The following is a 144,179-nucleotide window of genomic DNA, read 5'->3' on the forward strand; positions in this document are numbered from 1 at the left end:
GCAAAATTGATACTCTGTTTTTAGCATAGAGTACAAACTCAATCAGTTTGTTTTGTTAGGCTCTGTATTTCAATAATAAAGGTAAAAAACCCATGCTTTGGTCTTCCTATATATCAAGGAAGAGTGCTTTTTCTTTTTGTTGTGTATTTTGGTTCTTTAAAATGTATCACTAAAATATGTATTTTGATATTTTATAACAAATAACGAATGGCAGATATTGCTAAATGTGCATTGAGTTGCTCTTGGTTGCTGACTTGGGAAATATTTTATTTAATAGTGTATGTAATATTTTTATGGTAAAAGCAGACTTAGTTCTGGGTTCATGTTCTGGGTAACGCCAAAAGAGAAACCTTCACTTCTAGGCTGCCTTCACACCTGACAAGATTCCTGTTACAGCTGCTTCTGAAAGTAAATACAATTTCTGCCTCTTTCCTCTGGTCCCTGCTGCTACTGGCTGGGCAGGGGAAAGGACATCCCCAGAAGCAATTCCAGCCCTTATTCCGGTCCCGTTCAGCATTCATAGTCATCACTAAGTGTTGTGAGAAAAGTATTTGCTTTTGGTAGTTTCATGAGATTCCTACTGACTTTGCACGTTGAAATGGCTTGGTGAAAGATGCTGTCAATGGTGGGAATCGATGTGAAGGGAAGATCGAAAATATACCTGGCCAGGAGCGAATGGGTGCTGAGGCTGGGCTGGAGGGGCCAGCAATCAGACAGGCTTGGGCTGCTGTGGAACTGCAGCCTCAGTGACTGCTGCAGGTATTCACCTCTCTGAAATTTGTTTTCCAAAATAAAACACCACCTTTGCTTCTTGTTCCTTAAATTCAGAGACCTCTACATGTTTTGGCCCAGGAGGCTCAATTAAAGTTGTACTGGAAAGCTGTAGAAGAATTGTAAGCATAAGTCTGTCTGTAAGCTGCAAGAGGTCTGCTGTGGCTTTCTTCCTGCTTTGCTCCCATTTACAAATTTCCAGAGGACTAGAAACAATTAGAAACAATCTGTCCCAGTTTTATTTTGTTTCTAGATGAGATTTTTTTTTTTGTCTTCAGCTAGCAAAGAAATATTCTACAAGTTTTTTAATGAATATGCTAGCAACTAAGCATCTTGTGTAAAAATGCTTTTTGACAAAGTGAATGCTGCAAGGTTTGCCAAAAAGTTTGGTATTCCTTAAAATTTGTCAGTTCAGTATGTGTCTGATAACCAACCATATTTAGGGGTCTTCCCTCAGCGTTATTTTTTGGCCATCATATGTCATGACTTGTGATAAAACAGTAATGGAATTTAACAATGAATCTCAAATTCCCAACTTGCCTAAACGTTCAGTACTGTTCCTGTTACATGTTCATCTAGATGTAGCTATAGGGGCGGTAAGACTGCAGTATAGAAATGCAGATAATGAATGTTGGTATTTCCAATTCTTTCCTAATGTTCCATTCATCTTTTAATCCTCAACAATTTTCTCTAGCTACTCTCAGTTATGCCTGTGTAATTCACCGGTATGTGTAATAATCCTAACAGATTATTGATTTCTTCTTACAGCTCCCTTTCTCACTTGTTAACTGTCACTGCAGTGATATTTTACTTGGAAACATATGAAAGTAAAACACCTGACTTTGCTGCTACTGATACCTGACTTTTGGGTGCCTAGTAGAACTGGCTGCAGTATTAATAGTTTTTCCTTCACATCAGCCTGATGAATGAGACATTATTACTTAGCATACTAAAAGAAGAAACTAAGAATTTTCGATTGATTTAAATTCATACAACTGTTTGCAAACAAAAAAAATTGTCTGGCTGCCATTTTGCATGAAACCAAAATAAAATATTGCATTGTTTTGCAGTGATGTGTTTTTGCATCCTGTGTTGGAAAGCCTATTTGTCATCTGACGTGCGTTTCTACCCGCCTTTTCCATCTGAGCAGGTGGGGTTGGGGAGTAATGGATCCAGTCATCTGTGGGTGGAAATGTATCCCTGTCATAAAGAACAGAAGTAGAAGACCTTTGCTCATAGTCTTAGGGGAGAGGCCAAGGAGTAATTCTGCATAGGCTAGGATACCCTTTCAAACTTTCAGATCAGCAGGAGGGGCAGCATGTGTAAGGGAAACTTGTCCTTAGAATGCCTGTGCCATGTCTATCATTTAGATCAGGGGTCCTCAAACTACGGCCTGCGGGCCGGATATGGCCCCCCAGCATCCTCAATCCGGCCCCCGGTATTTACAGACCCCCCCGCCGGGGGTTGGGGGGGGAAATCAAGCAGCCGCAGATGGCTGCCTGCCACTGCATCCGCGCGCTGGCCCCCTGGTTAAAAAGTTTGAGGACCCCTGATGTAGATAAACAGGCTGCTTTATTCACAGTAGCCATCATTTTGCTGTTTCCCATGCATCTTAAAATTCACCTTGAAATATAACCTTGATTTATAATATAATTCGTATCAGCTCTGGAAAAGCCCATAGGTGCAAAAGAAAGAAAAGAGCAAGAACAACTTATACATTATGCTTTTATTAAAGGATGTCATAGAATGACTTCTGATAATTTTAGGTATTGCATTTAATGAGAATTTCTAGTTAATGCGAAGTAAACTGACAAATTTATCCTTATGATAATTTTTGGTGCTCATTGCTCCACAAAGGCATTCCACAAGGTCATCTAAAAGGATTTTGTACAGAGCTGATAAGAACCTAGTCTGTAAACAGTCTCTTACTGAAAACATTATACTTAGCTTTTATTCATTATGAATTTCCCATAAACAACAGTATCTGTGGTTTTAATATTAAGCTCTGTGAAAAGAGCCGTAAAACTGATTGCACAATGATGGTGTGGGGACAGTTTAACCCCTTTTTCTTCCAGGGCTTTTAGAACCAGCAAAATTGGAAGATACTGCCAATTATTATAAATGATGTTTGCGATTTCAAGGAGTTGTGTTTTGGCAAGTTGTGTGAGTATGTACTGAAAACATAATGTGCTGGCTCAACCAAGCACTGCTCACTATATAATTTTAGCCTGGTGGATCATTGTGTTATGCTGAAAGCTTGCTACAATCTTATTGCTGTAAAGCATTAACACAATGTCTGTAGGCGTCCATCTCCATTAAGTCAAATTCCATTATAAACGCATCTCTAATGACATGTGTTCTGCTGTGGGCTAGTAAATGTTTTTTCCCCACCAAGCATTTCACTTCTACATGCAGGGCACTCTGTGGTAAATAAGGTTATGTGAATTAGTGAGATGTGCGCGATACTTAAAAATCTATAACTGGATCTTCCCTCTTACTCCCGACACCGATGCTTTGATTGGAACCCTTACAGATTAATTCATTGAGTTTGGGAGCATATGGCAGTGACAAAGCCTAGCACATACCCTGCAAGTTGCACACGCAGCAGTAATTGGAAATGAGAGATAACGTGGAAGTCATAAATCTCGAAAACATAAACATGTGCTAAACCTCTACATAAAATGACTGTGTCCATATTCCAGGGTTCTGTTGTTTTCTCTCATATCATTTGTTCTTTTGAAAAGAAAATAAAAATGGAAAGGTGTAAAATATGTGTTAAAGCTAATACTGTTTGTTCAAGTAAATATGGAAAAGCTGCATGAAAACAGAAGCTCACAGACACTTTCTACAGAGTGATCTATTTAAAAATAGCTGCTGCAGAATAAAACAAGTACAGTAATACACAAGTGCTCGATACTGCATGTGATAAAAGATGCAGGTGAGAGAACTGCCAGTAGTATGTGCAGTTGTTATAATTTTTAGTGTCACAGTATATTAGAAAACTGTTTCAAACACCCACAGGAGGCAGCACATCAGTAGTAGTGAGCTGCCAAAAGTTGCACAAGGCTGCTCATAACAGGTACTCTCTGGTAGATCAAGCAGTAGCCTTATTCTTGGCATACTTGTTCTTCTCAGAGCTTCACTGAATCATTGCACAAGTTTTTCTGGGGAAAAAACCCCACCAGCCAAGGGATGCCACCCATTCGTTACCATTTCAGGAAGATGCGAGAGACAGCGATAGCTAAATTACCGGTACCACCTAGGGGTCCTGCATAGGAAATGAGGGAATGCCTCATATCCAGATTCACACTGTAAAGAGATTTGAAGTAGCGAAGGTGCAACTAGTTCCTTAAGAAGCTGAAGCAAACAACATTAATTAGCAGCCAGGAGCAAAAGCTCTGCTTCTCCAATTGCCCAGACCTTTAAAGACGTTAGACAGGAAGCCATCAAGGATCACTGAAATACTGGCCAGCAATTGCTTTGTTGAGGCGACAAGGTCATGGCTGTAGGCAATGAATTACTGTAATAATTACAAAGGGATTTGATTGGTATGGCTTTGAAATGCTGCACAGCATGAGGCAGTCCTTAGGAAACACACCTGCCGGGAAACAGCTTACATGCAATCTATTTGGCATCTTCTGATATTTCTGTACTCGGAAGTTATTGGGAATTTGCAAAGACCCTAAATTTTTCTGCAAGCCCAGAATAAGCCAAAAAACTAGAATAAGCCAAAAAACTAGAATAAGCCAAAAAACTAGAATAAGCCAAAAAACTAGTTCGCTTTTGGTTTAAAATCCTTAGATCGTTGTTTTTGCTCAGGGTCAGGAGTAAAATTTAAGGCATACAAAAGACAAATATGTTAACCATAGTTGCTGCTTGACTGTCTTCTCTCTGAAATATTTATGTTTCAGAAGAAAACAAACCTAAATCCACATCAAGACCTTCATGTTACAGCAAGTTTCATTAGGAATTGAACCTCATTACTCTTTTCCTAATAATCTCAGTTAAAGCTGTGGTTTAGATACTATTATCCTATAAAAACTTGAAAATTAATTATTTCCTGCATCAAATAATAGAATAATAGGAAGGCTTCGTTCTCCTCAAGGGATTACCTAGTTCAGCACCCTATAGTGAGAGAGGATCAGATTTGTCTGAAGATTTCCCGGTGGATATTTTTTTCTGAACTATTTGCAAATATCAGGAAAGCACTGTACTAAGAAATATGTTAAATATTTTCATGTAACTAGGGGGTGTTTTCTGTAAGGAGCCTCTTCCCATTCCTCCATCCTCTTTCCCTTTTCATGGCCAGTGGAGGGTTCATTTCTGTATTCTGCAAAGCTTGCGCTTTTTTGTCAAACCATGACTCCATCAATACCCGCCCTGTTCAAGTGATTTGGTAAGAACAGATCAACACTTTCACAATATAGAACATCAGTGCTTCTTGCTGCAAACAGAGATCTTTTCTTTGTGGTCTGCTTTTTCCTCCCCTTCCTAAGCCCCAAGGTACATGCGGCCCTGGAGAACAATTAATGCTGTTCACTTTATGGCAGGTTTTTACTTATCGAAAAATAAAGTTTGGTACTCTTTAAATAAAACGATCCAGTTGTATTTCTCAGACTGTATTTTCATTTCTGCTTCTCTCTATATCCTTTCCACTGTGAAGAATTCCAGTTTAAGCTCAGTATCCTATTTGAACGGATTGACGAGAAAGGCGTGATTACCTCTCCTATCTTGCGGATAGCATATAATATTCCTGTCATTACCTACCAGGGTGGTTTTTATTTTTTCTGCAGTGTTACATAATTGACTCAACTATGATTCATATCAGCACTCTGGTAGTTTTCAGCATTGCTGCAGTGTAGGCTGACAAGTTCTCCCCCTTCACATTTTCAAAAGTTTTATTCTGTTCTTTAATCCACTGGATTTACTTTGTGCTTTCTGCATCCCAAGTTATCCTTTGGAAAACTCAGGCATTAAAGGTGTGTCTAGTTGTACATGCTAGTCTTTCAAGAGAAACAATTTGTAAGTACTAATGCTGAAGTGGTTAGTTTTAAGCTGTGTTGTAAAAGGAACGCAACCCCTTTTGTTGCTCCTCAGGTCAATGGTATATGTGAATATGAGGTCAGCTGAGTTGTTCCAAAGAGCCAGTTGTGGCTGAGCAGTGAGTGACTTTTTTCGCATGCAAAGCACTTGCTTGTAAGCCAAGTATAGAAGTGACTCTTACTGCCATTAAATATGTTAATGGTTGCATCAACTCATTTGAAAGGTTAGGAGTTCCATAGATGAACAAAACTGTTGTCTTTATCATAAGATTAGGCAGAGGAGGCAAAGATTTTGTTGACATTGAAATGGGGTTCTGTTACTGTTTACAAAGATGATCCATTTAAGCTCATTCGTATTTATGTAACAAAGTACCTCATGTATCTCAGCTGCTGCCCAAGTATGTCTGGTCTTCTGCTTTCTTTAGGGAATTGTCTTGTTAGTAGCAAAATTACTAAGCAGGTGTCCTTTTTCTTTCTGCTTTCATTTCCTATTTTTGAATGTACGGAGCTTCTGCTTCATTGGAATTGCAGAAAAAAAGGCCTATTAAGTTTTACAATTTTTTGCTTTGAGGTTTATAAGCTATTGCTAACGTGAGTATATTCCATTAGCAACCACTTGACTAATTTTGCTGCTGAAATTGCTATGAAAATTGGTCCTAATACGCTTCATCTTGTTGCTTGCTTTCTCTTGAAATACCCAGTAGCCCAAATGTTATATGGCGTAGTGTATCAGCAAGTGACTTTGTGTTACACTGTTTGTTTGAGAAATGTCCTCTTAAGCGTCCGTCTGCATTAGTAAAACATAATTTATCTTGATTAGAGTACTAGTATTTCCTGCCCAAGGGATAAAATCACTTGGATCTTTGTACACCAGAGAAATTCCTATCCTTTCATGATTTCAGCTATGTAAATATATCTCCTCGGAGCTTCCAATATCTAAATATTTGTAAAGAAGTTCTGTGATTGCAATAAACAAAGAAAAGAAATATGTAAATTGTGCTGCCTTAAAGACAACTAGGGGCACTCTAGGACCAGACAGAGACCTCCAAAGAATTGTTCTAGTCTGATGGACTGTTTCTATCTTAGCTATTTATTTCAAATGCTTTTTTGGCTCACATACAGATAATGTAGCTGCACTGGCTCTTGTGGTTTTGTTCTCTCTATAGTTGATGCATACTGAAGAAATAAAATAAAGATCTTAAGGTGCCAAATCATCCCCAAGACAAAAGTCAGCATCCAAGATCAGGGAAAACCTGGTTTAGGAAAACAGTCTGCTTATGTTGCTGTCCTAGTTCAGGAACATTAACACACACATAAACACTAAACCGTTATAATGTGTACTAGGCAAAGAGAAACCAATGCTTACTTAATTTCAGTAGTCATGTCACCTGGTTACAATCCAGTGCGAAACCATAATTGTTTGAACTAGTCACTTGCTTAAAAAGGTGGAATCCCAACCTCTTTTTTAAAAAGCATCAGACCAGGCATGTAGAGGTGTTTTGCCCAAACGTTTTCTCACTGAGAAATCCAGATTTGGATGAAACAAAATATTTCAGAAACTTACTTTCTTTTTTTTTTTTTTTCTGTGTTATTCACTTGAATGATATGACTTTATTTCCTTTAACAATGAATGAATACATAAATGAGCTATTTTTACAGTTATTTTGAGCTGATAGAAAAGTTAAGGCATGTTGCATGTGGTCATTGAAAAGCAGAGAGAGATGTCAAAAGGGGGAGTTTTGTGTTTCTCAAAGGGATTTTTCCTATTTTTTTTCTGTTTAGAAAGTTTTTTTCTTGTCCTTTTTATGTAATCATTCGACAGTGTCTGTAACAAAACACTGCAAAAGAAAATATGCTGAGTAAGAACGCCTTTGCACTTCTGAGTTAGCTCTTGCATTCCTCTTAGTCTCTCAACAATCCTTTGGATGTTTGCGGCTCCACGGTGTAGCTTGGGTGTTTTGCTATAAAGAAGTCTCGCACAGTTCTTCGGTTTCTTTAATCTGGGAGTAACTTGTCAGTTTTGATATTTATTTTTTTTTTTGCCACAGGGAGCAGTTATTTCTAGCTTAAAAAAAATGCCAAAACCATTTGATTGAAACATTTGGCAAAAGAAGAAGCTTAAACTAGTGCCTTCAGGAGCTTATATAATGGGCTGATGTTTTGTTCCTTCCCTTGATTCTTGCTCCATTAAAAGCAATGTGGAAAATACAAAACATGACATAAAGTCTCAGAACGGAAGAGGAGAGCATAACAGCTGCTCAAAACCTATGGGGAAATTCAGAGATATACTACTGATTTTTCTCCCAAGACCCAACGTGGTCTTTTTAATTCCAACCCAGCAAGAAGAAAAGTAGCTTTGAAGAAAATGGCTAACATAGGAGGATTTTAAGAGAGAATCCTAGGATTTATTGGGTCATGCAAGTTCAGCATGATTTCAGTGTCTCTGGTTCTGCAAAATCTGTAAAGAGGGATGAAATTGATGCAGGACAGCATCAGTTAGAAACATGGTGTTTGGAAGATGTTTTTGTTGGGTGCTACTAGTGTAACAGAAACAGGCTTGAGATTTTCTATGTTGGATCTCAAAGTTGCAATCCGAAGTTTGATGCTGAGTAACAAACTTCATAGATGCAAAGAGGAGCTACACTAGTGCCTCTACCATAGCAGGGTGTAGGAAAGACTTCTGGTGAAGCACTTGGATACTAAAATGATGGCCACCAAGGGAGAGATCTGTGGAAAGATTCCTGTCTTAAAGCGTTTTTTGGTTAGTATGTAATTTTTCATTATGTCTTATGTCAACAAACTGAACAGAAAGATAAAACAAAATTGTTATTTGATGTCTGATTCACTGACCGCTGCCAGTTGTGTACACCTAGCAAGCAGAGTACCAATATGTCACTTGAAAACTGGATCATAACACTCCAGTGGGTGAAGTCAAGATTATACACACCTTTTTAATCACGACCTTCCCTAACTTTGCAATTCTTTATTTGTATGTGCAATGATTGCTACAACCATTTTGCAGCCTTAATAAGTCTCCTTATCACACTCTCTTGATTATGATTTTACATTCCATCTCTTCTTCACGTGTAACATAGGAAGATACATGTTCCAGTTTTGCTCAGTAGCAATTTGTTCTGGATTTCCCAGTCTAATTAAATGAGAAAGAATAAGTGATCTAGGAACTATGACCCACAGTACACAAAAATTATTGTAGAAGGCTCCAGGTATGTGTATGTATTTTATGTTTCTGTGGTTCAGGTATGTATGCATGCATAAGTGATCAAGAAAGTACCTCTTTAATATGTATTATTTTTGCCTTGTAATTAGTCATCTGTATTCTCCTTTCTCTCTTCTCCCCCTTCCCCCAACAATTTTTTGATCACTATGGAATGAAAAATATCACTGAACCATATGTAAACTCTTGAAGCTATCAATGCAAATGCCTCACATTTTTCAGGGGAGGAGAGTTTTTTGATGCACCATCAGTTTATGCAGTATTTTTATATTCCATAATGCTGCAGTTTGTTTAATGGTTTGTGTTGTTTGGCATCGCCCACCACAAAAAAAGAAATGCACGATAACAGTCCTTACTGACGCAGTGTTACTCTTCCAGCAATTTAACACAGAGACTTTTAACATTAAGCCAATCACTGTACAAAATCTGCTGCAGTAACAGCTCGTCTGAACAGCTTGAAGGCTGGGATGCTGTAGCTGTCATGCTAAAGCATCGTAAATTTAATGTAAGATTGCAAGCTTAGCCTTACTGTTTCCTTCAGTTTCTGGTATCTGGATTGGAGCTTCTTTATTGACAGCTAACAGGAAATTATTTCACATGCAGTTAGGCGTATGTAGGTAGGGACTCAGTCGCCTGTGTGATGTTGTGAAAAAGCCATTTCTTTGGGGGACAAGTAATAATTGATTCTTTCTTTGGAGATGCAATGTGCTGCAATGAAATTCTATTTCTGATTTTCTTGCCTTTGTGTTCCATGAGGTACCAGGAAAATGTGTGAGAGGATGTAAGTATAGGAGAGGCTGGAGGCTTTCTTCACTGGCTACTGCTGTTTGTCTGTTGAGGACCACCACTGGAAAGGAGCTTCTTTGAAAAAAAGAGAGGAAAATAGTAGAGTATTATGCCCCTTAAAAATCCAGAGTTATGCAAGGGATGAGAGAAGCGTTCTAGTTCTTACTGCATAGTGTTGCAGTCAGAGCATTTTACAGATCAGAGGACTTATTAAGATCTGTGAATATATTCAAAGGTGTAGTTGCCACTGACGTAGCAGTAGCACGAAATATTTGATATATGGGCAGATATTTATGCAAGGAAATTGAGAAATATGTACATCAGCCCTGATCAGTACGTGTACAGACTGGCATCACAAGTGGTTGCTGCTGCCTGATTAGACTGGATCTGTACCCACTCCTTCCCTTCCTCACTCGCTGAGCAGCTACCCTATTTTCTCAGCAAGAGTTCTCTTAGAGCCACAAATGTTCCTGAATGATGTGGCAAAGTCTGAGCTTGAAATAGTAACTCAGCAGCAAGGTTGAGCTGGTTTTTAGTGTGAACTCAGAATGGCCCTGGCATGTGGCGTTCCTGCATTAGGTAGCAGGATCATTTCAGCATCAGCTTCAACATTTAATGCAGTACTGCGATGCGAAATCACTGAACTTTTATTTTGGATCAGACATTTCTTTTGTAGGAGCTGTTATTTAGAGTGGATCAGAATTTTAATTTCATAATTTAGAATCCACTCTGGTTGGTTCCCACCCTTTCTTGAGGCACTCTATCCATTAACTGCTCATTTTTCAGAGAATGGTATAATGCCTTTCCAGATTAAGATTACAAAGTCAGTCTTTTCCTCAGGTTTAACTACTGCTTGCACATAAGCCATCATCCAGCCTTTTTTCTACTAAACAAACAGTATTGTCATTAAATGAGTAGCAAGCCTGAAGTCAGTCATCTCAAAGTTAATGTCTTTGCCGACAATGCAGCTGAGGTGTTGTTATCCTGCTGAGGTGAAACACGAAGAGGAAAGCCACAGATCAATGCTGCTTTCTGGTCTTACTAAAGAAAATAAGTTTAGCCTGGGAAATAAAGTTAAATTCCTTTGATTGGTGCCATATGCTTGAGTTTATAATAGGCTTTTGTGTTCATTCTTAGCTGGATCAGATTGAAAGTGGGATAATTATCAGTCGGGGTTAGAAATAAAATAACCAGTTTGCTATGTCAAAAGGTCTTCATTTTTATGTCAGTCGTACTGTCTTTCTGGTAAAGTGAAAACCGACTCTGGGCTTAACAGCAACAACACAATAATCAAACTTCAATTCAACCCTTTCCTTGCAGTTGGTTGTGGAAGTCACCTGCCTGGTTTGCCATATGGACTGGGGAATAGGGCATACGTTTCTGTCTGTGGCTGGTATGCTGGTATTAAGGCTGAAAGGTTTGTACTGATAAAAATTATAAGCACACCTTCACCCTCAAATCAGAGAACAATCAGGGTGCAAATGTTCCTTTCTTCTATCTATTTCTTTCTAAATACATTTCAAATATACTTCACAGTTTGATCAGAACTGTTATTTCAATGTCAACTTTGAATGCTTAGAAGGAATAGGTTTAATTGACTTGAACAGTTGCATTTTTTGGAGAGAAATCAGTGAGTCTGCTTGGTATAGGACTAAAGATAGGTTTATTGACATTATACTGATGTAACAACATTTATATAAAGATATGTAAAAAGTACAAGCAAATAGTGCTACTGCACATCCTACTATGAGCCTATGCTTCACACCCACTGTGAAATTAAAAAAATAAACAAACCACCACAGTAATTTTACTGGTTTTGCAACAGCAAAAAATTTGCATTAGAATATTAGCAAAAGAGGTAAGAGCAAACGTTTGGTCTTGTAGCTCTGGTCATCTACGCCTTGTGACTTCATTAAGAGTCTGTCCAGTTGAGTTTGTCTCTGGAAATGTGTGCAAACATTGCGTGCGTCTGTGTCTAATTAAAGAGCTTCTAATTGCTTAAGAAATGTTACGACCTAAAGGCTCTTGTAAAACCAAGAATATTTAAGATACATAAAGGAGGCACTAAAGTCTGTATTGAGATTGGGGGGTTTGTACTATATTTTATTATATAATTTTAAGCAAACCTCCAGCAGTCATGGGTGTTAGGAAAAGATAAGAGATGGTTTCTATAGATGACTTTTATTGCCATGGAAATATTGTTCTTCAGAAGTAATAAGCTTCCTTCCTTTTGTGCATTGTGGACTGCTAATAAAGCATATTAAAAAAAAAAAAAAGAAAAAGGAAAAAAGTAAATGAACTTACTGGAGAAATAGGTAATAAATGGTTTTCAGAATAATGAAACAAGATATTGGAATTGGATAGCAAAATTGCATATTTTTTTTATCATGGGCAGTAACACAATTATCAGATGATTAGTCTTTGAACATTTTCCAAAATCCAGTTGGTACAGAAGGGTAGAATTTGGTTTTGGTTTTCATAGAATTATAGAATCGTTTAGGTTGGAAAAGACCTTTGAGATCATCAAGTTCAACCGTTAACCCAGTGCTGCCAAGTCCCCACTAAACCATTGGCACATTGTGATTCATTTCATACAATCAGTGTGTGAGAAATCTGTTCTCATTACTGTCTGGCAGGGCTTCCCCCTGCTGGCCCAGATATTGATTGTGCAGATATTATCCCATTGGATAATATAATAACTGTTAGTAACTAAAGAATCTGTCATGGTTTGTATGGAAACAGGCTATTTGTTCTTCACTCTGGTTTTAGTTCACATAAGAGTAGATAACTGTTCTTCAGCAAAGGGATAGTAGAATCAATACAAGTGTGAAAGTGTTTGGGAAATGTTCATTAGTGGAAGTGTTCCTTATTTTTCATTCTTGGAGATTTCATTTATTAATATTGGAGAATAAATTCCCTTCCCTGATTTTCTATCACACTACTCGGAAAACCTAAAAGGTATTTCTAGACAGTTCTTAAGAGTTTTATTTATTTATGGTTTGCTATGTTCCTTTTTTTTCATCTTAAAACACTGAAAGAAGAATGAGAGATGTGCTTTATCTTATTCTTTAGTCTGCTGGAGCCATTAAGACACTGTTGGTTGACTCTAGTTCATTTTGGACTTCCTCAAATGGGGAAAGAGATTTCAGTCTTCCCATTTTCTATGCTCTACAGTATGGGAATAAAAGGATATGAAAGAAAATATACATAAACCGTTGAGAGCAGAGAAATGTTACTATAGCTAACTGGTTGAAAGCGCTGTCATAAGAAATTACCTAAGGCAAGTAATACTTGTTTGAACAAAGATTAATTAGGGAGAGAATTCTGTTGCCTCAACATGGATAACAAGAGAAAGGCAAGACAGTTCTTGCTAATAGAGTGTAGTCTCTTTGTGGAAATCAGTCTGGTTTTGACAACTCTTTTTTAAAGAATTGTTGTTGAATCAGAGTATTTCTTCGTTACCATTGCACGTCTACTGATTGTGTCATGATCCCAACAGTCATGTAAAATTCTCAATGGCACAGAAATAATTTCAGCTTTTTTAGGAATGAGACAATCTCTTGCTTCATTGTGATTGGGATAAATGCTACAGACTTGATCCTGACTGGGGTTAAAGGACTCCTTCAGATATCAATTCCCTCCCTCTGCAGATACACAGTATTTTAGGTATGTTAATTTTCCCCAATATTTCTTTGTTTTCTTGTACAACTGAGGAAAGTTATCAGCTACTGGCATGCGGGTAAGATGTGCAGAAAGAAGCAGGATCCTAAACTTAAAGACTGACAAAACCAGACAAACCTAATGCATTAATGCATTTCCACAAATCCTCATATAAAATCTTTTATAAAAGACAAAGTGGGTTTTTTCTTCTGGTATTTTTTCCAACTCTTTTAGGAGTGCCCTGTAACTGTAAGAAAACAAGCTAGGGCCTGTTTTGCAGTCTTTGCCCTTTATTAGAATTCTGGACCTCTAAATGTATGAAGTGTAGATTAAATCCACATGCTTTTCTTAAAGCAGGCAGAAAAAATTGTGCTGTGTAAGTTTTGTTTTTCACCCAGTTTTTCTAAAAGAGTTTTAAAAATGCTGAATGCACTGTAAAAAAGAAACAAGTCAGACGTGCTGCAAACATTTTATCTACTGTGAGGCGCTGTCTTCCTCTGAAATACTTTGATACCCTGGTTGCCATGGCAAGAGAGAAAAAGAATAAAAAATTCCTGCAGCGAATACCTTTTTAACTCCAAAATCATCACTCAGCAGGGCTGTGTGCTTAATAACTTATAAAAAATACTGTGGATTTTTCAGAAGGCTGGGAGGGAATTTCTCCACTGATTTGTCTTGTTCTGTTCAGATGATTGCACATGCTGCTAAAGTGCAGAGGTGACCAGGAGGGGTAGCTACATGATGGTGTGATTTTTAGCTTTGACGTAGGCGTGAGCATGTTCAAACCTTCAGGCGAAGAGAGCCTGGTTCCCTGGCACAGCACGGAGGAGGGTGGGATGGAGTGATGGAGCGGTGCTGCTCCATGAAGTGTGAGTGGCGTGGGAGGACAGGGAGGCTGCTAGCATCACTGGTGCTGCCGCCTCTGTGAGGAGGAGGAGGAGAGGAGACTGGGCAGCATGTTTTTCAGCCTGAGGATGATTTTGTTAGCTGACACGGTTGAAAGCTTATGCTTGTGCAGCCTCATGTTCAGTGAAGGGTCCCTGAACCCATGTGCCTTGTGGCTCCAAAGAAGACTGATGATGCCGCTTACATCTGTCAGTCGCCACCTTCTGCAGCCATGAGCTGTCCCCTCTGTGCCAGGCCCTGGCTCACTCCCCTTCTGGCATGCTAACAAGCTTGACTATCTCTGTGTTATGCCATGTACAAATACCCAATACTTCCAAAAGCTCTGGGCTTTGTGCTGGAAGTGGGGGAACATTTTTGTTCAGTGAATACAGGGTACAGATCTCCAGTGTCCTGGTTTTAAAAACATCCCAAGTCCTCCTAAGCCATAGGAATGTATTTTCTGAAGCTTTTCCAAAGCAGCCTGACCCTAGAGGCACTTGGTACCCAATAAATCATGTTATTACTTGGAGCATTTTGCAGAGTTTGGGTTGAGACCTGCAGTGGGGTGATGGCATTTTGAGACTTTCAGTGATAGATGAGAGTGCCCACAGTCATAACAACTTGATGCAGCATCCTACTGCTAGCACCATCTGCTGCAATTTTTAAATATAGAAAGGGATTTTTCTTAGTCAGCATGTTTCTGTCAGAACTAGCTCTTCATAGACCTAATCTGAATGCCTCCACAGAGCTTCAAACTTCATCAGCTTTCTAATGGAATAACACAAAACAGTTGAATCTTTTAAAAGTGTCTTTTCTTAGAAAATGGAATCAATTACTACTCTTCAGTGATTTCTGTGGCTGTGTCTGCACTTATGTCTAAAATGTTTCCTGTCTTTGTATTATCATTTGTATTTCTGTCAAGAATGATTTTGGGGTTTGAGAAGCCATCAACTGCTGAAATATTTGGAAAGTTGCCTTTTTGCTTGAATATTGCTACCTTAAAGTGAAATCTGTGATAACATCATCAAACAGCTACCTACCCTGCTTAGCTTCGGGTCAGTCCCAATTTTTATTCAAGGGATGCTTCAAAAATGCGTGCTAAAGCAATGCTAAATAGCCATGGCAACTGTATGCAGAATGCCAGATAACTTTTCTAAGACTGTTTAAGCATCTGTCAGCTAAGAATCGTGATGGTTAAGTATCTTTGTGAAGCGTTCTGAAAGCCACAGGTGAAAATACCTGTTTTTATGATATTGTTTGTTGGTAGTTAAGATAGTGCTGTGTGGGTACTGATCCCAGTGTTGCAGGTAGCTCACTATTTGCTTATTGTGCCAGCAAACCTTCTTGACAGGTACACTTTGTATTGCCGTCCAATACCTCTGTACTGTTCATCTGTATGGAGAATGTCCTCTTTCTGAACACAAGGACAAGGACGCTTACGGTCAATAGCAGTACCTACTGCAGTAAAATCTTTTTCCTGAGCTGACGGAGGGCTTAAACCAATATAAGCCATCAACCAAACTAGTTCTATCCACTGGCAGTATTTCCACCTCCCTTCCCAGGAGACAAAACTGTTCTGTTCCCCACTGAAATGTTTTACATGCTGCTGTAGGCTCAGGCGATGGCCAGAGTGGGGTGCCATGCTTGTTGCTCATTCACCAATGTCGGTAAGACACAAGTGATCATTCAAAGAGTGTACAATGTTTCCTTACTTGCAGAGGCCTTTTTTTTTTTTTTTTTTTTTTTTTTTGCTTCCCCGCCCCCCTCCCCCCCCCCATGGCCTTTGGACCCCAAGGAAGGTGTGACACAATAGAGATGTCCCACAGGGTTGACACTCACAAGCCACTTCTTCCTCTGATTGTTCCCCCACAGCTGTTCCGCAAACATTTCCTTCCCTTGTTGCCCCTGAATAGCAGCTCGAGAAACTAAACATACAAGGGATTGCTGGCTGTGTAAATAAAATAGAATTTTATATATGCATGTTGTGCTTGCACATTTTAGGACTTCAGCCTGGTCTATTTAAAAAAAAAATTACATTTAGCATGTGTTATGATCTTGCTAAGCAGCTGGTTATTCTGCTGAGATGGGTGCCTGTCTAGCTTCTCAAAATATTCTTTGACATGGTTATAATGTATTGACCTGAAACCCATCAATTATATGAATAGGTATACAAGTGACTTAGAAATGCATATTTATTTATGTAGCAGTCCATAATGCCCCCTTCTGACCTGTTAACTCATCCTGCAAATATATACTTCCTTTAGTTGCTGAACTGAGAATATGTGTATTCGTTAAAGATCCTCTTGAAAAATAGCTACAGTTATCAGTCTTCGTAGCTACATGCCATGTCTGACATATAAAATGGAAGAACAAAGTCACGACCTGATGCCTTGGACAGCAGATTAAATGTATGACTAATAAAACCTGAAAACCGAGACTGGTAACTGACATTATGATCATCCTGGCCAGTGTGAGTTTAAGAAGCCTGAGATTATTTTGCTTGAAAAGTCTTAATGAGAAAGAGAGCAAGAATCACTTGCTAGCAGAGCAACATGTGGCAGGTGCTCTTCGAAGCGGGGCTGTCAGCTCTTGAGGAGATTGTCACGTGAGTGTCGCTTCCTCTCTGAATAGCACAGTTGCAAAGTAGAAATAAGAGTTCCTGGTTTCCTGCATCTGCTGTTCATCAGATCCCCCTGTATATACTTTTTGTCATCTTTTTGCACTTGTGAAGTAGCACAGCAAGCTTCAGCCTTGACCGGCCTAAGTTAGTGCTGCAGTAGGATGCAAATAAAACACTCCAAAAGAGGGGATAATACATGAAGGGTATCAGCAGCAAGCCTGAATGTCAGGGCTAATTCCTGAGATTTTTTTCTTATTTTGAAATTTGAATTCAGTATTGGTCTAATACAGTGTATGGCCAAGGAGAAGTAAGGCTCAGTACCATTTTATTTTCAGAAAAAGAAAGTCTGCTGTTAGGTTTCCCATAATGGCATTATACTTATGCACAGGATGAGTACAAAAGGCCAGAGGGCAGAAGACTAGGAATGATGGGTTCCTGGGGTTGTAGGATACTCATGATAAAAGAGGCCTCAGGAAGTCATGTAGTCCAGCCTCCTGCTCACTTGTTTTATTTCTTTGCCTTGCCAGAATTCTTGCCTGATTTTGTGTAGATGTGCTTTCTGTGGTCTTTTATATTTCAACAGAGGAATAATATAAGAGTATCAAATGCATAATCTGAATGGTAGACAACTTCATGAAGTCTTGTGACAGCTAAAATAAGCAATGCTTCTTTAAATCTGCATACTGTTGCTGATATATCTAAATCATATATGACACCAATTAGTTAAGTACTCAGAAACCATTTCTGTAAACCTACATGGTGATACCTACAGTTACTGACAAAAGCAGAGTATCTGACTCAAGTGGTCCACCTCACTTAAGATGATGATTCCAGTTTAAGAATTGTAGTAGTTAAGTGCTTAGATGACTTCATAAATACAAGGTACATTTCAACTGTCTCTGAAACAGATTGCATTTCTGGTCTAACCTTCCTACTCACATTGTTAAATTTGGTAAGATACATTTACCTGATTTGAGAAATGTTGAGATCTGTTAAGGCTGCAACCAATGTTGAATTTGCAGGGAACCCACAGGTGATCTGAGAGCAGCCATGGGTTTTGTTGACTTCTGTATTAGCTCTCTGAATTCCAGAGCAGTTATTATGTAGCCTGTAATGATGTCTTCTGGGGTCTCCTTCAGTCTCGGACTACCTCAGGCAGCTGCAGCCCGGACAGGAGCTGCATTGCAGGAGTGAGTACTGGAGTCAAAGCTGACGCTGGCTGCTATGGATGATCAAGTGCAGGTGATAGACAGAACAAAATTTACAGTTCTGACTGCTGTGAAATGTTTTGGGGAAGCTGAAGTTCTCTAAACAACCTCAGGAAGGAAATATTTCTAAAGCTACAGAACTGATGGAGACATGATAAGATATTGGTTCCATAGAGCTCATATGAATAAATTATAGCTACATGCAAGTTGCTAGGAAGATAATGCTGGACACTGAAGTTTTCCTATTTTCGGAAGCTATTTTCACAAAACTGACAGCTAATGTGCCATCTGTCTTGATTGATTGATTCTCTTTTACTAGGTGGTACAAAGATAGATCCAAGGGGGAAAAAAACCTCTTATGCTTATGTATTGTTAGGCATCAGCAAATGGTCTTTGAATAGTGTGTGTTCTTAACTTCTGGAGAATTATAGAATCTATAATGCATCGCTCATGATTTCAGTTACTTCTGCATTCCTTTTTTTTTAGTTTTATATGTGTATGTTTTATTTTCCACCTACTGTCCATAATACACACATAAATGAGTTCAGTGATCTAGTTTCAGACACTGAATATATATCGTCTTCCTGTGTAGTGTTTTTAGATTCAAATCAAGGCTGCTAGAGTTGTTATAAATCACATGTAAAGTAAAAGGGGAAAGCTGATCCCTAAAAACTCTTACCTCCTTAGCACGTTTTAAACTCTGAAATCCCAGTGATTTATATCAATTTACTAAGAAGGCAAGTGATGATGAAAATTTTCAGGTGTTCAAATTTGATAATAACTGTGTACATTTATTTGGGGAAAGGCTCCAAAATGCAGATACTTCCCTAAAGTTTACACAAAATTTTCACCTACGCTTTTGACTAGAAGCCCTTTTGTTCCTGCCTTGATCAGAGAGCTTCTGGTTTTACTATTTGAGAGCAGACCAAAATCACTCTTCTTTCTTTCCCCAAGTTTGGCTTGTGCTCTGGGGTGGAAGCTTAAAGGAGTTCACAGTAGCGCATATTTGTTCTTTCTTAGCTGACGTGCCCATTTATTGTTAGGGTAATGGCTATTAGCAGAAGTAATTCTTATGCTGTAGATCTCTATACATTGGGAATTTTTTATAATAAAAACTTGTGGGACATTAAAAGTGTTGTCTTGGTTTTCCCCTGTGAACTCCAATAGAGTTGGATTAAGAGTACTTACTTTTTTTAGTCGGTTATTTGAAAGATATCAAGTCCATTCAGCAGACTTGTCTCCCAAAGCCACCAGGGTGATTGACAGATCATGCTCCCTTGGAACTCATCTGCACTTTACAGATCTGTTCATGAATGTTTATCTGTCCCCAACAGATATAATGTTTCTTCCCCCTGCTATTCAGGATCCTATTATTCATACTCACTTTCTTATGACCAGCAACATTAAAAGCAACATTTTCAGTGTACAATTTCTATACCCAGATAATCACAATATAATGAGGAAGCATCAAGCCTATAAATAGTGGATGATGGAAAATTTGTATTTTTCCCTTTTAAATGGCTGTTGAAAATGGACATAGAATAGAATCATAATTGGGTTCATGAAAATTTTCTTAATATAATTCAACTTATGATGACATCAAACCCTCAAAACTTGGCAAGGAGAGTTCTTAAAATTGGTTCTCTGCACACTTACTAAGGGGCAGTTTCTCAGCTTGTGATAGTTCTTATGGATACTGTTCATATGCGAGATGGTTAACCACACTGAATTACTAAAATTTATAGACACTTGCTATTACAAGTAGGGGTTTTATTTGTGGGTTGGGTTTTTTTGGCAGATTCCTTTGTTAATATTTTTGTAGGTTGTTTTGTTTTAATTTCAACTATTTCTGATAATAGATTCAGAAACAGAAATACAGGATTTTTCTTCTGCTAATATGTTCAAGTGGCCAGTTAGAATAATATTGGTGTACTTCATAGCAGGCCTTTATAATGCTGTAAGACCATTGTTGTTATATTTTTTTGTGGATTTGGCAGTCGGAAGTATTTGTGTCTGGGCTTCATAGCCTGTGCTCAGTGAGCTCATTAAACCCAGGGAGCACTGAGCTTACTAGGCAGGTACTGCACAGGTAGCCTGAGTGACGGTGATCTTTGTGTGCCACAGTGGCTTTTTGGGAGCACAGTGCCACGTCCAGGTGGCTGCAGCTGGTCTGTGGGATGCACACAATCTTCAAAATCCTCCACTACTGCCTGGGCAAAATATTCAAATGGAGAAAATGTGTGTTGGGCATGTGCTAGTCCAAGTGATCCCTATACAATTCCACCCTATTTGGGGTCACATATGAACCCAGCTAAGTATATTTTTATTCCCTAGAAAGGATGACAGCAGCTATAGCTGCCTTTGTCAGACAAAATGTGGTTTTTCATTAAAATCAAAAAGGTTTATTCACAGTTGGGTGTTTGGTTTGCTTTCTTTGATATAAATTGCAGTCTAAAAATGAACTTTAGAGAAAGAATTTTCATCTTACTGAAAGGCCTCCTGCAGATTTTCTTTCTTTCTTTCCTGCCCCATGCTCCCCCCTCATTATTGAATTAGAGGTTGTTGGAACTGATTTGTTTCTATGGAGTTTTACAATGTAAGTTATCAAAATTTTCAGCAAACCAGTTTGCTGCTGCTGACTCACACTGATTTCGCTATAGTATAAGATGCTAAAACTTCTGGGCTTTTTTCCATTTGTTCTTATGTACGAAAGGTGTATTTTACATATTATAAGACTTGCATTGTGAAATGTTAATAAGTTGAGATCTTCCATTTTGATGTTACCTTTATAGCTTAACAGCTTTTACAACTTCTGCTTCTTTTACATGTATATTATGTTTCACTCTTTAATTACTGTAGTGTGGTTTTTTCATGAGTTCTTTGATTCGTTTAACTATAACATAGCTCTCCTTTGAGAGCATGACTTTTGTGAAACTTCTGCATTATGTTATACAAATTTGGAGCGTTACCGTTTTGGACATGGAAATGCATGAAGAAATGCAGCCTTTTAAGCTGTTGAATGCTGTCTTGGAAAAACAGCCTTTCTTGCAGTCTTTATCACATAGATACTACCATAATATACGTATACAAAAGGACCAGATGAATGTTCTGTAGGATTTGTTTTTTTGTTATTTGTTATGTATTATGTTCCACCTTCTGTTTGACTTGGCAACTTTAGTAAAGTTTTTGTAATGTGCTTTTCCCTGTTGTTCCATATAATGTATGACTGCCCTTATAAAAATATGTATTTCCTTCTCTCTTTTTTTTTTTGGTTTTTTTTTTTTGTTCCCACTCAAATATTGTTTACTATTTGCCTCAGTTACATTGAGGAAATTCCTTCATTTTGCAATAAATTTGGAGGATGAGAGCACGTGCTCTGGCAACATTCTTTTATTAACCTGAGTAGCTTATGTAACACTATCTCTCTCTGGTTTTTTTGTTGGTTTTTTTTTTTTTGTGTGTTGGTTATTGCTTGCAAAATTTTCGGGAATGTTGATTTCTTCTGTGTGCTTTGTTCAAGCAGCTATGCAAATAATTCCCCTGAAAGTAAATGAAAATGGGAGGTTTTGTTGTGAGTGGGGGTTAGTTTATTTATTTATTTTTTTAAAAAAATGCATCTGTCTCAAAAGGCTTGATGTAAAATCTGCTGGAGCCTACATAGAGTGGAAGTAAATTCCTACAGGTCACTCAGGTCTTTGGGATGGTGCTGGTCTATGACAGACACGGTAGAGTCCTGTCCGCTACAAAATGTTCCAAACCCAACAATTCATTCTACAAAAGTCCAAGATTTTTAGTCTGGTTATGGTCTTAGAGCTTAGGGAGATTAATTCAGCTATGTTGAGATATATATGGATTCTTTCAGAATTACAATTTAAATTAACTTTTACACTAGAATTAGTCATTATGAATACGTAGGTGTGGTCTGACATACAAATGCCCCAAATAACAATGCTGAATGTTTCATATATATATCTCTGCCAGTAAACAAGTCCCCACCTCTCTTCTGCTATAGTGTTTCTTAGTAGCTGCTGCATTTCTCTTAGAGCTAGTGTTTCCTTGACAATGCTCACAGCACATTGTACATGTATATGAAGGCATTTCATTCAGAGGGCTTTACAGTCCAAGAATGTGTTTGTAAAGTGTCCTTGAAATGCAGCTGTGTTTGGCAAAAAAGTAAGCAGGCACAGCGCTCTCACATGATTTGGTAGAAGGAATGGAAGAATAAGATACAGGAGTTTGGGTTAATCGTGACAGGGATCCCTTTAGATGTAACAGAGAAAGTTGATGGCTAAATCTCACATTTTCTGCCTTCAAGTTAGCAAGGTGTCACTTAGACTGGTGAAGGAAAGCAGATGAATAGCCTACCTTGTCAAGGCATCATTTGAGCAGAACAGTGAAGTTCAGCTACCTGCTTTGTTCCTGGAGAATGTTACAAACCGCTAGTCCTGTGATCTAAATCACTTCACATACTGTGTTGAAATTATTAACCCCCTTCCCTACACCCTGTCTTCACCCCATGTGTCCAAGACTCCAGGTTTCTGCTCTGTTAAATAGCTGGACCTCTCTGTGGCAAGCTGTCTAACTAGCTGTCTAACTGCATATCTCTCATTGGCCTTGTCAGCTCCTGCATCATGAGTAAGCAGCTGCTATATTCTGGCTGCCTGTGATTTGGTTTTAAAACACAGACAAGGTGCTAGCTTTCCTGAGATCAAAATATATCAGTACGAATCTTGTATTTAGGGGATCTCACCAGGCAAGGTCTTTAAATCTCTGTATTTCTGTATTCTAATATTAAGAAGTTGATATTCTTGCTGTTACCTGAGGATCTGGTTAAAGATTTGAAACCATTTCCCAATTCAGGCAAGGCAGAATTTTTATTTAGGGTAACTACCAGGTCCAGACAGAGAAATGTTATTTTTTTTCAGCTCCCCAGTTATGATTCTTCATTAATATATTCTATCTAGTTTCCCAGACAGTCTGTTCTCAGGAGGCAGTAAAAGACATGAACTCTCAGATGCTTTAATTGTATATTTCTTTCCATTTTTCACATTTGTAGCTTTTGTTGCTCTCCATTTCCATTGTCTCATTTAATTTTGTGAGCAGAAGGAATCTGGAAGCTTAAGGCTCTTGGTCTGGAACTGCTCATCAGCTAAACAAATTTGTCATGGATTGTGATTTAACATTTTGCTTCATATATTTTCTTCAGAGGATGATTGCTCTTTAATGTTATTTTGCATTCCAAGTAGTTGTAGATTCCCTGTCTGTTATCAGATCATAAGACTTCTATCTGAGCTCTCAAAAAGTCGTTCAGTAGCTCTCAAAACTCCTGTCATTTGGAATGCTAAAAAGCAGGTTGAAATTTCAATGGTAATTTGTTACAGAGAAATCCATGAAATTTGAATAAATCAGCAAATTCCTCTTTCCATCACCAGCCCATTTTAATAACATGAGTATTGTTTAAAGTTTAGTTTATGAATCTATTATTACTGATTGCAAGTCAGTTTGGCACACTACCCTAGAAATACTGACTTGAAATCAGTTCAAGAGCTGGAGAGAGGTGTGCAATGGAGATTTTAATGGAAAATTAAGTGACTGCAATTAGCTGTTACCTGATAAAGCTACATGAAATGGATTATCAGTTTGGGGCTGCATGCCATATATCTGCATTATTGAAATGTCTTTCCACCTTTGGGAAAACAAAACAATCAACAACCAAACCTAAGCCTAGCTGACATGCTGTAGAGTATCAGCTGAGAAGACAAAGCAAGGAAAGCAATTGCTTGGGGAATCACTGCTGGCTCAGAGGCATTGGCAGGGTGGGGAGAAAAGAACTACCACAGCTGCTTCTGTAGTCTGCTCTCTGCTGACTTTTGTGCTGAACTGTTTCCACCCTGTGATTAATGGTGAAGTTTATCTTACAGAGCTGTCATTTTGGCATCTTTAGCACAGCAATCACTTGAAGGGGGGGAGGGAAAAACATATCTTAAATTGGCCTCTTTATTTTTGTAATCAAGAACAGGATGCACCAGCTTCTAGCTGAAACCAGCCCATTATGTACACTTGAGAAATGAGTCACACTCAGAACCTTTTAGAATAGGTTCTTGTTGGTGGGAAGACAGACAGACTCAAATTCCCAGATATGAACATGCTTCAATGTTTTTATATGGTGGTGAGATCCAAAGCAGCAAGGGAAGTACTTTGAAGTTCTTGGTTTAAAGTTCATAGATACGCTAAAGTGATGACAACTTTACTTGAGACATGTTTGTGGTGACATGGTGACACCGTTAGATGTGTCAATTAATGTCACATGTTGGGTGCTTAGCTACTGAGTAAAAGTAAAGATGTTGATTTTCAAGTCTCTAGTGCACTCCACCTACATTTTCAGCCTGTTCTTTTCAGAGCTTGATATTTTCACTCCACTCTTTTCCTCAGAAACAGTTATCTTTGTTTCATAAAGATATTATTGAATAACAGTGGTTCTGGTTTTGGAGCATGTTGAGTTTAATCAACTTACATTTTCTCTGTGTGTTAAGTCATAGACCAAAGCTCATGCCAAGGTTTCTGTCTCTGTATTTTCTTTCTGATTTCTCACTAATTCTGCATGCACACTGTATTTGAAATGTGCTACCTTCTGGAATGAGCACCTAAGTGTGGGCAGCCACAGGTTGGATAATGCAGGTCTTCCTGGTCCTGTTTATGACTGAGACTGCTGTTTTGTTTTGTGCTGTCCCCTGCCACTCAGCATGCTATTTCCATGGCTGAATACCTGCCTTCCTATCTAAAATTTCCACTTCTAAATAGAGGTTGCACCCTCCACTGAACAAAAACTGAATGTTTAGTTCAGTCAAACCACTGTCAATAGTGAGGTATAGGCTTTATTTGCCCACGTTGAATGGTTCTGACTGTGTAAAATTGAAAAGATGTGAAATTCAGTTCCCTAATTAAAATTTGCCTTCTCCATTTGCCCTTCTAGAATCAATTTTGATTCTGTTATTGAATCCCAGAAATATCTACCGAAAGAAGCTACTTATAGGAGCGAGTGTTCTGTCAGAGTTCTGCTCTCGTTGCTTTTGGTTTTCCAAAAGCAAAATGCTTCTTGGGTACAAATTTGACAGATGAATTATAAAGAACTTATTTCTGCTTTAGAGCAATCTGTTCTATTAGCTATGCAAAATACAGGGATTTCTGCCTCCTCCTGTTGTATACCAGAGTGACACTATCTTTTGCCACGTCACAATCATCTACAACCTGGGTAGGAAAAGAAGTGCGCTCCAAAGTATAACACCCCCCTTCCCCGACATGCTGTTACCGTTTTGGCTTCTTTTTGCCTTAAGCCTTGTATTTTAGTCAACTGAGTCAGTGGGATGATAAAGATTGTCATGTTTGTAGCATTTATTTTGAACTCGCAAGCAGATTCCAATTAGTTTCTAGCTAAGTTCTTATCCAAAAACATGGTCTTTTGGAAAGGATGGTCTCTGGGACAAAATATTTGCTAGAAGCTTTTTATAACTCAACTTTCTTATAGCTTATGATATCTGTCAAACTGGTGTTTCTGTGTGGCAGTGATTGGATGTGAAAGACACATACTTTTACATTTGTGCCTTGCTCCCCATCCTCAGTACCTTCAGAAACTTCAGAACCAGTCAGGATTTGATAATTTCATTTAAGTTGTGTTGTTTACTGCCGATAGTTTTTAATTAAGTGATAGCAAAATCAGGAGACATTTGATTCAATGAAGGACCAGATTTTGCTTCTGTTGTGGCATTTATTTGGGCATAATTCACTAAATCCTATATAACCCTTGAAGTGACCTGAAGCTTTCCTTCAGGGGCTCTTATACTGGTACCAGGTCTGGTCTGACTCATGCTTTTTTGGTTTTGCTCATATAATTTTTTTTTTTTTCTGTCCTGGGTTTTAGAGTTTCAGGTTTTTAATTGTTTGAAAACAGGCAAAATAGGCTTTCTAATCTTGGATACTGAAGGCTTGCATGAATGTGACTTGTTTGGCAGGATACTCAAACACAGAAGTACTTTTCAAAATTATCTTTTATTGCTGCCCTATGTTATGGATTCACCTGTAAAGAAATTTAGCAGAGCTAAATGTGCCTTCTGGCAATTTTTACTTGTGTATGTACTTTCCAACCTATTTACATAGTTTGGGGTTTTTTGGGTTGGGTTGTTATTTTTTTGTTGTTTTGTTTTTAATGTACATCTATTTTTTAAAGTGCTCTGAAACTTACAGATCAAAACACAGTGTGCATAAAAGTGTTACTGTTATGAAGTCATTGGAACTAATTACTAAAGACATTCTGTCCAAGATGAAAAATTTATTCAAAGAAAACCATAACAGAAATTGTTTGCTCTTTTTGGTCAATATGAATGATGCTAGAGATTCTGGGACAGGAAAAGGCATTACAATGTCAATAGGTGATGAAGAAGAATGAACCAAAGGATTTTTTTGTCACTATACATGCGTTTGACAACTTGACTCTCTATCAAGAATAGCATTAGCAAAGATACTATCTTGCCTATTGTCAGTGTTAACTGGAGTAGAATAAGTCTGAAAGTAGATTTTATACAAGAGAGGGACATGCAGTTAGAAGACTGGAAGCAGACTGACAAGAAGCTAGCCTATAATCTTAAATGTATGTAAAAGGAAACAAAACTGATTTTATGGAAGTTGACTGAAGGCTTAACATTTCATCAGCTGGTTTCACCAACAGATGTAGAAAAGAAACTCTAAATAAAAGAAGGAAAACTGTAATTAAATTCACCGTCCAGATGAGAATCAAGGGTGTGCTAATATCTAGAAAAGAGATAATGCTGAAGCACTCTTGAAGAGCTAAACAGTAAACTGAATATTAGGAAGCAATCTCTCTTGGTAAAAGGCATGCTGAATTTAGAGGACATCTTAAATGGCAGCAGTGAGTACAAGATTCAGAAGAAGGAACCATAAAGCAAAACAAAAAGCACAGCAAAAAGCCACTTTTTTATACTCAAAGTATAAAAATATAAAGATACTCAAAGTGGTACCTTTAATGAACCCAAAGTATGATCTGACTGTTCTATTAGGAAGCACAGTTGGAATAAAACCACCTGGATAAACTGCAGCAGCCCAGTAGGGTTTACAAAAATAATGACGCTTGAGCCCTAATTCTGATTCCAACATTTATAGCTAAATATATTAGAGTACTGTTCTGTATGTTTTAGTGTTTTCTTTTGCATTGGTTATTATTTAGGGAACATTTTGACTGCTAGAGACATAGCAGATAAAAATCTTACTGACATGTAGATAAGGCTCTTCTTCCGCTCCCATTATCATGTAACCGTATCTTCAGTGCGATTGAAGAGCAGACAGGGAAATACGCCTGTATTTGCTAGATTGCTTGCAGTAAATAACGCTGCTACCTCTGCTAACTCTGCAAATCTGCCAAAATATTTCAGAATTCTACTGTGTTACCTTACATTAAAATTAATGCAGAACAGTGTGCATTGTTTCCTTGTGCTCCCTTTGTGAACAAATAAACCTTTTGATGAATGTTAAATCCAAGTATGTCTTTTCCTGCAGTAGGAAATTTTCAAAGCCTCACCTTGAGTTGAGTTGATTTGTTAAAGAATGTTATAACCCTGTATAAAATAACAAACCTTTTGGAAAAAAAATGTAGGTTACTATAATAATGAACCTTTGGGATTACATGTTTTAAGGACAAAAGCTGATTGAAATAATAGCATAAAACTTGCTTTTAAATCTGACTTGAAGATTTTAGTCTTGGTCTAGAGGGTTAAAAGTTAATATGTAAAAGAGGTGTAGGTCTGAAGAGTTAAAACGCTTGTGAATCCTTGGTTCAGGTTTGCCCTTGTGAAAGCTCAGCTCAGACTCATCGTAGTCTTTGACTGAGGCTGAACCACCCAGTGCCTTTTTCTTTCTACTAACCCTGATCAGGTCCTTCATGTAATCGATGGCTGTACTGGGGCAGATAGCATGCTGTAACAGCATGTTAGATATAGCAATAAATAAATAATCCCTAGTGTTAGAAATACAAGTCAAGATGTCTTGAAATGTCAAGAAATAACTTCTGAGTTAGTTGACTCCAGATTATGTAAAGAACTAACTACAATAGTATTGCTGAAATGTTAGTGACCATTTTTGTGATGGAGGGTGGGTGGTATCCCAACCAACCAGAGTGTAAATGCAGTACTTGGGACATTTGAACAGGAGGAAATTATATAAATAAATCGGAAGTCTATTAGTCTGTTTTATGAGCTATAACTGTGGTGCTTGGGGGGGAAAAAACCCCAAACCAAATATGAGAGTAAATGTTCCAGCAATCAGTTGGTAACGTCAGGCCCCTGGGGGTGCTCACAGGCCTCACTGGCCATGACCCCTCTCCCACGGGGTCTTGTGGCCCAGGACCCTGTGTCAGCCCAGCCCAGGGTCACTGGCTCCCCAAAGTGCTGCCCAGCCATGGGCCCCTCTGGGCTGGCCCATGGCTGCCCTGTTCCCTGGCTGGGGTGCCATGTTGGGGCCTGGCCCCAGACTCTGCCCTGCGTGGCCCTGGGGAGCCCCCCAGCCATCACCCTGCGAGCCAACAAGGAAGTGGCAGAAGGTTAATCCAGCAGTAAAACATAGATGATCTGGATTCATCAAGAACAAGTAAAACCAGGATTGTTTAATTTGCCTTCTTTAAGAGGACCCCTGGCCTGGTGAGGGAAAGGGAAGTGGCTGGGATTCTGCCACATTCCTGCCCATTCCACACAACGCTGAGGAAATGGCCTCCGACCAGCAGGTCTTGGCCTCATCTCAGCTCCTCTAAAAGCAAGAATTATTTTATGAGCTCCACCTCATATACTTACTCAAAATAGATAACAGGGATTACTTGTGACCAGGCAGAAAGTGGTTTATGATACTATTCAGGATAGCGACCTGTAGTTTGAAGAACAGTGGTATCAGCAAACTTGCTGTGAAGCGAGCTAACAAACGGCTGCAAAGCACTTCAAAATAGTTATCAAATAAAATTCATCACAGGGGAGATCATTTTATCTGATTTTCCAGAAGGGATTAATACGTTTCTGGATGTATTTGTACTTCTCGGCAGTTTAGGTAACGTAACTGGGATGAGGCAAATGCTGCCGGTGATGCCGGGCTGAGGGAGGGGAGCTGGGGAGCGGGGCTTGGTAAGTGGCGAGGCAGCTTCAGGCCAACAGGGCAATGGCAAAGTACCACGCCGAGATGCTAAGCCACAAAAGGGAACAACTGGCTAGCAGGAAAGAGTACGGAAGTTTATAGTGGACAACAAACTAAATGTGAGCCAGAGATGTGATGGTATTGAAAAACAGTAGAGCCTGTTCTGGGTAGAATTAGCCATGGCAGTGTGTGTAAACCATGGTAGGCAATGGTCCCCCTCTGGTCCCCTGCCAGGGTGTGCAGGTGGTGAGGCTGGTGCCACTATGGGCGCTGCGCATAAGGGAAATGTAGAGCAATAGGAAAGAGTCCAAGGAACTGCAAAAAATTGACAGCTTTGGAGAATGTGATTTGTGAGGAAGGTTTTGAGGAACCGTTTGGCTGAATTTAGAGAGAAGAGCTCTGTTTTCAAAATCTGAAAAATATTGTCATAAGGAGAAGAATATTCTCACCAAGGGCAAGACAAATGCTCTGTTGCTTAATTACAGCAAGGGAGATTTAGGTAACAAATTAAGAATGCAAGTTTTGTAGATTTAAGAAATAAACGATAGACCTGTCTCCTTAGGAGACTGCAAAAATAGCTTTTCTTGGTTGTGTTTAAAAATGGATTAGATGGATATCTGCAAGGATGTTAATTCAAAGTAGCAGTTAGCTTAGATCATCTCTTCACCTTTCCCTTCCAGCATGTTCATTGCTACATTTCTGTGATCTTTAGAAGAAATTCACTACATTATTTATTCTGACAGGAATGGCTCTCTTCTGTAAGTCCAAACAAAGCTACCTGAAATTGCAGTTTGGATTGCTAGTCTACCTGAAACAAAGCTTTTGATTTTATTGTTTGACAGCTAAAGTATAGCAGAAAATCCATGGGAAATCAATCTTGTAAATGACTAAGTTACTTGCCAGTATTTTGTGACAGCGAATACTGGAGAAACTCAAAGTATTAGTCAAGATTAATTACTCCTCGCTTTTTTTACTGAACAAGTATTTACATCAGGAATAGCTTCTGTAAAAACATGTAATGCCCAATAACAAAAGTAAAGGATACTGTTTTGGGTTTGCGAATGGCCAGTATTTGCCATAAAATGGTTGTATGTGAAGTTCTGATTTCTACATTTAAAATGTAGAAAAAGGATACAAGTAAATTATTTTAAGAATTGCTAACCATACTATCATCTTCTCAAATGCTTAGACTGAACAAAACCAGGATTTCTTTAGTTGTGGCAGTTAAAGAAAGTGAGAATTCACGCTATACGTAATCACAGAATTGTAGAATGGTTTGGGTTGGAAGAGACCTTAAAGGTCATTTAGTTCCAACTCCCCAGCCGTGGGCAGGGACATCTTCCACTAGACTGGGTTGCCCAAAGCCCCATCTAACCTGGCCTTGAACATTTCCAGGGATCAGAAAAATGTTTTTATGTTTTTTTTCTAAATTTAGAATTTGGTGCACAGGATTGGATTTGCTTAAGTTTTAAACCTGTGCAGCATGGTCATATTGCACAGCAAGAGAAGGGGGGGCTTTTAGTTAAGTAGAAAAATTAAGCTTGTTCTTGAAGGGAAAAAACCAGTAACTCTCATCATGTGAAAGGATGCATCAGGGCCCTTGTATCTATTATCAAATGTCAGGAAAAGCCTCCATTGTTAGCAGAAAATCCTATCAGTGCCTGTTAATTTGGAATTTCGTAGAAATGTCCTGCTAGTTAGCTCCTGTTGATGGCCAAAGGTAATGCAACACTGATGCTGATTTAACAAAATCTGGATGCGTGACAGTCAAATGTTAAAGAAGGTGCATTGGTGGTGCCTCTAGAACTAAAATCAGCAGGGATCTATGGAAAAATGATTATAGGTGTCTGTCGTTCACTGATGGTTGTAAAGGATTGTTTTAAGACCTCAAATACAGCAATATTTTCTAGAGTGGCAATGGAAGTTAATCCCCATGAATATTTTCTTTCAAAGTTACTAATAATGCATAAACTAAACTAGGATCTTAGTCCTATAAGTTTTTGCTGTGTTGCTGTTCTTGGGAAAGCTTTTAGTAGTTTGCCCTGCTGCACAGTGATGCGGGAAAACATCAAATGTAATAGATTAAAAATAGCTTTGCTATTATTTCCTTGTGCTACTACCTACTTTCTATCAAATTGGTTGTTTAGCATAATTAAGTAAATCTAAAAGTTTGATTGCAGCTGGTACTTAAAGTTGCTGCTTCAGTTTCAAACTGAGGGAGAACCTGTGGAGACAAAGCTTGTTTGTTTTTCCCGCCAATATCGGCTTGTCTAATTTGAAAAAAAAAAATTACACAAATTATATGGTGGCAAAAAATAGATATTAATTGAGACAACCTTACGCCAACAAAGATTTTTCTTTATTACACCTACCTGAATTCTTTCAGGCATAATGATAAGAAGGACTTCTAATACAGCAGCAGACTGTTTACTTTAATCTGACTGAGATGAAGGAAATGCCCATTACAGACAGGTTTTTCAAATGCGTAATCATTTCCCTTTGTGGGTAACCACACTGAGATCCCTGATTCTCAGGAGTCAGAGGATTTGGCGTGGTATCATAGGGAGGCCTCTCCCTCTGAGCTGACATCTCAGGCTAGACTTGGGAAAAGAAGATTTTGCATTTGCTGTAATCTTTTTCCATACTCTGTGCTTCCATAAGTATGTGTCTACATTTTTTCAGAAAATTGATAATCACAGTACCCCATGAGGAATGCAAGGCTCACTCAGTTTACAATATAGTAAGTATTATGGTAGTGCCCTAGAGATCCCCAGCTTTAGGTCATTAAATGAAGATTGTTGAAAACAAATGTACAGTCAGAAATAAGTAGGAGTTAGTCAAGTATTAGTTTTGTCAGTTTTCCCACACATATTTAATGACATAATTGTGAAACTGCTATTATCCTCATTAGGTTCCTATAATAATGAATATCGCTTTTATTTTTGGTCTTAAACACAGCTCTGCCATTCATGGATTAAAAAGACAAGCAAAAAACTTCCAAACAAACAAACAAAAAACCCCCAAACCCCTTAAAATACTAGGCATCTGACCTATGAGGTGCTACATTGTTGAGATGCCACTTGACTTGCAATAAAGTAGAAGGGGAACTTGTATAAATGCAAACGGCAGCCCTGCAAAATTACTTCAGTGACACTGGTAAAATTAGAAATATGTTTTTCCCTCATAGTATTATGGTAATTCAAGCAAAAAACCACAGCTTATTTCACCGATTGGCGTATGATGGTGTAATACCGTTTTGTTAAGCAAAACAGGGTTAGTGTCAGGGCTTTGAAGTAGGTGGATGAGAAATTGTGGAAGTGGGAAAAAGGTAAGATTTTTTGAAACGTTACATAACAGTTGGCCAAAGGATTTGAAATTACTGTATGAGTTGAGAACGTCAGTCTGGAGTGCCTGGTAGCCATTAATGTAAGACACTTTTGAGCGTGCTTAGGACTCTTGGACCTCTCCGAGGGCAGTGGGCTGCAGTGGCATTTTCACTCATTTTTCTTTTGTGGGTTAGAGGTGTAGTTGCAAACAGGTTTTTTTCTGAAGAACAAGAAGAAATTGTGAAGCATCTGTGCAAAATAACCATTTGTCTCACTGCACCTGCCCAATGCACAGAGACTTTGATTCTACAATTGTTATGAATTTTCTTTATTTGTGCACACTGGTCATTTGAAGTGCTTGTCTAAATTATTTTTTTATTTCTAATCTGGTACTAATTATTTAGCCTTTTTTTTTTTTGGTCATTTCTACAAACTGTCACTGATAGATGACATTTTTCCCAGAAGCATTTTGCAGAGAATTTATCAAATACTTTCACCAGCTCATTAACAAGCAATTGTGAATATTACTTGTAGGAAAACTGGCTGAATGTTCTGTCCTAGCTTGCATGGTCCTAGATCCTACACTGATTAGCAGGTGTTTTGTTAACTTACATATTGTTTTATTCCTTTGCATTATTTCTGTTGTTTCACTGGAGAAGCTCCTTGCTGAATTGGGTTTGGTGTGAATGCTCACAAGAAGTGAATTCTGTTTACATGAATTGTGCTGCCAGTAACTTCATTCATTTAGAAATGCTGCCAGTAAATAGACTATTCAGAGAAAATAAACACAGATGCTCAGACATACAATGGTAGATTAATTTAAAATTTCAGCTAGTATTCATAGAATTTTTTTTTCCAGTATTTTTGCAGACCTATTTGCAGTAGTAAAGTAAAAAAAAATATTCTCCTTGTTCATGATACTACGACTGAGTACAATGTATGTTGTGTGCATGCTCTTTATCACTGTTAAAAGAGTGACTAAGAAACGTCAGGGATTTATTTTCAGTATAACTTCCTAGGTTTTTGAGGAAAAGCTGAAATGCCAACTATTTTAGAAGATAGTTTTAAAATGGCACAAAAATCTTCAAACAGTTTGAGGCCCAAAAAGCACTGAAAAGAGGCATTTTAAAAATTCATTTAAAATGTGTCTGTGGCTGGGCATTTAGCTCTATCAGATATTTTCTTTGAGTTTTCAAAAAAAAATAAGTTTCCTCTTCATGGGCATTTGGTGAAGCAATGATTATAAAATGGCTGCTATTATCTGATATGAGCTTTATGCTGTAACTAAGCAGGCGTAGGAAATATGGTAGAAAAGAAATGAGGTGAAAATCATTCCAACATTGCTCTTTGTCTTTTGTACCCTGCTACATAAATTTTTTCCATATAAAAAGTAACCTTAGTCATCTACATTTAAGACAAAGGAATAGTGCCTAAAACTGCAGATCACTTGAGACTTCTTTGGTGCTAATTAACTTACTTAACTCAGTTGGTTGGCAGATTTTAATCACTATAAAAGCTCCTGTGGATATTTTAATTTGTTTTCATTTTAAAAGCAGAAACATATGGTTCTTTACAAGACATGTGGCTTTTTCTGTACTCATTTGAGAAATCATAATTAATGTTTTCATACGCAGACATACATTTAGTTTCATAATGACTCGTTTTCAGACTTAACTTGTTGGAAACACTGAGTTGTGCTGAGAACAGTCAGCCTATGGCTTGGTCTCCCGAAGACCACCTTGCCTTTTCAATCTTAATCAGAAAAAAAAAAAAGGTGTTTTTCAGGTATTTCTACAAAGATGACCAAGGTATTAGCACAATCTCTTAAGCTTTCAAAATGTGTTGATAATTTTTTTGAAGTATAGGGCTTATCTCAATTAGACTTTCAATGTTTGTCTTTAATAATTAGAATAACAAAAGCTAGAGGCTAGTTGGTCTGCCTTCAGACATGCTGCTCCAGGTCTTGGCCTCTCTGTGTTATTCTTCAAATTTTACCCCATCTCATCTACATTAGAAATTGCATCTACATTAGAAATTGCCACCAAATCCAACTCTAAATGACTCCTTGTGTTCTCTAAAATTATTATAATTTTTTAGTTTAAATAGTTGATGTAGACCAACCCCAGTCTTATGAGACTGCAAGTCCAGGTATCATATATTCTCTTGTGAGCAGGTAAAAAAAGGCCACTGTGAGGCAAGCAAGTGAAATCCTACCAGGAAAGATTTGGCTGTCCATTAGCCAAGCTATTAATGAACCGTTAATGAGTAATATAAAAAGCAATCTTAATATGCATGCTTTCTTAAAACAGGCATATGTAAAAGTGTTTATATTGCATATTCTGCATGCGGATCAGAGACTTAACAAATCGGAATGCTTATTTCCTAGTTATTCCATTGTTCCTCTGATTTCATTTCTAGCTTTGTCCTACAAGGTAAGACTGGGAGTCTGGAAGTTATGGTATTTTTCCCTATGAATTCTATGCAGTCAGGTTAATGGTAAATCATCAATCATCACGGATGATTCCAGAGTCACATCTTCGAGTTTACTAGCGCTAACATTCAAAATACTGCGTCCACATCTCATTTACCAAGCAGTATTAATTTATCAAGTGATAGTTCCAAGCTCAAAAGCTAGATTTAACAATGTTTTAATGCACTTGAGCTAGATTTTGAAATTTTATGATAAGAGCAAGTAAGGTGGGGTTTTAACACTGTGAGTGTAGTGTTTTGATTCACTTGACTCTCACTATTACTGTTCACTGTCACTGTTACCATTCAGTCTAGCTTTAACTTGGTGTAAATTGTTGAATGCAACAAGTCAAGGCTCATAGAAAATTTGTGAGTGCATTTAATGCACAAAATAAAATGTGGAGTGCATTTAATCCCATTCAATGTGTTGCTTGAAAATGAGTGTTTGGCAAAATACTTCATATTAATTAAAAGACATCTCCTCCTGCCCTTCCCAAGCCGCAAAACACTGCTGTAAGATAACCTGCAATCTTCTGCTCCAAATTAATTCCTTCACACAGTAGAAACAGTAGGAAGGGAACCTGCTCAGAACCCCTGCAATAGCACTGGGGTATACCCAGAAAATCTCTCTTGAAATTTGGCTGCAGCTGGGCTGAGGCTTTTTACTGCAGTGACTTTACAGTATCAGGTTGTGGTATATTTTCCACTTCTGCTAGAGGGATTGAGTTTTCCACGTGCTCTGCCAATATAACTTGGCTTGCTGATATGCTAGTCATTGTCATTTGGAGGAAGGAACATGTAGGGAGGAAATGGTACCTTGGTTGTGGTTGCTCTCTCTGGAGCAACCACATCTGTGCCTAGATACTGGGGAGAAAGGGAAGCAAGGATTTCCACCCATTGTGTCTAGGAAATGTCTTCACTGATTATGAAGGCTCTTAAGTAGAAGTCCTTTCCTGCACTTTTGGTTAAAATCTAGTTTTATTGCATTTCCTTTGGGGGATCATCTCAGTTAAGTCAGTATCAGCTCAGTATACATTCCTGTTACACTGAAATGAGCAGAAATCTGCTCTCCATCAGAAAATACAGTTATAGCTATGACCAAATGAGAATGTTGTGCCCCTTTCCATGACAAAATCAGTTTGGGTGTGACTGAAGAGAGTGAGTATATGTGAATGCACTGTTCATTCATTTGCATTTTACAAAATTGTCTTTGTTTGTGTTAGTTCCGTGCATAATACTGTCAACATATTAGCTGCATTTGCACTGGATTTCCTTTTGTAGCAGTCATCAAAACTGTTTCTGAGTTTAATCAGTATTACACACCTGGGAATAACTACTAATACAGTAGGATTCAAAATGACCTTTCTGGCTGATATTTAAAATATAAGAACTTCACACATCAGTAAAAAACATGTTGCCTGGAAAGGTATAGACTAAATATAACTAAAAGAAAAAAATGGCAAATGCAGCATACAGAGTATGTTTGTGCAGTATTGCCATATGAGGATGGCAGAGGACAAAGAAAGGTTGTCGTGCAGAGAAAAGCTGCATTGAGGCAGCCTTCTGCAGAGCCTAATTAGCCTTTAATTTTATCTTGGAGTGCCTGAACTAGTGAGATGTTGTTGCTTTAGAAAACCCAGGTCGAATACCTCTGGGAACAGGCTACGGTGAGTGCCAAGTGGACATCTCCATTTTTGCCTGTCCACCTCCCCTCTTCTGGGCTGTACTACAGGCTGCAGCGGCCTCTGTTGGAAAATTGCCATCTCCTCTGCCTGCCTTCAGCCAGCACTGTCCACATTCTCATGGCACCTCCCTACTGCGTCTCCCTCCCCTCTTCTTGAGGCTTGCAAGGGGAGATTGTCCTTGTTCTTCAAGCACTTCCAGGCTGGAGCAATTCCCCTGGCTGGCTGGGCGCTTTCACCACTTCACACATTAACTGTGCAGTGCTTCTTCAGGAGTAAGGAAGCCTTTCCCTGGTTTTGATGCTGCACTAGTGCTGACAACAGTAATGCCATGCGGAAGACCAAGTATTAAAGGCAGCGCATTTTGGCTTTTTTGGATGTAAATTGATCCTCTCTGCAAAATGTTTCAAATGTATGGTGCAGCTGGGGAAGCTCGGTATTCAGCGTTATCTCTCAGAAGCAGTAAAAGTAAGGGCAGATTTTGGACTCGATTCAGGTCAAGATATCTTGGCTTGCCCTGTTTTTTGTGACATTCAAGTGATGTAACTGATACAGCGGCAACAGTATACAGAATGAATGCTCTATTAATAACTTCCTTTTAACAGCCACTTAACCCAGAACCTTAGCTTGGTTCTGAAACCTTCACTGACAGTGCTTTGCAGCAGTTGTACTGACGTGTCTTGAAAGTTAATGCCATGCCTAAGAACAAATGTTTGGCAAGACTGACGACTTCTAGAGGTTTATTTCAGGTACAGTTTGTCTTGGTGTAAGAGACTTGAAAAATCTGTCCCCAGTGTATTCTGGTTCTTTTTCATGCTTTCTCTGAGTTCTGTTCATGGAGTGATTTCTATACCAAATTTACAAAAGCGTTATTTGTTCCTTATTCTCTGTCTTCTGTAATAACTCTCTTCAGTTGTAACACTAGTAGAAAGCCAGTTAATTTTATATGCCTGTGTTATATATATATATGGATACAATATATTTACATTATTTACATTTATATTAGCTATGGGGGGGGGGGGGGGGGAGAAGCATATTGTCCTCGGTAACTTCTATTTCCCAATCTATAATTTCCTTTGTTTCTCTGTATTGAACAACAATGTGTAAATTAGTAGTGCTACAGTTGCAGTCTGTACCAAGGTTTTCTAAAAAATGATAATATGGACATAAAAATGTTATAAACCAACAATAAATACGTTTTAACAATCCCAAAATAAAATGGGGGCAAAAATTATGGTTTTGACCTTTGGGAATTTTAGTAATTTGCATCTTGTCTTCGTTACTTATTTTTCTTTATTGGTTGGTCAAGCCTTAATTAGACTTGGACATATGTTTTCCTGTATTTACACAACAGAGGAATGAGTGAAGAATGCATGAGACCAAATATTTAATTATCAAAAAGCATTCTGAGGTTATACATAGAGCATCCTGAACAATGAAAAGCTGTGGTAGGCTTTAAATGAATTTACTGGGATTAATACTAGCTAAACCAGGAAGATATCAAAGAATTTTAAAACTTGCTACAATAACTGTAATCATTTTTTATCTGGTCAAAAGACCTAATCATAGGGTTTTCTATAATATTTTCGAGCTACATTTTTTCTACTTTATAACGCTGTATGCAGTTTTTGCAACACGCATACATGTATATCTGGTTTTACCAGTTATATTGATCTGTGACATAGCTGACAGCCTTTTCTGTCATTTCATTCACAGGGCTCTGTAGTCTAAGAAGTCTTAGCATAAAGAAAGTTGCTCTCATATAGAGCCCTGTTTCAGTCAAAGAAACTTGATGAGATTGAGGCTGGAATGAATCTTGTTACATTTTGAGCAACAGACCTGTAGCTTTCTCATAGATCTTATAATTTTTGAGATATTTTCTGAGATAAGTTATGTACAATATTTAAAAACCACCTACCATGTGAAGGAAATTTTGTGTATTCAGTTTTCATTTTGTTTATAGATATGACACATTACAGACATATTTATAGAAGTCTTTTATTTCATATATTGGGTCAGAGTGGTCACAAGGGTAATCCAACTGATCCTTTATGTTTGAAGCTTATCTAACTATTGAAAAGCAGGAAGAGATACAGCTAAGATCTGCAGAAAAATAATCAATATCCTGAAGAAATCTTATATAAGCAAGGGGCTCAAAAGATGGAGCTGAAAATGTGATGAATAACACTTTAACTGTGTGTGATGGGATGTATACCAATCTAAAATGAATGTACTTAATATACGTGAGGTAAAGGCAAATGCCCATTTATGTCTAGTTTGGAAGGAATTGTAATGTAGGGGGATTCAGGATTTTCTTACCATTCAGGACATCTCTGTCACACTACTTGTATTGTGGTATGACATTGGAATGGTTGCACAGTTGCTATGTTTTCCTTCCTCTGGAATGGGAAAAAGATGTGACCTTTCCTGTGAATGCTTCCAGATCCTTTTATGGTTTACCGTATGATTGTAGAATGACATGACTGAACGATGTATTTTTGACAAAATCTTTCCCTTTCCCTTTTATTAACAATTGCATTATTTTTTAATAGAATGTTACAGTAAGAGGGATTGAATCAGTTATTTGTACGTGGTTAGTATTTGCATGTGTCTTGTTCTAGCTCTGTATTCCTCAGGAGGAGAGAGAAATGAAAAATGCTGAAAGTCACTGATTTTTAGCAGCTAAAATAACAGATCAGTTGAGACCTGTACTATGTGCTGTATACTGGTGCACACAGTACTTCTGTGTTGTAATAGAAATCGGGAAAATAGTGCCACTACAATGATTTAATTTCAAAGTGTTTTGCCACAGTAGGCTTTGAACCCTTTATCTGGGCTTTTTCATACTGCATGCAAAATCACAGGTTTTGATTTTTCTTTGTAAGGGTATGGGTTGCCTTTGGTGCAAAAAAAGGTTGATACAAGCTTTCCTTGGTGCAGTGGATGAAAACTGAAGAGTTAAATGCAGATCTTCAGACGAAATGTCTAGTAACTCTTGAAACAGTGCAGACATCTGATGGTCTGGCTCTGACACTTCCAGTTCTGTGAGTATTTATGTGTGTCTAAACCACTTTAAATTCAGTGCAACTTAAGCATATACTTAATGTTAATTACATGCTTAAGTCCTTTGCACAACTGATGCTTTAAGTAATTCAGTATATCATATATATTGGAAGCAGCTCTTGCTTATCCTGCAGATGCTGTACTACGGTTTTATAGTCCTCAGGTTTTTGCAGTGCTATTGTGGAATTGAATTATAACCTAGTCACAGCCTGCAGTTTTATTCTTATCTTGGGATTTTTCCACCTTTTGTTTGCATTTGCTGTTACATAACCAGCATTTTAGTTCTTAAGTTTCCTAGGCTTTTTTCTCACCCCTTTACAGTTACACTCAGAAATAAAGTAGATGCCTGTGGGGAAAGGAAAAAGGAAGGGGGAGTGCGACAAGTAAAATGAATCATGCCTGTGCACGAACAGGGCTATGGTAGCTATTTATACCGTAGTATAAATACCAGATTATAGGATTTGAAGTGTTATTTCTCTGTAGGTCTTAAAAGGCATTATAAACTCTTAGGTTAGTTCTGCTTCACTACTTTCAAGGTAGACTTATTTAAGAAGAGAGATATTTGCTTTCATTTTAAAGAATATTCATAGCATATAGTGGTTTTCCTGGACTCTCAAAGCATTTCTCCACCCGCTGCTTGCTGTTTGAAAGAGGGGTTCTTTTAGGCTGGCCAAGGAGAGCTGCCCACTGATAACCTCACTCCTAATCTCAGCAGCTCTCAAATGATTCACTGCAGATTGGTAGACTCAACTCTTATAAATCCCTCACACATTTGGCAACCTGTCTGTGCTAGGCAGTCAGTACTGGGTATGGACTTGCCATTCTTTGAAGAGGAGGGTACTCCGCTTGTCCTGTTACCCTCAAACCACTTAGATTATTTGGGAAAAAAAAAGTTTGTTATTTCTTGCTAAGTAAAAGAATAACTTTTTTTCTTGCAAATTTGGCACAAATTCCTGGAAGAACAGAAATAAAAGGTGTTGTTGAGATGTATTGAAATGTCTCTCTATAGTTCTGTGTAAAGGTCTTTCCTGTCAAAGCAAACAACACAATCCCAAAATGCACTATGCTGTTCTGAAAGTTGTTTCTTGTATGTAATCCCTTTCCCTTGGTCAATGTTACCAAGTGGCACACCTCATTTTTCAGGTAACTACTAAGTGCAAAATTAATTTATGAAGCAGCCTCTGGTGCAGAGCTGTCTTTTCTGATTATTTCTTGTAGACTTCTGGCTCTGCGTGGCAGTAAAAAATGCAAACGAGGCTTTTCTGGGTTTGTTTAAGACACGGCCAGTTCTGGTATATTGAGGGCACTATGCTATATATAAATTTATTTGCATATTATATCCTGGCCTAGGAAGCTTATAGTTCAATATATATTAGGTTTTTCTTGCAGATGTCTTAGAAAGAAAAAAATGTCTCTGTCTCTCCCAAAATTTTGGCATAAGATTCATCCTTCACTTGACATACTTTATCTGTTCTACATCAGACATTTTTTTGCCTTGATTTTCTTGCCTGTGAGGTGAGAGCTAAATGTCAGTCAGTGTGCATGACAAATTGCTTTCCTCTTGTGTAGACTACCCTGAAAACTAGAAAGGTGCAGTTGGCAGTAGAGTAGACTTACAACAGGGTTGAGGAGGGGATTCTTGTTTCAGAGGGTGAGAACTGACAGCAAGCTTTCTCCCGAGGGGAGGCTCACAAACCAGCCTAGACTATTCATGATGCATGCTGAGAGATGTTATAATTGTGGGAGGAAATGTTTCTTAGGGAAAATTAGTTGGAAAATGAGTAGGAAAGTAGTAAGTATTCTTTATAACTCACATAATATGTGCAACACTTATTATTGCCTTCTTATTTCAGCCAATTATTAAGGTCTGGAACCAGAAGCTGCTGCCTGTGTTGGAAGCTGGCTAGACTGAAGGCTGGTGGGCTTGAGGCAGCAATGTCCTCAGATTCATCTGAGGACAAATGTGGGGTTGATGTCATAGAATCATTTAGGTTGGAGAAGACCTTTAAGATTATCAAGTCTAACCACTAACCTGGCACTGCCAAGCCTACCACTAAACCCTGTCCCTAAGTGCCATATCTACATGGCTTTTAAATACCTCCAGGGATGGTGACTCAACCGCTTCCTTGGGCAGCCTGTTCCAGTACTTGACAGCCCTTTTGGTAAAGAAGATTTTCGTAATACCCAATCTAAACCTCTCCTGGCACAATTTAAGGCTGTTTCCTCTTGTCCTGTTGCTTGTTATCTGGGGGAAGACACCGACCCCCCCAGCCCACAGCCTCCTTCAGGTAGTTGTGCAGAGCAATAAAGTCCCCCCTGAACCTTCTCCTCTCCAGGCTGAACACCCCAGTTCCCTCAGCTGCCCCTCATAAGGCTTGTGCTTCAGCCCCTTCCCCAGACCTTCTCTTGACACACTCCAGCCATTGTTAAACCATCCCCTTGAAATAGATTGGGAGCTGGTGGTAATGCCAAGTGTTTTAATATCCTGATGAAAAGTTTATGAAATAGAGGAATCGGCAAGTAATGCTGTTAGGAAACCTATTGTCCCTGGGATAAAGGATGTTTTTCCATGTAGTTGCTGTAGTTGTCAGGTAAAGACATTAAATATATGTTGGAGCTGATCTTCTGATATGACAAGTCACTGGAATAGAGTAGTAAGGCTGGGGGCAACTGACTCTTTTGTTGGGCTAATTAGTGGTGAAACAAAACAATTATGTAGGGATTAGCTTTCTTGTAGAACTCATGTGCATCTAATAGGTGTTAAGTGCTTTGCTGCACAATGTTTTAAAGAATTCGTGCAAGTGTTTTTGTCTATGGGAACTTTGCACATTATCTTTTCTAGTCGTGGTATGATTCTAGCCACCTGTGAAAATCTGCAATTTATTTTGCTATAGTGCCATGGTTACTCTTAAAAGAAAAACAAAAAACAAGAATCACCACAGATATACTGGGATCCACACGTATTTAAAATATAGAAGGCTTAAAGATTGCCATTATAAAAAAAAATAGCAATAGTTTTGTTGGGTTTTTTTTTTTGAGTGGATGAGAGTATAATATGGACGAATGGTCTGATCTTTGTAGAGTTTAGTTTTGATTGGAGGTATCTGCAGAAATCTGCTAGTCTAGGGTTTGAAAGATAGGAATGTAATTCCTGACAGACTGTGAGCTCCTTGTGCTGTTTGCGGATGATTTAGAATGGGACTAATAATTCTGTAGCTCTCAGGGAATGAATATATGAAAATGGGGTGCTGATACCCCACTGAATGGAGTCACACACAGACAAAATGAATGTGAGTGAAGATCAATGAAGAGAATTACATATAGAAATTTATTCCTTTATTCTGCTTCCTCTTGCTCAGCAGTCAAAAAAGTGCTCTCCTTGACACACTGTGCGTGGAGAGGTAAGTATGAAATTCCTTTCCCTTTTTCAGCTAAACGTTAAGAACAGTAGATGAATGTTTTCAAATCAAAGTTGCTGCTCTACAGGGTTATTTTACTATGTGAGGTTCATGTTCAAGTGTGCATCATAATTTCACAGATTAAACCCACAGGCTCTCACTTTCCTGTGCCTAAAACACGACCTAAAAAGAGCTGAGTTTGCTTGGCCTGTTTAAAGATGCAAATCCATTTTCACCTTCCTTACTGGAGTGTGTATTTGAGATCTATATCATCAAAATTCATCTTCAGACTCAGTGTATTTGTAGGAGAAAAGGTGAAGAAATGGAAATCAATCAAACTGCATTCAGTCCAACTGGAAATTAAGCCAGTTTCAGTGATCTTCTCATTAATATCTCAATCATAAAAAATATTGCCGGTTTCTAGAAGTATTGCCATAATCAAGTGAGAGATGTATTTTTTTGCAGGCCTTTTAAATTCACCAGCTGTAAATTATTATGTAATAAAAGAATTATATCAAATTAAGGAAAAAACAATGTCTCTGGAGACCAGGAATGGGACACCAGGGCTTTAATCTTTAAATCTCTGGTTCAACTCCAGCATGGGGCCATGCTGTCCCTTTCCTGGAAGGCTCTAACAAAGTCATGTGTTTCTGCCTGGATGGATGGCTATCACTGGAAAAGGCTGCCTGCTGGGGCTCTGGACTCTCATCCCTGGAGGTGTTCAAGCCTCAGCTACACAGATTCGTGGCTGACTTGATCTGATGTTGTTGACAGCCCTGCATTGAATGGGAGGTTAGATTTGATGACCACCAGTGGTCTTTTCCAAACATTTCTGTGGTTCTGTGATAAACCTTATTATTCAAAAGTGTTGCATTTACATGGTGGACAACTTGGAATAACTTTACTAATCTGCAGGGCTTGTGCTGTTACAGAGGAGCCAAGAATTTTGCCGTGCCCCGATCCTCCCCCCAGCTTTAATGACACTGATGGAAAACAGGTATCCTGCTATCAGTGCCATTTTCTGCCCTGCCTGGCTCTGGCAGGAGCCACATTTTCAGCCTCCTGCTGTTGTGGTATCCTTTCTAATTGCATGCTGGAATTCAGTTCTGAGCTGTCATCACTTAAGAAATTGACAGACAATGTTGTTTCATGGCAGAGAATTCCCTTTGGTAAAAATGTGAGATGTTCGTGTGTGCGCACATGTAGTATCCATGTGACTTAGTGGTCAGAATAGGGGTCTTGGCATAGGGTTCCAAGTTCACCAGCACTCATTTTCACTATAGTTATTCCTTCCTAGAGCAGACAAGTTGAAAGAAAATGCTGGTTACCTGAGAGAAATAAACCAAATGGTATCTGACTTGCTGGGGTCGCTACGCCCCCTCCCTAACTGTGTTCAACAGGTGGTCACTTTGCTGACTTGAGCTGTCTGATCCATGTTGTCTGTTAAGGAGCTACTTCTAAAACCGTAGAGCAACTTGTGAGGAACTCACTCACACGTGTGTGCTGCTGCCTGCCGGTACGGGTGTACTCGTCACCTGCCCCAGGGCCACCTGGCAGCAAGGTTAGCTCAGGGCATGCAAATCCTAGGAATCATTTGGAGCAGGCAGTTTACGAGACTTGCAAATGCTTCTTTTGCATGTTTGTGTTTTCTTTACCCACTCCTAATTCACATGCACAATGATATTTTTTTGTTGCCTGGCAACCAGCGGGGGGCATATGGGACTGAAAGTGGGACTTAAGTGTGTGGATTTGGTTTTCTTTTCAGGCAGTGTCAGAGCAGGTGGTACTATGTTCAGATTGATTAACATTCAGTTTACATCACTATTTTTATTATTGATAAGGAATGATATTAACCACCTTAGCTGCTTGAGCAGGAAAGCAGCACACTTGCTAGAGTCCCTGGTAGGCAGTCTCTGTGAAAGCCGCCCCCCAAGGAGCTCTGCCACTGCAGCTTTGTCCTATCCCAAGCACTCCTGTCCTACCCCTGGGCACACACTAGCAGTAACCTGAAGCTGAGCGGTCTCTGCTTTGGGAATAAAAACAGCACACCTATTGAAAATGAACAGACAAAAAAAAGAAAATATCCTAAATGCTATGTTTCTCTTAGGATGGGGTTTTGGTTTCTTTCCTGCCTGTGAAAATGAAATAGCACTAGCTTTCTAACCAAGGGCTAGTCAGAACCAATATTTTGACAGTATAGGTTTCAGTTTTTTCAGTGTCAAATTCTTTCATTCAAATACCAAATAAAACACTTGAATCATGAAAATATAATCTGTATATAGCCATTGCCATTAATTTTTGTTGAAAATGAAAGAAAGATGAAATATTTCCAGTGTAATACCATTGGTAACTGATGTCTTTTCTGACACATCATATGGCGCTCTGCTACTGTGCAATGTAATTAAAGTGTCAATAATGTTTGAAACTCTTTTTTTTCTTAATCAAAGCAGAGAGGTAATTGATTTTGACTGTATGGTAAGGGAAGGTGTCTGAGAAACCTGATGCACTCTCACGTGACCTAAAAAGTAGTTCTGAATTGTCAGAATTTCCATGAAAAAAAAAATCAGTTTTAATATTGCCTCCAAATCTTAATTGTTTTAATTTTTGTCAAACACCTTGAGCAATTGATGTGATACCAACTGCCAGCAAGGTCAGTGAGGTTGCTTATGGTGTTTGCTTATTGCCCAGGGGTAGATAGGCTGCTAACCTTGCAGTTGTGCACTGACTGTGATTCTGTTTTCTGGAGTAAAGGCCAACTGTCAAAATGAATGTTTTTGTTACGTGCACAAATGGGTATCTGAATAAGATGATTAAGGGGTTTTGCTGTCAAACTTTTTTTTTTTTTCTTCTGGAGAAATAAGCCAGTATTAGATGCAGACAAAGGCATTTTTTTTTGCCATTTTCCTTCTCTTAAAATGTTCTTGTGCACTTCCAATTTGTGAAAATGCTTTTGGAGTCTAAGAAGTATAAAAATATGTCCACATAAATATGAGAAATAGGATGATAGTCAGTAAAAGACCCAGGGATTCGAAGCAGTAATTAGGATAGCATGTCAAGATGTGTCACTACTTCCTGAAGTCAATGTGATAATTACAGAGGTGGATCTTCAAGGATCCTTGGGGCTAGTACTGAAAGAGATATGAAGATCGGATTGCTATCTGTGAGATAGAATATAAAGTCTAGGCCTTTATACTGCTGATCTTTAATCCAGCGGATGGTGACCTACCAGATTTGCTGTCAGTCAACACTGCAGTGTAGGTGGGACAGCGTATATGCTGCCTGACTAACAGCCAGCGCTTTGCAGCAGGGTCAGCTGCGTTTGTGGGTCAGCGCCAGTTGCACGTTGATACCTCGACTCTTTGATATACAGAGGTTCTACCGAGAGTTTGGCTGCCAAACACGTTGATGCCAATGTCAAGCTCAGTGGGGTCATCAAATAAAACCCTAGCCCTGGCAGGCTTTTTGCTTCACACGTATTCCACAGCGCTGGTAGGGCAAGGGAATACATGAGTGGGGATTGCAGTGTGCAAGCCAGTTTTACGTAGACTCCTTTGTAAGCAGTACTTGCCTACCTGCACTGTGACAGTCATTCTCCAACTTTTTTTTTTTTTTCTAACTAGCTTTAGGGGTTTATAGCAATGCTGAAAGTGACTTCTACAACAGTGAGTTAACATGTGTTTAAGCTGCATCCTACATTTATAACTCTCCCCCCTCCTTGTGTTTTTATTTGTGGCACGTATTTTGTTCTTGCATGTCCATGTTTTATTAATAAGAGAAAACTTTAATTTAGAAACACAAGTGGATAATTTTTAATTGATTTCTGTTCTGGTTGCTATTGGTTATTTCCATGCTGGTAAATAGGAATTATGTAGACTGCTAAATATCTTACAATGTAATGTTATGCCATATGCTCTGTGCTTGCAGATAAAGTTGCTGTAATCAGTGATAGCAAGTGTATTACTTTCTGTAACATCAATGTGAGTTATAATTGATGTTTGGCAGTTTGGAAACAGCTCTTATCAAGAACATACAAAGATTATAGCACAGTCATTGGTGGTTTAAATAGTGCTCACAGAGATTGTCTGATACCTATTGGGTATCTTTCTTTGACAGCTTGTAATATATGTAGGTTGACACTTTTGCTACAAAGCAAACTTTGGTTAGTTACTCTTTTAAAATGTGTTCAGAACCAATAAGTGTTTGCCTTCAGAACAATCAGGACCATGTCATTCATTCAGGGGCTTGTTAAAGGAATGGGAGCATTGAAAACAAATAATTCATTCCTAAGACTGCTGCAGTTGCATGCTTGGTAGAAAAGGAATTGAATATTATTATTCTGTGTGAATGTTCCTGTTACCATATCTTCCATTTTTGCTGCCAGTGGCTCCTCATATCTGTATTTATTTAGTGTGTTATCATAATGATGTAGTGCATAAGCTCTTTGGTGTTTGTCTCTACTTCTGCCTGTTTTCTTTGTGTCTGAAATGTCGGGGCTGAACCTCATACTAACTCCTGAGAAATTTTTGGAACTAAAATGGCTAATTGTTAACTGGATGTAACATGATTTCTTTTTTTCTTGCTTAATAAGAAGTGCTTTTAGAACATGTATTTCTGTTGCTTACATTATGAAGGACATAAAACTGTTAACATACTTTTTCCAGTAGAGTATGGCTATTCAGCAATATGTTAAGGCCAAATGCTTGTTCTGTTTTTATTCAGACTTTAGTGAGGCAGAATTGTCATTACGTCAGTCTAAGATTTTTAATTTTTTTTCTGATAAGCAATTTAGCTGATGACTTGGTCTAAATTACAGGTATTTGCCACTGCTTACCATGTTTGGGCTCTGTCCTCTCACTAGAGAACCTATCCTTTCAGAAAACCAAGCATTATCACTGCTGACTCTTCAAAGACAATTCAGCATCGTACAGTGCTGCTTCTCTACTAAAAGAAATGTAGTTTGACTGACACACACCTCTGCCATTCAAAATGGCACAATCAGCTGAGCAGCTGATGTGCTGCAGTCCTACATTTGTACTTATAATTTTTTTAATTTAGAGACTCTAGGCTGTGAAAAAATGACTTGGTTCCCTCTAAAACCTACTGGCTAATTAATCATGGTTGCAGAGTGCTGTTGCAGGCAGCTTCTTATAACATTTGATTAATAATAAGTGCTGGTATGGGAAATGCATTACACTGAGCAGGATCACATCTGGCAGGTCATCATGGCTACTCGCTGCTCTGCACAGTAAGCGGTTTTCCCCAAAAAATGTGTTGACCTGATTCTGTGCTGTTAAATTCTCAAGATACAGTTACTATCTTGTAGTGTACATCATATGTCCAATTCCCAGTTTGAGACTACGGGAAGCAGACGTAAGCTGACATTGCTGTGCAGGCATTTAGATCTCTCAGATCACTGACTTTTTTTTTGGTTTTTAAGCAACATTTTTTAAGTATCAGATGGGCAAATTTGTCAGTGACTGCAAATTTTGACCACATCTAATAAGCAATGTGATTTATTTTTAAACAAACACTTCTAAATTTAAAAGAAGATTCTGGATTCTGAATTTTATGTTATTAAATATTTAAGAAAAAAGTTGAGCTAAAATAGTTCAATGAACTAGAGTGCCAGAACACTGCTCTCAGGGAAAATGCAGTCCCATTTTTTTTCTCAGCTGGGAGAGGCTTTCACAAGCAAGCAATCCTTCTGTGAATTCATCTTCTTTTTATTTTACTAGACTTTCAGTCAAGCTCTCCTCTTTTGGTTCTCCCACACTTTTAATGTGTGAACCACTTCTTTCTATACATCACATAGCAAAACAAATTCTGGCAGAACATATACGTTCCTTAAAAAAACCCACCACAAACAAGCAAAAAAACCTCTACAAAACCACACCAAAATAACAAGGAAATCCACCTTTTTTTTTTTTTTTTTTTTTTTTTTTTTCCCCTAGTCCTTTCTACATCTACACTAAGGCAAAAATAGTAATGGCAAGTGACATGTGTTAAAGAAAAATATTTTAATTAATACCTGAAAGGTAGTTGAGTAACACTTGATTTTGTATTATAATTTTCTGTGACATATCTAAGAATCTCATGAACCCCCTAAGCAAGGTCTAAATATATCATAATTCCAAGCATAAACGCTGTGAGATTATCTTTCAGGTGTTTAAAGATAGAAACTAGACCATAGATCTTCTAGACTGCTTGGTGGATGTACCCTTGAAATATTAGAGGTTTTAATTCTTACTATAGATTGAAATGCTTGCAAAGTACGATCAAGTATGTCACAGATTTTTAAGGAGGGTGGGTTTGTTGTTTTGAGAGAGAAGATTGTACTTGATACCTCTGTCTGCCACAGTGTGTTAGTTCATTTTCAGTAGCTAAGTTTTAGCCTAATAAAAACTGGAGGGGAGGGGTCTTGGGTACCACAACAGCAGAATATCTGTTTGCATAATGTGCTGCGATAAGCTTTGAAATCTGTCACTATTTATGTATGTGCATATTAATTGTTAACTATACCAACATTCATGATGATAAACTTGTTATGCATTTTACCATCTGTGCTTCTTATTGTTTTCTTCTTCTATTCCACTCCCCCCCCCCTCCCAACATCATGACAATAAGGAAAACTTGACTTGGAGTTAACAGAAAAGAATTCGTACCACCTTTCTCTCTAAGCCATGGGGGGAAGGATTGGCATGATGTCAATATGAGTACTAGTAATCAATTGTGACTCTTTTCATGATATGTAATGAGAGTTTTCTTTGTCCTCAATTCAGAGCTATTTTCAATACTGACTCAGAATGGGCTAACGCCGAGATTTATAATCAGCTTTCATCCTTTCCTGTTGCTTCCATTGGGGTATATTCTCTTAACCATAAAAGCAGTAAAATAGTCATTAGTAAAAGCAAAGCTATCCTGGTAATCACGCGAATTGTTCTCATAACCCATGTCAATGGAAGGAAAACACGTGACTGAATAGTACTGCAGCATTGTAAAAATTTGGTCTCCAGCAAGATTAATAGGATGCTGATAGCAAAGTGGTGCCTTCCAGATGGGCCAGACCAAACAGCATTAAGATGTTTTATACTTGTTCTGTCTTGACAACACAATCCTGATAGCACTGAGGTTTAAAAATTTAATGAACACGAATGTTATTATCTATTGAAATATATAGTCTAAAATAGCTAAGGCTTTCTTAGCACCCCATGCTCCATGAACTGACACTTTCATGACTCAGATAAGTCTGTTTATATGGCATAACAGGACTCAGACCATATTTTGCTATGATAAAGAATAACTCTTAGGTAGAGACAACGTAAAGTCAAATATGCAAGTTGGGGTAGTATAGATATAGGTTTATATATATGTACTTCCTACACCTATAGGAAGAAGGGGTAAATAGTTCTTTATTTCAATAGAAAATTGTTTGAAAAGATACTGTAGCCTTTTTGGAGTGTCCTGTCTGTTCTTGAAACATAGCCCACCAAAGGTAGCTTTTAATTTCCTGAATTAGCCTAATAAGAACAGAGCAACAATGCAAAAGAAGCAAATTATATTAGCAGAACTCATGAAATCAGTACAATAAGTTTGTGTGGAAGCTATATGCATCTCTGCTACCTTATTCAGTATCTACTCATATCTGCAAATATTTCAAAGCTAAGATGCTCACAGAGAGAAACTGCTGGTCCTTAAAGGTGCAAGATGTAAAATCCCTGTTAGGGTTGAAAAGCATCCCTGGGATCAGGAACTGTAATCCGATCATGTAATAGGCTTGATATATATATAATCCTATTACTGAGCCGTGTGCTTGCATGTCAGAATGAGCAGTGAATAAAGGCTAGATGATGTTTAGGTCATGTTGCTCTTTCAAAACAGAAAATCAACGTGTACCATTCTAATATACAGTGATTTAAAAGGCAGATTTTGGTGTAGGCAACAAATTCATGCCATAAATTAATTTTTCTAAAGGTTTTGAGCTGTCAGTTGTTGGGATTTTTTCCCCTCTCTTTTCTCCACCAGCAATATCAAAAAGGAAGGCTGAAATGGTTTGTTTTTTAATAAACCTCGTTGCCCATGATAGATGCAAAACACCAAATGATACCCTATGAATTAAACCCCCATATAGTGTCAGTACGGAGAAATCAGCTGTCTGTGAAGAATATACCATTGTATGCAGCTGATAAGAATAAAACTAAATGGCTCATGTCATGTAATTAGCACAGTTATAGTATATTAATCCCTTAACAACATAAAAGCCAGCAAGCATTTGTTGAAAGCCAAGTATATATGGTGATTGACCTGGATTGCTGAGTCTCTTGAATTGCAGTCATAAGCGGTTAGCAAATTAAGTGCCTTTGCCCTTTCATCACACATTAATCTTGCAAAGAAGACGCTGCAAATGTTTTATGCAAGTATCGCACCAAAGAAGTGCTGGCAGTAGCTTTTTTTGGCCCACTTGTCATCATTCTTGAGGTAGGAGACACCCAAAAAGGAACTGCACTCCACACTTTTTCTAGTGTTGAAGCCTGAACCAAGCTAAAAGTATTACAGTAGGCCAATAAATTTCCTTTGGAAGTTTCATTTCTCAAAACACAGCAGGTATCAAATTCCTTCATGTACCTAATTTTGTTTCAGTAGTGCTAAATGTGTGTTTTTGAATAGAGTGTGATGTAGGAAGTTTTGTTCTGTCTGTCTATTTGGTATAACTATGGACTACGTGAACCGGATTTTGAATCATAGAACGGTTTGGGTTGGAAGGGACCTTAAAGACCATCCAGCTCCAAGCCTTCCACTAGCCCAGGTTGCTCCCAGCCCCATCCAGCCTGGCCTTGAGCACTGCCAGGGATGGGGCACCCCCAGCTGCTCTGGGCAGCCTGGGCCAGCGCCTCATTGCCCTCACTGGGAAGAATTTCCTCCTGTCCTTTCTCTTTCCTGCTTGCTGCAGCCTCCCCACTTATCCAGCAGACCCAGGGCACAAGGAAAGCAGAGCTTGCCCTTCAGGGCCTCCTCTGTGAGCACAGGGGGGATGGCTGAGCTCTGCCCAGGGCTGGGCAGTTTTGGTGAACAAACCCATAAACTATGCCATCATAAGTAAGCATGCACGCAAATATATTTATATGTCTAAATGCTGTTTCAATTATAAATATGCAGGAAGTGAGACTGAATTATCTGCTCAGCCCTTGACATGGTGTTTCCATTTCAGGGTCTGCCAAGCCTTGTGGGGAATCCTTGTGCTACTGCCACACACCAGATATCTCATTGCTTTCTTCAGGTGGCAATTTGTATTCTGAGTGGGGAAAAATTACCATCTCAGCAGCATATCGGTATCTGGTAAAGCAGCAGCCAAAAGAACTGTGAATAAATAAATCAATGTGAATGCTACTTGAACATCTAGAAGTGTATCAGTCTGTACTCTGTTGAGTTGAAAAGTTTTTTCCAGCGTTGGTCTAAGTGGGGAGATACTCTACAAGTACCTGAAAACTGGTAATGTTGAGGATGTGCATTAGTTATGTTGCTATCTAGCGTTATCTTGATTTCAGTATTTATATTCTTTACTTGGGAGATTTACTACAGTAGAAAGACAATCCTTTGTTAAGAAAGTTCAATAGTCCAAGCAGACAAAGGGTTTATATTCTTTCTAAAAGTACTATTAGGAAAAGAGGCAGAGAAAACCTTGGAATTTGGTCCATGTCTTTTGAATCCCAAACAAATGCTTATGTTCTCAAGACTCTGAAGTCCCTAGAATATTTAACTTAGTACAGTCACATTTTATACTTTCATCCTGAAGCAGCCTGTTTTGCATCGTTACGAGCTGGACATAGAGAAATTAATTTTGTGGGTGGGCTATTGGAATAAATGGTTTTCTGGTATCAGCGTGATTTATGTTAAAAGCTAATATTAGGTGAATGTGCAGTATTTCACAAATCTCACACCTTTTCTAAACCCAGTTGAAGAACTTGTGGTTTTTCCTCATCATTCTTGAATTATCCTCCGATATAAAAATATGATTTATCAGTGGTGACAGATGCTGCCTTGGCTTTGCAGTTCCTATTATGTTAATGGACTATAGTTTGCTGGAAAATGTCTTTTCTCAAATGGCCTGTCCTTGTTCAACAGCACTGAATTATTGTTTCACCAGCTTTAGTTTCTTCTTATAATTAACTTTCAAATGTGCTGTAGGAACATAAGGAGCAAACAAACTCATTTTACAGTAACCTGTAAATAAAACCATTTCCAAAACAAAACTGACAGTTAATACCAAGCAGTAATGCAGTTTGCTGCCACTAGAGAGAGTCACAAAATGAGTTACATATGGACATGAAATACTGATGAATAACTCAGACTGCTTTGCTTCATCTTTTTCATATATACTGTGCACAAAGGTGTCTAGAGCAAGGGCAGGAGAAGGGAACAGAACAGCTTTCAGAGTTTACTGACATTTACTTTCTTCTCTCCTTTAACTATTTTCTTGTGTTTTCTAATTAGTCACATAGGTTACTTACCAGCTCCTGATTACTGCTATCCTGTAGTTTACCAGTTTTGGGTGTGATCTACAATATGATCTGTTCTAATTCTTCTTCCAAAAATGACAGTGTTCAACATCTTCACACTTCTCATCCAAATCTTTGTAGACATTGCTAGTGGATGTCTGCATTATATGGTGCATCACAAAGCAGCTATCAAAAGGTTCATTTTTAAAGTAGCAGTGAGTGGTACTGGAAGAAAAAATGTTCCTATTAAGTTCCTTTTATAATCAAACAGTATGGATAACTATGATGTTGTACTGAACTCTATGCTTTCATTATATTCACTTGTGTTGCAAAATGTTCAGCCTTTAAGGCTTTAAGAAAATGTGTTTATGCAAGTCAGAGCTACAAAAACCTAACTGGTTTACTTCAGGTTTCTTTTGAGCATCTGTCTGTGTAAATGTGGCTAGATAATAGTTTTTTCCTACCAAGCAAAAATTGTTACTTTAATGGCTATTTTTTAAAAAATAGATCTTCAGGGTAAAGCTATTTCATAACCGTAATCTTTTTAGTCAAATGCTGATAGTGTATTTAAAATCAAAACCATGTATTTTGCAACATACAGGAAGCTATCATAATTTTGGTAGGTAAAATAGTATTTATCTTATGCATACAGCTCTTGAAATCCATGCATTTATACATTTTCCTTTCTATTAAAACTGAGATGTCTGCGGCACACAGAAGGATGGCTTGTTCCAGGTGGCCCATAAATACAGTGCCACAACTGAGAGACTCAGTGTGTTAGTGCATCTGTGATTTGAGTAGCAGAAATTTATCAGAAAAGGAAATCTGAAAAAATATAATTTTTTTATAAAGCTTATTGCTTCATTTTCCAGAACAATGAGCTTTATGATGCTCCCATGAAAGTCAAGGCACAGGGACAACTAGGGAAACCTTGATATCAGAGAGGATGGATGACAGGGCTTCTCACAGTAAAGAGCTGCAAAAATTTGTAGTGTGTTTTTTGAAGAAAAGTAGCAGAAAAACTATATAAGGACAGATCTTGCCTTAAAAGAAAATAACATACCCCACAAAAAAAAAAAACCAACAAAAAACACCCAACCCAAAATATCCCAAAGCAAGCAAAAAAACCTCACAAGGCAGAAGGACCTGGGTTTTGCAAAGAAATCTTGGCCATATCAACAAGACAAGAAAAATGCTCTAAACCTTAGGAAGGACTTCAAAAATAATAAAAATGATCCTACAAGCATGTGGTATTTTTTTCTGATCATACAAACAATTTCTGTGTAATGCTAGTTTTCATTTTTTTGGCAGCTACTGTTCACGAGGTTCAAGCAAGCAAGTACGGGTTTAAGAACAGCAATAAAAGAAGTGAGAAGAATATCAGTTTCCTAGATCAGGAGGAAGCAGATCTCAGTTTGATCAATTACTGTGTTAATTTCCCTGCATCAACAAGACTCAGCTTTTCACCACTGGAGAGGAACATGGTGTGAAACCGATGAAGGCAGGGCTGGATTATGGTTGCCATTACAGAATGGTGACTTTACTTGAGGGTTAGGTTTGAGGTTTTTCTTTTTCTTTGTTTTGGTTTAGTATTTCAAAGCAGGGAATTATTGGATTAGTGTTTCCTATTTTATTGATGTCAAGATGTTCTTTCTGTTCCAACAAGCTTTTATGTTTTAAGAAACCAGCAGGTCTGAAGGCTCTATTCCTTGAAGAAATTATGCTGAGGTTTTCCTCTACTGCCACTGATAGCAGTGGTTTAAAATATAGATAAGCAAAAAGTCCTTTGACCAAATCAATACTTAGATAAGAGATATTTATGCACCTCTTCATTCAATTTACACAGGACCAGATTTATCTTCCCTGAGAAACCAATCCTATGGTTAGAGGAAGAAGGCCTACAAGCATACGGTGTGAAATATGTTAGAGACTCAGGATTTAACTTCATGTGTCAAAAATGTGTCAGTATAACTACAGGTCAGTTCTACAGAAAGTTACATTGAAATTAATTTTTTTTAAAAAGTCAGGCCTACCTCAGTCCAAAGATTGATGATGATCATGATGTTTGAAAGATAAACCAGAAATGCTAAGCGTAATCTGTGCTCTAACTTAAATCCTACCCACTGCAACAGAAGGGAAAAGAGAAGGCTTTGCAGAAAAAGGGAGATGTTGCCTCACTATTTAGAAACAGATGTTTGGGTTGGTTTGTTGTAATTTTGTTAGACTGTCACAGTGTTGATTTTTTACCTATAAAGATCTGGAGGAAAAGTTAAGTCCTGCTAATGGGAACACAAATATAATCTGATAGCTAATGCAGTCACATTACCTGGAAATTGTTTCTCAAGCCATCTAATCAGAAGCTAATTTACACAAAAAAAGCAGTGATATACTGGGTCTGTGAATAGAGAAGAGCAAGGTCCTCCTTATCACTTCCTGCAGACTGTACTGGAGATAGGCTTATCTAAGGGTGTTGCAGGTGGAATCAGATTTGACTGTGGCTTTCACAAAACAGACTTTTTCCTCCGCTTCCACTTATAGAGCCGTTCTTAAAAAAATGAGACTAAAACAAACAGGGGCAGATTACTGACAAAAAATTTGTAAAGGAAAAAAATGTGTTGATTAATCTCAGTGATGTCCTTTTCCTTTTTATCTGCAGTGATGTTAACAATTGCAGTACTATTTTTCTACTGATGTGATGTACAGGGAAAAGCTAGTCTCCATAAAGCTGAGGCTTGACCCTTTGAGTTGCTGAATGTCCAAAACTCCATTGACAGTACTGAGAACGTTTCTGTCTAATCAACTTCAGTCATATGGAGGTCTCAGTAACTGCTGTGAATAACATTTTGTCTAACACTGATTTCAGCCAGGAGATTGCCTAAATTTACTCAACTTTTCCTTTTACTGAGGACTGTGCAGCAACCCCCCAGATCACTTTGTCTTAAAATGCTCTTTGAATGTAGATTATAGACCATGGGATTGTGAAACATAGAGAAAGACATAGGCCAAAGACAAACGGTTTGGGAAAATTATTGGATTTTTTTTTAATTTATATATTTTTTTAAAATATGTATTTATTTAGTATTCCAGTATTCATCTGTACACACTGGAAGTTTAGGATTTGTTTTAGACTTCTTTTAAAATTTCATTTACTTTTACCTTTTTTCTTCTGTCGTTTTACAAAATACTTCCCTCTAGAACAGACTTTCTGCATCAAAGTGCTGAACTAGTTTCTCCACTAAATGCATAGAAACTATTAAATCCAGACTTCCTTACAGTATCTTAAAAATATCATGAAATAGCCATCTTCACAATATCTCCAGCTTTTGTCCAATTTGTTATGATTAAAATAGTGAACTCATCTGCATGAGAATCTTGGTGGATTTTTGCTTGTTATTTCAGCTAAGTTCTACACTCTGTGCTGACATAGGAACAGGTTGTTAGTACTGTAGTTGTAAGTATGCAGTCAAAAAAATAATTCCCCTTTATCTGTTTGATATCCCCACACAGACACTTAAAAGGTTAACACTCAGAGATTAATTGTTTAATACTTTGTGCGTGTCAATTTGACTAGATCATGGCAGGTGGAGTCATTTAGAAAAGTACTTGGTGAAAGCAATTTTTCAAACTTGCCACCGATCTCTGCAGGGTGAGATGTTTTCCAACTTAGATTGTAACATAACTAATTTGGAAACAATATGGGTTTTTTTTTGTTATCACCACAGCTAAAATAATAATAATAAAAAAGATAAACCTGTGCAATTAATTCACAGATAATCTACACAAAAGTAGAAATCACATCAATTGTAGCTGTTTTTTCTTCTCCCTTCCCTCTTCTCTCTCAGCTCCAAATCCCTCTTATCCATTATTCAGCCTAAATATCTACCTACCAAATCTTAGGGTAGTACTCCCAGTTCAGGTGATGGTTCTTTGCAGCTTTCCACTCAGTTTCTCTCTTCGGTTGTTATCTCACAGATTCACAAGCATTTAAAAAATAATAGCTGGTGAAATTCCTCTGAAATTCCCCAAGAATATTTAATAGAAATCATAGATACTTGACAACTAAAAACCCTCAGGCTGTTCCTTGTGCTGCTAGTGAAATCAGTATTTACTAAATACATACAAAATATAAGTAGTATGTTTGCTACATTTTTTTTAACGACAACGGAAGATGCTTTAAATTCCTTGGTTTATTTCACACTCTTTCTGTTGGGTATTTCCAATGGGGATCGCATGCCTGCTTAGAGAATTATGTTGTACATGTAAAAACCAGCCCGATTTATTTCCAGAAAAGGTTCTGGAAAAATCAGATATAACAGGTAACTTTTGTTATAATAAGGAAAAGGTGGTTTCATACAGAAGCCTGGACCTGATAAGAATGTTACGTGCTGGTAGCTGAGCAGTTCTTGGGCATTCATGTATGTGGTGCTGAAGGTGAAACAAATACTTGTGTTGAAGTAAACTTAATTCAATGACATAGTTAGGCATTCTCTGGGTTTTTTTTGAGACAGTAGATGAAGAAAATGTTTTTTAATATGCAAACTAAAAGTATTTTTCCTGTATTTCAGCGATGTTTTTTGTGTACCTGAAGGGTTACAGGTTAAATTAAATACAGATTAAATTAAATAAAAATTACAGAGTTAATCTGTTATCTTTTATTTGGGAAATCTAATTATGATTAATGAAAACTAAATGTCAAGACATACCTCCTGAAGAGGTATGACTGAACCCTCCATCAGCTGGCTACCAGAAGGCATGATGAGGTTTTGACATACCCGAATCATAATTAGTTGTAGTTCATGGAATTAAATCTGGATTTTCTACAGCTTTTGGTGTGCAGAACTCCATTTTAATGAACTGTTGGTAGTCCTTTGGAGTACCTCTGGAAAGTACGTATCACTGTGTTTACCTTCTGTCAAAACAAACTTCTCACTGGCTATATAGGTGTAATGGCACAACAATGCTTTGTGAGACTGTAAAGTGTGTGGTGTATTTGTCTTTGAGCCATTGCAGTTCATGCATATCATTGATAACACCACAGTTCTATGGGAATGTGAAATCACATATTAAGTGATGAAGTATTGGGCAATTCAGTGTACGCTTAAGCAGACTTTAGACTGAGTTTATGTTTAGAATTTACAGCCAGTTACTGAGTAATTAAAAACTTTGCCTTCAAATGAAGCCTGCGTCTGGAAGTAGTTTCTGTTTTTTCTGGTTTCAGTTCAGGCACCTTTAACAAACAGGAAATTTTCTTTCCAGTTGATGTAAATTAGGGCAGAGTAACACCCATCTGTCATCTGTGGTGGTTTAACCAAAGTATGTTTTAGAGAGCAATACAGAGAAACCTTAATCATTGTATTACATGGCATCACAGTGGTGGTGTGTATGGTGACACGTTAACCAAGTTGTATTTGGTTCCACTTTGCTGCAGAGCAGGGATTTCAGGGATCTCTTTCTAGTAAGGAAAAAATAATATATAGTGTGCTGTTACTGTCATTATTTGGGACCCCGCTACAGGCAAAGTGGCCTTTGATTGGAGGATTCAGAAAAACAGGAATGATTTCGGGAAGTTTTCCAGTGATCTAAATGACATGAGTTAAGAAGAGTGGCAGACTGCAGAAGAATGAATCTTTAACTTTAGTTTTTCCATTGAAGCTGTTTTTCTCTATTAAATCTGACTCAAAATATATGAGATTAAACTCAACAGATAAAAGATGCTGTTGGGTTACTTAGTCTTTTGTCTCAAAATGGAAATTATTTTCAGAGCTGTGATGGAATCTTTTGCCAAAATAATTACAAAATTTTGAGAAAATGTCAGTGCCTTGTCTTAACACTTTACCATTTCATTAAGGTTTGTGTTTCATTTATGTCCGTCATCCACTTTGTCAGAATTATAAATATTTACACCACAGCCCCCACCCTGCTTCTGTAATTGCTGATAGGGAAGGAGTGATAATACCTAAACTGAATGTCAGAGATGCAGATTCAGGTCCCCATTTGCCCAATTTGAAGCAACAAGTAAACTTGGGAGGTCTGTCTCTGGTTGAGACAATATATTTAACCTTAATATCATTATATTAATAACTCATCTTCTGGATTTAAATTTTCATGAAACCTTTCCCATTGGTGCCCTGACTTCACTAAAGCTTGTTAAAATTTTTCAACACAACTTTTTCCCTTGCAGAAAACACTGATTTGATTTTCCAATAACAAAACCAGCCTACAGCAAAATTTCAAATTACCCTTCCCAATATCTTTAACTTGCTGAAACACTTTAAACTTTTTTTTCAGTTTAAAACGTTAATTTTTTTTCTGAATAAAATAATATGAAGTGTTTAGCACCTCTCACAGTAAATTCCTTGTGTAGGATTGTCTTGGATAGCTCTTCATAAGCACTGTGATTCTGCACTGCAGTTAATTGGACCTTTATGTAATGTCTGGGTGTTTTTCACTGCATTTTTTTTTACCTCAGTGCAATAATTCTACTGATACTTATTAAAAACAGAGCTTTTATGAGATACATAGGAAAATTAAGATGTTTTGGGACATAGATCAAAGGAATGCCACTAGCTTCTACCCAAGAAGGTTACAGAAGTTTTTACTTTTTCTAGAAAAGTGGTAACCAAATTACTGGATAAGACAACTCAGATGACAAGATGTTGAATAGCCGCTCTCCTGTCATAAAGGCTGCTTGCACTGTGCAGGGATGGCTTTATACTGCTCATCCAACTGTCTTTTGCTCGTCTGGATCTCGCCACAGCCATCATTCCCAAGGCAGTTAAAAACATATTTAGAGGATTGCTAAGGTGCCAAATAAGCCTTACAGTTAGTGCTGCTAAAATTCCCCCACGAATAAAAAAAAAAGTTATTTCCTTTTTTTCATGTTTTGGCTTTGGTTTTCACATTTAAAAAGGCAAACCTGGTTATGAAATGTGAGATATCCTTGTTCATCCAGTCTTGTGAAAAAGCTGCATTTACATTAGCTTTTGAATAAACTCAGTGTCTGCAGGTTCCTGTGAGAACACTCTGTGCTGCACTGCTGTGTAAGGAGATACTCTCAGAGCTCAGAATCTGACGGGAAATATGAAACAGTGGCAATACTAACATTTTCTCACAAGATTTTCTGCCAAGTTCTGCAGACTTGGAAAACTTGGAGAAACAACAGATTATTTTTTAATTTATTTTTTTTAATATTTATTCCAAACATCCCTCAACCCATGATCTGTTTAAGGTACTCCCATCACCAGCCTAAGCTCTTGGTGGTTAGCACATACACAGAGTCATCTAGTTTTCCTAACCAGAAATCCCACCAAGTAAAAAGATGGCAAACTTTGTCAGCCAAGCTGAAAGGTCACCTTTTTTCAATCAATATCAGTCCTGTAGTGTAAACAAAAACACTTAGTGCGTGAAATCTAGAATAGGACTCCTTGATACTGCTCCCAGTCATTGTGTGGGGGCAGACAGGTCAGTGGGGAATGGCTTGCATAGAACAGCCAGCAGGACTGATCTGTGAAGAATAGCTGACTTGGTGTAAATTTAGGTGTATTTGGTTATTTATGCAAGTACTGTTCTTGGACTGTTGCCGTGTGAGAGCGCAGAGACACAGGAAGGGTGGCTGGCGTGGTTGTGTTTTAGCCTGTTACAGAGGGATGTGCTGCAGCGTGCGTGTTGGAGCCCTTGCTATTTGGAAGCATGCTGCGAGGATGATGAAGCTGGTGCCTGGGTGCCTCGTAGCTGTTGCCTGCATGTACTATACAGCTCCTTCAGGTGTTGCCCTGAACTAGGAGGATCTGGGCAATAACTTTCTGGTTATGCAATATTTTTGAGGCATTTCACAGCTGAATATTTGGATCTTTTACATTGTCGTGCTGACTTTCAAGTTATGCTCCCACCCATGTGCTTGGACCCCTGGCAAAAGCATCTTCCTGTAAGATTTTTCTCCCCATCCTGCAGCATTTAATGCACCGAGCAGAACAAAATCTGTCACATGGTGAATAAGCTATTTAAGAATGAAAAGAAAACAAACTCTCCAAGTGCATAACCTTAAAGAAATTTTAATTAATGTCAGCAGGGAAATCTCTGTGGGGAAAAAATGGAACTGTGTTTGCTCTGGTTTCACAAAGCCTTTCTGCCTCTCCCCTCCCCAGCTGGTTTCCTCCACAGATAAAAACCGCAGTCTCCAAATGCAGAGAGATAAATATTGGCAGCTCTCAGGTTTGCTTTTCATCCCATGCCTGATGGGAAAATGCCAGTCAGTTTTTAAGCTTTTCCAAGTGAGCCTTTAGGGGCTTATTCACCAGACTTTGAATTTCTGGTAAACTGTTCCCTGCAGCTTTGGTCGTGAGATACAAAATTCATTTCTATCCCATTTTCAGTTTCTGATTTGCTGCCTAAATTTATTATGAGTCGATTCTTAGAGGGCTGGTTTTTTTGTTTTGGGGGTTGGTTTTGTTTGAGTTTTTTTAACTCTCCTGAGCTTTACTCCCATTATTGTAGGCAGTGTTTTTAAGGCATATCCTCCAACCTGGTTTTAGTTAGTGACAAACCTTATCTTTCTGCTTCCATAAAAATATCCACGAAGGTTTCTAAAATGTTTGCTAATCAGAGGTGATTCTTGCTGTATTTGATGGACCATGCAATTTTATATCAGTGAATCACCATTCCTGCCAGGCCAAAAGGTTCATTACTTATTGCTAGTATGACTACAAAACAGCATAGGTGGAAGGATAGAGTACGAATAAACCCCAGAAAGACTCAGAGGAAATTTCAGCCAATGTTGTGTTTATAGCCAAAAATTTAGGTAATCTAAGTGGAGTGGTGGTTTTCAAGAGAGCTGTATAAGCATATTATTACTAAAGTAGGGCAGTTCCTGAAAGAAGAGCTGTTTTCATGATAGGGGAAGTTAAAATATTTAATAGTAAGAAAAATAAGAAAAAAAGTAAGGAAATTAAGTTCTATCAACTTGATTTCACTGCACTACACATACCACATTTAGATAAGCCTATGGTAGGAACCATGCTGCGTTTTCAACTAATTAACATCCCCCACACCATTTATTTATTTATTTATTCATTTATTCATTCATTTATTTATTCATTCATTCATTCATTCATTTATTTATTTATTTAGGGAAGCCTTTTGCTTCTGTCACCTTTTATCAGTTTTGGGTTTTTCTATCCATGTAATTCAGTGGGATAAAGTGCAGACATGCAAATAAGTGACTGGAGTGAGTTGATACCTGATAGTTGGTTATGTATTTGGAATCTGAGTTAAATTAACTCTGTTTTACTAATGTCTGATCTGGTGTGGTTGGTTCTACTTTAGCTAAGAGGACTCACAGAGATCATTGCTGTTCACAGGTGTACGCTTGGTGACTGGGGGTAACTTGTTCCTGTCAGAGCTCTGAGTTATATGGGCTGCTGCTTTACCAGAGAAAAAAGATAACAGTGATTTTTAAATACTGATGTAATTCCAAGTGCTTTATAGTCTTCCTCAAGACTCTCTGTTGTTTTCTTTAATTGTAAAAACTGTTTTGTAGTCAGACATGACAAGAGTTGGATTTTTTCAACTCTTATAACTTATCTCCTTATTCTTATGTGAAGGGACTTATTCTTTACTAGTCTTGCAGAAACTATTAGGTAAGAAAGACAGATCTGTCTGTTTTGAAGGGGGATTATTTTTTTCATTTAAGATTCTGATTATACATAATATTGTTTACGTAGTACTGTGAAATACTCCTCTAAAGTAACAGAAAAAAAATAATGAAGAATATTTATTCTCATGTTAGAATGAAGAAACCTCCTTAACATAGGCAAATTGTATATCACAGTCCTGTGGACTATTAGAAAGCTGGTGCTTTAAACAGGGCTAATGCTGTGTATTGGATGGGAAACAACTGGATATGAACATACAGCAAGATCAGCACACAGAACTGCAGCCCAGTTTGCTCCTAATTTCTCCCTTTTCACTCTTTCCCTTTTCCCCCTTTTTGTTCTTAATTTTTCCATTTCCCTTTTATTTTAATAGGTGTTTTCAGCAGGTGACAGACTTGCAGCTAACTCCTAAACCTGTGCATGGTGAAAAGCCATTAATCTAATCCCTTTCTTCTTCATAATACCAGATCATAAGTACCCTGCTCCTGTTAGTCAACAAAACCCAAGTGAATGACGGTATCAAGCAGATGCAGGAACAAAACTGCATCTTTACTTACAGGTGACTCTCCTTCAAGGAATGACCTCCTAGCCCGATGGGCTAGGAGGCTCCTCCGCATGCTGCTTAGGTCCAGCTCCCTTATATTAGATTGACCTAAAGCCATTGATCCAGTGCACTAGTGTGTACTATATGGTACTTCTGATTTCATTATCATCACAATTTTATTTAAATTTAATTTAAGTTATTTAAATTTAAATCTTTAAATTCCAGATGTTTAAAATGAGAGGGTTGTAGGGCTGCTGGAGTCCTGATTTTGTCACCTGAAATTGAAGGTATACATTTTATGCCGCAGGGTGCAAGATTATGTAAAGTGTGCAAGGCTTAAAGGATGCACCTGGAGGACTGTACGGGTTAGAAAAAAGGAAAAGCTGGCCTGGTCTAGCCCATGCTTAAGGGAACTGGTACTATTCTTGTGAAGTGGTGGGAATTTTTGTGAGCTTGCAGCTATTAGAGGAAATACATTTCTGAGCTTAGTGACTAAGTTGGAATTTTGCTATTCCTCACGGGGGGTATTTTAGCCATTGTTACAAGGCTGTGTGGCTATTTAAAATGAACTATTCTGCAGGAACCTGAGTATTTTCACTTTTGAAAATCTCAATGTTTTTTTGGCATTAAAAATGATATAAGGATGAGGTGCGTTACAGATAACCTTGCAACACTGTACCAGAAGAAAACAGAGACACTGGCATCATAGCGGTGAATTCTGCACGTCACGGTTTCACAGTTTTGTGGTATTGTTAATGTCAACAGGCATTGATGTGGTGCTACAGAGGTCAGAATATATATCAATAGGTGCTATATAATTTCCTAAGACAGATAACATATTATCACATTTTTTAAAGAAATTATATTTTCCCTTATAACTGTGCTTTTCCGCTTTGATCAGAGGGAGATTCAAATTGCTTGAGAACACTGTAATCTCATTGCTGCACTAGTTTGGCTTGAAAACATGTTTTGTATCTTCTGCACACCTAAAGACATCATCGTAAAATGGCTGGCTATACTTTAGCGGGGCTAAAAGATGAATTTTGTCATTGGATGGTTAACTCCATCTAAGAAGAAAAGATGTGCTCTCTGAAATAATTGCATGTGAACAATCATGGATTAACTGAATTTAATCTGATAAAGACAACTCAATACCTAATTAGTCTCTTGTCTTTGTTGCATGTTTTGAAGCTTGAGGTTCATCATTAATGGAAGTAATTAAGCGAACAAGCATTTTATCACCAACAGCATTCTGAGAGAAGGGGACAAGTTGGCAGTGAAGGGATAGGACAAAGGCATGGGTGGATCAATAACATGCAGGTCTGCCTTTCCTAATGACAACTATTGTGCTTCCAATTCTAATTGCTTTGATAGTGCCCAGGGAATCTCTGTTGAAGTGTGCAGAGATAAATTGAGATGAAGGATTTACACAATAATCTTGTAAAGGTGACCGCTGTACTTTGAATTGCCACTTTTTTGTTGCTTAGAGGACTTGTTATGTAACTTATTAGAGCTTGTGCAAAGGACAGATTGAATAGGGTCTGCTTAGCAACTAATACTACTGTTATGATTTTCTCTTGACAGCCAAGGTTAAGTTGCAAATTTGTACTGCAACTCATTACTATTTGCAAAGGATTAGCCTTTATATTGTCATTCTTGCTTCATTATACTAAAAGGTCATTTGCCAAGTGTCCATGTTACAAAATGAAGAGAATCTACACCTTAAAAAAACCCAAACCAATCAATTCTCAAGAAAATATGCTGATAAAGGCAAAACATTTGCCAAAGGCTCATAGTAAGATACTGTACTTACCTCTGTTGCATTTGCTAGTCAAAACACTTAGTAGATAGGATGAAAATAAGCAAAGGTATTTTGATATATATTACATTTTGAACATGGAACAGCTATAAGAAATTCTAAATTTCAGAGACCTGAAAATAAAGGAGGATTCTCTTGGGCAGATCCGTATGACAAGACTAAAATTCAATATTTAGCGTCCACTGAGCTTGGATCATGCAGAAATACCGGGAAATTGACAGTGTATTAGATGAAGGAATACAAAAACTGTGTTTAGTTATGCAGAAACTTACTACATAGAAACACAAATAACTCCTAAATAGCACCTAGTAACTTATGCCCTAACAAAAGAATTAATTTGCATTGCTGGGATGATGAAAATAAATGGAGCTGCACACTGTTGCCTTACTGTTAATGTATGCAGTGAAAGTGTGTGATAGCTTCTCGTGAAGGTTTGATTATAAACCCCATGTAGGAACTGTGAAGAGAAGGGAACACTTCATAAAAAATCCTGGTCCTCTTTTAGATACCTGTTAGCATCAAAAGGTACTTGTGGAAAGGGGTTGCTTTTAGTCTAACAATTTATATTTGAAGCTGTGACTTCTACCAAATCTGTTTAGAGAGGAGAATAGAAAAGCAAAAAGAATAAAGATTAGTTCCATGGGGCAGGAGCTGTGAAGCTCAACTCAAGAGAGGAAATAATGAGAACAGGGGATACTTTGAGAATCCAGACATAATCGGGATATAATTTGCAATTGGGAGATAAACATTTGAGTCATTCCCAGCAAGCTGGAAACTCCCTGTGGTAGCGTGACTCAGAAATGAAGGCATTTGTATTTCCATGGCAATATGCTCCTCCACAATTTTTATTCATATCCTGCAGCAATTCACAACGTTCCTCAGAAAGGCAGGGGCTGTGGCAAAGAACAGGTAGTTTGTCAGCACCGTTACTAATGTCTGCAAAAACAGAAGCATTTGGTGTCAAAGAGACTTTTTTTCCTTTTTTTGGGTACAGGTGCTTGATCACGTTGTCAGGAAGGCCTTGGCTTGGAAGCAAAGTGACCTTTCATATATTAGCTATAATGGCATTTTTTAAAAAAGCTGATGGAAGAGTTAGGAAGGGCATGTAAATAATTGGCAAGTAGAGAAGAACACATGATTGTCAAGATCATCTGTTAGAGCTGTTTTGGACCATGAATAAGTGGCATATCAGAGGATGGCATAGTATGGAATGAAAAGAAATAAAGCCAGAAAAGGAAAACATTAGCTTACAGCTGACTGAAAAATAAAGATGTTGCAGCCATGTGATTGTTATAGCTCATTGATCCTTAAACTATTTTTGACACTCCAGCGGCATATTGATTCAAAACATTGTTATGTGGGAAAGATGTATAGATTTACAGAATGGTTGGTAAATTGTTAACTAAAATAATTATCATGGGTTCATGGGATTTTGAGGGCTTCTAGCTACGTTGCTATGTTGTAAAATGAGATTATTTTACCAGAAAATTCTTGTTAAAACTTCTAGTTGGTATTGCCAAAATGTCTGGTCTGTCAGAGCAATTAGATGCCTGTGTAACGGTACCAGTAACTGATCATTGAGCTGAACTGTAGTTATCCTACATGTCAAAACACCTGACATGCCTGTGCTCTCTGGGGGAAAAGGGGACTGAAGCAAAGACACGCAAAGAGGTTTTGGACCATTCCAGTAGGTGTACTGTTGTATGTACTGTCTCAGAAACAGATAGTATTCTCTCATCCTTCTTGCACTAATGATGTAGCAGAGAAACCAGATGTGCCTTTCTTTACCTCCCCTTTACCACCCGTTTAGCACACTGCTCATCACTAGGTGAAAAACATGAGTGTGTGTGTTTCTTGTTCTGAAAAGTTTTGGTGTTTCTGATAGCAAAGGATGGTAGCGGGGAGTCTGTAACATCTTGTGAACCATGAAGAATGAAAGTGAGGAGCAGAAATAGTTTTAGCTCATGGATGTCCCCGCAGTGTGGGGTTTGCAAAGGAAGGGAAACAAGGCACCAGCACGGCTCTGCAGAATACTCTGCAGGGAGGAATAAGGGTCCCTAAGCTTCATGTTTCGATTCTGTGAAGTTACTCTGACAAATCTAGCCCAGATTGTCTCAAATGGTCTCTTCGGAAAACATTATACAGTTAACATAAGGGACTTTTTTAAAGGTCCCAGCTGTTCTTTACAGATGGAAGTGTGGCTGGGCTCTGGGTGACACTGTCTGCGCCGGCTGTTGGCTGCCTTCAGAAAGGCTTCTGCAGTTCCTTACTGCGACCTCCCTATAATCTCTTCAATGCTTCAAGTAAAAGATAAATAGGGAATTTATAGTAATTCTAGTGACAAGAAACCCATTCATGCTAACTGTAGTTATGACTACTAACATTTATGGCCCGTGCCTGGTCTGGAGAAAGTTAGCCTGCATTTAGTTAGAGCTGCATGGTTCAGTGGCAGTAAATTGGGTGTTATAAAGGTAAAATACGAAACACATATTTCTTAGTACACCAGTTGCCAAGTGAAGACTAGATACATATAAAATATATATTTACAAAGATTATATACATATAAAATCTATAGATTTTTTAATAACGTTTCATTTATAGTTGTCCATAAACATGGCCTTTTTATGTGGCTGTTAGTAAATTGTATTTTGAACCTGCACGTAGAAAAGGTCTTGTACTTGCTGTGTCTCTAGATTTCAGAAACTAAAAATCAGAACTTTCCATTATAAAGTCTAACACACCCTAAAATAAGGCTGACAGTATCAAGGTTTTTATGTGAAGGCTTTCAGCAGTAACAACTAGAAAGAATCAGGTTCAGCAACAAGCAGAAGGGAATTCAGTCTGACAATTAGGTGTCTGATGGTTTCATCACTAATGCAAGAAAAAGGAGGTGATTCTGTTAATGACATAATAAGAACATGTGACCTTGGTAGTTTAGAATGTTTGTAAATCTGATAATAGCTTGAATGTCCTCATAAAATATTACTAGAGGCAGTCTAGTCTTTTTTCCATGTACTTGTTAAAATTAACTTTGCTAAATAGTTGACAACATTGTAACTTTAACAATATCATAATAAAAGAATGTGAATGCAGACTTAACCATCAGCATAAGATAGTTAAACTGGTATCAGTTAGAAAGGTTGTACGATTTGGATACGTTAGGGAAGATCATGATGAAATGGAAGAGAGAGAGGAGGGAGCAGCTGATTCTCTGGGATGTTTCATGCATGTTAGAAAAGGTTTCTTCATACCCTTTCTGACTCCATTTTTGTAGTCTTGCACATGTTTGAATGTGTGGTTCTTAACCTGTATGCAGTCTGTGGAAAAGTTGAAAATCATACATTTAAATCCAGGAATCTTTGAAAAATAGCTGCAGGTAGCTACCAAGTACACCTTGTTAAAACACTTTAGTATTATGTCGAAGGATGTTATATTTTCTTTAATGTCTGTGAAAGAGGATATAAATTTGACCTTTTGTAAACACTTTCCCACCACTCCAAACTAATGAGTATTTGATATGCAAATTCTTATTACAGAATGAACTGTGGTTGATTTTCTTATAAAACCTTGCAACATGCTGAGAAAATCTTTGCCTTTTTTAGTTCCCAGAATAGGTTATATCAATGCAATACCTTGTTATGTTTTGTCTGCCAGTTGGGCCTCTTAATTTAATTGCAGTACAGCAGAATACTATCAGGGAAAACAATACAAATAAAATGAGCAACAGGTTTCTTCGGTAACAGGAACAAATCCATTCCATTTCTGTTTTAGCATCCAATTAACTTCTGTAATTTTTATAACTAACTAACATCACTCTAAATCCACTACTGGGGCTGAAAGTGTGAAGATGCAGTAATTTAATGGCTTGCAATGCTCCATGTCTATAATTTATTTTGTTTAAAAGTTTATTTGACTTTTATATAAAAGGAGCAAAAAAGTACAGGTGTGCATTTACAATGGCAGCAATATGATGCACTGTATCTCTTAGTTAACCTCACTTTTGCCTCTGTTTGCAGTCTTATAAAATGGTGATAACATTTCTTCTATAAAACCTACTGTGAGAATGCAGATGTTGAGTTCTCAAAAATATACGCCTAAAATTACTGAAGTAGCTTAGAAGTAGCTTAGCACACAAGAAAATATGGATTATTGCAAAAAAATTGTAAATGCAATTGTGATATTTTGTAATATGATAATTTTGTCATATAATAATAGTAAGTACAATATATAAGGCTACAGTTTGATATATTCTCACTACATAAAGATAAAATAATATAAATAAAACAAAAAAAATATATAAGAAATTAGAGGTTTGGTATTTTGTTCTGTCTGCACTGTCACAGAGATTGGATAAAATATAGAACTCGTAAGAAGAACTGAGTCTCAAATTTATAACCTCTTTTTAATGCACATACCTGTGGTAAATTTTATGTGGGTGGATTTTGTAGCATTTCTGCTGAAATAAGTTTCCTGTGATGTTTATTAAACAAAAGATAATAGCAACAGTATTTTAAAACAATTAGTAGAATTATTTTAATGGTTGCCCCAGAAGGGTACCTATGTTTTCAGACTGAAGAATATGTTTGCATTTGATAAAGACTGGTCACTAAAACAGACCGAAACATGTTTACTTGAATGTAATTTTTTGTATCAAAAAGGGCAGGTTAGAAAATCCAGCCCATCTAAAGGATGCTGGAAAGGAAAAAAGGCTCTCTTAAAGCCCTTTGGCTTCAGTAGGCTTTGGATTAAGCCTGTGGGGTAAGCGCAAAGGAAAGGTGCATGCTGAGACAGCTCACAATGAATTAGGTAGCTGAAGACCATCAGACATCTGGATACTGACGTGTTATGGTGCTTAGCAAGAGAAGACACCTCTTTGAAATGAACTTAGGTGACCTGAGAAATTTATTTATGAGAAGAACAAATGAATGTGAAGAATGAGGTCATTCTGATGCTGTCAGGGAAGCTAGAGCAGCCGTGAACCTGAAAGTAATGATGAACATAACTCATAAGGTTTTGTACAGATAAGCATTCAACTGACTAGAAAGCAATAAGAGCAGAAGTGCACTGAGATTTAATGGAACCTATTTCAAAGTTCAGAAATGCATTCAGGTTGTGCTGGAGCTGTTAAAAGCTCAAGACTGGTTAACATGAAAGAGTTGTTTCATCCTTCCCTATAAAGAAGGCATCTGATTTTGAATGCAATGCTACCCTACAAACTTGGAGGACTTAACTATGTGTTTAGATCTAACAAAAATAAAGGGGAATAACATGTATGCTTAAGAGCTCTGTTGAATACAATATAGTGACTATAGTGCAGCAGGAGAGTATTGACAGTAAGTCGGTCAATATACTTGTAAGGGCCCATCCGTGCACAAATATTTCTACCCTGTGCAGTTTGTCACCGGGAATTTGTTAAGATTTGCTTCTGTTGAGTGTTGTGGTACAACTTACAGATTCTTTGTGCCCCAATCTGAACTCCTAATCATGCACTAGTTGGCTGAAACTGGGCATGGTAAATGCAAGAGTTAATTAGCTGAGACAAGCTTTAGTCTTAAGGAGACCTTGTGCTAATACAGATGACTAGGCTTTATCTGGAGGAAAGAACAGGCTGGTCACCATGTTCTATATACTCTAACAAGAGGAATTTGCAGTAAGCATTTGTGCTGTTGTCTTGGTTACTGTCATGCTTTTGCCACAAACCATAAAGCTAGCATGATCTCATCTGCATATGTGGATTCTGATCTGAAAAGCACAGAAGACCCTTCTTTATTACTGCAGTTTTAGATTATACTGTGAATCTTGCATAGCCAGGTTTCAGTGTTAACATTGAAAAGTTGATGCTCTGTCATTTTGTTCTCTTTAGGCAGATTTATGCCCTTTAGTAAATGATTAAACCAGACTTTTAGTTCAAAGGGAAATTAAATATTTTGGTATTTAGTTAATATTCTCATTAATAGATCTCCCTGTCTATTGAGGAAAATATAATTTTCTGTGCAGGCAAGTGTGTATAAGACAATTATTGGGTTTCTGTTATCAGGATAATCTGAGCGGCCCATACCATAACTGCAGTTATCTTCTGCATGCTTATGTTGTTTGCCTTGTCCCTGAATCATAGCCACATAGTCCCTATGGTGGCAGCAGGGTGTTGACTTGAGAGGCCCAGAACCTCAGTGTGTGACTCTGATGAGCTGTTTCCATCTTTAGAAAACTGGCACTACAATACTCATTCATCCTTGACCATTCTTCTTTGCTCTAAGAAGCTTGTTGCCATAGTGGTAGATGTAATGCTTTTTTCTAATTAATATTACTGGTGTGTGTCTGGGTTGTTTTTTGCTGTTATTGTTGGTTTTGGTTGTTCACATACACACATACGCACACTTTCTGCTACAGAAGTAAAAGCGTTAATTCAGTCCTGAAGGAGACCTGCATGAATGTGACAATGATTGTAACATAATTGAAGGTGCTGAATGAACAGCAAACTCTTGTAGAAGTGTACTTTTGTCCTCTATACCTTTATGGATGAACTAATCAGATTGGTCAGGCTCCAAATTCCCAGAACAGGCAAAGGAACTTTGAAAAGAATTAAACGTTGCCTGTGAACTCAGAGGAATGCACACTGATTAAATCAAGGTAAGACAAAGGCTTCTGGACCGACATTTCATCTGCGCCCAATTATGTTAGGTACTTGGAGCAAGAGGACCTCCCAGATCTTGCAAGGAAAACTTGAATATAGGTCCTATGAACTTCGTTTTTACCCTTTTCCTCTTGTCTTATGTTTCCTTGAACAAACAGCTTTCTGTTTTGAAGGGTCACTTCATATTTCAATAGAAATCAGTATGAGAGATCAACATCCAGTTACTGACTGAGATAACAGGTGATAATTGGATGGTTGTGACCTTGGGACTCCATTTATATATGGGGTCATGCATAGGCATATGATGGTTGCATTATTATTTTTGTGTGCGGAAGTGTCCAGAGTACCCTGAGAGAGATGATTTCTACTTGGCAGTTGTAAGTACTAAAAATTTCATGGGGAACGATTCCTAGATCTCCCAGCTAATTTAATGGACTCAGGGTTCTCAACTATGCTTTAACTGGTCAAGCCGACTTGTACTTTATAAATTTGTCCTTTTTCATAATAGAATATAATTATGCTCATCGATCTACTAATTAAGATGAACTTACTTTTTCTAGTGGGGCATTTCATCCCCATAGGCATACTAGTCGCTTTCTGAAGAAAGCCTTCCGCTGTGTTAAAGATTTGTTCATTGTTTTTTCTGAAGATTCCTCTTCCTTTGAATTTGCTACATTATAATCCTTATGCAACGCATAGAGGTGAAATGAGCAGCAAATTCAAAAACAATAATTATGGTCATTTGTCCTTTGCTATGAATGTGTCCAAACACATAACCTAGAATGTCATTAAAAGCCTAGATTTAATGTTGATGCATAGTGAAGGATGTGCACAGTTAGCTAATTACGTTAAATGCAATTACTCTCTGTAGATTGCCTGTATGTTCCATGTTTTTAGAGAGAAAGAAAATGTTGTCTCTCTTTGTAAGTGCATCCCTTTTGATGATATCTATTGAGGGTGTTGAAGATAAAAATGTTCTGTAGTGAAGAAACATTTAGTAATTTTGATCTTCAAGGAGATGTCCTGATAATCAATAAGGGTAATATTTTCTATACAGCATGGAGGGAAGATATGCCTTGACTTTTGTAAGAAGAAAAAAAAAAATGTTTGGCTAGTATATTGCCATCTTGTCAGCACTGTGTGCTGCTGTATGGACTCTTCCAGTTTAAAATATTTTTCTTTTAATTTGATGGTCATAAAAATGCTTGACTGAAAGTTGTATATAATCTATCTTCTGTGTTCCTAGAGCTAAGGGAGAAATATTAGAGAAGTATTTCCTTTGAATACACATTTAGAATTTTAAATGAGGTTGCTTTGGTAAAGGACATACCCCTTTGAGGTTGGTTTAGCACAAACGTTTGTGTAATGAAGCATAAATGTTTGTACTTGTGGCTGTAATTTTTTTTCAGCATTCTTACTGGCAATGGTACAGAAAAATTGGAAAAGTTGGAATTCAGTGAGTAAAAGATGAATGAAAATAAATGCACCTTCATGAATGTTATGGTGCACTGCAGTTAGGGAATATCTAAATATTAACTAGACCAGCAATATGTGTGTCTGGGGATGTGACCCATAGATACTTCTCTCTGCTAACGCACGTCCTAGTTTATATTTGTGTCTGTTGCTGTAACTTTCCTTAAATCTATTTTCCTAAAACCATTTATTAAATAAAATTAGCGTTTCTCTACATATTGGAGAATTTTAGGAGTGCGCTATACGCTAGTCTGTGGATGGTATCCAGCTTTTAATCACCATGGCATGTGGCCTTACTGTGAGGTGGGTTAGACAACTTGGTAGTTACGAGCATCTGCAGCCGTGTGGTGTTCTTCATCGGTCAGCATTCCCAATATTGCTGTTTCTGGTGGAGTACTGGTTGGTGTAAGCACTGCTGGGAAATTACAGGGCTTGACATAGGTTGGGAAGCAGCTTAAAAACCAAGTGTGGCTTTACTTGGGGAAGTATCCAATTTAGACAAAACTGGGTAAGAGAAAGGATAGAGGTAAACAAACTGCAGTCTAACCAGGACACTGTCTGATCTGAGGCTCCTGACCTACACTTGTGAAAATGTTCAGGGACTCTGATAACCAGGAGACACCATATTATTGATTCATTATCCTCTCAAATTACAATCTCCTTGAATATGGGAAGTGGCTTTCTGCTTCTTACTTAATGCCAAGGCAATTTTACCCTAGCTATGTTAAAAGTGTGACAGGATGAAAGCGCACTGTGGTATAGTTGCAGGCAGAAGCAGGTAAATTAGGGAACTGTATAAAAGTATAAACCCCTTGTAGGTTGGCTTTTTTTGGGACAGCACGCATTGCTGGAAACATGATGCACAATTCATTTTGCTGAATTTAATTGTGATGAAATTCAAGTGTTACTGGTAGTTTTAGAGTCCTGGATTCATGCAGCCTTTTCTGACATCATAAATAACACCTGTTGGTATTTTTTGGAACAGCAAATATGCAGGTGTGAAGCCTTGGGCATACAAAATCTATTGTAGGCCCTTTGGTTTTGGATTTAAAAATATAAATTTACTACTTCTCTGTAAATGTATCTTTTCTACTTATTTTTCCATGTACAATTAACAGTATGCAGATGCATTTTTAATGCAGTATTATATGAATGACCCCCCTGATAAACATAAAGGAAATAATTTCTTGTCAAATATATTGTGTTGGAACACACTGCCAGCATTGAAATGCAGAGCTCAACAAGTATGAAAAAGATTTTTACTTATTTTCATAATACATTTGACAGCTATAAAATAGGAGATAATGCTTCCATGGAAAGTCATTAAAATAGCAGTAATGAAAAGCTGGCAGTGCTCTGGCATCAGGTTACTCTTCATTAGTCAATACTGGAACATTTGGAGAAAAGCTGGGTGTAACACCTCTCTGTCAAAGGACTACTTGTGCATCTTCATCTGTATGTTATGTTCTTTCCAATAGCAGTTTAGTGTCTGTGCAAAGACGCTGCCTTTATTATTAAGCATTGCCTAAGATAAAACCCTACCTGCTAACAAATCTGAAATATTCTGGGCTTTATAGATCAGTTCTATCACAAATCAAAATATTTTTTTAAAAAAAGTTCAGCAGAAGAATTTGTATTTTTCCTTTTTTGAGGGGAAATAAAAGAAGAGATTGTAGGGGGTGTGTGTTCTCTCCAAGGTCTTCTCTCGGGCTGGCCATGTACACTTTCTTTGTCCTTTGTCATTGCTTGTTCTGTCTGTTAGCTACAGCTGCTCACAGGGCCAGCACAAGGAGGTGGATGGCCACAACTCAGTTTTATCCTATCTCTGTTACACAAAGCAGCAAAATGAAAAGCTGCAAATGAGAAGGTTCTCTATGGTGCAGTCATGTCTGCTGTTAGTTGAGTGCAAATTTTTTTCCTCTGACGCTCTTTGGGTGGACTTGTTTAATGATGCCATACCTCTTTTTGGCTGCCCACAAGGACAGTGGCAAAGCAAGCTGAATCAGGTCTTTAACTTGGTTTCCTACTTTTGAGCAACTTCATTTTTGGTGGAAAACAACAGCTATCAATTTTAATGATTTGCAAATAGAGCCGGCTGGATAATGTCAAAGATTGCCACAAGAAGTTACCCAGCAGCCAACAGAAAAAATAATAATTTTGAAACCAATACCTAAAAGCTTAGTTGTCAAATGCTATTCCCAGACTTAGGTGAATAATGAAACTGTATGAAAAATGGAGTATTCTGAGGATAAATGAAATTTCTGTCATTAATTCAATAGATTTTGCTTGCAGACTAGAGGAATACGCAAATAAGTTTTTCACCTGGTTTTAGTTCATGGAAGACTCTTCCTCTTCCGTGGGCAGTGCTCTGAGAAACCGTGTGCATTGATGGGTTAGGTTTCAAAGTCTAAGTAATGCATTTGATAGAAAATTACCCTATATTGTAATGATATCAGTCAGGAACTTATAGATGAGAGCTGTGCCGGCTTTCACTGGGGTAGAGTTAATTTGTGCTGGAACAGGGCTGACAGCGCAGGGCTGTTTGGTTACTGCTGCGCAGAGCCTGCCCGGAGCCGAGGCCCTTTCTGCTCCTCTCACCGCCCCACCAGCGAGGGGCTGGGGGGCACCAGGAGCTGGGAGGGGACACGGCCGGGACAGCTGATCCCCGCTGACCCAGGGGATGTCCCATACCGTGTGGCCTCATGCTCAGCTACAAAATTAGGGGGAAGGCTGGGTGAGGGGCCACTGCTCAGGGACTGGCTGGGCATCAGTTGGTGGGCGGTGAGCAACTGTTTTCATTAGTATCACTTGTCTGTCTAGGGTTTTCCTTCTCTCTCTCTGTTTAATTACAATAATTATAAATTATATTCTATTCTATTTCAATTATTAAACCATTCCTGTCTCAACCGACAAGTTTTCTCACTTTTACCCTTTTGATTCTCTTCCCCCACATCCTGCTGGGGGGCTTGGAGTAAGCACGCGGCTGCGTGGTACTTCGCTGCCGACTGGGGTTAAGCCATGAGAAGAGCACAGATGGGAGTCATTAGAGAAACGTGGCTCTGCCAGGCTTTCATGAAAAAAGATATCAATTGAGAAGTTGTTTGTAGAAGCATAATTTATACTTTTTAATAGGAAATTTTTGTATGATTCCATTTGCACCTTTTCATTATATTTTCTTCCAATTACTAATTTAAGATGGTGTCTTGTTCTAGAATGTACACTGGATGATTAAAAACAACGGGCAAGTAAATGCCACATATTTTTTTAAAATGAAAATGCACAGTTTATCACTAGTGAAAAACTAGCAGTGGGAGAAAAATCCTGCACAGCAAAAGAAAAACAGATCTTGGAACACAGATCATATTTATGAAATTTCCAAGCAATAGTAGGAAATAACCAAGGCATTACTACACACATGGTTTGCATTTTGAAAAAGTATAGTAGTACTTTATAGCAAATTGCTGTTATAAGATGTTAATGTTTGAAACCTGGAACAGATTGCTAATTCCAGCTTTGAATTTGCAACCTTCTGCAGTTAAGTTACTCATGTTATGTGTTTATGTTTGTTTCTTTGCCACAGAGCTTATAGATTTGTGTGTGTGAAGGATCCAATTACTTTGCACAACTGTGCAATACAGGGATGTTGGATGTCAGAAACATGTCCTGAGGAAAAGTTTTCCAGTGTGCCTGTGGGACAGCAGGGTTATGTGTTCAGAAAACCACTTTTGCCACAAAGTTAATACAGCTTCAATGAATGAACATTTCTTAGAAAATTTCGTGGTTTAAGATCTTGTATGCCTTGGAAATAATGCTTCTGGATTGTGTGAACACAGGAGGGAAATACTAGGCTCTAATCCATATCTTTCTATCTTATGTGGCACACAGCTGAACAATAAAAATGGTGGATGTGACCTCAAAAATAAATTATTTCTGTAAAAGTAACTGGGGTTTTGCATCCCCTTTTACAAATAATTTTTTTTCATTTGTTCTCTAAAGCCAGGATGGAGGGTGGTGACAAGTGTTCAAAGTGTGGTCAGCCAATTCAAAATCCCTTTCCCTCCCAAGTGCCACATCTTGTGTCAGTGAATTTCAAAGTCTAGATACGTTAAATGAAATACCTCTGTTTGTTTGTTTTTAACCCGCTACCTAATAATGTTGCACTGATAAACTCTACTTGTATTTTCACATAGAGAACAACACTAATGACTTTATTCTTCCTGTTGCTCATGGTTTTATAGACTCCTGTAAAAAGTCCCTTGGTCATATCGTATATCTCTAAACCACATGGTGCAATCTTAGGTCTACTTAGTTTTCCTTATATAAAAGATATTCTCTACCTTCCACTGGTTCCAAAAATATTTGGAGAAATATTTTTTTTTTTTGCTTTTCATGATTTATTTAATGCTTGTAAAACTGCTGTCATAGCAGAGGTGCTTGTTTATACATAAAATATGTGATCCAAGGTTATGTCAATGCCAATAATGTTACGTTCTGCCCTGCCCTTTTGGCTTACTTCCCTCTTGCAAGCTGTCAGTTCATATAGGCGTGGACAACATTAGCGCTACATATTTTTTCGATGCCACCTACCAAATGAATCAATCGCACACACAGATTTGGCAGTTCCATGTGAGTCCAGTAGCCTCAATGCACAACTTATATTTCTGCTTCAAACCAAGACATTTTGCTGGCAACCATTTTATTTCCTTAAATGTGGTGTTTGGTTCTGAAGTGACTAGCTACTTGTCTGTTAAAATTTTGCTTCATTCATCATCAGTTCTGTATCTACTTGATAATTATCTGGGTTCTTACTATAACATTTATCTGGGTGCCATTGCATGCAATTACATTTCCAGAATGGGGAATATTTTTCTGTTACTTGTGATGGTAGAATTTTCATTGGATATTATAAATAAACCTTTTGACCTAAATTATTCTTCCCTTTGCACGTTGACCTTCTGTAATTTGTTTGTCTGAGTAGATTTAGTGTGAAAGCATGGAAAAAAAAATCCATGTTTTTCTGAGACTACTCTTTCATTTGTGTCTTTTGTTGCTAAGATCAAAAGATTTATTACTAGGGATTGTACTGCAAGAAATTATCACTACATGTTTGAAAGGGGTTCTCTGCAGAATCATACTTATCATTTAAGTAGAGCTATTTCATTAGAAGTTATTGGATCTTTCAGTAAGGTCAAGTACATGCTTTTTATGCTGTTCATATAATGCTTATATTTTTATTCTTTCTTCTATCTGTTGTTATGCCATCACTTATTATTGCCTTGGTTTTTCTTACTGTACTCCCCAGTGTCCTTGCTCTGATCCTTCATTATCAACAATATCCACACTCTGAATTTCCCATGTTAACTTCTATAGAAGAGATAACTTTGTATCAACTGGGATTCTAACCTAACCCTGATTAATGAAACCATCCTTTCTCATTGTGTTTAATGCTAGATATTTTACTGCAGTAGGTGTGCGTTAGTGTTTATGCACATCTTTTACATGTTCATATTGTCCTGTGTTTAGTATAATTATCACTTTCTAGGCTAAAATGTTCTACTATGGGGTATCTATTTTATTTTTTATTTATTCTGAGAAAACGGTGCGTAAATTGATTAAAATGCATGATGTAGGTGTGGAGGGTGCAGTGAGCTAGGTTGCTGAGAAATTGTGTCATTGAAGAATGAGTGAATGAGTGGCATATAGGTAATATCTAAGCATAGGCTTCTAGAATTTGGGATTTATTTTAGGAAAATATTTATGAAGTCATAAAATATATTGCATTTACCTTGGTGCTACAGAGAGGCTGATACATATTAGCTGTAGGATTACAAGGGGAAATTTTGAACTGTTAATTTTCACAGACAGTTGCCCAAGAACTAAACAACTTGGTGAAAGTGAGAATTTCCTTTGCAAATTCATTATATATTCCTGTTACTTGTTTGCAGTTTTCACAGTTCTCATTGAGTTTGCTTCCTGGTGAGAACTAATGCTTTACAGAACTGATACCGTACAAGGAATTTAGTAGTAGTATTATCTGTGAAACCTTAGGGGCTCAGAAGGACCTACTCCATAAACCACACGCAGATCTTAATACTGCAAGTTGAGCTAAACAAAGTTTTCTAATAGAATTAGCACGCAACACAAACACAGAGGAGGAAAGAATGAAATATTTTGATGTGCAGCTTGACCTCCAGGGTCCAGGAAGAGCTAATGTACAAAGATCTGTAAGTCCACCAGTGATAAGGAGTTACGAATGGGGGAATGGGGTGTAAACCACAGCATCTGTTTAAAATAGCAGAATGCTGCCAAACTGTTGAGGACAAATAACTTCCCTGCTCTAGTCTGGAATATATTGAACAGCTTGAGCCAAAGAACAATCAGCTTATTGGCAGGGGGTGGAAAACTCTACTTGGCTTTCCCGTTATATAAACAAATAGCTGAGAGGACTACAGTGACATGGATATAGAAAAACAAACTAAAAACCTCCCCGTACTAAAAGATGCATTGATTTATATCCCGTGGGATTGAGAGTAGGTTAATCTCTCTGATATCTAACACCGTCTAAAAACGAGACAGATTCTGAGTATGCTTTTTTTAAAAAAAAATCTCTTTAAATCAGTTAGTTACATTTGCTACCCACACCTGAATGCAATGAAGAAATGAGAAATGATGGACACATGGCCACCCAGTGAAGATGCTAGAAAATTGCCAACTATGACATCAAGTGAGAGGAAGATGGTGATTAACACCACATGTCATACTAAAAGGGTTGTTTTGCATTCAAGATGAATCACAGGACAACAATGTGCAACTTGCCTTTTACCCACTGAGTGAGAAAGATGAAAAGAGTAAGAGAAAGTGAAGACAAGAACCAGTGAATATTGCAATGACAGCGAAGAGTTACTAAAATTTTGAGGAGTGAAAAGGGCAGTTTTCCTAGTTTTTAGTCCTTGCTGACATAAAGCAAAGACTTCTAGTGTTCATTTAGTTTAGTCTTCAAACTTGTCAATTTTATCTGAAATAAATAATTAAAATAAATCATTGTTTCTTGAGAAAGAAGTAAAAAAGTCTTGGTAGTAAATCCATCATAAATACCATACTTTGTAAGGAGGTTATTGTACTAGGACAATTTTGATGAAAGAGTATTGTAATTTTTTTTTTCTTCACAAGTATGGTGGCATTTCTTATCCAGACAGAAACCTTTATACTTGCAAAAGCAAAGTTAGAATGTCTCCATATGCACCTGAAAGAGTTACATGTAAAGCTTTCCTCTCCCTTTTAAACACACCTTTTCCGCTTTGACTGAATTATTGGTTGATCTTTCCTATACATGGAAAGTTTTCCTATAGATATCTCTGGGTTTTTTGGGGCAGGTGCTAGGATCATAGCTTAAATCACATTGAAAGGAACCTCAGAAGGTCTCTAGTTCAACCTCCTGCTCAACACAGGGTCAGCTATGAAATCAAACCAGGTTGCTCAGAGCTTTATCTGGCCTGGCCTTGAAAACCTCCAACGATGGAGATGGCAAAAAGTCCCTGGGCAACCTTTTCCACTGCTTGGCTGTCTTCATGAAAAAAAACTGTGTTTCTATCCAGTCTTAACCTACTTGGTGTTTTTTTCAACTTACACTCATTGACTCCCATTGAGTACACTGTAAAAAAGCCAGGCTCCATCCTCTTACTAACCTTCTCAAGGAATATTCCTTATCTTAATATTGTTTGTTCTTCTCCAGATTGAAAAAAACCCACCAACAACAGCAATCAGGGCTATTCTGACCAACCCCTAGATTATAGCTGTTGCACCTCTCTCCTGTGTTGAGACTCTGCTACTGTTTGTCACTTTTAGTGAGCACTAGTTTTTAAAAGTCACCTTTACTGCCTTACGCTTCCCTCTTTAAATCTTTTTTGGAGTATCTGGCACTATGCAGGCACTACAAAACCCCCAAACCATTGCAGCCTGAACAAAGGTGTTGCAATAATTTCTAGACTGCTCTTCTACCTGCATTGTCTTGCTTTCTGACCAGTGGCTCCTTGGTTACATTGATGCTTGTGCAGTGATGCTCGATTTTAGCTTAAAGAGCAGCATTTGTGTGAATGTCAGGCCTGGCTCGGGCATGTTTTCTCTTGGGCAGTTATTGTTATTTACTTTTGTGCTACCTGGTGAACCTACCCCAAGCTTGTGGTGAACTTTGCCTAATAGTAAGGCAAACAAGCTCTAGACAAAAACAGCGTTAACTGGTAGGGAGGACATTTATGTTTTGCTGTGTTTCCACACAAATGAGGGAAACAGTCATCCCCTGCCCCATATTCAGGCTGCTTCTTGCTGATGAGCATCAATGTTTTTCAGGGCATAACTCTCAGCAGAATTTTGCCTCTGTGAGAGAGACTGAGACTGGTGGAGTGGTGTAGCTGCCTCTTCTTTTGACTTCCACTTCTGAATCTTCCTATATTACTGCGCTATTTCATGGCTTCCAGTAAGGGTCTTAAAATCAGTGTTTAAAAGCCTCAGAAAGGAATTGTCAAAGAAACACCTGTTGTACAAAAAATGAGTTAGTACGACAAAGAATTTAGTATCTCTTTTTTTCTCTCTCTTTTCATATTACTGCTGTCCTCTTCAAAATGTCTTGTATCCTGTGCATGTTGAGATAGCAGGAAGTCATGCAATAAGGATGATGATTTCCTTTCTCATAGCATGGAAATTAAGGATAGTGTAAATCAGGCAGGAGCAATATTCAAATGGGGTAATGTCTTTTAAACATTCCCGGCAGCAGACTATAGCGGTAAAGGTTAGGGCTATGCATGAGTCAGTAACATGCTGCATTCCACATATGTATCATGACTGAAATCCAGAAAGTATGAAACTGGAGACCAGGATATCTCTTAGGGATGTCTACTAAAATAATGAAACAAAAGGGTGGCTCACAAGATTAGTAATGGCATAAAGAATCTTTTTTTCCTCTGGTTATTATGACAAAAAATTTGTTACTATCTGACAGCTGTTTGGCTCTTTGTGTTCAATAAACTGATGGGTCTGGCTGATGGCTCGTGGGCAGCTGCCCACACTATGCAGCTGGCGCTCCCTGACAGTCATTCAGTAAGGCCAAGGTTTGGATGGGTGTAGATGTGCAGTGTTACCCTTATGCTTAAATCTGTCCCCTCGTGGCTGTGATTGATGTCATTTGGCTGTCAGAGCTGTGGAGGCAGCTTGCACTGCTACTACCCATGCTGTACTCGTCTCTGCTTTAATGGAGTGGTTCAATTTCCATGGCTGTATTAGCCTGGCATCTTTCTCAAGCACAATAAAAATTCCTTGAACATGCCACGTGTGCACTTTTACTTAATTACCAAAACAGTATTTCTTAATTAAAAAAAAAACACCCACAATTTTTATAGTAACTGAATTCTCATATAGAATGTGATTTGACACAGTGGGCAGGCAGTTAGTAATTAGTCACAAAAGTCAAAGAGCCTTTTTTTATTATTTTATTTTATTAAAACCCAAAATCTGCCAAAACTGCCTACTGCTCTAAATTTTCAGGACATAATATAGTGTCATGCAGAAATCCCTATACGTACTTTGCCATTTTGGCAAGGTGCTTCTGAAAAGGATTAATGAACCTGGATGGCAGAGTACATTAAGGCAGGTCTGTTACTTTACTGGCTGGTATGGTGAGATTAGTTTGGGTATTTCTGCATAGCATTACATCATGTGGTACTGACAGAGGATGAGACATCTAAAGAATAACATTTTGTCAGACCTGATTCTTGGTCCTCTTGTGGTTTAGCTTGATGTTCTACTGCCAAGGGACCTGAGTATGATAATCTGTTTGAATTTTGGAAATCTGAATGTTTAGGTCTTGCTTGCGACTCCAGCATCAGGTCTTCTGCACAAGACCAGGCAAGTATGTAAGAATCAGCTGCACAAAGTAATTATTCTTGCATATGTTGAATGTGTCTGGCCTCCCTACCCTTGTAAGCTTTTATTTTACATGTTTGCCTTACAATTCTAATATGACTAAAGTAAACAGAGGGGAAAACCTTCAGCTACCACCCCAAAATTATCTCAGCCTTTCTCCAAACCAACTTGCGTAGTGTCTAGAAGTCATCCCAGGAAACCCAGAGAAAACATTGACTAGTGCACACCACTGTTAAACTGGAACCATGCAGCAGACAGGCATTGGCAATAAACATCTCACCTGCCCTATTATAAAGAGAACTTTCCTGAAAACAGGAAATGCAGTTTCAAAAAATAGTTCTTAGAGTTTTGAAATAGGGACTTGCCTATCCCACACAGATACCCTGGGCTACTAAATATTGCAGAGCCTCTTCTGGTTTAAATCACAATGCTCATTCTTGACTGGAGAAAGCTCAGCCTTTCCCAATTAAATGTCTTAGGAAAACTGACAATTTCTTTAAGGAAAAATTTTAAAAATGGTCAAATGCTGGTGAAAAATGCTAGTCTGTGAAATCTATTCTTAATAAGATGTAAAATCAATACAGGATAAGCTGATGGACATTCAAGATCATTTGGTAGTTTTTACACCCTTGGTGGTTTTTAATCCTAGAGTCTGAATATCATGCCATACTTTGCAGTTATAGCATAGTATATATCTATCTAAATTCTCCCTGAAGTGTTAGGCGGACACATTTTTTCCTTCAAAGCAATCCTGAAAATGTAGACTCTGGTACTGTTGAGAGTTGTCAAACTGCTATGTGGTCTGCCTCGGGTAGGTGAATTGAATCCACTCTATGGTATATTAGGTTTGTGAGCTATTTTTAAAATGGAAGCTGTTCTATAAATGTCTTAGGCATAATGAGAATATATTGGCAGAGAACTCCCTATGGAAATAAGTGCAGAGCCTGGTTGGCTGGGGCAGGCTGTCCAAGGTGCTACCTGCCACTGACATATGAGAGGTATAAAGAGCTGCTTATCGTAGTAAGGTGATATCGCTTGCAAAGAAAGAAGGAAAGGAAATTTGCCCTGGTGGCACATTTGCTATTTGCTGGCAACAAATATTTGCTGCTAAAATTGTCAAAACGTTAAAACTAAAGTTCTTCATCCTTTACAGAGACTTGGGAAGCTAATAGAGGACAGAAGGAGAAAATACTTAAAAATAAGTTTTCCTAGCAGCATCTTTTCAACTTGGTTTTGCAGTATTTATGGATAAGGAGAGGAATGGACTTAAATAGCTAAACGCAAGTTTATCTATGAATTGTTAGCTTTATCAAACCAAGCAGATATAGATGAAATATGCCCAGTGGAAACACTATTTATTGCAGAAGTAAAAAGAGATTGTAGGTGGTAAAAGCGGTGCCTTACCCTCTTTTTAGACAATAGTAGTCCATTTTAGCTAAATGGAAAGTACATATATTTGATACAGAATAAGGAAAAACGGGTCTTAATTTAATTTGCCTACTGTAAGAAACTTCTGTACAATTTTTTTTCAGAACTCTAGTATCTTCCTCAGGTAGGAATGGACAGTGGAGTAGAAATGTGTAATTGTAATGATCTGAAATGTTGGCTGCCAGGTGTCATGAGAGTGCAGTTCCGTTGAGCAGTTTTTTGACATGGTGCTAGTTAAGAGTTTGGAAGAAAGCCATTTTTGGAGCTAGTATAATACCTGCATGAAATGGAAAGCAGATTTAGTGCAGGAGATAAGTCACTGCTTTGGCTAAGGAGATGAGACATGAATTTAAAATAATTCTTCAGCCAGCTAAGGTGTTGTTTGGGTTTGTGGGGGTTTTTTTGGTTGGTTTTTTTTTTTTTTTTTGAGCAAGTGTTTGTACACGTACACTGTGGTCATATTTCAATAGATCCATAAATTCTTTGCTTATTATATGACATTGCTTGCGAAACTTCATCTGTCTTACTCAGCTGTTAGAAAGCTGAGCACATGCTTGGGTGTTAAGAATAGTTCATCACATTTTCATGTTTACCATGATCTATGGTTGATCATGCCGCAGACCTTTCCTGTCCCTTTGAAGTGGGATCTTGGTTTCTTTATCCTTAAAGCGTGCCCATATTTCAAATTAATAGTTTTGATTGGTATTTGAAGTGCTTTGAAGGAAATATGAAGATGGAAGGGACTAGAGAAGAGCAAACTGTTATTACTGTTATACTGCAGCCAAAAATTAATTTTGTTCTCTCGAATGAAAATCTGCCAAAATTAATGTTTAATCCAGTGGACTATCAGTTATTGATTCAAGAAATGCATACGAACTACAAAAAACATGCGATAGAAATGTTCAGGTGTTGAAGTCTGCGTAATTTAGCCTTTATCAATCTTTACATTTTAAAGAAACCAACAGATTAATCGTTAATTTTTGGATGATACCGAACATTCTCTCCCCCTTTCCATCTGCCTCAGAAAATTATCTTTTGCCTTGCTTTCCCCCTCCCCCCCGCCCCCCGAGCAAAAATGCTAAATAATCCTGAAGACAGGAAACTGTATTTATAGTCCCCCAGTTAGCTGACTGAGAGAAGCATTAATGCAAATCAATTTTTGCATTTTAAAGAATGCTGCAATCATGTGATGCCTTTCTCAGGCATGAAGGATAAGGTATATGAAATTTAGAGGCTCTTGATATAAGGATATCCTTTTAAGCAAAAACCTTTACTGTTCTAAAATGAGAGGTATACAATGAGGAAAAACAAAAGTGATGGGTTTATGTTAGCTAATAAGTGCTTATTGGTGGGGAAAAAGCTAATAAAAACCTGTTAGACTATCCCCAACTCCTGACAATCACATCATTTGTGCAAAGTCTATGCTGCTATTTGTTAATATGGTTGCTATGGCAACTGAAACCCTACATCTCTTCAAGGTAAAATCAGAAGTGTGGTGAGTATGGAAATGCAAGAACTGACTTTACACATACACAAATGCATGCTTTGTCTCTTCTGCCTCTTTTCACAATAGGTAATGAATAAAACTTTGTCTTAATTTTCTTTCCCATTCTGGCACTGGGAAGGGTAGTTGTGAGTGCTGAGTGGTAAAATGTGAAACCCACTGGGGGACTGAAACACTACTACCTGCTGGACTGCCAGCGATTTCTTCAACAGATGGTATTAGGTCTCAAAAGGGTCCAATTGGCTTATCATAGCCAATGCATGTGTTACAAGTGCTTAGATACAGCCAGCAAAATACACATTAGCTTGATGGCTTGATTTTGTAGCTCTGCTTTTGAAGAAAAACATAGGCAAGACAGTACGACCCTGTTTGAAAGAGCTGGGCTCGAGGCTCTTTGTTGGAGTCCTAGTACAAATGGGTAAAACCATCTGTGGTCGATCTTACAGGCTGGCGCAACCTGTGCGTTTGCATGAGGAGCTCTGTGCTGTCCCTGCTGCAGCCGTTAGCCTGCTGTGCCACTGGGAAACCGCCAGAGTCTAGGTGACTTCATAGGAGCTGTCTCAAAAGATCCACCTGAGGTAAATCTGTCCCTTATGGGTATTTCTAAAGAGCATCTATTTGAAGATCTTGGCATATGTAACATTTAAACACAGCTCTGGTCCTCTGATTGGCTTGTGCCCAGGGCCAGGCTGCTGAGCTGGCTGAGGAAGTGACAGGTGAAAAGCAGCTTCTAGCAAGGTCTGGGCTGGGGAATCGATAGGAACAGCTTGTTCTAGTTCAGCAGAGAATGAAGCTCAATGTGTTGGAATAAAAAATATGGTTGAAAAGACAGGTTTTGTTTTGCTTCTATCCAGTTGTTTCCCATTTTGAAAGATATTCTAAAGTTCATCATCTTTGAGGGCTCCCAGGGCTTGTTATGAGGTTTAAGGGACTTCAGAAGTCCAAAGGACAGAGAGTAGCTCACCTGAAGGTGGTTTTCACCAGGATGTAATGCAAATGTACCAAGGATGACGTAGCAGGTGAAGTCATCCAATGGTTCCAGTCTGCTGCACCAACTGGCACAGCAAAATGATTCATTGCCTATAGGAGTGTTTGGTTTGCTTTTTTTTTTTTTTTTTTTTTTTTTAAATTGCCTTTTAAAAACATATTGGCCACTGTGCCATCATGAAGCTACCTGTAGGTCCAGAATGTTGCCTCAAAAATAAGAGCTATCAGATCCTGAGGCTGACGCTAGGTGTCATCTTTGTTATCAGTCTGAGTGAAGATGCTAAGGAGATGCTGGTAGATGGCCCATCTGTGTGAACAGAAAGTGGGACCTATGTAAGGAAAGTTGGCATATCACATTGCCTCATCATCCTTCCTCATGAAATTCCCATAAAGAGAGATATATACGTACACAAACTATATATTCATATATAAATGTCTGAAATAGGCTAATTAATGTTCAATCACTTGGACTTTTTTTTAAACTGAATTCAAACACAGAGGCACATGTCTCACGGGAGTTGTCAGGGAAGATTAGATAATGTGTCTAAAGGATTTTCATGATCTGCAAAATATTCATAATTCATACACTGTAGTTTCAGGACAGTAATGGAATTTGGGAAATTATAATTTTGTGGAAGGTGGTATAGTCTCATTAATGAGCTGTATCTGTCAGTTTTAATGAGCACAAGGGCTTTTCCCTGTTTCTTTCTACAGGACTTATCAGCGAAATAAGTCTGTTGCCGTTGGTAGGGTTTTCTGAGTAATTCAGTTTTATTGCAAAGCTGCTGTTGAAGAGCTAGTGTTAAGAAAAATAACTAAAACTGCCTGTAGTTCAAATGTGGGAGGTGTTTTTTTTTCCTTTTGTCCATTTTCTTATAATTCTTTAGGTAGCAGATGTGGTTTTCTAGATGCTAGGTGTAGCTGTTCAGTGTCTGTCTGTGAAACAGCACTGACTTTGCTGCTTATCGGTGCTTGTCAGCACTCCTTCTGGACCTCCCACCCACTATGATTTGCCAGAAGGTGCTTCTGGCAAATTTTTCATGCAGCTGCTTAGTTAAGCTGGTTAGCAGAGCCTGCCTTAGCCATAAAAATAAGCTATTCACATCACTATTGTGTAGTCCCCACATTTTCAAAAGTCTTCATTGCTCTGGATTGAAATTGCTCTTTTCTACTTCAGGATCTCCAGAGTGTCTGTGTCCTCAGTGGGCAGCCTAACTTAAAAACAGTAACAAAAACAAACAAACAAACAAAACCATAAGAGAAACTAATTTTCCCTGTCTTTGACATATAATATGCTATCCAGGAAAACGTAGCCAACATTAAAACACAAACAAACACACACACACAAACCTCCCCCCCCCCAAAAAAAAAAAAACCCACCAAAACCCTTGTCAGTTTTTTACAAACTTGCAAACGCAAGAGGATAAAACATGAATTTGAAAGAATCCATGGGCTTGTCATGTGCAGACCACATAGGGAGAATAATTCTGAATCTAAAACCAGAATTAAACCTACTTTTTCCCCATGCAGCTATTGCAAGATTTGAAGGCCAGACACCCTGTGGAGAATGACTCGCAGAGATATACTGGATTCATGTAGTTACTGTTAGCATACTGCAAACAGGGGCATAGAAGCTGCTTTTGTTGACACACACGATGAGATTTGATGCATGGAGATTATAGAAAGGGACCAGACCCAGGAACCTACAGGTTATTATTTGTGGAGCATGATACTGAAACAGAACTGCCTACAAATCCTTATTGAATTGTACAGTTCCTTGTAGGGTTAGGCACAGACTCATACATCTTTTGCGAGATTTACTGCCTGTGGGGTAGGATTGTTTGTGACTCTCCAGGACCTGGTCAGCAGTCTATAGGACAAGTAAAATTCTGATTTTTCTCATGCTTGGATTTTGTGTTATGTTTCAGTTTACAAGTCCAGTTGTTACCATGTTAGAAAGTTACAAAAATATGAGTATATATCAATTAGCTGCACTGTGCTTAAATTACTTGTACTAAACCATGAGTTTTGTGGTTAAAAACTTGTGTTGATTCACTCTTCTGGAAATAAACAGGTATGCTAAAAGGTTCCTCTGAACTATTTGTATATAGGGAGAGCAAGCTGCCTACAGAAACCAATAAAGTGGCACCCTGCGTCTCCAAATTAGCAAGCAACTAGAGTTTGATTAAAATTGATATTGGATTCAGCGGGTCACAGAGTTCTTACCTAGCACAATCTATAAAATTAATCAGCCACAAAATACCACATGCCGATTGGCAAGCTCATCATCCAAGAAGTTTTAGAAAATAAGTACAACTGGCACTTCAGATCCCCAGCACGTACGAGAACGATATGCTTCACAGCAGTTTGTCAAAAACCAGCATGCACACAAGCAATGCATTCCTCATTAAGACTGCCACATGTGCAATAAATGCACATACATATGATGCTATTCCTGGGAGTGCTGCTTCATTGGATGGATTGGTTATGTCATCCATTGTCACTTAGAGTCCCCGCTACAAGTAAACGCTTGTTTCTGGTTTCACAGATGCTATTTGGAACACAGCAGGGGTATAAGCCTGCACAAGAAGTTTGTTGTGATAGCTTAAAGGCATCAGCATTGCAAACGCCTATTGTATCGCCCCTGGAGAACCTTAAGGAAAGTAATGTAATTATTTGTTTGGATTTTAAGTTATATGGTCAAGCCTCAGATGCTGTGGCAGGACAGGCTAGATGAGTTCCTCCATAAGTCGGCATCCCAGCAGAGACCTGGCTGGCAACAAAGCTCCTATTCAGTGATCATATGAAAAGAAGGTATATGTTTTTGCAGTTGCCAAACCCCAGAACTCTTCAAAGCACTGTCGTTAGGGATCTTATTAGTGCTTCCCACCCTGGTGTTCATAAACCTTCTGATCTGCTGTACAAGCTCTGTGGAATGAGGGAGTAGTACTCTTCATAATTTTCAGCTCTAGGTAAACAGGCTTCACAACAGCATTAAAAATTTCCGTCCCAGGTTGCTCCAGCTCAGTAGCCCAGGAGCTTATTTCCCAACCTCTTATTTTTTAACCATAACCCAGTATCAATGTTAGATGGCCTGGGGATGATTAAAATGTAGATTTTTATACTGGATAGGGCTTTATGTTGCTATACTGTGATGCTGAAGGAATGGGACAAATTTTTTGTCCAGGTCTGTGAGAGGTTTGGGCTGGATTATTTCTTGCTGATCTTCTTGGGTAACTATGTCTGCAAACCAACAAAATCCTGCGTAGCACTAATTGGCCTACTTCCCAGGTACGCAGGGAAATTCTGTCCCGCAGTTGTCAAAATCTGTTTTATAACCTTCTCGGCAGTTTCTAACATCGTTACACATTGCTGTAATCCCCAAAAGGGCTTTCCTGGACTGTTTGTGCAGTAGCTGCTTCTCTGGACATCGTTCTGAATTGCTGCATGCGCTGGCTGCAGTCAGCAGGACCTCCCTTAGTCCGTACACCCAGTCCTCTAGACAGGGCCCCACAGGGGATGGGACCTTAGCGAGACCAAACAATTGAGATGGGTAGATATACAGTTTACTGCAATGCAGTATGATACTTACTGTTGTTCAAACAAGTTACAACAAAATATTTTTAAATGGTCCTGCAATACTGAGAAGGTAGCAATGAATGTTGTTTTTTGTGGAGCCTCCTTTCCCATTGCTCCAGTGTGGTCCTTTTGTTCAGAGGATTCTTTCGGTCAAGGTCAGTTTATTCATTACTAGACAGCAATGTTTCCTTCTCCCCAGAGTTTAATTTCTAAGCCTCAGAGATACTGCATTGTAAGACAGTAGATGGTTAGAATTGATTTTAGAAAATTATTGTTCAAAATCATTTAGTATGTTCCAAGGTTGCTACATCGTGCTCTTTTATAATTACAATCTCCACTTTACCAATGTATTTTGAGTATTTGATTTGAAGTACGTTTTGGTTTTGTATGTTGCTCTTTTTTCCTAACCCCCGCTCCCTCCCCCCACCCCAACCCCCCGCCCCCCCAAGTAATTTCATCTGGCAATTTAATTGAGAAATCAATTATAGTAGATAGCTAAGTCTTATACTGAATGCACTTTTAAGTATAGAATGTGTAGTCATTTGTCTAAATAGTGCTGCATGTTTTGACTCTAAACGATTTGGCCCTCACAGTTAATTTCTATGTTCTCATTTGTGCTTGAGCTTCAAACGAGTGTTAGCAGATGTTGGCAAGAGGAAGGAGCCAACCACTGTGCGAGTTTGTGGCCTGTACTTGGTGATTTCCAGCAAGATATATCATTACCCTCAAGAATTCTTGACTAAAAATCACTCCTCCTCTTTTTGGTTCGGTCAGCAGAACACTGAATCTAATTTTATATCCATGCTGACCTAATTTTAGGAAACTAAGTTCCTGTGGGGGCTGTATTACTCCCTAGTCTATTTTCCGCAAAGGCCCTCTTACAAGGTAATATCTGAGGCTTGCCTTGGCGTCTAAAAAACTTAACCAAAGGCAGCACTTACAGTTGCTTTCATGTCGCTTCTTCTTGCTTGTGTGAGATGCATCCTGCTGTAACACCTTTTCTTTAAGGTTTTGTTTAGGCAGTGGTTGTCATATTTAGTGTGGCTTGTACTCGCAGTGAGGGATGGAGCACAAAGAGAAGTCAAATTATCTGAATTCCTTTAAATCAAGTATGTTTGCCAATCATGCTTATTTTGAATGCTAGTATTCAAGCCCACTGGAGTATCTCTCATTATGATGTGAAAGTTTAGGCCTATAAATAATAAACTAGATACATCATAGCTAACTAAACAAATGGTTTCTAGGAAAGGCAAGTGATTTCATTCATTCACAGCCTTATTTATTGCACAAATATATACTTTATACAAGTTGGGGGGTTATCGTCAACCATTTTTATAGGATCACAGACAATCCCTTCCTTTTTTAAAACAGTGATGATTCTTATGAAGAACAGAGCTGAAAGAAAGAAATTGCTCCTTTTTGGGGAAGGTGAGCGCACCATGCCCGCTTGCCTTTGGCACAGCAAAATGCCGCTCTTCGGCTATTGCTTACACAGTTGTCCTGTTTGAAGGTACCTGCGTTGTTGCTGTTGAATAGTATGCATTGTCTGCGATAAGCTGTGAATAGGGGATGATGAAGTGGTGGCTTCCTGGAAAGGAGCAGAATTAATCTTCAGAATTCCCCATCCCTAATAAAAGGCTTTCTGACAATTTAAAAACTGACAAGTGCGAACATTGTTAGAATTCATGTGGCTTGGAATAAAGCCCTGTTGGATTGTCCATTTAAGTGCATTTTTAGGCTGGAAGCTTTTAGTAGCTAGTTACAAAGGTATTGATTTTTAAAAAGAAATTATTGACCTTTAAAACCCTGGAGTCAGCTGCTGCCTGGCTTATTGAAGACATTTGGTTATTTATATTCACAGGGACCTAGGTAAGAGCTGGCAGTTTTGAGTCAGACCCTAAACAATGAGCACAAGTGAGGGGTGGGTGATGAAAGCACTGTATTTACATGAAATCTAATTACACAAGACTGACTGCAGAAGGCTGAGGTACCACTTACAGGACATTGGTCTGCATTCCAGAGTGGGGCACCTTAAACTTTCTCTCCTCACTTCTTCCACCCCCTCTCTAGGACAGTTCTCATACCATCTGCAATTTGAAAGTTGGTTTATTCTTCTCTCCTGTGCCTATCCCACATGTGCTGTCGTAACAGTTATTGCTAACTTTTTTTAGTACTGTTAGGCCCAACCTTCTAAGCAGTTTAGTACTCACAGAAATGTGGGTTGTTGTGGGTTTCTGAATGAGGGCTGAATGTTTATAGCACTAACCGTCATATTTACTGGAGGAGGACTAGGCTATTTCTGCTGTGTCTTGTTGTATTTACATTTTCACCTCAGAAAACAACAAGTTGTTTCCTAAGTTCAGGCAGAGGAACAATTTTCTGGTTGTCAAAACATATCAAGAAGCGATATATGAATTGGGATTTTAGTTACTGTGAGTTAAAACTGTGAGTTAGTACCGTGAGGATAAAAACAATGCTGTTATTTAGCAATTATAGTTTGATGATAGATTAAATAATATATGTTGGGTTGTTTTTCTATTGATTTTTCTTCCAGTTTTCCTTACTTGAAACGCTCAGTTAATAACACAGAATTTCCCATCCCCAGCAGGTTAAGTCACATAGAAGTGTCAGCTCTGCCATATCCAAGATGTTCAGTGAAAAGAGGTGGCCATGATTTAGCATGGCTCTGAGTCACAAACAAGTGAAAACCAAATCCCTACTTAGTTCTACTTTCAATGAGCTTTCAATTTTTATACTATTGATATACTAGCACCCGGATTTCTTCCCTTCATCATTTCTTTGTTCAGCAAACTACAGACATCTACTATGTCTGTATTTTTAAGGAGATGTTCACACCATATTTTTTGTACTTCAGTGGTTGTTCTTAGGTCTTTTCTTTCTTTGATGCATCACAAAATCCAGTGTCCCATACCTCCACTATCTACAAGACTGCTCCTTCTGGATGCTCACCTGTCATGGTTTAACCCTGTCTGGCAGCAAAGTACTATGCAGCCACTCGTGTCCCCCCCACCTTGGTGGAGTGTGGAAGAAAATCAGGAGAAAAAAAAAGAAAAAAAGAAAAAGGAACACTCTTGCATTGAGATAAGAACAGTTTAATAATGAAAATAAAATAAAATAATAGCCATAGTACTAAAATGGAGAGGGATAGAGGAATAAAACACAAGGAAAAAACCCAAGTGATGCTCAATAAAGTTGCTCACGCCCGTTGACTGATGCCCAGCCAGTCCTGAAGCAGCGATCAGTGGCCCCAGCCACTGTTTTATATACTGAGCATGATGATCTATGGTATGGATTATCCCTTTGGCCAGTTGGGGTCAGCTGTCCTGGCCCTGCTCCCTCCCAGCTTCTTGTGCACCTCCTCACTGGCAGAGCATGGAAACTGAAAAGTCCTTGATCTAGAGTAAGCACTGCTTAGTGAAGACTAAGACATCAGTGTGCTATCAACGCTATTCTCGTACTAAATCCAAAACATAGCATTGCACTGGCTACTGAGAAGAAAATTAACTCTATCCCAGCTGAAACCAAGTTACCACCCCTGTGTACTGGCTGGCCGTGGGAGAATAAACGGCAGCATGGATTCTGCTGTCTTCACAATTCATGGGTACTGAGCTGTCTAACAGAAGGATCAAAATTCATGTTCCCTGTCCCACTGCCACAGAGAAAATCCATTTGTCCTGCAGTGCTTCGGAATGATGGTTGACAAGACTATGAAAGTTGTCAAATTGATTTTGTAATGTACTACAAACGTGTATCATAATGACAACCATCTTTTGCTATGGTGTCTGTTCCCTAACACCACCAACCCCCATGCCCACCCCCCACCCCCAGCAGGCATTATCCCTTCTTCCATTGCGCAAGGATTGTGCGCTGAAGGTACAGGTGCCTTGTCAGGAGGTTTGGATCTAAAGATGTATCTTTTAGTTCCCACCCACAGCATGGACCACAGGACAACCCTGGGTTTGGGGGAGATGACATCTGTAACATCACCTATACATTCCATTTGCCACTTTATTTCATTCCATTCAAATTAGTTTTCTTTTTCTTCTGTATTTGTTTATACCTTGATCCTTATTTCTTGACTGATTCTTTCCTAAATCTATTATAAATGTGTGAAATGTTGAGAGTAAAGGAGGCAAGCAGATAACTTTTTCTTTTCCCCCTTTTCTCTCATTGCTTTCCTTCATATTCCAGTGTGCTCTCTCTCTGTGCCTTTCTCCCTCAGCTGTGCTCATTTTATTCATTAGCAGAAGCAGTGCTGCAAACAGATCTTTCAGGCAGCAGTAGGGAGCACAGAGAATGGATGAGGGAACTGAGGAGTTTTCTCTGTCAGTAAATCCTACCATAATGCCACACAGGGATATTAGCCTCTCCTGGTCCTGTTCTCTTCTACTGAATAAAAGCCATCCTTTCATTTTTTGAATCTTTTTTGGTATGTACGCGTTTGGCTCCGGAGAACTTCTTACACTCGCTTTGCAAGAAAGTGAACAGAGACGTAACATTTACATTTACCTTTTGAGGTGCAGCACTGATAAACTTTTGATTAATGTTAAACCTAGCAGTCTCTTCTCCTTCCCCATCATGGTATCTAGGAACAATATGCTGTAGAAAATCAGGCAGGGGAAAATGTAATGATGTGGTGATGTTGCAATTCTCCTGAGACTTCTGGAATTATTAACAATTTTTTTTTTTTTAATAGCAAGTAGTAGAAGTGTCTGTCATCTGTGTTGAATTCTAACTCATGTTCTCTAATCACTTTCCCTTTCTTTTTTTAAGTTTCTCTTAGCTTTCTGTGAGAAATGCTTTTTGAAATTAAATTGCCATGCTTAGACAGGGTGATTGTGTTGTGAGGTAGGGGGCTTTAGGTTAGCTGGTGTGAGTTATGTGCGGGGAGCAGAAGAGAACGAGCCCACTCTGTTGTGATCAGCAGTTGCAAGGTCCTGCACTTGCAGCCTGTATTATCATTTTCAAGGTCTGAAACTATTTTTATAACAATGGGCTTATCTACACAAGGTACTAGGCTTGGCACAGGTAAAATTAGATGAAATGATAAGGTTACTGTGGTATGCTGGAAGTCAGACTCAATTATTAGTGTTCCCATTTGGCTTTAATATTTATGGATCTTTCGGTTATTTTTTTTTTCTTTTTTTCATCAAATATCAAACTTCATTGCAAGCACAAATATCCAACTTAATTATTTTCAACTCCTGAGGTTTCAAACTCATTAAACAGCATGGGTCTTAGTAATTGTTTTATTACTAACACTGAAAGTGTAATAATACTAGTGGCAACAGAGGACAGTGAGCAAAACAATGAGAAAAATGTAAAGGCATAAATAGCATCATTAAAGCTGTTTCACAAAAGATAAACACAACTGTCAGGTTAATATTTCACACCACAGATAACAGTTTTAATTAACTCTTTTTTTTCCGTTTCCCTGGTGCAGAAACTAGCTGTAGAATTATCTGGCTTTCTTAGAAGTGCAAGGCTTTCTGTGCTGTTTCCTTTCTTTTCAAATCTGTTGCCAGCTATAATGAAGTTAACAACTATAACATAGTAGATGCTTTCTGCAGTTCCTGGTAACAGGGAGGTTGTCTTTCTGCTTTTTAGTCTAATATTTTTGTCAGTTCCCAGTTCTGTTCTGGCCTGGCCTCCAGGGGCAGTAGATGGAGTGTGCACCGTTCTTGGTGCTTCTTGGCGGGGTATGGCATTGCTCTGCTGCACAGCACTGCAACGGTGAGCCCAGGAAGGAAGCCTGAACTGTGTCCTGGCATGGCAGGCTCTTCTATGTTTTATGACCTGAACTGTTGTCCTGAAGTTTTATGGGATAATTTCTAGTTTACTACACATTCAGTATAGCGAACAAGATACTGTGATGTTGTGAGGATGTGGTTGTAAGCAAGGCAGAGTCTGCAGGTGCTTCAGGAATTGAAGAAAGGCTAGCCTGCTCAAAGCTTCCTTCTTCTCTTCTATTTATGTGAGGATGCCTATTTAAATTTATTATTTCTTTGTACAACCTTGCCTCCAAGATGATCAGATGTGATTTGTGAAGCTGCAGTTGTATTCCTGTTTTGGGGGTGGTTTTTTTTGCTTCTTTAGCATCTAGAACTGTTATGGTGTCATACGTGCACATGTATGGACACATAGAGCAAAAGTTTGTACGATTTTTGTATGGTTTAGCTTTTTATATTTTATGACAGGACTTGTAATGTTTAGGACCTAGAAAAACTTGAGTCTTCGTTTTAAAAGATGGAAAGAAGTCTGTAAAGAGTTGTGTATGTCATTTGCTCTTTTCACCACACCCTTTGTTTGTGCCCTTGTACATCTTGATGCACTGGTCTTATCCTGTAAAATTCCAGCATCTGTGTAGCATGCAAATTTGTCCTTTGATTTCAAGTAGTATGTGGTTACAGGTTCCAAAGTTCCTTATAAACCAACAATCACAGTAATTTTGTTAGTAAAACCTGCTCCTGGATGGCTTTTACTCTGGTTTCTTCACCCTGTGGATCATGGTATTGTCATTTGCGTAACCTACAAATCACTTGGATGATACATGCTTTGCTAAATGTTACTCAACGTTGCTGGTGTCCTCAGGAGTAAGAACATTTTTCTCAAAGACATGCCATTGACACAACAAGGTTGGGAAAGACACAAGGAGAAATAGGAAGGAAAAGGTGCTTAGAGCTTGTTGAGTATAGCCAAATATTCAGATGCGTCATCCACTGAAACCGCTCTAGAGAATGTACTCTGCTCTCAGCAGTGTTTCCCTTTGAACTGTTAGTTTATTCACACAGATTGTTTTTAATGCAGCATTCCTAAACTAGCCAATAATTAATCAATGAAATCTCAAAAACTGAAGAGAATAAATGCCTAGCATACCTAGTTTCCTCATAATTTTGGAACTCTGAATTACAATCAAAGGGAAACAAACAAGGTGATATTGACTGAAAAGACTTTTCACATGTCAATGAAATGAACAAGAAGAAAAAAGGTATTTTTCTGTTGCTTGATATGTTGAAAGACATCAGTTTTCACAAGTCCAAATTATATGACAAATCTCAAAAGTATGGGAAAAGCTACTTTGTGGTGAACACAATATTGGGTTTATTTCGCTTGAGCAAGAAAAAACTAAACTGGTGCTTTGGAATCGAGTGCTATTTGGAACAAATAAATGAAGAATACACATTTTAATGGGAAAGAAAGTAGTCCTAACAAAATAATTAAAGAATTAAAGATGTTACTTTAAAGAATCTGTTAAAACTCTGTTGTGATTGAAAGGAACATATTACTTTGTATTTATATTAGGTTCTGACACTAATTTCACATGTGTATCCTGAGATACACTGCACATTTCTTGCATAATCCTTTATGGTTCAGTTAGTTGTGCTTTTCACTGGTGTAGGCGGTCAAAGGTTCAGATTCTATTGGACTGAAAATGCTGCAAGAATGTGGTCAAGTTTGTTGAGGAATACAAAAATTGAAGGCAAAGAAAGCAGTAGTATCTCTCCAACAGATTCATCCATCACTAATTTACAGGAGGTTTGAAGCTGAGACTTCTTTACTCTGAGGGAAAAAAACTGCTCTCATCAAAAGGTAATGTCTAATTGTACGGGTTGGATGCCTGTTTTGCATAGCGTACATGCCCTACCTTCATCCCTATGAACTTCCTCGATCTTACGCTAAGATTAGATTTAATTTTAATTGGTAAGACTATGTTACAAGAAGTTCCTGGAAAGAAATATAGCAAGTGTGCAAAATGTCCCCAGTTCTAAAACTACTACCTGTGTACAGTTCACCTTAAAATACCATTTTAATGATGACTAATAGAGCTGTGTACCTGTAAGTACTGTTTACTTTTTAACAAAGTGCTGTGCAATGAGGAGGAGGTAATCTTGACTCTGTTCAGTGTGCAATGAATAGAGCTACAGCTGCCTGAGTTACAGTCCATTAATAGTGAACCATGAAAGTAGCTAACTGTGCTTGTTGCAATGAAGAATGAAACTTTACCCATCTTTGCATGCCCATGTGCAGAAGAGTATGATTTGTGGAGTAGCTGGGATGAATTTGATGCCTTTCTAGAGGTTGTTATCAGGAGCTGCTATGTTCCTGATGTGCAAAACCTTGTTCGTTTGTTTAGAGCTCTTCACCTTTGGGACAGGGCTTCACTTTCAAATGAAATCTACGTAAATAAGAATGAAGTGAAGCAGCTTCTGTTTAAGTTTATTTTTTTGAGCTGCAGAATGTGGCCGAACTTCATGTTTTCAGAATGAAATCAGTTACAAGACTATGTCCACTTAACTAACCACAGCAAAATTTCTGCTTCTCCTGACTTCTGCTGGTGGAGGTGAAGTCCCGAGAGGGATGTGGAGCTCCCATCCCCAGCCATCTGTCAAAGCAGCTGCCCAACTCCTTTTTGCTGGTTTGTGGCTGACTGAATCTTTTTAGGCTCAATCAGAGCTCCAGAATTGAGCATCTCTGTGTCTTAGGGAAGTTTTCTACTGATTTCAGTGTTGCAGCTATGTACTTTATAACCCTTGAACATGTGGTGACATTGATAGTGGATCCTCTATTTGGAGTAAGATAGGTAGGACAGTAGGTAGCACTGTGCTAGCTACTCTCTAGCGGTGTGGCTAATTCCCCTCTTGCTGTCCTCCCAGCTCATCAGTAAATGAATGACCCAGGAGCCTGATCATAGCTAAGTAGTATTGCAAGTGCTTGTTTGTTTATTTTAGGGGAGATATTTCACCAGAAACGAAGCTTCACAGAAAGCCCAGCCATAACCCCATACAAGCCTTATCACCTGGACCGTAGCCAGACCATTTTTTTGACAGTGATATTAAATGCCATACTTTTCCTTAACAGTTCATGTTGCAACAAAGCAGCCTTAAATTTAAGCATGTATTTCTGCTTTACAAACAGCTCCTTGCACATGTGCTGACTTTGCAGCTGCTTCCTGCAGTCTTTGACTTCTGTAATTAGGACAACTGGCGAGCCAGGCTAATGATATTAAACTGACTGGTCTACAATGTCATTTATCTCAAGGGTTTAATTTGCTGAGTATGGGGCAGCACAATACAAGGTTTGCATATGTGATGGATATAGCTTGATTTTCTTAGCTCTTGTTGCCAAGTTACAATAAACTGTTATCACAGTAGATAGTCTGCATTTAAATGGATGAAGATTACACCTGAAAAGAGCCATACTGATGAAAACTCATAATATACTGATGTTTCTGAAGAGAGGAAAGTAAAACAGAAAAACCCAACTTGTGAACATTTTGTATTCTAGACATTAGCCAGACAGGCTCAAAAATAGCTGTTCAGACCCCAGAGACTATGACGTGCTACAGCAGCAAGTGACTAAAAGCTTGCACATAATAAATAGCTACTAATTTAAAAATAAGTAGCGTGAATATTATCGAGTGCTGAAAGGCAGAATCACGATGATCTGTTGTCTGAATTGCTCTTTAGAGTTACTGTTCCTGGAAATACTCTGATACCCTTGCCCTGGCAGGCAAAATATCATATCTAAATGCTAAGAAAAAAGGCAAATTAAAAAAAAAAAAAAAGTGTACTAAAGTCTCTGCAGTTGTCAAAATGATTAGAAATAATCTCAAGGCATAATGCTGGTAAATGCTTTCCACTTTTATCAAATGCAAAAATGTACCATATTCTGATGGAAAATGAGGTAGAACCCAAGCTGACATATCAAGCCGTTGTCCTACCTCTTCCTGAAGATCTGTACCGAATTCCTTTAAGTTCTCTGAAATAAGAATCTGTCTACCCCTAATCTATTTAAAAGATTGCATGGAGGGGCAGTAACTAAGGTGAGTGTTCATTACTGCCGTTTTTGAGTTTGTTCCAAATCCAAAAATGTTCATGCTGGGTCAACAGACTGTGGGTCTTGGTAACTACCTGGAAGCTGAGTGGTGTTCAGTGTTAACTGCTGGTACCTGTTTTGTCATCTCCATAGGCGTGATCAATGTGGGACCTGTCACCTTCTTTGAGTAGAGATTCCTTTTCATAGCTATAGTATCAGGGCTTAAAAGTCAACTCTTAATAAACTGGTTGCCAGTACATGGGAGGTCTGAACAAATAGAATGTATAAGATATTGCAGAAAAATACTGTATAATGTATAAGAGACATAGGTACATTCAGTTACAGTTGTGACTCTTCTCACAGTGCAAAGAACATGTAAACCAAACCAGATGTCTTCACTGCAGTTAGACCGTGAAAGATCCAAAGGTAAGATTGTGCGATTGATTCTGCAATTCTAGCTGGTCTGATGCTTTGGCTATAGATTTAGAAAAGCATGATGCTGGGTTAATTTTGAAGGTGTCACCCTCTGAAGTAAGCCATTTGGTAAAAAGCGTTAGATTGACAGCAATGAAGCTGTAAACGTTTAGTGAAATCTTTTCATTAAAATCACACCTAAGAACTGTCAGTCAGCCCCAGCAGAAACCTGCTTAGATAACTCTGCTTGAAACACCGTACCTCCTCAGAAAATGGAAGAAGGGAATTTTGCCAGGATTTCAGAATTGGGAGAAGCAGCTTCTCCCTTTACTTTAAATTACTGTGCCAGAGACATGTACTGTCCTTGCAAAAACCCGCCTGCAACACTGAATTTTTGATTCCCAGGAGACAAACCACAGAGAGGAATGCAGACAGAATATGTAGTGCAGCGCTGCCTGTGCCTCAGCAGACTTGTGCTGGTGGTTTCGGCGAGCAACACTTTTGAAAAGCCTGAAAATGGATCGTATCTATATGATGCTACGAGAATCCCTCTGAGGGAAGGGAAATGGCAGGGAAGCGTTTCTGTGGACTGTGGAATTTCAACTCATTAAAGGGATGAAACAACTGCCGTGGGAATGAATCCACACGGAGTCCATGACGGATGCCTGATAGGCTCTGTTCCCAGCGGCAGAACACAAAAGCCTGATCATTTAGCAGTATTGAGAAGCTTCTTTTATTCACAGGGGCAGGTGGTGGTGCTGCCGTAAAAGTTGCATTAAGGGGAGAAAATGCAGTCGCCAGGCTGTATTTTGCCCTGCTGCCTCTGCCCCTGGGTGTAGCTGCGTGGCACACACAGGGTTAACACCAGAAAGGCACACTGGTGGCATGTAATGCCAGGTGTTCAGACACCCACCAAATTAGTTCCAGTGCCAGCTTTTGTACACAGCCTGGCACCCTCAAAGCGTGGGGCAGCTTCAGGGTAAAACCAAAAAAACAAAACAAAAAAAAAAACAAAACAAAAAAAAAAAAAACAAAAAAAAGGACTTTTAAATCTCTTACCTTGGTCTAGTCCAGTGTAGCTTTTGGGTTGTTCTCCGTCCACTATCAGAAAAAGAGGAATTAATGCCAGATTCCAGTGAGTCATCCTAAATGACAGAGTAGGCTCACTCTTTGCACCGGCTGCTGGCTGCCTCCGCTGTGTGACAGCTGCCGGCTGGCTGGGGAGCGAGCGTCTCCCATTCTGCAGCCTGCGGCGGGGGGAGCGGGGAGGCAGCCGGGAGAGGAGGTGGGAGAGCAAGCGGGGGAGAGGGACCAAAAGAGAGAGAGGAGAGAGGCAGAGGCAGGAATATACCATGTGTCCGCGTGCTCCCCTGCTCTACCTGGTGCTCAGCCTCGCGCCGCACCGCCGAAAAGTTACTTTTTCAGATGTGATGCGCTCTCGGATTTTAGAGCCTCCCTGCTCCTGCCCTCTTTTCAGCCGATGCTCAGAGGAACTTCTCAGCATTCCTGCGATTCCATGATCGCCTCTCTCTTTCGGAGGGTGGCATGGATGCTGTACACGGAATCTGTTCAGTAAAGGGAGTCTGTCTCGTGGCTGTGTGAAAAGCAGCGCTTGGATCCTTGTGGCAGTTTTATAGGCTGTGTTTCCGAGAGTGGGAAACCAAGGGCAAGGGCGGTAGTTCTGCATCAGAGGAAAAAAATGCAAAAAGATGTTGGGAAGCACAAAAGATTGTTGGGGAAAGAGATGTTTCTTAGTTATTCCTCACAGAAAGGAAGGTTGGGATAATTTCTGAGCCTTTAATTTATCACCCCTGGATGTGTCCCTGCAGACCAGAAACTGGTGCTAGAGGCAGGACCCTTCCTGGGTGTTCCCAAAATAATTCTCGAGAGGAAAAAGCAAGCTGCTGGAGTGAGTAACATTGCACGAAATGGCAGAAATCTCTCTGGGGGAACACTGCTAGTGTCTAACTCACTCTTAAGTCTCCAATGTACAGTTTAATAATTTCATTATGCTTACACCCCTTGTATGCATATGTTTGTTTATACAAACATTTTTTTAGGAAACTAGTACAGGACAACTTCACAGGAGTGGGTGATTGATGTAAGTACTTTTGTGTCACTGGGAAAGAGGAAAAAGTGTTTAGGTTTCCAGTGTTTGCTATCTAGCTCTTTGCCCCTATCAAATGGTAAGTCTGGAAGGCTTTTGTGGGCTGCTGAAGGCTCTTTATTAAAATATTTGTAGTGAGATCTTAAGGAAATTAGAAGTGCTGCTACCTCAGTGTCAAGCTATGTTCAGATGCTCTGAATATTTGTCAGATTCATTTGCGTCTAAAAAGGGTGGTGTTTCATATTTTATATTCCTGCAATGTGAATACAAGTGCATGGTCTTAACCCTGATTAATTGGTACATAATTCCCAAAGAAAACTAGAGTAGGAAAGAAAGAACAGCATAAAGGTGGAAGAGCTAAAATATGTATGCATTCATGATTAGGAAACTAGATGTATGATAATTTCACATATACTCCAAGTGATTGTGCCAGTTAAATAACCATTAAGTGTCCCGACTGTGTTTCCCTCTGCAGAGTACAGAATGATGTTTTCTTTTATTCTGGTTTTATTGGATAGGGATGGTCCTGTGAGAGTGAGATGTGAGCTCTTCAGATCTTTTTTTTTTTTTTTTTTTTTTTAACGTTTGATCTAATTATATATATAATTCTGCTAAAGGTACTAAGGTTTTACCAGCCTCATAATTCATAACGAAGCAGAGCAGCAACCCATATCTGAGAGCTTAGGAAATGTGAGGGACTGTTGAGAAGTGCATCATCAGGGATAATCGACTGTGTGTAAGATACCTGCCCAGGGTTCATTCAGGTCTCTTAGAAGTCAACCTGAATTGTATGCAAATTCAAGATTTGCTGTGTAATAGACCTCAGCTGAAAAATGTTTGGGTGGGGGAAGAAAAGGACTTTGTGCCATGGAGTACATCTGCTGTAACAAGGGCTATGCTTCAGACACCCCACATGGTGCTGCAGTTGTCCCTTGAGATACTGTACTGTTGGGAAGACTCAGTGGGGAAAGACAATGTAGGGACACGTATCAAGGACAGAGGGTATCAACTTAATTAAACACATTTTTCTGAAGCAACAGGTAGTGGCCGCTGAAGCTGGGAGTGCACAGAGGTGTCAGGCCAGGTCTGAAGGTGTGCTGGGAGTCTGGGGTGCTGACACCTAATCACAAACGGGCTGAGGAACGACAAGGTAATAGAAGGATGCGTGTCCTTGGATTCAAAACAAAATTTGGATTAATTATCTGCTGATGTGGACTAATATTTTGTAAGAGTATTCTCCTAAGCATTAATAATTCCTTTACTAAAATTGGTCCAATTTCTTCCATGCTGGTTGTTCCCCTTCTGTCTAATTGGTATTGCATAGAGGGTGCTCCATAACCATTTTCACTCTGCAGATGTGAACCTGAGCTGCATGTTGGGAAGAGACCTTTAGTTACTTGAACTCATTTGTTATTGTTGCCAGTATCACCTGGCAAAACGATAATACATACGTATATGTTTCTGCCCACATATCTGGCGTTTCTGTAGTCAGAAACTGGCTGCTTACCCAGACATTTACTGATGGAGAGGACCTGAAGCAGATGGATATAATCAATTGTTGTCTTTTTTTGGAGCAATTAAAGTGACTGTAATTGACATTCATGCATGTTCACAGAACCACAAGCTTGGTAGATTATTCTGCAGTACAGTTCATTTTACCTTTCACACTGATGGAAATGTCACTATATTGCCAACTCATGTTCCTATCAACAAGACATGAATATTAATATCAAAATAAACTTGAAAAATGTTTTAAAAGTATGAAGGACCTGCTTGAAACCTTTCTTTCTTTCTAAAGCCTTGTCTTTTAAATCCCTGTGGGAATACTGTATCAGTTCCTTGCAAATTCTGTTCTCCATTGAAATTTGGCCCAATGTGAGAGGTTAAGGAAGCACAGACACAGTTTGTGCCCAAACAAAATCCCAGTTTGGCTGGGACGATTTCTGCTATTGTTTTGGCAATGAACATTTGTATCAGAGTAGCAATATGGAGTAAATTCTAATTCCAATTACACCTATACAGACTGATATTACAAGACCTAATGAGTAAAACTTTCTCAGATGTCTCTTTATTTTTCCTAGTGGTACCTATGATTTTTGGTAAAAGCATTAGCTGATGACAGGAATGTGTTTTTCTGGAGAGGTTGATTGACATCCTTGTTGGGAGCCGACAGCGAGGATTTGGGTATGCCAGAATAGTCCTTAGGATACCAGTTGCCAAAATAATTGGAAGCCTTTGCTCCGGAGATAATGAGCAGGTCACGAATTAATTTGTAAGTCAGAAGTTGGCAGGGTTGTGTACAAAAAACTTGTAGTGTGAGTGCATTTGTCTGTGGCTGCCATAAAGCCCAGGCTGCCTGGGGAAGCGGTGACATCTGTATCATTGCAGTATTCAAAACTAGTTCAGGCAAACACAAGAGCACAAGAGGGCATCCAGGAAAAATAACACGCTTTTACTCTGATATGGCTGCTGTGGTTTTCCTTTCTTTCCCATGTGTATTCTTTCACTGAATACGTAAATCGTGTGAGGTCGAAGCTGGTCCTTGACTTATCGCTGAATGCAACAAAATCACTTGAATCGCATTTTGGACTCTTGAGTTTTATCTTTTGTGTAGCTGGGCACCTTCCAAGTAATTACTGAAATCTCTGGAAAGCAGTGGTTTTCCCAAGTACTTCTGAAGCAATATAAGCCATGTACTTATTTCTTCCTCTTCCTCATCCAAGTCATTACTGCTTCTTAATTTCATCCCTTCAGACCCCTTTGTCTGTAGTTGCCAATAAAGAGAGAATAAAGCGTTTTATTTTTTTTTATTATTATTTTTCCCTTTTTCTTCCACAGGCATACGCTTTTGTGTTTAGTCACAGTTAAGGCTCAGCTGAAGTTACACTTAAGTCAAAATTTTGCACTGCAATCTAGGTGCTGAAAAAAATCTTTTAAACTCCAGTAACAAATTCCAAGCATTGGTCCTGCCATGTCACCTCTCATGAGCATTATTTTGAGGTTGAACTAGTGGAGTTTGAGTTCTGGAAAGTCATATAGACTTGAGAGAAACTTTAACCTTGACTGTTGAGGGCAAACCTACTCCAGCGATGGTCTCCTAGATACAGAACTCATTGATTTACAAAGTACAATTCCAGAGTGCAAAACCATTACAAAACTTGTAATTTTTTCTGTCAATACTCAGTTTGCAGCCTGAGGTATTCAATTTGATGTTAGAAATGTATTTATATTAAAGAATCTGAACTCACTGTAACACCTGTACTTTTGAATGGCAGCTATTATGTCCATAAAGTAATTGATATGAAAACCCCTGCTTTTTAAACCAGTGAAATAAATGGTACAAACGAGTGCTTCAGCTGGAAAGATGGCTGCATGCAGCTGCCATTGGCGATGTGTAGGTATCTGTGTTTCTGCTTACTTCATAAATACGAGGAATGGCATTGAGGGAGAGCACAAGAGGGCCGTGTAGAAAGGAGAAAGAACTTTTAATCCGTGGATAAATAAGCTGTGATATTAACTGGTAATAATGTTTCATGATTGCTGAAGCTGACTGAAAAGCTGAAATTTGTATTTCTTATGAAGCTAGTAAGATTAAAAAAAAAAATCTCCATTTTGTGAAAAGATAGATTTTTTTAAAGTCATATTTAGAAAAAAGGCGCTGCATTGTATCTATTTCATTCCCATAGCACAAGGCAGCTAAACCTATATCATTTTGGGGTTTACCTGCACTGTCTATGAATACTCCAATGGTATGGATTTCTTAGTTGCCACAGCAACCTGTTCCAATAGTTCATTATTTTTGTTGTTAGAAAGTTTGGTGTGGTTTTTTTTGTTGTTGTTGGGGTTTTTTTTTGTTTTTTTGTTTTTTCCCCCTCTGATGTCTTATGCAATGCTTCATCAAAATAGATTGGCCGTCACTTTTTGTCCTAGTCAAGGCTAATCGCTCTCCTTTTCTGCAGCAGCCTTTCAAGCACTTGTTTTGTCTGCCCATGCCTCATCTTCATGAGGTGGGCAACCCATCTCTGAAAGCATCTGCCTTTTGCTATATATCCATGAGAGGATATTTTAGTAAACAGATGGATGGTCTTCTGCAAATTATTCAAGTGAACTTAGTTCTGTAGCGCTGTACCAGTGAATCAATATCCGTGAGTGTCAAGGAGGTGATCTCAGGTTTCTAAAGCAATAGCCTCGATATATAAGAGGCACTACATGATTTTACATTGATGCTGAGCCCTTGCAAACAGATTGTGTAACATTTTTGTAATACTGTAGCTTACCTCTGTTGCAGTTTCCATTGTGAAACAATATTCTGGTGTATGAAAAAATCTCCTTGGTTCAGTTGTTTAAGGTCTTGAGGACTGATTTTTTTTTTTCTTTCTCTATTGTGACAAGAAATGGTCATTGCTGCTTTTTGAAGATTTTCACCGTCTAATTCATATGTGATTATAGAACTAAAACTCTCAACATTTACCTGTAACTGAGAAAAGATGCAAAACTCAAAGGCTGAAAATTCTTTATTGAAATACTTTTTACACTGGGAAATTACCTGTCCATTCAAATCCTAGGCTAGTAGAACTTTGTTTACTACTTTGTTCCTCCTTTCCCACTGGCAATGCATCTGGTTTGGTATAACTTCTGGACTAGTTCATCCAGATCAATGAAATTTCACCTCAGATGAATGATAGATAGATTCAGATCCATGCAGGATTTGGGGTTAAGACTCTTCTCAGAAACCAACTTCAAATTTATGCCTTAAACTAGATGATGAAGGGACTGTTCCTGACTCAGAGAAGTTGGGAAGTGTGCCATATCAAGTGTTAATCAAGGTTACAAAAATGTCTTCCTTTTAGATCACCACAGACCCCAAATAAACTTGAAGTTTTTTAAACCCCCACAAAACAACAAGAAGTTTGTAGCTGTCAAGGGAAGAAGGAATTGAATCAGTGGCATTTCTGCAGGTTCAGAGATAAATTGGATGCCTTTTCTCAACAGCAGGCTTCAGCTTTATTGCTATTAGAGGCTGTCATGAACGATTGGCTACCATTTATTCAAAAGCATCAAAAGTGCCCGTGGCCAGTGCACTCAGACTGAGGCATACTCAGACTGATATTTGGGTGGTGGCTAAATGTTCCAGAAACTTGGGGTAGCTCAAGTTGTGTACCCTGAATTGGAAAAACCTACATCTCATTTCCTTTTTTTTATAACAGTGATACAATCTGACACACAAAGACCTTTCTCTAAAAATCTTAGTGCTTTCCCTAAAACATTGTGGAAGCATCTCTCAACCCCAGACTAACGTTTTTCGCTTTGAATCTTTTTCAATTGATACAGTGTGGGAAAAGATTCAGAAGGAATTAAAATTGCATTTTTTTTGGTTTATTGGTGAAATCTGTTTGTTTCAGTGAAAGGAATGTAGTTATATTTCAGAATAAATTCTTCAGAGCCTTGAAATTCTAAGTAATTGGCATCTGCTGTTAGCAAAATATTTACATACCCATACCCCAGAAAAACTAGTTAATAATCTGTTGTTTGCTTATGTCCCTGATGGTAAAGCTTAGAAAATGCAGCATGCTTCAATGAGCTGGCTTTTGTGGCTGGCAGAATTAGTACTTGGTGCCACGCCAGTTTGCTTTTGTAGTGGAAGGTACTAGCACAGCCTTGCCTGGCACAGTAGCTATTTTGGGCTGGAGAGGTAATGAGAGGTTAAAAAGTGTGAAGAAGGGTTCCGGCTACCTGGTCTTGACAGCCCATGCATCCCGGAAATTTAATTACATAGTAATGGCTGTTTTCTGTGCTATTAATGTTGTGAAATGGCCTGTGAGGGAGATGGTCTCAATTAGCCCTTGCATTAACTTTTTGTCGTTAATGTGTGTCAGTATTGATGCTTTTAATTGCATGAGATTGTGGAAAACTCCGCGTAATCACACAGGGGTGCCCAGTTTGAAGCCTAGCCTCCGAGGTCGCGGCAAAAAAGAACAATTGGGTTTGGGTTTAAAAAAAATATATCAGAAATAGGGCAACCAGTGGAAGAAGGTAACTGTTTTTACATTAGGAGTGTTTTAGAGCCAGCTGCTATTTCTAAGTAAACCTTTCCTCTTAATGATAGAGAAACTATCTGCTAATTGTTTTTAAAATCCTAGGAAGCTTCAACTCCATTTTCTTGCCTGCCCTTTGTTTCTTTTCTGTTGACTGACTCTCTTCCATTGGCTTGGCCTTTTAAAGATTTCCTGCCTTCCTGTTGGATACCCAAGCCATTAGGCAACATAGTGACAGGATAGCCTAGTCACCGAGACTTCATGCTCAAGGGTCAATATTTTTAATATGGATAAAATTAAAGGGAAAAATTTTAGTGCTAAATTATTCTATTTTTTTCTGCTTTAATCTGATTTTTGGAACAGTAAGCACAGGACTGTGAAAAGAATCTTTAGTCTATGGGATATCATAGAATTAGTTTCATGTATTCATTAAATATATGATTATTTTTTTTTCAACTTTGTGAATAGATTTATTGAAGTCACAGCAATATAAGGTTCTTGTTTCCAGGGGAAAGTATTAGTTTGGAATGTTTAAGCCTCTTAAATTATATCTGATTTACTCCTAAATCTATCTGTTCTCCTTTGAACATTACTATTACTGAAGCCAGACTAGTTTGCAGTTTCTTAACATGTTCTTTAATAAATAGTGTACTGTGTTTTCTCTTTTCTAGCCATGCAACACCAGACCAGGTCAGCTAACGATGTTAGAAAACCTGGCTTATGCATTTATGAAGTCACATATTAGTTCCTCTGCAATCTGAGCTGGAGGTCACCTAGTCTCCAGTTACCTTGATGCTTCTTTTCTGAATTTTGATTCCACATCAATGTGGCTGTTTCCATTTCAGTACACAGATGCTTCAATTTCTGTTCCATCCTGTTCGTAGGCAAAAAAGGCAAAGGATTTGTTTAACATTTCCTGGTCATCTTCCAAATGTGTGACCACTACTATTTGTTTCAATATAATTTCCAAATTTTAACTAGCTTGACTTTCAACAATTCTTACCTCTACTACTGCAATTTTAAAAATATATTTTATTCATTTCTACTTTTTTTGACATCCAAAGTGTACTGTTCTTCCTTTTTGTCTGAAGCAACTTCCTCTTCCTCCACCCAAGAATATTTTCCAGACTGGCTGCTCTTTACCAAAGCCAGTCTAATAAAAAACAAAGACCTTTTTTTGGCTACAGCATCAATAAATACCTGGATTATCACTGTTAGCTACATTATTATTATTATCATCATCATCATCATCATCATCATTATTATTTCTCATCTAGAAAATCAGCCTTCCAGAATAACACAAACCCTGGTTCTTTTTGTCTCTCCAGTAACAAGACAGATTTCTGTGTGCTTATATTCAGTCCTGGTCATATGTAACACTGTCTCAATTTTCCTCCAGAACCACCTCTTTATAATCATTCCCTAAAGGGATATTGTATAAATTGACTCTGTTTTATCCATACTGTGGTTTTACCAGCAAAAATGCTACCTCGTTCTTAACGTACAGATCTGTTATACTCACTTAATCTTTCCTTCAATGCTGCACACATTTGTTAACCCTGTACCTGGTCCTTCAGAACTTATTCTCAGTCCTCTGCTTTTGCTGCCTTGTGCTGTTTCTCACGCATGGTGTTTCAGCATGCCTTAGTCCCTTCCAGCAGCGAGCACTGTGTTCTCACCGGTGTTACTTCAGTCTTCTCTGCCCTGCGGGACATGGTTAGGTGTAAGGCTCAGTGTATCTAAAGAGCCTATAGTTGCACATTAACCCTTGATCTCTTTAATGCCACATTTTAAATTGTATGTCTATGAGATCTTGCTGCTCCTGTATACGTATGTAAGCCCGTAGTAATTTTAGAAAGTAGGTATGTCATATCACAGTTTGATTGCTGAAATGCGTTTTGGTTTTGTCTGGATGATGTGACATAAGGTAACATAAAATTTTAGAAGTATTAATTAAAAGTAACTCTTACAGAGTAGGTGCCCGTTTTAACAAATTAAGAATCAATTTAATAAATGTTGGTGATATCAATAGCAGTTTAGACAGGCTACTTATCAAGGACAGCCACTCTTCCTTGACATAAGAAAGATATAGGTGTGGAAAAAGGTTCATTCATTGATTTTTTTAAAGCTAGAGAGTTAGAGAGGCAGTAGTGAAAAATGTTAATAGTCCTTTTTTTTTTTTTTTTTTTAAAGTTGACTTCCAGCAAACTTCCAATAAGTTCCTATTATTAAAACAAGTTATCACTTAGTTGAGAAAAGTTTCACAGTAGCTGAATAGAAGTTTGGTGTAGATATTATTCTTGCATACCAAAATAAACTCCTTATAAACCTTGAGGCAGTGCTCATCTGACTTCTTCCTCAGCTAAAACACTAGAGTAGAATAAAAAAATAATCTTTTTCCTACTGTTTGCATGAATTAAATTATATTTGTATTATTTTACATCCATCTAGTTTTCTGTATCAATATTTATTTTAAAATATTTTCATAGTTTATTTCATTGGTAAAATAATTTCCTGTCTTTATTCATTGTAAATTTACCAGTTTCTTTTTAAGCTTGAATGAACTTGTTAGGAGAGAACTTCTTTGCAGGTGCTCCTAAAACCTCTTTAAGAACAATCTAAATGGATTAATAAATTATCTAATTATAATAATTTCCTTCCTTCTACTTTTGATTTATATGGTAGTAAACCCTATCTGAAACTAGCAAATGGAAAAAAGGTTGTTCTGCACCATGAGAGCTTTGTTACATGAAGAATAATATTCTTGTAGTAGCATGTGTATGTATGTAGTGTAACCTCAATTTCAAGGTCCTCTGTATCTTTGAAATGAGTGGTGGCAAATGAAGTACTTCTGGTTTTTAAACCCCTAATGAAGTCAGGCTTTTGCAGTGTGCATCAATTTTTTAAATGTCACTGGCAGAAGGTCTCACCACATTCTGCCACGTTCTCAATTCCATGTAGTAACTAACCATTTGGGTTTGACTGTAGAAATCATCATGGCTTTCTTTTCATTTCTCAGCTTATTTACTGCTGTCGTAAATAGGCTTTATCAGCACCATGCAGAAACCTATAGAAAACACAGAAAATGGACTGTTGAACATCTAAGGTAAAATGCACTGGAAATGCAGGGAGATCGGTCTCTGCTTTGCCAGACCAGTGCTGACAATCTTCAGGGAATTTCAATTGCAAAACTGAACTGAGCTCTGTTAACTGAAAAACTGTAAGGTTTATAGAGGGTTAATTTTTATAGTTATTAACCAAAGCAGTATGTTCCCTACCAAACCAAAAATGTAAGTCACTAATGTAAATCATAGGACTGCTAGAGTGTGTGTCAGAATTATAGTACCTTTTATAAGGAAAAAATATTTTTTGTTTGTTTCTTTTGTTTTTCTTTTTTTGCATGTGAACATATATGAACACACAGAAGTCTAATTCCATATCAGAAAGGTGCTCAGCATAGAAAATCACAGCTGACCTGGTAAGAATTTGGCAAAGTGGAAGAAGAGTCTTATTAGGGGGGAATTTGAAAGAAAGGGCTTTTTTGTCTGTCTAGTATTTTTTCCTCTTAAATATGCTGCAATAATCAGTGACTCTATTATAAATATGAATAGCAGCCAAAATGAATGTTACGTTATGCAATTAACTGTCTAAACCAAATGCAATGCAGCTATTTTTACTGTGATTTAGGGAATCTTGTGGAAAGTTTTCATGCTGGACTGTTACATCTGCTAGTCAGAAATGCCTTGTAGTATTAGGGGTATAATCATATATAATGACGGAAATGGAGAGAGGTGTAAAGAGAGTGACAGTCTGATTAATAATGACATTTCTGAGCGTGCTGTTTCTCAGCTTTTCCCAACGATGACATTTGGATGTCATTTTTAATTTTTGCAAATCCGAGCGAGTAGAAATGATAGTGTTAGTCTTTCCAAATTCATGAAGACCAGACCTCCACATCTGTTAGACAAACCGTGGCTTTTCCTCTCAGTTACCTTTCTAATTGAATGGTGGGTGAGATTTAAGTGCAGCCGAATTCCTGTCATTCATGTTCAGGTGTTGGATAGAAGTATTTTCTCCTGACTGATGAGAAGGTTTGCATCTATTTTTTCACTGCAGAAGCTGCAATCCACATTTTAATGGGTATGGTAAGATTTTAAAGTTTAAAAAGAAATAATCTGGGTAATTTCACTAAAAGGACAAACTTGGAGAGTTTTCCCAATTGTGTGTTTTCATTGATATCAGCAGAACTTGAAATCTGAACATCTATGCGTAGGATGTTGACACAATTTTAAAAATGTATCTTTTTATTAGTATTGGTATAGCTAGTGCAGATAAAACACAATAAAGAAGAAATAACTTTTCTCAGGTGTGGCATCTGCCAGTTCTAATTCTGTCCTGTCCTTGTCCTTCTTACATTGAGGTGATCATGCAAATCAAGATCATAACAATAATCTGGGCATCATGTGTAGGGCCAAAAGTAAATTATGATAATTTATATAAGCCTAGGTAACTTAGAAGTTTAACCTAAACATTTGCATCATCTGCTATTTTTGCAGTAGCATAGTGTTTTCTTTCCAAAGTAGTTTACGTCAGCCACAGTTCAAGCAGTGGAAAAAGAACCGTAATGTTCTTGTTACAAGGAGCCGTTCTTACATCCAAGCCTTGCAGTGGAGGCGTATGATTCCCATTTCCTCTCACTATTCCGGTCAGGAGGAAACAATACCTAAACCTGAGTATTTTTGGACCTTCCATCCAGCACTGGCGGCTACTACCTCAGGAGTACTTCTGGCTGGCCAGCCTGGAGCAATTTTCCAGATGCCTGACTTTTCTTTGGACTGAATTCTGTCCTTGCCTTGCAACAGGGTAATTTTTGCAGAATTTACCAGATGTTCCCTGCATCTGTCCCACAACCTGTGTTTGTTCCATACCTGCAGCTGTGTCCAAAACACCAAGCACATGAACGAGTGTAGCTTATCCTTAATCGTGGGAATTGATGTTAGATTTGTAGTATTTTTAATTTCAGAAAATAGTTCAGAAATTCAGAAATAGTTACTGATTGGACGGGTTTGCAGCTTAAAATGTATCACTTTTCAAGGGGATAGATTGGTTCTCAGCAGGTCTTTTAGTTGCAAGGAATGGCCAACAGATACTTGGGAGAAGTGGTGGATATAAAGAGCTACGCCCAGGGAACCATTTGAACCAAACCAACTTGTATTAGCCACAGACAAAATGTACGACTACTAAGAAGCCTTTATTAGCACAGCTTTGAACACCTCTGCCAAAAATATCTATACACAGAGCTGTTGAGAACATCCAACTGTGTAAGACTGGCTTGCAGCAGTCTTAGAGAATTTTGTCTGCCTTGCTCTGCAGGGACAGACAGAAGAGGCTACAGCACCAGTCACCACTGCAGCAGATGTAACAACCCATTTTTTGCTGCTAGCTCCATGCCAGGGCACTCAGCATGCCTGTGGGAATAAGACACACAATAGTTGTGAACAGTTTACTTTATTAAGTAAATTTACTTAATAAAAGAAGTTAATTAAACATCTTGCATGGGTAACTTCTTTCAGTGTAGGCTTTTGGAGAATGTATTGCTTTTCCTTTTCATTGCTTTTCTTTAATGGATGCTTTTGTTTCATTGAATTATAGAATCAGTCCATCTGCAATGAAAATTATTTCACAGTTGCTGATAAGAAAGTGTATATCAGGAGAGGTGCTGAAGGTAGAAAGTATAAATCAGGAGAGGTTCTGAAGTTTCTCATGAGTTAAGGATTCATTTCTTTGCCTCAAGGAAATGAGCCAAAAATCTATTTTTCAAGACTTAGTTTGTTCCCCTCAAAAAACCCAAGCAAACTGGGTTTGGGGTGCTGGTTTATTGGTTTTGGTTTGGTCTTTTTTTTTCTAATTTCCCAACAAGCTGATATTTCTCCAGGGTACGCATTGTAAGTTTTACTTTGTTTATTTACATGATTTTATTCTTTTTTGTAAGTGAAACAGGGTATTAATGCTACAGAGTTAGTATTTGAGACTTCAAAGATACAATCTTTCTAAAGAAAAAAGGAATACGGGCATAAATATTGCTCTCTATTTTTGAAAATAGGACCTGTACAAATTTAAAATACATGAAGCTTTAAAATTCATGGATAAAAATTTACCAGTCTTAGTCTTCTTTTACCCCATTTTGGACGGTGAATTTGTTGAGCCAACCCTTCCATGTTTCAAAACATCCAAGAAACCTATGAGACCTCAAACCATGTTCTATTCCCTGACTTTGCAGTGATCTTTACGATCATCTCAAATTTATCTTCTTGTTCACCTGGTTTTGTGCCACTTCTCAGTTAAATGTGATTTCATTTCTTCTGCAAATGATGTTTGATTAGGAGGAGTAATTTGTTTCCTATGTGAGTATTTCTCAATTAAGTAATTAGCAAATTTGGCTGGGAGGTTTTTGTCCTTTCTTTCCGCTTCAGTATTTTTTCCCCTGTTTGAAGCAGAGGTTTCAACAATCCCCATCATACTATTTCTCTTTTGTTGTTCGTGTCTTGTCAAATACCTGCCCACTCAATTTTTAATAATGTGAGAAAATAAAAAAAAGGTTGGATTTGCTCATTTATCACTTTGATTTTATTCCAGATTCTGTCTCATGTATGGTAGAGCCTTTTCACCTTTACTGAAAGATCTTAAGGGTCATTTAGCCTTTTTTTATATTTGTTTGTTTTGTGACCAGGTGTATCTTCCACTTCACCAGCAAAATAGCATAAAACATCTGAATATAGTTGTCAAGTGTACATTTTTTAAATTAACCAAAATTTTTAACAAAAATTTGACATTTTCTTGTTTTATTAAATAAATATTTCTTATTGTATTATATATAATATATATATATATAAAGTTCTTGACTATCTTCTTGAAAATTTTTACTTTTATGTATGGCCAGAGATTGCTGTTTGCAATAAATATTGCTGCTGTTCTTTTTGTTGCAAATTTCCGATTACACAATGATATTTACCCAAAAGACTTGCCCAGATGTGGCATGCCTCTTAGGGGTAACTGAACTCATTAATTCCTTTATTTAGGTATTGTTTTTTCTAAAGATTTTGCTGCAGCCACTTTACAAATTATAAAAAAATTCTGAGGTCAGTAATTAACATCTAAATCCTTTCTTCAAACTGAAAGGGCAATTTGTATTTAAAGAAAATTATATTTGGTGTATAGGAGATTAAACATTCTACAGGCTGGAATATTAGTTCTCCCAGTCATGCTGTTCCATAACTGACCCTTATTAGCTATTACTATTAGATCAGTTTAAAGATGAAAGGTGAAAACCTATTTTTATTAAAGTTATTGGCAAAGCTCCCAGTGACCTCAGCAGAGCCAGGATTTAGGTGTAGGTAGGGCCTCTCAGAATTACATTCTGGTTTGGAGAAAGAAAAACTTAACTCCTGATTCCACAAGGAAAGAAAAAACTGGCAGTTCAATAGATGAATTACTTTATCACAAACTTCTGCTTGTCTCTTTTTTCCTATGCATGGTGGGTGGGTGAAAATTTTGCATCTTTACTCGCAGGGTTAGAACTGAGTATGTAGGTCTTCACAAACCGAAACCTGGAAACCCAGCTAGCTGATCTTGTGAGAAAGCTGCCACCGCTCTGTAACGTAGGCTGGGAGCAGCAATAAAAAACCAATGTTTTTTTGGATTCTAATCAGAAAATACTTTTTCATTGATCCTACGGAAGAAGAGGGGGACATGGAACTCTAAAACCTGCACTGCAGCTCTTGCTAGCGACTCTGGCAGAGTTGCTTTACTGTCTGAGATGTATGTTTGAGTGTGTATAATTTCACAGATTAAACCTGCAGGCTGTCAAGTTTCCCTGTGTCTAATAAACATGTTCTATGCAAAATTGATTTTGCTTGGCCAGTTGCAAGATGAAAACATATTTTTATCTAGTTTTCTAAGGTGTTTGCTGAAGTAATTTCACGTACTACAGCAGGAGAGGTGAATGCTCAGTGTTTTCATGAGATAGATGAAAAATTATAAAACCTTGTTTGAATGAGTGGGCCTGCACCAAATTAATCCAATCTTAATGTAAAAATGAGACTGGGGAAAAAAATAAGTGCAGGAAAGGCAAGGCAGCACAAGCACAAAGCCTAATATTTTTCATGAGCCCCACGTAACACTTCATCTTTCATCTTCCCTTTTGGACATTATTCTGGAACGTGCGCTGCACTCCCATCAGGTGTTGGGGTGGAGGCAACTTGGATCCTTTTATCTTTTTTTTTTTTTTCTTCCCTCCTTCTCTTTTTCAATACTACTCCAAGTCTCTTTGTATTGTTCCTTGCCCTTAGCTGCACGGGGACCAAGTGCAGATGGAAAAGTCAAACAGAATCTGTACACGTTATGAGTGATGACTAGCTGGTAGGCTATTCAACTGGCCATCTAGGACATGCCTCCTATTGGAACCTCTGGTGAAATTGGTCTTATCAGTCATTTGGGTTTGTTCCTGCTTCTGACTACATTGGTTCAACCAGCGAGACACTACAGTAATGAGGGGTTTGGATAATATTTCCATGTTATTACTTAAAGATATATTTCAAAGGCTGTAAAGATAGTCTAACATTGGTCCAGAGCATGGTTTTACACAAATTCTCGACAAATTGCTCTCCCATTTATTCAAAGGTTCAAATATTTTTCTATTCCCATAATAAATGTCTAAAATACAGAATTCTACAAACTTGGTGAGATATTTGCTGCATCCACACTGATCCATTTTCCAGTCAGTCTCTGACTGAAGGAGTAGAAAGAATCTGAAGAGCAAAAGGAAAGTTTTTCTCTGTTTTGGACTGACTTTCCTAAGAGCTGGTAGAAGGAAGTCCTGTCTCTGACAGTTCACCTAGCTTTTCTTGCACTCTACGCTGAAAATACGGATGCACACATTCAGTAGAATGATATTGACATGTTGAGTTGTTAAATTAACGAGTTAGTTGCAAATCAAATTTCAAATGAGAGAGAAATTCTCTCCAGTGAGAAAGATACTTAACTGGAAATTTTATGAGTGCATTCTGCCTTTTCACTCCATTGTGGGTTTGAACGAGACAGCATTACTTGGTTTTGAACCTGTTGCTTAATCTATTTTTTAAAAGTGTGCTTGGGCGCTACCCAAATAATTATTTTCATTGTGTGTCAGTGTGGGAGAGGAGCATCAGTACATTTTTTTACAATATCTATAGTTATTGACATATGTAAATGTGGAAGTGGGGGGAGTGAAAAAAGTTCTTTAAAGTGACCTAGGGCATCTTTTTCAGATATGTCTGTGCTGATAGAGACTGGAGTCAAAAGGATAATTCTAGATAATTTTCAGCAATGCAAAAAGAGCTGAAGATTTTTACAGCTTTGTTATAAATGTAAAATTGATTTTCCTTTAGATTCTTTTCTGGATGAATACTGTAGAAAAATGGGAAGTGTATCAAGACAACTTTAACAATGAAGATTTTCCACTCGTTCACACACACTAAATAAGCTTTAAGCATTGAGGATGTAAATACAAGCACACCTTGGGACATGTTACAGGTCAAAATATCTGCGCTTACATCTTTTGTGGCAACAAAGTGTGTATAATATTTTCTTCTTGAGATAACCATGTGTTTATACTTGATCTATTTAGCACTGTTTATATGATTATACAACATATAGTACCAATAACATTTTTTCCCAGGCAGAGGTGAGTTAAGATAATTATCATAATGGAATTCTCAGATTTTTCAGCTCTCAAGTAGTTTCCCAATTAACAGAGTTTTTATTAGGGGAGCTAGGGGTAGGTATGATGACCTACAGAGAGTGTCAGGATTTCTGGTTTTATATGAATTCATCATGCTTCCCTATCTACTAACTTAAGTTACTAGGAAAAAACGCAGTAGTTCGCTACCAGCTAGTTAGTCAGAAATGAGACAGAATAAACATGTTTAAAAGTCCCACACATATGTTTTAATAAAACTATATTTAAACTTACCTTTAAGCCAAATACTCTTTAATATTGCATCATTTAATACCATAGTATTTTTATAGCACAGTTACTTATTAGTAACTTTGCTGCTTAACAGTAAGCAGCAAAGATAGGGTGTGATTTAAGCTGAAAATCAGTCTTTATTTTTTTTATTTAATAAACTAGAAAAATCATTTCACTGTAAATAAAACTGAAGAGGTTCCTAAAATATGGCAATAAATTTTCCTTTTTGCTCTTACAGCTTGAGTCATCAGTAGGGTTAAAAAGAGAAGTGGTTGTCTAGCAACACTAACATCTTTATTTCACGTTTTGATGCAGCTAATGGGAACACATAGTTTGGAGGTTTTTCTTATGGCTCCATGTATGAAGCAAAATGCATTGTTAGGCAGAAACTAAATATGAACTTTATTTTTAAAAAGATTGTGTTGTCATTTTAATATCACTTATTAATGCACATATAGAGTAATTTTAAAAAGGTAATTTGTAAAAACTGTATTCCTCCAAAATAATTCCTGAGTGTGGATTGAATAATTTAAAACCCTAAATTACAGTAGGTATCCTTCAGATTCATTTGTGTATCACTAAAAAATATAAGATTTTTTCACCTTCCCACCCCTCCCCCCCCCCCGGTATCTCTTTATCAAGTGACAACTAGATTTATGTTGTGATATTTTCTGCTGAAAATATCTCTTTGCATTTTTTTATCCTCAGGGGACTGAGGTGTCTAGCAGCCAAATTTCTTTAAAGCCGGGTGACAGTGGGCTGAAAGCATAAGGGAGGAGGTGACTGAACTTGGGGAATGGATGATTTCAAGATATTCAGTATATAAAAAAAGACAAGTTCTTAAATGTGGAAAGGGTTCAGAAGATGATAAGAAAAGATGAAGATGGTGCATCAAAGGAGAACTAGGCAGATGCAGTCAAAATCTAAGAGGAAGCAGTAAGGGAGGTCGGTCTGGAATAGTAATGTAGTTCTGAATTGTATTCAGATGTGAATTCAGGTGTGGAAGATGCAGCTAATGTGGTTCTGCGTGACTAAGTTAATAGCTCATTGGTGTTATACTTGCAAAGGGAGGACATTGTTGAAATGTTGTTAGTAAGGCTGCTCAAAAATTGGCTGAATACAGTGGTTCTATTTGTTAGTTAGTGGTTTTGCATTTGTACAGTAAAAAACCTTTAACTTCCAAGATAGAGGTGGAGGTTTTTTTCAGAGGTACTGGAGTGATAGTGAAGTTTTCGTTAAACAAAGTATTTCTAAATCAATATATTTCAATCAATATATTTCATTCTGAAGTATAGAATTTTGGATAAATAAATAAAAAAAAAACCCACACCAAAAAAACACCAACCGAAAAAAGCCCTCACAAAAACACAACTGTAAGAACTGGGATACTGGATTTGATTAAAAGTTCTCCTGGCTCAGCATCCTGCTTATGACAGCAGCCTATGAAGGTAAGAAATGTTACACATCTAGAAAAACCTGCATTTAGTGTATCTTTCCCGCTTCTGGGAAGTAGCTTTGGGCATCCATGAATCATTGTTTTTATGAGTACTGTTGGACATGTTTTCCACTAATTCCTCTCCTTCCCTTTTTGGATCAATTTATACTTTGGATGTTGGTGCTGCCTGAATAGGGGGCTTCAAATATTCTTGTCTGTACTTTCTTCTGCTTGTTTTAGCCAGTTGCCTCATAACAACACTGATTTGCCTATGTGTCTTGTATGATGAGAAACAGCAGCTATTAATTGGCCACTGACTTTTGTGTTATTCACGATTTTATAGCTTTCTGTGATAGTTCTTCTCAGTCATTAATTCCTTGAAAAACACCTCTTTGGGGATGCAGTACAGTGCCATGAAGCCAAGGATAGCTGTCTGCCTCACTCCAGAAGGTAGAACGTGGTGCAGGCATCCATTTACACTGGGTCCAGAGAACAGATGGCCGAGGAATATGTCTGTGGGAAGCCTTTAAAGAATGGAAATTACAACAACCTGGGACATTATTCATCCCATATATGGTGAGCAAGGTAATCAGAAGTACTTTACACCAAATTAAGGGGACTTGTTACTTGCAATTGCTAACATTATGAGAATTCTTGGAGTAGTGCAAGGGTTTTAATAACTCTGACAAGCAAAAGAAATCTCTTTCTGAAGATAACATTAGCACTCATTAATTTTCTCAGATATTGTGTTTAAGTCTCCCAGAAATTTTTGTAAAACTTAGGTAATATTATTGGCCCTGGATAGATTTTTTTTTTTTTTCAATAAACAAGATTCTTTTAGAATACTCTCTCCAAGATGTATGTGTAAATGCAGTAGATTCTCCTCTGAAGCTTAGAAAGTCAATGTCATATATCTTTGAGAATGTATATCTGATTATCACAGAAAACTGCCAAGTGTGAGTGTGACTGAAAAGTTGAAATATTTGAGTGCAATATCAGAAACATTTAAGTTAAGCAGCCTTGGAACATTTAAATACATGCCTGATTAAGGTTTCATGGAATAGTTATCTTTCCTAGTTTTTTCTGACAGTTGATTAAAGATTTAACAGAGGAGCTATAAATATGTAGTAGTACTATATTTGCACTGTTTGCTGGGGTCAACAGCTATATGGACAATGCTAAGGAATCTCTGTGTCAGAGGGATTTCAGATGGCATTGTGTACTCAGCTGATTGCTCTCATCTACAAGTGGGTTAATCAGGCACTCTGAGCTGATGTTTCATGTTTTGGAGACAGGACAATGTTGAGGTCCTGCTTGCCTATGGTTATGGAGAAACTTGGCACATTTGGCCATGACTAAAGCACCCTTACAGAAATTCATCTGCAGTTTCAACAGAATGAATTTTGAGTAGGAAGGGGCTAACGCCCCACCCCAGCTCGGGCCATAGAGATGGTGTCAGGCTTTGGGAATCTGGAAGCAAAGGAGGTGAGGAAGAGTAAAATAACTTGGGGCAGGACTGAAGATGTAAGGTGATGTTTGAGGAATTGGTGAGAGTTCAAGGAAGGAGAGCTTCCTTTGCTTCCCTTCCTGAAGCTCTGCTCTCCTGACCCCATCCCTCGGGTAGGTCATTGTCCTGAGAGCAGGAGGACCTGGCTCACCCCTCTACTGGAGCAGCCCATCTAACTTCAGGTCTGTCTTTGGCTTAGGCTTCATTCGCTGCTGGGGGGGTCATGTGGCTCTTTGAATGAAAATGTACTTTTTGGTTGCTGCTAATGCATTTACTTTTCATGCATTCACATCACTGGGTTATTCTGCCGTATAGAGCAAACTGCAAGGGTTGGGGTTTTTTCATGTTTCAGAATAATATTGTCAGCTTATAGCTTAAGAAAGTTAGGGTGTGTACTGTAGGTTATAACAAGTAATAGTTTAACTGGTGTGATTTCAGCAATGCTTATTGTACTAATCTCTGAGCAGGCAGAATGATTTATTCATCTGAGCATTTCCCTGACTCTGGAATCATCGCTGCACATTAAAGCTACTGTGAATGGTCATATTTAAGCAGACACCTGTCCTATATGAACTGTAGAACCATATTGTAACATAATTCTCATATCACAACACAGTCACCACAGCTCACTACAAATTAGCAAAGCTCTGCTGAATATGTCGGTGCCACTGTAGGATGCCTTATTGCCAGAATTTTCTCCAGACTAGTTTTAAACTTTCCAGACACTGAGAATCTTGTTGTTCTTCCTGTAAGACCATTCATTGCACAGTGATGCTCTTATTGCCCCACTGAGTAACAGTCCAGGGCTCAGTATTTACAACTTGTACTTTGTCCCACACACCAGCGTATTGCAGACATAGGCACACATCATTCATCTCCTCTTTTCATTGTTAATACCCTTTCAGGTATTTGCAGACTGTGATGACTTCCTATCCCATCTCCATTTTCAGCTAGCCAGGTTAATAAATATTTAATTATATAAATTTTCCATCATAAATCATCTCTTCCATGCTCTAATCTGTTCTGCTGGTCTTTTCTTAACCCACTGCAATTTGTCAGTCTTACAGCTAACATTATGTCCTGCACTGAATTCATTCTTTATAGTGTGCTCACACTAAAAACTGCCCAAAGGTCAGGCAATTATCATTTCTGCACTCCATGATGCACTGTCTTCATGGATTTTAGTCTGTAACTGGACTAAGCCTGTGTTGTTTTTCGGTATTACTGCAACATGGGAGTATCTGTTGCCCACACTTCTCTTTTTTTTATATTTTCTAGATTTCTTCCACTCAGTGAATAGCCAGCCACATGTTGATTTCTATCTCTCTAGGTCTTTTTTATGTGCCTTTTTCTAAATTAAAAGTCATGCTGTCATTTTCTGCCCACTAATGCCTCTGGCTCTGTCACTAACATTTCTCAGCTCTGACTGATGTTCACAACTCTTTCTGATTTAGTATTGTCTGCAAATTGCACCAGAGCATTATAAAGACATTAAAAGAAAGGCCGAGCTCGTTAAAGAATTCTAGAAGGCATCTGCCCCCAGACTGAATACGTTCTCATCAACTATCTCATCCATGGTGTCCAGAGGATATCATTCTTAGCCATATCAGAAATCAAAGCTCATGCTTAAAAACAATAATAATCTTCACTTTCTGATTGGTATCTTTCTTTCTTTTCCTTTTTTTTTTTTTTTTTTTTTTCATTGTTCCTTGGTCTTTAAAGTACAGAGTTGAATAAATATGGGGTGCATATAAGAAAGCCTGGCAAGAGATTTGTCTCATTGCAAAATTAAGGCTACAAATCAGCTTATTTAAAGGGGTCTGCTTATTTAAAAGGAAATGGGAGAATTCGTCAACAGGGAGAAAAGATGAAGCCTCCTAAGTTCTTCACACTCAGAATACTATAACATGTTGTCCTTTAGACATGATTTGGAGAAGTGCAGTACTCCTCAGTGCTATTCCTGTACTGTTCCAGTAACTTGGCTAGATTTCCTTGGCTGTCCTCCCAGGTGTCATGGGAAAATAAAATAGAAAATGAGATTGTGAGACTTCTCAGCTTGGCACTTGGAGTGAGAGTACAGCAGCACATGGTGGGTGAAAGTCAGTTGGCTTGATCAGGTGCTGTGCTCAGAAATCTAGCAGGATGGCTCTGTCTGCCATGGCGATCTGTAATTTACCACAAAGATACTGTTTGGATGGATTAGGTGCCCCTGCAAATGAGACACTCTAGCTGGGACTAACAGAAGCTAGCTACTGGCTCTTTGGACAGGACACTGAATGCTGCTGTCTGGAGAGGATTATGGTGATAATGCTGAGGGATAATAGCAAGGAACAAAAGCAGCAGTGTGCAGCCTGGCCACCCCACTTGAAATTTCTCTGCCTGTTCGCAGTCAGCGCATTTCAGTTCCCCGAGGGCAGCTGCACACACTTTTGTTAGGAAAGCGAGGTACGTCAAAGAGCACCTGGCACTGCAACATTCTCCCAGTGCTAAATCTCTCACCTACGTGCCAGCTCGCCACATGACTCAAGTGATAACTGGAAAAGGTGAGAGAGAAGCCACAGGCCTTCAGAGCGGCTGCTCTAACACGGACACATGGTAACACAGTGAGGAAGCTGGCAAGATCAAATGAATTACCACAGCCCCCTGCAAGGAATCTGGGATGACTGAAGGGATCCAGGCTCAGGGACAGGCAGCTGTGAACAAAGGCTTCCAATTGTCAGTGTGTCATTAAAGACACAAACTGGGTCCAACAGTAAAAGGATCAGCCTTGGAGGAAATCTCTTTATAACAACAAAAGGCAGCCTAAGTCCTCTAGGTTCCTGCTTGCAGCCATGCTTCATTGCCAGCCTAAGTGAGAGGTACATGCATCCACAGAAACCCCTGTGTCTTTTAATATACTGTACGTGCCACGTAAAACATCACATGTATTATCCACTGATATAAGAAATCACAAATTAAGAAACGGATATTCGGAGGTGGAATCTTGTACTTTAGAATAGACTGAAATAAGATCAGATAGAGTGGGAAACTGAAAAAAGAGAGGCAGCTTTTCGTGAGCCTTCAGAATCCCTTGTCTTAGAACATGATCTTGCTCTTTAATAGTTTCCTTACTATTTTTTATTTCTTAGGGTTCTCCTGCTGCCTTCTCTACCTTTGCAAGGTCATTTCTAACAAAGAGCAAGCACGGAGCCAATGGAACAGCTTGCACGGTTATTGCTACTGAGGCACTTTAATTCTTGGACTTTTCCCCTTTCCTGGGGCAGCCGTTTAAGAGACGGGTCTCCCACCAGGTGCACAAAATGTTCTTCCAAAGAAATGGGAGCTAATTGCTATCATTTTGCTTCTGAACCTCAGGGCCTGGGAACCAATAGCGGTCTGTGAGACCGATAACTTGAAAAAACACTGTGTGCAGTTTGCTTTGATATGAGCAGGAATTAGGAACAAGCATAATAAGAGTAGAGATGGTTATGAGGTCTAATATCTTTATTTTTAGTTTAAATATTGTTAAGCTTGTGCCACAAAGGTAGCTAAATAAGGAAGCAGACACATGCAAACATTCCTAGTGTGAAATCAGTCCACTGCGGTTTAAGGTCATGGATCTGCTTTTCATAAATGCACTCCTGGGTCTTAATGAAATGTTTGCTGGAAGTGGAAGAGAAGTGATGTTCTCCTTGGTCTCAGTTTTCTAGGTATGGTCTCAGCTTGGTAACTTTTTGGAGTTCCTTCACTGCCGCAGATTACTGTCACAACTTTTTGTCAAAATAGGATGATGCCTTTGCTAGAGCACTGCCATATTCTGCTTTGGGAACGAATGGTTGTAGCCTTCAACAGTCTTAGCACCAAGAGGCTTTATTGTATTTGGAATCTCAGAAGTGTTGTGGATTTTTGTAGGATTGTTATTTGTTTGTTATTGTTAAACGTGCTGAGAGCATATCTATTACGGATGAGGCTGCAATGGCCAGTCTGAAAGAAGTAACAGCTATATAGCATTAAATTCTTTGTTCATACCCTGGAATAAAAAGGTAGAGTGAACAGTTTTACTAAAACTTATGAATTAAACTAACAAGATTAACTCAGACTCCTGGAATTTGCCATTCTTTTCGTGTTGCTGTAGGCTCATGTAACGTACAGCTAAACACGATATATTTCAGTATAGTTTTAAGATGCTAAACTTTGCCCCCCTAAATTTTTGGTAACGTAAACCTCTAGAGCATTATCTTGGAGAAGGGATCTGACCTTTGTTTAGAATTAAACAAATCAGCTTGTACTGTAAAGCACAATGTTGGCTTTTAACCTGGATGTCCAACGAAATGTAATGCAAGTATTCAGAGAGAGGATATGACCTCCTATGAGATACTGCTTGGCATGAACCAATTTTGCTCCCCTGCCATTCTGCTTGGAGGAGTTCTGTCCGTTGATGTATGGTAGGAAAGACAGACAGACTGCACTGTATAAGATTATTAACAAAGTAAGTTTCCAGTTCTATGGAGTTGGCAGAAATACCACACTAGCAAGCCACTTCTTTCCAGGTCCTTTTCTAACATCGCTTTCAGTGTTCCCTTAGACTGTTCACACAGTCCACACAGAAAAAAAAACCAACTCAAAAACCAACAAACAACAAAAAAAACAAACATAAAAATTAAACAGCCTTTTTCTCCTCCCCAGCAGTGCTGGGATATTTTTTGCCATTTCAGAAGTTTTTCATAGCACAGCCCTGACAGTCTCCTGAGTTCTGCAGAGAGATTTACATAAGATGTAAAAAGGTGTAACGGGTAAAAAAAAAAAAAAAGTTATCATTCCTTTCCTTCTCCCTCCCCCATTTTCTTTTGTTCTGCCAGCAGTTTCCCCAAATCTTACCCTTTTAGAGGAGCTAATTACTGCTCTTCCCTGGCATGCATTAGCATTATGCCGTTGTCAGTCTGTCAGGTGCACTTAGTCAGGGTTTAATAGGCTTGCAGTGAGCTACAATTAAACTCTGGAATTAACATTTAAAGAGTGTTTACATGACTTCCTCTTCCCTTCCTCCCCCGCAGCAGTTTGCTTAAAGATGCAAGCGGTTTTCTAGCTTGTTGTAATTGTTATACAAGGAAAATACTGATGAAGAAATCCATGAAGCTGATTTTCATTTAAAAACTGAGTTCTATTATTTGCAGCTCTTGATAAATGTTACAGCGCTATTTTTCAAAAGAAAAATCGTAGCAATTTAAAACCATGTGGTCAAATGCAACCCTTGTTGCAACATACTAGCAAATGTCACCAATTGAAAAACAGGGGTTGTTTCTCACTCTGAAGCAGCTTTGTTTTCCACTAAGTCCAGAGCGGAGTGAGAGACCCCCTGGCCTCTTCTGGCCCAGAGGCAGAGGAGACTCGTAGGTGCACGCACTGCTCTCTCTGCAGCCCCTACAAGCTTCTTCACTTGCTGCCTGCAGATCTCAGCACTTTCCTTGGACACTCAGAAACTGGGAAAGAAAAGACAGACTCATGGACTCCCATGAGGTTAAAGCAGACATTGATTGTTGTATGGGTTTAGAAACTCTTTGTGCAGATGAGGATGTGCTTCCCTCCCAGCCAGGGAGGGCTCCTTTGCGACGGATCAGTCCAGGCAGGGTCCTCCTGGCATTCCCTTAGACCAGTTCTCTTCCCTCAGCTGACTGACAGCTCTTTCAAAAGACCTCTAGACTCAAGAAAGCCCTGCGTGCTCTTGCCTGTCCTGCAGAAGTCAGATGTGGGCTGAAAGAACTTTTGGAACTAAATGACAGATGCACGTTTGGTGCTGTGAGTGGTGGAGGGAAGCCTCTTAGTAATGGATGCAGAGGGCTGAGTTTTGAGGATTCAAAATCCTCAGTGGGGAAGCCCTGAAGTTATGTTATGTCTGTAAGTGCCCCACTAGCTATATTATTTTACTGCAGCTGAGGGTATGTCCTAGAGTGGTGGTTTTCTTCTCAGCTTATGCACTGGATGTAAAAGAAGAATCTGTTGCCTTTCTTGTATTTGATGAGTTTGCAGTTTAGTTCTGAAGTATTTGGCAGATATCCCTGCTTTTCAAACAAAACACACAAGCCTGAGCTTCCACATTTAATGAGTTTATTGCTATGTTGTACGTTGTCATTTGGTAATTATTAGCATCTATATGATCTTTATGTAAGCCAGTTGTGACTCCCTAGTTTTACTTGTGGAAAGTGAGGGCAGCAGTACCTCAGCATTAGAATTATCAGAAAAATTTTATGTCACAAAAGCCATGCAGATTTATGTTTCTCAGGTGACATAGGTCCAAACGGTCTCCCTTATTTCCACATGCAGGCATTATATGTGCTCTGCCCTAAATTCCCTTTTAATTAAGAAGCCATTAATCTCTTTATTACTTATGAAAGTCTAGGTTGGTAGTTGAGGGAGATGTGAACATTTTAAATAGCTGATATTGTTTGTCCTTCAATATAAATTTAAATTTTCTTTTAGGTATGCACGCAGGAGATTTATGGAAGGAAACCTTGAACTCTCCACATAATTCACAGATCAACACTAATGAAGCCACGTTGCTACTAATTGCTGCATAAACCAGTGAGCCACAAGTGACAGGACTAAACTAATGTTCACCTTCAGTTCCTCTTTCTCCATTTCTCCGTAACTTCAGAACTTGTCGTCTTTCTCTCTCAGCACAGCTTTTACCAAAAGGGTTTATAATGGTTTCTGGTGATGAATTCTATTAAGCCAGTGGGAAACTACTAACTCTGGAAACCATTTTAAAATTGCTGCATAACCAGTGTTTGGGCAGATACAGTGAAGCCTAAACTGCAACAGAGGATTTTAAAATAATGTTACTGGGGTGGAGGTTTTTCTCACCAGGGTATGGGGGCAAATCACAACCGTTCATAGGTGTCAAAGCCCTTCATGAGCCACCATTAGTGTTCGCAACAATAGCTGAACCATAAAAGTTTTTGCTCTCCAGCTGGTGATTCGCCTCTGTTAGGTAGTTTTTGCCCAGGCTATGCAAATCATGCCATTTATATCAGTATTTGACATTACACAAATCTTACCATTCAGATTTGTGATGACTTAATCTCAAATCAGTTCAATTTCCTACACTACAGTGGAGTCTGAAGGAAACAATTTGTTTGGCAATATTAAAAACTGACACTTTGCTCAGGAAATAACCTATATGAGAGAGGTGAGGGTTATTTAGTCAATACCTCTGCACCCTGAAGACAGCAGTCCTGTAATGTAGGAGCATTTTCATTTCTAGTGTACTGTGTTTGAGGCGGGGGGAAGATATTTTCTTTGTATATAGGGCTTTTTGGACCACTGACTAATGTGTTACTAGTGTGTAAGAGTAGAGAAAAGTTCACTTTTCTGTCCTTAGTATGGTCTCATCCAAGGCATTGCAGCTATGTAGTGGTCTTAGCAGCAATGGTAAAGCACAGACTGCAGTGCGCTGTGTATGAGTCATGCTAAAGCCAGACATTGTACAATTTGGCCAGAAAAAATGACTGAGAAGACACTTTATATTAGATGAAATACTTACTCTGACTCCTTAACTTGACGGCACATAGCCGGTTACAGGTCAAATATGCTTTAGGAAGGGTGAAGTTCCAAAATGAAATGGAGAACTTTGAAGCCACTGTTCTGTGGGCTAGGTGAATTTAAAAAACAAAAACAAAAACCACCAAAACACAACCAAAACCCAAAAACCAAACCAAGACAAAAAGCAACCTCAGGAGAAAATGTTCCTATCATAATGCTATGCCAATTTGGAGTAATTCCACTTCACTTAGACAGGAGAGATGCAACTTTTACTTGTGTTCTACCCCATAAATGATGTAAGGTTTATGGTACTGGAAATCTAATGATATCTCTTTATTCAAGAACAATATGCCGTAGCAATGACGGCAGGCTTTCTATACTGTCTTATTTATGTTGCTGAGCTTTGAGATAGAATCTGGCAATCTAGGAGGACTGAACTTTGCAGTTTTCAGTCTGGTACTCCGCTACCTTTGGGAAGTCACGTGTATATTGCTATGTAAAGTCCTGCAAATAGGCAATTGTTTTTCCTAGAAATTGGACCAAATTAGCTGCTAAAGTGTTGGCAGAGGGCATCCTCCTCTCTGTGAGCAGCGTTGTTAACCTGGCTGTACCCAGGCTGGAGGGTGAACGAGCGTAGTTAGGTACTTTTTGGTTTAGGAGTCCTTTCACAGAGTGCTCTTATTAGGCCTGAACTCTATTAAAGACTAGTAGAGAAAACTTCAGCGGAGCTAACTGACAAAGATATTACCTTAATCTCTATTCTGAAGATTCACCAGGCCCTAAACCATTCCTTGCACTGCCAGGAATTTAGTTTGGTTTTGTGGTACGGAGTCTTTACAGATGCAAGGGCAAAGTTTTTCAAAGATGTTTGGTGAATGTGTTCGCTGTCATCTTGTCTGTCCCATAAAAACCATTTTAAAGGAACCAACTTTTCAGAAAGTGCTGCATGTTTTTTACTCCTTGAAGAGACTCAGACTGTTTTTTTAGCATAGCATGTCCGGTATCATTTTATACTAAATGAGCTCCCCCTTGAAAGGGAGGGAATCTGGGCAGCATTTAGGGCAGTAGGCTGAGACTGAGTGTCTTCAGCAGCTGATGTTTTACACCTGTAGCTATTGAAATCATACTGTGAAGGGTCTTTCGATGTTAGTGGTATTCTGTGTTCATTAAAAAAAAAAATAATATGTCTGCCTTTGTGCATTTAATGCTTCAAAATGAAAGATAGTCAGCAGTGTCAAAGACTAGTTTCGCTGTGAGCATTTTACTTCAAACACTAGACAGAAAAGGTGTAAACCTGTTGTGGAGCTTGTTTAACTAATATTCCAGTACGTCATGGTTTTGCACTAATATTCCAGTATGTCATGGTTTTGTTACTCAAACAATCTAAATTAATAGATCGATGAGATACTGGAATATTTTAATGAAGGGGAGCCTACAGCCCTTTTTGAGGGTGTTTAGACACACTTGTAGTAGCAGGAAAGAGAAATGGGATGATTGCAAATGCTAGTTGCCTGCAGCCGATCTCACTGCATTACTGATCTACCAGTGTGAAAATGGATAAGACATTAAAATGTTGGATGGTTAACAGCAAGAAGGATTTGTGTTGGTATATTGGACTTAAATCATTTTATAACTTAGCATGCTTTTATTGAGTGAAATTTCAGTGTTTGTTGCTAAAGAGTTACATTAATGTAAAGAATACCCTGCATATTAATGAGAAGTCATTAACCAGCTTTCTCTGCGTTCATTGCTTTATCTCTTCTGCAATGCAAATCTTAACCTATGCTAATGGAGAAATTAAGCCCAAGGATGTAGGCAAAAGCAAATAATTATGCAGTAAACCCCTTTCTTATCAGTAGACCAGGAGTGTGATCACTTAAGAAGCAGAAAAGAATTGGACTAATGAAGCCAGACATGGAATAATAGTGGTTTACCTTTCCTTTCTGATTTTGCAAGGAAGAAGTTGTGCATTATCTTATGGAGGGTTCCCCCCTCCTCTGTTCTTACTTTAAGAATGCTATAAATTTTAAAAATAACTTTATGACAAAGAATATTTTTGAGAGGAGTTTGTTGCTGGGTGAAGCATGTTGAAACAGAACTACTGTGTATGTTGATAGGATATAAAAGAAGATCCTGTTTTTTCAGCAGTATAATGTCTTTTCTTGCAGTTCTTTGATACAATTTTTAAAAGGGAATGTGTTAATTATATTTCAGAAATCAAAATCTGATTTATAATATTCAAACACTTTCATCTTTAATAAAACTTCTACATTGATGCACCAGCAATAACTCTTGGATCTATGAGATATACGGGAGTTAATAAAAAGCCTATCAATTTTAATTCAAAATGACAGAATAGATCCCGATTTATTATGATGTAAAACATGATCAACTTTGTGATATGATATTCCCACCCTGAAGGATGTCCTAATTTAATCAAAATTCCCTTATATTTTTGGTAATTAAATAACATCCCTTCAGTTACAGATGGAACACTACCATATTTTCATTGCTTTATGTCTCTTAGTTACAAACAGTTATAGTGCAAGACGATAAGGTCTGGTAGTTCACTAAAGCTGGAATATTGTAACAAGAAGCAAAGGTATTTTCAAGAATACAGTGTTTGAAAATAGTATATAGTGCAGACCATAAATTAAGTGACTTGTATTAGGCAAAGAAAGATGTTTTTCTGTTATGTGTGAAGATCCTGGGAGGTCTTAATTTAAAAAAATGGAATTCTACCCTGAGGATGTAATTCTTGTTATTAGCATTGAAAAGGGGCTACGATAACAGGCCTAAGAACGTGTGGTACTTAGTACACAAAAATTCTAAGATTTTTGTAGGTTTTTATCATATCCTCTGAACCCTGTACCATTCAGCTCAGAGGAACATAGCACCTCTATCTACAGGATCAACAACAATGACAAAATTCCAGTGACTTTTTACAAAAAACTGTTAAATATTTGTGAGTTTCTTTCTGCGTAATATGTAGCACAAACTCAATGCTGGTCATCAACGTGGAGCATTGAAAAGATTTTACTGGTGTTTCTCTGAGGGAACCTGAGTAACTCGCCTTGGCCACCATCATTCTTGAACAATGCAGCCTTGGTGAGCCCATACCAATGAAGTCTCCATACTATATGTCTCTGTGATCTCTGCTGGTATTAAGTATAGGCCAATTAATCTGTAGGACAAGTACCAGGTTGTTTCTGTATCCTTTTAATCCAAGTGTGAAAAAAAGTAATGTTTTCAGTGATTATTGCTTCCATGAAATGCACAAATGAATGAAATTATGTGTAAGGATCCGGTAAAATACTATGAAATTAAAGAGAGATGACAAAAATAACCCCAAACTTTTAGGGATTTAGGCTCCTCTCTGTGTAAGTCACACCTTATGTTTTGAGACTTACCATAGAGAAAAGCTGGGAAAAGATCTGATTACTTCAGTTTTTGATACTATTGAAAATTGTTGTGGGTCTCATGGCATTTTGAAAGAATGAAGAAAAAAAAAATGCTGGGGGTGGAACAGCAGCAACAAATGAATGTTTTGACAGCTGTGCAGCTGCAGAAGCCTTACTCTTAAAAGGAGAATAGGATTGTTATTGTTTGCCTTAAATATTCCTCATTGAAGGCTTTTCCTTATGGCCTGATGGAAGATATTATTATTTTTTTCTTTCTCCTGAGGTGCAAACATCAAAAAGTTGCTCCTTGGAAAGAGGAGAATCCTTCTGAGTACCTGCAAAGTCAGTTAGCGTGATTGTCATCTCCATCTATTATTATACACCTTAATGGGCATTAAAAATACGACTGTCAACTCTGCATAAAGACACCTTGAGTAAGGTGAACTAGAGTGGCCTTGGTGATCACAATTTGCCAGTTCAGCTGTTAGTAATGTTTCAATACAAAGTCTACTTGATAGAATTGTAATGGCTTCAAATTATATGCTTAGTAATGCTGTGGCAATTTGCTGCCAGCAAAATAGAAGGCCGTGGGAACAGCGAGGTGTGCATTAAGGGCAGCTCTGTTGGAGAGTTAAAACTTAGAACAATATTTATTTTTTTTTTCAGAAGCTTTACACCTGCTGTTGATACTGATCTAGTTTGGCTTTCTGCTCCAATATTGAGCCGGTATTTGCAGAAAGAAGGAATATATATATATATATGCATGTGTGTCTGTCTTCTGTATTGGGGAGGTCAGAAACAGAATAAATACAAAACTGCATGAACCTGGGGTGGTTTCATTTTTGGAGCTCTAACAACATTTTAAACTATGCTAAATTCCACTCATTAATTCATAGTTATCTGCTAAAGCTAAAATATGCCGTCTTCTGCTCCTCTACCTATTCTGAATCTGAACAAAATACTCTGTTCCATGTCAGGTCATTCCTTCAGGATCCCCCCTTCCAAGCTGGATCCCCCCTCCCATGATAAAACCAGTTGCCCTTGGGACTTCTGGGGAGAAAAGAGTTGATGCATTGACTATTTTGATTGTTAGATCTTGCAGTCTTTCTAAATAGTGCAATATTCCTGAAATTCAGTCAGTTGCTGATGCTAAAATCAAGATATTACCGTGGCTTCCAACTGGTATGTGAATATTTAAACTGCAAATAATCATCTGTGGATTGGTGTGATTTAATGGAGCAGGAAACATATTCTGTTCTTGTCTCCTCCATTCGTCCTCACCTCAACATTTTAAGCCTGTCCAAGTCTACATTTTATCTTTCTTCCCTTCTTCACTCTGAGGGAAGTAACTTGGTGACTGCATTTACTTGCGGGACATTAGTGCCAGGTCAGTACTGTCACTGGGAAATGCTGAGCGCTTTGGCCGTGCACTGGGCATTGCCACCTCTGGCAAGTACAGGTGGGTGAGATGGAGAGGGCCCTCTTGCACAACACATTTTGAAGTGAACCCCTACCCAAGACACTGTGCCAGTACTGCCTGAATGCTCATGGACACGGTCACTTACCCGTTTGGAGATGGGGTCCTTTTCCATTTTCCCCCCAATTGGTTTGTTTCTCTTTATGTTTGCAGGCTTTAGCTGGAAGTGCATTCCACCAATAAATCTCCTTCTCTCAACCTAGTCCATTTATCTAGATGCTCATATGTCCTTCTGTGCCTCTCTGGTTTGCACTTCTTTCTTCTTGCCTCATATATAGCTTACCCTAAAACAGCCAGATTTGGGAAGCTACTTCTCTTTTTGTTGATAACAAATTAAGTGTGCATTATTGTGTTAGCAGAGGATTTGCCAGTGTTGCAACATCTCGGTTTTGGTGTGGGTTGTTTTTTTATTTCTCCCCCCTCCTCTCTCCAAGAGTTTTGTTTCTTTTTATTAGGAATAAAAGGTAAAAGCCTTTATAAAATATTTCTGATCAGAGAGTATGCTGAGAAAAGTCTCACACAAGTGTCAATAGATGACTTGAATATAACTTAAAATTGTAAAATTTTAGGATTTTCTTATAATTCCTTCTTAACACCTTTTGGCTTTGCTCTGGCCACTATCTCTAGTGGTTCCCTGGAACAAACTTCTCCTTTCCCCCACCTCTACTTTTAAATGAAGCTGAGATTGCCTTGTTACTACTTTTATCTGGGATATATGACTTGAAAGCCACACTTATTGGAAAATATTAAAATTATGATAGTTAACAGTATTGCTGAAGTTAGCTAGTGAAATGTCTGCATTTCATCAGTTAGTATTTCAAAAGTAGGAGCAGCAACCTGGTAGTAGTGGTACTGGGTTGGTACTAATTGAACTGGAGCAAAGAAGTAGTAGTGATGTTTAGTACAATGTATTAAGGGATGCGCGTGATGGAAAAACCCATCCAGCGTGATCTGATTGTACTGCTCACCATCATCCTGCACTGTTGCAAAAGCCTGTCACCGATTATTCCTCAAATGAGTAGATTGCTTTTTTCAGGTTAGGTGATTTGCAACTAATAATTGTACAATATTTGCCACACAGCAACTTCATCCATTAGTGGAACTCAAGACAACTTATACAGCGTGCATGTAAAAAACAAGGGACCTTATTACTGAATTCAAAAGCTCATTCTGTTCTAACCTGCCTTTATTTGGCTCTTTTCTGTCCCTTTACCAGGATATATTAGAACAAAGCAAATCTCTTCCAAGTATACATTCAATTACTAGGCTTGCAATGTACTGCAATTTGGTGATGCGTTCTCTGCTTGCTGGATTTATAGGGTAATAAGCTGGCGCATACTAATGAACCTCACTTGGAGACAGAGGTGTTTTGTAGTGTGTTGTTTGCATTAAGACAGACGATACTTGGGATAGATATGGAGAGGAAAGCAGACTTGTTTTTATTGTGCTAAATGTTGCAGTAAAGATTATGCCCATATTTTTTCTGCCATCCCGCTGCGCATCTATTTAAACATTTCATAGTTCCAATCAATCACGTTGCAGCAAATTAGATTTTATTTAAAAATGTAATTGGATTGGTCTTATGTGAGTAAGTATTAGGAAAAGTTCTTTCTCTGGTAAATGTTCAAAATTTTAGGAATGCTAAAATCTATTTTTTTTCAAAACTGCTTAACTGGTAGAAATGTAAATGTTGCCCATTTAAGATTATAACCTTTTTTTTAATTATTCTATTTGAATAAAATGGAATTTCTTCAAGTGGGTGACTATAATACAGTCATTTCTGTACATTTTCCTTTCTGCCTATTACTACGTTACTAAAATTTCTAGCTTTGCTAAATATACAGATGGATTAAGTTTTGTTGCTCTGATTCCTCATTTGAGATCTGTGACTAGTTGATTTGAGGGATGGGGAATTGTATTAACCCGTGCAAGCCAATGATGAGACAGATTAAAATACAATCAATTACTTCTTTGCAAAATAGCTGCTTGTAAGCAAATAGCCTCATATTAGGACAAAAGAGCAGAGATTGTCCGTTGCATTAACATTGCAGGAATATAGCCCTTATGAATTTAAAGTTCTTGCTTATGCAATTAAGTAATTATCTCAATGACTTTCTTGAAGAAAAGTACAAAGGAAAACATGCTGCATACAGAAAGAACAATGCATATTTTAATAGCTATATTTTTTATATTTTTGTATAAATATATATAAAATTTTATTTTATATATAGCGTTTTATATAAATGTATTTTTATATAAAATAAAAACATATTTTAATAATTAATGAAGGGAACCCTCAGGGGTTGTTCCTTTGGTTGGTTGTTCACAGTAATACAGACTTTAATTTATATCTTGCCTTTCCTTTTTCCTGTTTCAAATAGAGCTTGCTGTCTTCATCAGGTTTCTTTATAGCAAATACAGAAACATAATTTTTTGAACAAAAAGCTACAACTATGTGTGCTTTTGCTCATGTTTTCCTCACCTGAATAACTTTACATGTGTAGGATGGTCCCTCCATGCTCTGCTTCTGCATCCCCATGCAGATTGCCCTCCTTTTCCCCAGGGTTTTCATGACAAGTTGCTGCGGTACTCACTTGCTTTGGCCATAATGTGAGAGAACTACGCAACAGTATTTGCTTTGGGTGGAAGTGAATTCATGCAATGAACTGACAGCTTCTACAGATATTTAAATGTCTGTGATTTGAACTCCTTTTATGTCATTTTTCTTAATGTAGAGCATGAAAAGATACGATTCTGTAAAACACAGCAAAGCACTCTCAGGACTTGTCTCCAAGTGCTGAACAAGCCCAGAAGTAAACTTCATCCCTTTAGAAAAGCATGTTTGTGGCTGTCAGGTAGGGCTAATATATAGGGTCTCTTGTAGAGGTGCTTGTACACATGCACGTTCCTGTGGGTCTGATAAGGAAAGTGGCTCTTGAGGATGCTGCTTTCATCTGCAAGTTCCATAGTTTTCCCAGCTACTGTGGGAATTCACAGGTATGTGCCAGGTAAAACGTTAGTAGCAGATTCTAGTAAAAGCAGGTTGTCACGATTTCCCATTAAAGTATTGGATGCAGGAGCAGTTCAGGACATCTTAAATAAGTTGGTGGGCTCTTTTGTTTCTTGTTTGGTGTTTGGGAGTGGGAGGAGCAGCGCACGGGCTGTCTTTGTCACTTGGGCTGCTAACATTCTCGATGACATTAGGAAGCAAGCTCTGGGAAACTTGCATTATATATAGCCCCAAAACGAACAAAGCCACATCTGTGGAATGGAAAGCAAAGGAAACTGGGGTGTGTATATTCCAGCTGAAGAAAAATTTCAATTAGCTGTTTATCTAATAAAAGCCCATCTCAGGAGAACTGGTCATAAGTTAAGCCTGGACTCTGTGCCTTGAGCCAAGATTCCCTTCAAACAGCTTCAGGTCCAACAGTCCTTTTTATGCCAATACAAACCCACAGAATTTTCAGTAAACAATTCTGACCTTCCCCAGATCAGAAAAGATCTTCGGCGTCTGGTTTTGCAAATCCCTATAGTACTGAGAGAGGTAAATTATTACATCCTTTTGGGCACAGTCATTAAGCAAGCTCTTCGGGAGATAATTTCTGGATGGAGTGTTTTATACCTTTTTCAGCCAGGCTCTTCACAGCTGTAGCTATTTTTGTGGTGGCTTTGGTTTCTTGGTGTTGTGAAGCATGAAATAAACTTTTAGGATTGTTCCTACAGATTTGTTTTGCAGCTCCTCCACAACACCTTGTATTACATGTGCCAAATCTTGAAGAACTTACGTGTTTTGTTCAATATAATTTAACAAAAGGGATTTTAAAGCTAAGGAGGACTTTGGTATTTCTGATTATAGACTGTAATTAGCCTTACTGAACTAATAGGTTCCATGGTAGAAATAAAACTATTCAAATGAGAGCTCACATAAAGAAAATGTTTTCTCAAAATATTCTGAGATATCATAAGTGGGACAGCAGTTCTGAATCAAAGGAAGATTTTGTATTTCCAGATGCCTTCAGAGTATCAAACAAATCTGCTGCTTTCCCGGAATAAAGGCTGCAAGTTTCTTAGTGAAGTCTGAGAGTTCCAGTTAGAGATTGGAACCTGAAAGCAGCTCAGCAAACTGCAGTGCAAGCTCCCAGGAGCTGGGGCCTGAGAAGTTTCTTTCATGAATGTTTTTTTGCCCAGATCCACAATTTCTTATAAAAAGCTTAAAAATTTAAACAAACGAACGCTTCCTGATTATAAAAAAAAAAAAAAAAAAAAAAAGTTCAGCTGGAAAACTCTCGGTTAGCTCTTATGTCAGTGTATTTGTATTGTGTTTCTGGGGTATGTGGATATCACTCTTTGGATCTTTATTTATTTTTCATTTGTTGAAGGAATTGGAAAGTAAGGAAGTTACTTGATTTGAGATAAACTCCAAGTTTTCCTTTTAATTTATAGGACTTTTTGAACGGATTTATTTCACTGGAAACAGTTACACTTCTAGGGCATACCTTAGGCCAAGGAAGCTGGTTGTGAGAGCAAAGATCCATGAGCTGACGGAGAGCCCTGGTGTGTTCCACATGCTCGGCACAGGGGGGCTTCTAAGGGCTTGTCCAGAATGCAGTGACGCGAGCGCAATGAAGCCAGCTTAGAACTAGTCTGGTTGGGGAGAAGCGATATTTCAGGCATGCTTTTAGTGATAAAACCCACTTGAGAAACTGAACAAACTTTCAGAAAATTCGCATGAACTTCAGGCTCCTGTGGGTACCCAAGATAAATAGGATTACAGGGGTATGTCGGTGTAAGGGCAGTGCTGCTGCAAAGCGTTACTTTAAAACACTTAAATGGAAAAAATGTCCTTGTTTGTGCTCGACTGGCATTGGCATGGCCCTCGCCCCTTCACCAGCCTCAGATGTTCTCCAGCAAGCAGACTTAGCTGCTCCTGCGACAGCCTTGCTCTGTCCTTACTTGCGTTGGTCTGTCACTTCAGACATCTACTGAAAGGGATCACTTTTCCCCCTGCACCTCCTTTTCCTTTCATTTCTCTCTCCTGAAATTCTGGTACATGACTAGAATACTCAGAAGCAACATTTTGGAAAGCTACAAAAGAATACAGTAGTGGTGAAGGAGAAAGTCCTTAATTGTTTTAAATGAGTCTGTGGAACTCTTCTGCAAATTGCATCAAATATATAAAAAGATCAAAGGCAGGAAGAAAGGTCGGGGGGTGGGGAGTGGGCAAGGGGAGGGTCTGTAGAGAGCAGCAAGAAAGGAAGAGAAGCTAGTGGCACATCTGACTTGCATTCCAGAACTTCACGCCTGGAATCTAAATTTTATCATGCCCTTCTTTTTTTTTTACTTCTAATCACATCTGCAGTGCAGCTCTGGTGATATGTATCATATAATATTTCCTTGACAACATATTTCATGTACTTATGTTGCTTAGTCATTATAAAAAGGGTTTTGTTTGTGCCCTACCTGATTGTATATTTATGCAAAGCATTCTCACTTCGGTGAAATCCAGATGTTTTCTTTATGACCGTGTCTAAAACAAAGTGGTTTGAGAGGCTGAGAAGCCTGCAACAGTGAAACATCCCTGGGGTGGTACAGCATCAACAGAAAAGCAGCTTTAAAGAAGCCTGTCCGCTAAACTGGTCCTGGTTTCTTAGGCAATCTTTTCAAAACACAGCAAGCCTCAAGCTGCCAAACTTCCCACTTACCCAATTCATTCCATAAAACCCTCCCAAACCCTTGGACTTTTACTTTTCCCTGTTTTGTTTTGTGTTTCTCTGATGGAAAACCCCTGCTGACTGTCGTGTGGCTACTGTCTATAGCTTTTCCATCCTCAGTGAGATTAAGATGTCTCAGTATAGCTTTTCTATTCTTAATGATGATCACAGATTTGATTTGGGTTGGTGTTGTGGAACACAGGCTGGGTGATCCCATGGGATTTCTCTTATGGGTAAGGTTGTTTCTTTAGCCTCAAGTTTCTGTTGGAGAAAGAAACCTGTCCCAAGATGAGAGGAATTCCGCATTTCTAAAGGCACCTGACTCAGCCCTGCTACTCCATGCTGAAATTAAGGAAATGATAAGGGTTTATACTTGTTGCATGACTCATGCTTCTTTATTCGTTTCCCAAGGTCAAACATAATGCTTTGCTTTTCCAGAGGTGTTTTCCAGAGTCTGCAGGAAAATGAATATATTTGCATTTACATAAACTTTTTTCTGTCTACATTTTTGCGATAAATCCTATGAAAAATTGCAACATTTCTCTGTTGCAAGACAGCTGTATGTAAATTTTTGCCTCATGAAAAGTGAAGTCTGAAAAAATGAAACTGGAAAATAGACCTACACTTATGTGGGAAAAGTTTTGGGAGGATATTTTCTGTTGTTTGTGCGCTGTGTATTCAACTCTCTGGTGTCAAAGCTTAATGCTCTGTGAAGAACTCTCATTACTATCTGTACCGCAAGATCACAATGTGTATCGGTGCCTGAAATTCAGAAGAAATAGAAATGCCTATGTATAGGAACTTGACTTGATATGAAAAGATGCATTTGAAGACTGTGAAGAAACAAAGTTTATTGGTAGAGTGCATACATATCCTGATCTTTGAAAAATATCTTTCACTCTTACTTGTTTCATTTACACGTTCTAAAGAACCTTGATAAATTAACAGAAATAGTATCAACAATTAGAACTAAAATCTCATGAGGGCAGCCCACAAAGCTAGCTATTAGAAATCTAATCAAAACTTAATTTCTTGTTTTGGGTTTTGAAACATGAAGGTTTTGCGTTTTCAAGATTTTTTCCATAGCATTAATTTTTTTGTCTGATGATGGCTAAGACTCGCACGTGAACAAATTATTCACGTTATTTTAAAGAAAAATCATCAATACAACCTCAAGATTTGATGACAAATGAAATACTCTTTGTGATTCTGAACACCGAGTTGAGTGTTTAATTTTTTGTTGCCATTGGTAAAGAAGGTATTGAAAGAATATTTATTTTGGCATTTTTTCCTAATATTCCTTGGCAGGGGTAATTACGAAGACTGTCATTTCTCCTTAGCATCTGTATTTGTATTTAAAAAGAATATATAAATGCTGGGCCAATGTGTTATTGTTAGAATTGCTCAGTTATAATCAGTAAAGCTAGTAAGTGGATTAGTCTGTGAGGCTGAATATCTGTGATACTTTAAATACTATAGAAAATTATCATTTAATAATACTGATTTTTGGTTTTCATGGAATGACTCTGGGCCATGTATCCTTGCAACACTACAAGTGGCATAAGACATTCCTGTTTCTGTGTTGCTCGTACGAAAGGTTGTAAGAGATAAAGAACAAAATTTCATCTTTCAATAGCACTCACGGAGGTTAGGAAAAGGAACTGCGGTGCATCTCACGCGGGGCTCTGTAGCTGGTTGTGGTGTCTATAGCAAGGGTACTTCAGGATCTCCTGTCCCAGACTCCTGGGACAGATGGCAAAGAGAGAGGAAATACATTTGCATCTGTGTATACCAACAGTAAGGAATTTCTGAAAATGGTTGATGTAGTCGAGGTGCACAGCGTCTTGCAGGGATTGTGTTGCCAGGACTCCTGCATGAGGAAAGTGTTTACAAAGGGTATGGATGAAAAACGTAGTGCCATCCACATTTATTTTCATGTGGCTCATCAGTTTTATGCTGGCTGGCATCTTTTCAAGACAGGATGCCTTTCTGTTGTAAGAGTTGGGTAGCAGCGCAGGACAGTAGTGCTTTATGGTCTATTTTTAGCTGTATTTAATCTCAAGCGATAATCCAAAATGAAGGATTTATGGAAATGACTTTGCTTCCAAAGTTTCTTACTCTTCCTTCCTGCCCCCCACCTCCTCCCTGCCCTGAAATTCTTAGTATCAGCATTTTCAGAGGCCAGTTAATTAGTGTGGTGAATGTAGTCAGAGTTCATGTTGCACAATTTTGTATGAAGAATTTCCTTGACATATTTTTCTTGTCTGCTATTACCAAGACACAAAATGGTCCCAAATGTCGCATTCCTTTTGCTCTCCTCTCCGAATTGTTCCATGCAACATATGCAGAACCAAAGTTTCTTTGCTTTCTTTTGTTTTCTAGGTGGATACTCAGCACTTTTAAGCTTAGCTATCATGTCAAAAGCAGGTAAGGCACTAGAGCATGCGAAAATCATTTCAAGGAAGGATGCTATTCTGTTCAGTGGTTTGTCAAAATCATAGATGAAATTTTCCCTTCGAGAGAGGGGCATGTCTCAAAAATTTTAGGCTGTAATTTTTTCCCTCTTTTCCCTCCAACAGTAATGATTTGATATTGATCATTTTCTGCCTGAGGTAAACAGACTCTTTGCTGAAATACGTGAAAAGTTTTGGTCTTGGCAAGCCCTGTAATTTTAGCAGGATAAAAAGTCTTCATATTTATTAAACCTCTAGTATTGAAGGACAGGAGTACTTGTGCAGCAAAGGGCACTTTGCAAAGATTTAAACTGTACACTCTGTGTTATCATGTCCCCTGCAATAAAAGCAAGAGTCCCACAAATAGGAAAAAGATCTAAAGCCAAAAAGGAAGCAAACAGTGCCAGTCAAATGGACACTGCTACACAGATACGATGGTTTCCCTAAGGAACACCGGTGGTGATATAATAGCGGGTAGTATGTTACGCAACATCATGTGGTTTTGAAGTTTTACTGCAGCTTTTTACCATCTTGAAAGCAAAGCAGCTAGGTTAATGGTCTGAAAAGGGAACAACTCCTTTGATTTAGGTTTTGGCATGTAAATGTGCTTTGTCAAACTCAGCCCAGAGTAGGTTGAGACGTATGGCTGATTGAATTATGCATTTTTGGTCACTAAAGGTGAGATGAATTAGATGCAACAACTGGAAGAAGCACCTGAGTGAGACGAATAGAGGTGATAAGGATATGGCTGTTTTGTCCTTTCCCTTCGCATCAGGTGTCTGTTAGAAAAAACAGAGCAGAGGTACTGAAAAAGATTCCTACAACAGAAGTTTGTATCACGGAAAAATCTTATGTTTCACTTCAAATAATATTTGCATTCCCAGCAGAAGTTTATATGACAGAATAACTGTGCTTCATTTTAA

The sequence above is a fragment of the Falco peregrinus genome, chromosome 1 (assembly GCF_023634155.1).
Source record: "Falco peregrinus isolate bFalPer1 chromosome 1, bFalPer1.pri, whole genome shotgun sequence".
In the NCBI taxonomy this organism is placed as follows: domain Eukaryota; kingdom Metazoa; phylum Chordata; class Aves; order Falconiformes; family Falconidae; genus Falco; species Falco peregrinus.